The sequence below is a fragment of the Peromyscus maniculatus genome, chromosome 15, assembly GCF_049852395.1.
Source record: "Peromyscus maniculatus bairdii isolate BWxNUB_F1_BW_parent chromosome 15, HU_Pman_BW_mat_3.1, whole genome shotgun sequence".
NCBI classification, from domain to species: Eukaryota; Metazoa; Chordata; class Mammalia; order Rodentia; family Cricetidae; genus Peromyscus; species Peromyscus maniculatus.
Window position 1 is genome coordinate 64624476 of NC_134866.1, and position 144179 is coordinate 64768654.

At 39.6% G+C, this 144179-nt stretch overlaps 1 long non-coding RNA gene across 1 annotated transcript; it reads left to right on the plus strand.

Annotated features, from left to right (window-relative positions):
* Positions 1-5137: 5137 nt before the first annotated feature.
* LOC143268695 (uncharacterized) lies at positions 5138-116980 on the plus strand. The gene is made up of 3 exons (XR_013044800.1): positions 5138-5214; positions 10228-10281; positions 116919-116980. It is a non-coding gene; the product is annotated as an uncharacterized LOC143268695 (long non-coding RNA).
* The last annotated feature ends 27199 nt before the right edge of the window (positions 116981-144179 follow it).

Sequence of the window (144179 nt, forward strand, 5' to 3'; positions counted from 1 at the left end):
ACCTCACCTTGCCAACTTCTAAACTGATCTTGTTTCCTCAAACTGGAAGCCTCTGAGTCCTCATCCAAATGGATCTCAGCTGAACTGTGCTGCTGAAAGCCTAAAAGCTTAAAAGCCTAAAAGCCTGTAGTTTCTGGTCCTCATGCCTTATATATCTTTCTTCTTCCTGCCATCACTTCCTGGAATTAAAGGCGTGTGTCTTTCCCAAACAAGACATGAGATCTCAAGTCCTGGGATTAAAGGTGTGTGTCACCATACCTGACTGTTTCCAGTGTGGCCTTGAACTCACAGAGATCCATGTAGTTGAAAGATTTTCTGTGTCCCAGCCTGACAGCAATCGGGACAAATCTCTCCCACTCCCATCCCCCAAGTAAACACACAGAGGCTTATATTAATTATAACTGCGTGGCCATGGCTCAAGCCTTTTGCTAGCTTGCTCTTATCTCTTAAATTAGCCCATAACTATTAATCTATGTATGGCCACATGTTCCGTGGATTTACCTGCGTCCCATTACATGTTGCTTTTTGGGCAGCTCGCTGGCGTCTCCTCGATCTTCTTCCTGTCTTTCTCTTTCTTTCCTGCCATAGGCCAACTGGCTTTATTTATCAACCAATTAGAGCAACACATATTCACAGTATACAGAAAGATACCCACAGCAGATCCAAATGGATCTCTGCCTCCAGCATGCTAGGATTAAAGGCGTGTGTTACCACTGCCTAACCTCTATGTTTAATATAGTGGCTATTCTGTTCTTTGACCCCCAGATAAGTTTATTGGGGTGCATAATATATCAACCACAAGAGGACACCGGGAAGAAGATGGGAGGAGGCAGGAAAGCAAGATGGACAGCATGTAGATGAGGTAAATGAGCCTCAGATGAGTAGGAATGGGTTAATTTAAGTTATACAAGCTAGCTAAAAACATGTCTAAACTATCAGCTGAACTTTCATAATTAATAAGTCTCCATGTCATGATTTGTAAGCTGGCTGGTGGGACAGAGAAAGATTCATTACATACAACCTAGAGAGAGGATATATATTACAAGGAGGGTTTTTAGATTGGCTTACAGGATATGGGTTGGGCTGTACAAAATGTCCGTCTACACACTGGAAAGCTGAGAATCTGTGAGCTGTTCAGACCCTAACGTCAAATTCCTCAGGGCACCCAACTGGCATTGTAGGTCTAGAGGATTCTGGAGAGCCAAAAAAAAAATAAAAAATAAAAAATAAAAAGCAGGTTCTGATGTCAGGAGAGGGTAGCAACAGCTGTCATATGCAGGTTAGATGTACTCATGGGCCAACAGGGGAAAATCAGCAGTATTTATTTTCCCACAGACTTCTCTATATCTGGGCCACAACCTGAAGATGCCACCTACTCTGTGGGAAGACTCCTGCTCCTTCAATTAACTTTTCTAGATTTGTGCTTTTTAGTTGATCCCAGATCCAATCAAGTTGACAAATAATACCAACAACCACAGATGTGAATACTTAGCAGAATGTTTCTGAAGAACTAGTTGCATCAGTTTAGTCCCAAAAAGAAGATGGTTAACCATATTTTTATTATTAACTTTCTAAAGGATTTTTTAGAGCTGAAGCATGGAAAAATCTATTTACTATATTACTTTTGAAAGATTGGAGAAGAAAGAAAAGTTAGGCAATCATGAAATCTTAATGAACAAAATAATTAAGGCAATATTTTGTCTGGCCCAACTCAGCTAAAACATTAATTCAACTTAATTCTCATTACAATCCAGAAGTAAAGAATAATTATCTTTCATTTCTGAGAGAGGAAACATGCTGTATTGTATGATTTCTCTCCTAGCTATTAAGTAAAGTTAATTAGCTATTCAAACTTGAGTCTCTGAGTCCAAGGTAAATGCTCTTCATTGCATAAGCAGGCTTCAATATGTTTTATTTAGTATGATACTTGCTTTTAGTGGAGGTAGGGTGAGGAGACAAAGTTTTACCTTATTTATAACTCACTAATCCATAATTGTAGAAGGCATGCACAGGCAAGCCAAGCTTGTCAGTATTTACCCTGGAGTTAGGAGGTGATATGTTTTATGGCTGACTCTATTATATGTTCAAGCAAGAGCCATTCTATGGAATTTAGTAATTGGTCCAGAGTTCTCACTTGAGTGTGTGTAAGTACATTTGGGCCCTTTATAAAGTCTGAAAATTTATTTTTCACATTTTGAAAGTTATGATGTCACAAATAAAGGTGCTGTCATATGGTGAGGATTCCCTTACTGTGTCCTCAAATGGGAGAAAGGGGAAGGATAGAAAGACAAACTCTTTCCAACAAGTCCATTGTAATGGCATCAATCTTTTCCCTGGGATACATTTCTCATTACCAAAACACCTCCCCTAAGGCATTACTTTATGAAACAGCTGGGTTGGAGGTTAGGTTCCCCACACGTAGAGACACCATTCAGACCACAGCATTGCATAACTTCACATAATTCAGTATCCTTCAGGGCACTGAATGAAAGTGTCCCTAATACAAGTAATGTTCCCTGAGTCAGGACTCTGTACTGCTATAAGAAGACACCAATCAATTAAGATACAATCCCATTTCCAACTAAAATACACAGACAACCACAAGCAAAACAGGTAGCTATGTTTGCTATATCTTGCTAAGGTTATAATTAAGAAAGTTTTAAATTGGCATTAAGCCATCCAAATCAAGTAATCCTGTTTGGGCCCTGAAATTTAGTCAATAGTATCATAAGGAATTTTTTCCTGGTTGTTTTAGAGTTATCTGGGAAAAAGGATTTCAGTTGAGAAAATGCCTCCATCAGTTTGCCTGTAGGCAAGTCCCTAGGTCATTTTCTTGATTAATGATTGATGTGGGAGAGCCCAGGTCACTGTGGACAGTGCCACTTGTGGGCAGTTGGTACTAGATTATATAAGAAAAGAGAATGGCCAGGCCGTATTGAACAGACCTGAGGAGCAAGCCAGGAAGCAGTACTCGTCCATGGTCTCTGTTTCAGTTCCTGCTTTCAAGTTCCTGCCTGAGTTCCGGCCCTAACTCTCCTCAGTGGTGGAATGCGATCTGAGAGTTGCACAAAGGGAAAAAAAATCAAGTTAATTTAAAGGAGGAAATTACACTGGTGGTGCCAAGATGAGCCCCCAAGTGAAGACAAACAGAAACCGCTGAAGAGAGACAAACACTGGCAGAGAACAAAAGGAAGGAAGCTGATCTAGTTGTTTGGAGGAGATTCTGCAACTCACCCATCAGGTGAATTTCCTTACATTACTTAACATTTCTTGATCTCAGTTTCAGCTTCTAATTTGGGCAGATACTTTCTAATTCTCTTTTTAGCAGTGAAATAAGGAATATAATTATAGGTCGCTCTGAGGGTGAGATTAAGATAAATTTGTTGGCTAGAAATAGATTTTCATGCCAGTTAGGATTTCTTTCCTGGAGTCTCTCCATGGGCGGAGAGAGGAGGTCAAGTTCATTAATGGTGCTTTCCATCTCAATTTCTGTTACTCTTCCATTTCTTTGTGCTTTCTTATAAGTGACCACTTTCCACTTGATGCACTATACTACAGAATAGGCCCATGGACACAACAACCTTCCTATAGTGGGTTCAACTTCTGTCTTTCTTACTCTTGTTTCTAATTGTAATTTGCCTGTATATTACCACCACCCAGATTTCTCCTTGAAAGCTGCTACTGTGGAATGCCACCTGGAGTGACATCATCAATGAAAGTTTCTGCCATATAACAGCCCTAGGAGGCATTCACCACTGGACTAGTGAATGTGTTTTAGTTGTGCAGACCAAGGCAAGGCTCTACCATGGCAGAATATTGCAGCAGGTTGTCTGAGAAACTTAACGGGCTCCTTGCAAGTCAAGGAGAAAACTGATAAAATTAAAAATGTTGTCTTTTAAGCAGTAGAAAGATCATAGTGGGTGATATACCCTATCTTGTTTCAGACAATACCCCATGCCCCCCCCCTTTTTAAATGAAGGCAGGAAATATTTTTTGAGAATTGCTACATTCCCAAGATTTTGGAATTTAGAGTTACATGACAATAACTTGGAGTTTTCCTAGACAGCTCAAACTCTTAGATGTGCACCGAAGGCTCCACTGAAGTATATTGTCAAGATTCCATTCGCTGGTATTTTTGAGAAAGTGAGGATGAGAATATCATTCTCTTCTTGCCTCAGTTTCGGTCTAGACTTTACAGCGCTGGTGGTGCTTTTGCTCTCACACTAATATATTTTTAAGTAAAGGAAACATCTCTGTTCCAGTCTTAATCCAAACAGAGTCCCATCACAGATGTGCATTAGCGTTCAGATACCGCATGGACAAATACTTGCCAGGGACACTTGCTGCATATGGCATTCAGTCAAACCGCACCTCTGCAGGTCTCTCGAGACAATCTCACAAGCAAGTCCTTGTTCTTGTTTCTTCCCTGCTGTTCATCAGAGGTTCATTTTGTGCTGAGAAGTTGCACAAATGCCGCCTGTCTTGGCCCAAGATCAATGTCACTTTTCCTAAAGTGCATTTCTGCCTGGCTGACTATGTATATGTGATGTTATTTCAACCACATTAGACAGCTGTTATTTTTTTCTTGTTGGCTGGATTCCCAGTAGATCCTGATACTGAAAATCAAGTTAGGTTAGTACGGTCCACGTGTGCCAAGTTCAGGATCACTGGTTGGAGGAAATGATTTAAATCAATCTCACCCACTTTCAAACACCTCCATTAAGCACTGCTTACAAAATAAGGCATACGGATTATGAAAGCACAGCCTTACATGCCTACCATAACAAAATCTATGGCCAATTTTCAATTTTTCCTTTAAATGCCCTTTTGCCTAGAGCAATTTATAGGTTTCCCCCACCATTTAATTATCTAAATCTAGGAGCAAAGTTAAAATAGAAAGTCAAGGGAATATCAGTACTGCATCTATAGTATCCTAAGATACTGGGAAAATGAAGTTATTTTCATTGCTACAGTGAGTGGAATGATAAACGTGTACCACATACTTTATACTTAGAACTCCAGGCTTGGTTTAGCGGGAGTGGTGAGCTGAATATGGACAAGTGTGCTTGGGGACAAATGACGCAGCAATTCACAACTGCACATTTTGTTTACCATCCTTCTGTACTGGGCAGGTTACTCCTCACATCAGTAAAAGGTGAAAACGTCCTCTCCTGGAGGCATTCTGTGAAGATGGAAGATCACCTCACATACCTGGTAATGTCAGGGATTTTGAAAAATTACTGTTGAAAGTTTTGAAGCAAGAATAATCTTGAGTTTAACCCTGACCATTTTTGGATATATTATCATTTGCTGTTGATAGCATAATTGTCATTGTTGACATCAAAGTCAGTTTCTTGCCTTGGCTCTTCGACTGAATCCTTTTTTCCTGCTCTTGTAATAGTGTTAGAGCCACAGAGCCTCCTTTCTAATGATATGATATGAAAGCTGAGTAGTCAGCAATGGGTTAATAAAGAGCATATTATTTATGCATTTGTAAAATGAATCAAATGCACAGATAGGCCTTTGGTACCCACGTGTTGGCACTGGTACATGATTCATTCTAAGGTTCATAATGTAATTTCATTTCTGTGCAAACAAATAGGTGATGCTAATGATGTATCAGGTTCAGAATTGCTGAACTGAAGTACTGTGTATAGTTTGTACAAACCGAAGACTGTTTTTTTATGACTTAGAATCCTTAATATTTTCTAACAGTCCATGGACTATTTGATATGGTCTGATAGCAAGACCTGGCAATTACAGTCCTAAGAGTTTATGATGCAGATAAGGAAAACTGCAACACTGATCCTCTTCATTGGGTTGTTGTGCAGGAAAATTTATGAAAGTCAGGGGATCTGGTTTATTAAAGCTTCCAATATCTAATGAATACTCAGTGACTAAGTGGGCTTAAATTTATTATGGTATTAAAAGCAATTCTCTTACATCTCTGTTTTCTTTGTTAAAGTTATACCAACACAATGCAAATTTAGTACCACTCAGAGCATCATTAATCAAACATACCTTCATGATGGAAACATAAGGATTTTCTTAAGGTATGCTTTTATCACCAGAAAAAAATTATAATAGAATCATTACTCTTTAAAATTAAGATAAAATAGAAATAATTTTAGAGTATTTAATTTAAATTTGACATAAGTTACATTCCTCTTACTTCAACCTCACCAGTTAGTATATTTATTATATATGTATGTATAAAGAATATGTGCATATGTATATACATATGTAGTGATCATATATAATATTTAATAAATTGATAATGTGAAGATACTCTCTGTTTTAGTTACTTTTATGTGTTGCTGTGATAAAAACACCATGACTAAAAGTCCCTTGGGGGAAGAAAGGGTTAATAATGGTTACACTTCCACATCACATCCATAATTGAGGGAAGTCAGGGCCGGAACTCAAAGCAGAAACCTAGAGTCAAGAACTGAAGTAGAAAATATGAAAGAATGTTGCTTACTGGCTTGCTCAGCTTGCTTTCTTATACAATCGAGGGTCACTTGATTAGGAGAGGCACTGCCCACAGTGGGCTGGGCTTCCTGCCTCGATCAGTAATCAAGAAAATACTCCGCAGACCAATATTACCAACTTAATTCCTCGGTTGAGGTTCCTTCTTCCCAGGTGACTAGTTTGTCTCAAGTTGGCAAAAACTAACCAGAACACTGTCCAGTAAGTGTCTGCTTGGGAGGATCTATCACTATGCTTGGCATGTGGTAGAAGTTCAGTGATTATCTATCAAGTACATCAAATTAGATGTACTTGATGAAATATTTTCAAATATTTGAAATATTTTCCTCTGCATATCACTTTCTGTCATTTCTGTTTGTAATGTACATTGAATTTTAAGTGTATTCTGGAAGTACAAAGCAAGTAAATAATTTTATATATAAAATTGAAGAACAGCATTTTAACATACTAAACATATTATATTCCCCTAAATTATTTAAATTACTAGAGTTGTAGACTCTAGGGTCTAGAATACAGGTGTATAGGTTTGCTTTTGAGGATAAAGTATACTTTCCACATCTCAAAAGCATTAATAATTTATTCATTCCAGTCCAGTACATAAGGGCAGGATTTTTAACAGTTCAGAACTCATCTTGTTTTAAACCATATTTTGTCCTCGTGTCTGTAAGTATTTCTGACCATTCTGTCATCTGAATGTTAGGGATCAGGTCCCTTTCACCTGACATGCTTTTGCTGCTGTAATGGCCATGACATTCTAGAACCCTTGAAGTCTTTGGTACAAGTCAAGGCATCGAAGCTGTTGTACAAGTTCAACTGAGGCAACTGGCAGCATTAATCAGTAAGTTGTTAGAATTATTATCGTGCCTATGATACTCTAAATCTTATGCAATTTAGATGTAGGTCAAGCTATACTTGTGAGAAGTACAGTAATGTTAGGTTTAGAAATTATTCCCTAAATGTGGCAAAGCACAGAGTATCAGATGTTGAAGCAAGACAGGGGCATAGCTTCCTAAAACATATGAAAATAATAAAATGTTATGAAAAAGTATAATAATAATAATGTAACTCGTTTCTCTTTAACATTTCTATAGACATTTCTACAGAAAGTTTGTTCCGTTGTGTGCACTGGAACCAAAAACAGTGTCTATCTCTGTTTATATTCGAGACACACATGACCACCACTCTCTATCAAATTTTCAGTCTCAACATGCTTTGCATGGCATTTATTATATTGTTTTATTTTCAATTTTGTAATGCATAAAGAACAGACTCTAACTATAGATTTCCTCAGAGCATCATAACCAACCAAATTGGTTATAGTAACAGGACTTTCACGAAATGCTTAGTAATCAGATATGCAAGGTTTTAGCCAACATATCATCTATAAATCTTGGAGTTTCGTATGAAAGCGGCATAGCCATAGACAGGCCTCAAAAATACCGCAACTATAAATATTGCTAGAGGATGTGTAGAATTACAAATGACTTACAACATTATCATGCTATGACAAAAAGGAAGCTCATACATGTTTCAAATACTAATGCCAGGCACCCTTCCCTTGTAGTGTAATGCAGGGTAATTACAGATCAATCACAAACAGTAAGCAGAATTATTCCTTCCCAGCTGCTGAAGACTTGACAGGTAGTAAGTCTGTCCATGAACAACCAGCAGGCGCAGTAAAGTTGCCACTGGTGAAGCAATGGGCAGCACGTAATTGTGAGGCAAATGCGTAAGTCTTACAAACGGGATTATTCCGTGCTATGGTTCCATACCAGGATTAGGTGGGACCAAGTACTTACTTTCAAGTTCATCTTGTGTATTTTACAATTTCTCTATAATTATTATACATATAATCTTTAGAATTGGAAATATAAAATCTTTAGGGAATTGTATTTCGAGTACACTCGAAACCTATTTTTAAAAATTTAGCTTATATTGGGAGCAATCTAATTTATTCATGATAATAAAGCCTTTTTGTGTGCTGGCAATTCACACACACACACACACACACACACACACACACACACACACACACACACACACACAGTAAAACCACTTACATATAAACACACACACTTCCTTTAGTTGCCTGAGAGAACAATAAATGCAGTGCTTTTTCACATTCACTCTTGTTGAGCACAACCACCAAGCTTGTTGAAACAGTCTAAACAAGATGAGCAGCAGTTGGGTAAGGCCTGGAGGCTTATAGCTGCTCTCCCTCTGTCATTTGGCCACCCTAAAGGTCATGTGCAGTGGTGGATGGTTACAATACCTGCCTTGACTATCTGCCTCAGCACTTGGGGTTCTGAGTTAGGGTCTTCTCTGGTTACTTGGAGGAATGTTGGCTCAGCATATAGTCAAGGCAAGAGTGACTTCTAGTCAATCTTCCATCTTATTCCTTGGAGTGGCCCTCAACATGGAGGAGAGAGAGGTTTATATCCTTCCCTGCCTCCTCATTGCAACGTGACATTCACAGGCACTTTATACATGGTTTTCCATAGTGTCTCCTCAGGACCAAGCCTCACTTTCCACAGCAGACATTGTCTCACCATTAATCACCCCCTTTTTGCTCTCTTCCTTTTCTACCTCATTTCCTCTCCCCTAGCTTGCCAAACAGATTACTTGTCTCTAAATGCCCATGTCACAGTGGTCTTTCTGAAAATGGAGTATGACCCAAGATTTTATGCAAGATATTAGGTAGTTTCTGGAAGCTCAGGGTGGTGTGTGTGTGTGTGTGTGTGTGTGTGTGTGTGTGTGTGTGTGTAAAACTCTAGATTTCCTGAAACAATACTATATATGTAAATGAAGTGCTTTTTCTAGGCTTTAACTAGATCTGAATTTAGTAGGTATGAGAGGAATACTCCACAGAACAAGGTATATTGGATTCATTTCTACTAAAGACATGATGGAAGAGCTATGACAAGTAGGTACTGATTATACTGATTATACTTTTGGAGACCTGTGAAACCTTCAGGGAGAAGGTGGTATTTTATTACACCAGTTGTTTAAAAGACAAACAACAATTATTGAAACTGGAGACAAAAGAATGAGATGTTGTTTTAAGTCAATGAGAAATCGATGACAAGGTAATAGAGGTGTGAAGGAAAGTTGATTATTCAAAGAGAAGAACACTGTTCCTGAGCTCAAGAATGTCTGAAGCAAGAGGGCAGAAGGCGAAGTGGATCTGTCAGTGGCAGTCTGGGCATTTGCGGAAGCCCTGAACAGAGTGGGGGAAGAATGCTTCAGAAGTGTACATACTGAACTATTTTTTTTCTCATGTGACTTCTAAAAAAAAAATAGAATCTCACCCACGCATCATCAGTCACTTCCTTTGCCATCAATATTTTGAAAGTATGACTCACTGATAGAACATTTTCCCTGAAACTGAAGACATTTTAGAATTTGTGGATATTTTCTTATGCTCTCTGAATAGGACAAGATTGCTTGGGATTTCAACATTTGTTTCTGTCTTATTATAATTCATTTATTTAGAACTTTTACTTTAAGGCACAGTGCAAGCTCCCTGTGTCCTGGAGGAGACTGTGAATGCTTCTCTCCCATCTAAGGAACCTAGGAACAAGAGTAAAAGCATGAGGTCCAAAACAAGGCTGAAGCAGAGTCAGGGACTGGGCAAGCACTGCTCTGGGGACCAGGAATTCAGGCCTCTCACTTGGGAGCTCTTGCACATGGTTTGTTGGTCTTTGATGAATGGCTGAATTTTCACCATCTGTTTTTCAGTGAGGTGTTGGGTTGGACCACCTCCCAGATCTCTACTCGTCACAGCTACTTGTGGTAAGTCAAGATCAGGGGTGAAACTGCATCTTCCTTGTGCCTAACACTAAAAATCAATAAAAAGATTATTGAAAATTGATGGTATTCTTTCTTGAAAACAGATAAAGCAAATATTACTGCCACTAGCTCCTTTAAAATATCCATTTTGATTTCATAAGTTCCATCAATTAGAAATACATAATTATGCTCATATAAAATAATGTTCTAAAACACATTTGCTGGCAATGGGCCTTGGGATATGTTTCTCTGGCTGCTGGAAAGATGATAACATTTCATTAAGATATGATTCATAACCATAGGACTAGATATTCTGAGTGTACTCTCCTCCACTGAAATGCAAACATTACAGATGACAGATAATAGCCCATTTTGAGGGTTAATATTCCTTAGGGCATTGTTACAACATAAAACAAGAGGATTAAAGAGTTGCCTGCTCTTTCAGCCATGTGCCATACACACAAATAAACAACAGCTAAAGAAGCAACTGCCATGGCTTCATCTCTACATTATTTAATCTCATGTGTTCCAAATTAGTGTTGTGGCTTCTCTTCTGTATTAGAAAATATGTTAGATTGTTCAGTGAGTGATTTATCTTTCTTCCACACAGTCATGATAGGGTTTTGTTTATTTGTTTTGCTTAGGTGTAGGAGAAGAAGACTAGTAGAATACAGTGATGTGGGAGGAAAGAGGGATAATGATAGAAGGGTGTTATCTTTCAGAGAAATAACTATGAAAGTAACTCGAGCATAGTGAGGTGAGAGACAGCAGGAGCTGAAAAGTCTGTCCAAGGGTAGCACCCTCACAATAGCTCTCTTTTATTTAGAAACTTGAAGTGGAATATCATCTAGGGAGTTGAAAGAAAAAGCTCTGTGCTTAGTAAATATTTTTTAAAAATCTTATTAGATTTTAGAACTCTTCAGCCTGCTTGCTTACTTTCTTGACAACAAATAGTTCTGGGAAATACAATACAAACTGCACTTTGAAACTTAACGTACAATGACATAGGAACTTTTTTTTTTCTAAAACAGTTATAAATATTTCCAAGTTTAGGACACTGTGCTAGATACACCAACATAGAAGTCTGAGAACTGGTTATGCTGAGAAGTGGTAAGGATCCTTCCAAACAGGAGCAATGGAGATAATGGGCAGTCATAGGATCATCAGCTGCCCTAATACACACTTTATTTAAGTAATTTATATAATCGTCACAAGCTTAAGTACTAGCTTTATTTTATAGTGAATAAAAGTGAAGTTCATTAAAGTTAACGTGGCCACACTTTAATAGTTATTGATATCCACAAGTGCATTCTATTTCAAAAGCTTTGTTTTCTAAAACGATGCTGTTTTCTTCATCAGATTATAAATGTCTGGTGTAATCTAAGACACATGCTTCACATTTATTTTTCAAAGAGTCAAATCACCATCATTTGATTTTAAAATGAGTATAGCAAAGGTCCCACAATGCAAGCCCATCATTGTTAAACTACCTTGAACTTGAGAATCACAGGGCATACCTGGCAGTTTAGTTTGATTGGGGGTTTGATGTTCTTGGGGGAGATGAAGACTGAGCTGTTACAGGATGATAGTTGGCCACTAGGAATCTCTAGGAGCCTGTTGTTTTATGGCAGAGCTGAAATAGGGTGAGGCCAAGGAACCATCTGTCATAGGTAAGAAATTTAGGGGTGTGCCTAACTCAGCAATAAAATACTGTTTTAGTGTCACTTTAAAAACTCAACAAATTACAGACCAACCACCTATTTTTATAAATGACAAAGGGACTAAGAGTGCCAACGTTCCTTATCTTATGAGATATCTTTGTCTCTCTGGTCTAAGGAAAGAGGATGCACTTTGAATAAAATCAGAATGAACGTTACTCCTCCTATGTCCAGGTGCCATGTTTGAGGAAGAGAATGTTGTCTATAGTTTCATTCTCACAAATCTCCAATTTGACTATAGAAACATCACTTACTATGACTGAATATCCCGGTTTGCTCCCACTGTCTGGGTTTTAGTACTGAAAGAATTGCATCGTTGAGGACCGCTTTCTCCAGTAAGCTGTCAATCATTCTAACAGAGGGGTACTACTGGGGGAGGGGGTGGAGAGAGGGAGACAAAGGAACTGGAGAGAAGCCCACCAAGGTGCAGAAAACTTTATACTAAATTTGGTTATTACAATTAGGTTCTTGCTAAACTGTGCGAGGTCATGGGTCATGCAATTTTTGTCTCCTCAGATTACCCCAGTCTGGGAATGTGGTATGGAGGCGGGTTGGGTATCAGTCTCATTGATTTTGTCTGTGTTCTTTTATTTTGTGGTGCTGAAGAATCTAACCCAGGGCCTGACACTTGCTAGACACGTGCTCTGCCATCCCCCTTCTCGGTGACTTTTCACTCCCAGCTGCTTTGGGTCCTTCAGCTCAATTCCTAATCTGTTTTACTTATCACTGAAGTCCATAGGAGGCAACGAAGCTGCAATACTGAGCAAGGCCTTGTTGCCTCCGGGATTGCACATGGACATTGGTGACTACTGGTGTGACTGAAGGTTTGGAATTTTCAAAGCAGACAGACCAGCTGTTGCCAATGCTTCCTGCAGGGGTGGCTTTATTCAGTTATGCTCACTGAACTAAGAATTGCCTTCCCAGTCTGTTTTCAATGAGTTCCCTGTAGCTATTATTCCCTTTTATTTAGACACAAATGAAATCTAATGAACCCCTACTGCCAAACTGAGGCAGAATTACTGTTAAGCTAGAGAAACTGAATGATGTTCTAGGACTCTTAAACAGATTTGTACTAAATTTTATAAGTTTTCTTAATGACTACAATGTTGCAGGCTGAATTATGTGCCATGCTCATTCATATATGAAACTCTAATTTCCAATGCATTTAGAGATAGCAGTAGGCCCCTAATGTCAAAGCACTGGTGACCTCTCAGGAAGAGGAGGCGATCACTCTCACATCCTCTCCTCTCTTCTTCCCTCTTCTCTCCTCTCTCTATCATGCAAGGACTTAGTGAAATGCCAGATTGTCTGTAAGGCAGGAAGAAACTCATCATGCTGACATTTCAATTTTGAGCTTCCAGCCTCCAGAACTGTAAGAAAAGTATTTACTATTGTCGAAGTCACCCAGTCTGCATCATTTACTACAGTAGTCAAAGTAGGATAACATGGCTCATTTTGGCCACAAACTTGTATCTGAATATCAGGCATGCAAATTGGAATCAACATCTCTGTCTTCCCCAGTCCCATATCACAATAGTAATTTATGATTCAGAGCAGCAATACCACTCAAAGATACTTTCTGGATGGAGACTGATAATTTGACTTCTAGGAAGACAGTGCAAACGTCAGAAGTGGTAAGAGAACAGAATAAAATGCAGAATGATAAAAAAAAAAGTTTCTTCTTGAGCAACTCACATTGCTATATTTTGGAGCACAGCAGTGGGGACAGGTTTCGAATGTCAGTGAGGGGGGTGCGGGTGAGTGTGGAGCCTGATGACGACAGGATGGTAGGTCAAAGGGAGAGCTCCAGATTTAAAACCTGGACCCAGGGGTTGCACAGTGGAAATGGACATGTGGCTCACTTGTTCCTTGATCCAGTTCCTTATTGTTAAAGTGGGAAGAACTCTAGTACCTTTATCACCAAGCTTCTGTATAGAACAAATTTTTATAAAATATATACAACATTCAGAACAATTGCCTGGCACACAGCAAATGTACAACAAATTTCACCTACTTTATTTATAATAAGATGTTACCACTGTTCCCCAAATGAATGGAATTCTTATTTGTATAATTGCATAACCCTTGACTATATTCTGTGTATTATATCCACACTCAATACCTTCCTATGTATCTTGTCTTCAAAATATCAAGTAATTCATGTTCTTCCACCTCTGAAACAGAGGGCAAATTTTCTGAATACTCAGAGTAAAGAATTTTTCCCTAGCCTCCTGCAGGGAGAAGGATGGCTAAACATCTTTATGTGAACTTAAACTTCTACCATTTATACCAAGGGCTTTCTAATCCAGCTAGCTTTGCTTCCTGTCTCCATTTCTTCTCTATTCTTCAGGAAGAGTGGCCTTTCCAAAAGGGATATCCAACAATATGTGGGAGACCCCCCCACTTATTTACCCCAGGAACCTTTGAGGAATGAGGGTTAAGAGACTTGTTAGAGAGCAGAGAGAAAACAGGTTACACTCGAGTGGGCCTGGATCATTATCCACCAGCCCAGAACATTATTGCAAAGGTCTATTTATAACAATGCCAAGGGGTGGAGCAAAGACCTTCCCCTTGCTAGTTAGACCCTTACAAACACCTGGTACCCAGGCCGGTGGTCCAGTCAACCTCTTATGCAGTCCTGCTAGGTAAAGCCACTAGGAAACCTAGTGGGCTCCAACAACAGTATTACTTCCTTCTCTCTCTGCCATTAAAAAATTCTGAACTGTTGGTTTCGATGTGCATACTCCTCACATGCCAAGCTGCTTCTTCCTCCGGGGTGTCTCTCCATGGCAAATATCCCTTTCCCCCTCTCCTTTGTCCCTTTCATCCCCTGTCACTTGTTTCCCATCCCATGGAGGTGGGGACTGGTGGGAACTCCTGGGTCAGCTAGTCCAGAGTACAGGGCAGCAAATGATGGGAAACGCTTTCTCAAACAATGTTGAAGGTGAGGACCTATACCCAAGTGTGGGAGCCTGTTTTTAGGTTCCTCGTGGCTTTACCCAGCAGGTCCGCATAGAGGATGATTAGGACCATGGGCTTGAGTGCAGGTGTCTGAGATGGTCTGCACTTGGCTGTGCTGGGTGGGGAGGAGGTCTTTTGCTCCACCCCTTGGCATCTCTATAAATACCCTGAGGCAGAGACAGTCAGGGCCCATTGGAAAAGGTTCCAGGACCTCTCGAGGCTATCCTTTATTTTCTATCTATCTCCGCAAGATTCTCCGCAATATAAATACTTCTCTCTAATATTTCCTGCTGCTCACACTCAAGAAAACTCTGGGGAGCTGTGGGGTTGGTGGGTAAACGCCCCACACCAAGGTTGTCCTTCTGTCCTTTGCACGTGTGCCATGGCATCAAGTGGCCACTCTCACACGAACGTATGAAAACCCTTCTCTCTTACATGGGTGTGTGTGTGTGTGTGTGAGATTAAAAACAAAAATTATATGCAGCGTAAATTTATTCTTGAACTTACTAAAATGTAAGTTATAGCTTCAGGTAAAGAGTTAAGTAAGGTGCTGTTTTCTGAGTGCCCCGCTCTGCCCTGCCCACACTCATCTTTTCCAATCATGAGCAGCTGCCTCCTGTCCCCAAACATGCCAGGAAAGCTTCATCTTGGGGCTTTAGAACTAGAATTTCACTCTCACAGAAGGCTCTTCTCCAGATAATTCTGCAGGCAACTGTCTCCTCCTCTAAGTCTCTATGTCACTCTTCTCCCAGTGTGAAATGCTAATCTCTGGAAAGCAAGCCACCCTGTTGTTTCTGCAATGGGTCCCTCTTATGGGAGCCTAACATGTAGAGGGTTCAATGAGACTCAATTAGTATCTGTTATATGAACAAATTAAGATTTATGCAACCCACTGGTGCCTAAAAGTATAGCTAAGGAAGTCAACAAAGACACTTTCAAACGCATCTGCCTTTGTTGTACGTGGGAGGTACAGAAACAGGAAGCCAAACAGGCTGAGGGCTTGTTTTGCTTCCTGGGAGAACTATTTAGAAATTAGTCCCTTTGCTTCCCTGTTCACAGTGTTTCCTGAGGTTAGCATCTTGCATTTGGATAATGCTTTAGTTGTTTTTTTTTTTTTTCTCAGTGATTTGAGTCATATTTTAGCCTACTTTAATCCCTGCCTTACAATAATAGAATAAAAGTTCTTTGAGGCAAAAACTTGCCCACTATCTCACAGAAGGTGTGATTTCACAGACTGGTATCCAGACTTGATGTGCTCCATCTCCCCAGGGAAAAGAGAAGTACCCTGCCACTGTGTGTGTGTGTGTGTGTGTGTGTGTGTGTGTGTGTGTGTGTGTGTGTGTGTTACAGTGTGATATCTGTCCATACATTAGAGGACAAGAACAAGAAAAGATTTAGACAAAGGAAACTGTTGCCATATTCATGACCTATATTTAGTGTTCCATAATCAAATCAATCATGTTTTAAAAACTTAAATGAAATATAAAGCATATTTCACAGTTCTAACTTATGTCTTCACAGGAATTTAACCTTTATAAATGGAGCTATTACCACGTTCTCTGTTTCTCTTCATGTGAGCTATTTTCATTACTTCCCAATAGCTCTTGGCTCCCAGCTACAAATTGTCAGTATTCGATGCCCACTTTCCCTGTTGTAATTATGTGGTTATCAGATATTTATTTTGGGGACCCACAGCTGTTAACTGTAAAACTATTCTTTTAAGTTTCAATCTTCAATCATTGAGCTATTTTATTTCTATTTTTTCCCCTAGCAGCTGTTCTGTTGATTATCTGGAAATCTTTCTCTTCCTTGTTTAAAATTAAAATAGCATGTACAAAATAAAAAGATTATATATAAAAAAAGAGTGATGGAATCATAAGAACACAAATGCTGGGCTCCAAGAAACCTGTTTCATGCACAATTTGGAATGCATATACACATAATATATAATGTGTCTGATAATTAACATTTATGGCTACTGATAATTCATGAATAATTTAAAAAACATTGAGAGCATACTATGTGCTAGCTTTTTTGCTAATACTGAATCAGATCGACATCATTCCTATTATGTAACCAAGGGACCGAGGCTTAAGAAGGGAAGCAGTCTGGCCGAGGTCCCTGGATTTAGTGGAGTAGATAGCAGGCATGAGACTGGAATGAGCTTTGTCCTAAGATCAAAATGCTCTGTTCTCTCCTCCTTTATCATTTTTTCTTTCTAAGATAATTCAAACTTAACAAAAAATTTGTCAAGAGAATGAAAACTTGTTTCCCCTTCCTTAAAAGACAGGCTATGATGAATATAATTTGACCCCTGATTATCTCCCAACATTCCCTCATTCTTCTGAGTCCAGAATTTGAACTTATCATTCACGTTATTTACACGTTACTAAATGTATATGCATCTCAGAAAAGTATTAGTGTTATTCGCTGTCTTTCTGAGTTGCGTAACTGTTGGGAGGATTCGCATTTCACCTAGTATAGTCTTCACAGGTTTCCAGTGCTCCTCCCGGGGACTTGGCAGCAGCTCTGGTGCGTGGTATGTTGGCAGCTGTTCAGCTTGTTTCCGACTATTAGCACTAGTTTTAAATTGGGCAAGTTGGTTGGGTATAAAATGGCATCTCTGTTTTAATTGGCATGTTCTTTGTCAGTGCTGAAGTGGAATATTTTTATGTGTTGGTATATCATACACAGTGAATTAATTGCCAGCCCAAGCACTTTGTCCCTTGGTTATGTTAAATTGGCTACCTCTTCCTTATTAATTGTAGGTTGATTACAGGTTATAATCTTCTTTGACATTTTCCTGAACTCATTTTTCTTATGCCTTTTCATGTGTAAACCCGTGTCCTTTGGGGTGGAGGGAAGAGACTGAATGCACAGGTTTACTGACTTTTTTTTACATTTAAAGCAAATGTAATATTTTCCTGTGAATTGCCTTTGTTTTTTTTTTTTTAAGCCGTTGCCAAATTGTTCGTTTTCTGCTGCGGCTTTTTGTCTTTGTTTTTCTTCCAGGTTTTATTTTTTAAATTTAAGAGCAGAATTGTGTGTACTTTTCCCTATTTTGTGAGTCATCTTCTGACTTTTGTGCCTCTTTTCCTTATAGAAGATGAGTTTTTGTGGAGTGTAAATTAATCAATTTTTATAGTTTCTGGAAATTGGGTTGCATTAGAAAAACATTCCTCATTCCAAGGTTTGTAAACAACCATTTTTCTTCTCAAATTTATCTACTCTAGTATTTTGAATTTAAAGTTTGTATCCTTCGACACTTTTTCTCAGTATATTTTGTATAAGGCTATGCATAATATTGGAACAATATAATTTGATAAATATATTTGTTCCAGTGCATTTATTAATAAGTTAATTAGTTGCACTAATCTGAGATGCCACTAGATTCTTACGTCTATTTATGAACTTCCTATTCATTCCCTTGTCTGGTTTTGTAACGTTACCACCATATTTTAACATATGTCTTTAAAACACATTATGATCCATGATACACTTAGTTGTTTCTGTTCCTGCCTTTTAAAAAGTTTTGTCATTTACTCTTGCCCTTTAATATTCTATGTGAACTTTCATATAAATTTGATTATTTCTTTAAAAATACTTTTGAAATTTTAAGATTTAATCTAATTTTTAAATTAATTTATACTTAACAACTACTACATTCAGGGGATTTGTCTACTCATCACAGAGATATTAAGCTATACACAGAGAAAGGTTATTAGGAGGCAAAGGATGACCCAAGATAATTCATCTCTGGAGTTGCAGCATTTCAACGTCCTCTACACATCATTATGTGTAGTTGGTCAATCAGCCTTTGTAGTCACAGCTTCTTTCCAGGAATTCTCATTCACAATCATTAAGACTCAAACCTTAACTGAGATAAATTCTGTACGTACAAGAAAATTAGTTATAAATTACATGGTATCTGGCTGGGTCCAGACTACGTGGGAAAGAGAGAGCCAGCTGAGAGAGGAGCTGCAACACCTTTTACAACTTAATGTCAGGACATAAAATGGAGAAATTCTTGTGTTTGATTTAGCAGATTAACAGGTATATTTCTCTTTTTACCAAGATGCCCCATCTACAGGAATTCTGAAAATATGTAAGTGGAAATGTTATATACATGAATACATACAAATATTACATTATTTAATATTTTAAAAAGGAGCCAATCAGCTGCCTATCCCAGAAGAAGGGTTCAACAGGATGAGAGAATTCTATACATTTTTCTTCAGGATCTCAATCTGTATTGCTAACGAGCAAAGCAAGGTCAATCTACTTGGAATATGCTTTGCTTACTAAAAAATAAATAAGCCAAGAGGAAACACAATAATGTATCTGTGTTTTCAGGAGTAAACCAGGGAATGATAAGCCAGAATCTAATAAAAAAACAAAACAAAACACAAAAACAAAACAAAACAAAAAAAAAAACCAACAAAAAACTAACATGGAGAAACATGGGGCACCTGGAAAAGTCAGGATGTGGAGGTGGGATCTCAGTGAATGTGCTTGTTTATAAAGGCTTCTTCTTGCTTTATGTAATTAAATACAGGAGTAAATAAAATCATAAAGACCTAGACATTGAAAAAAAGAAGCAATGAGCCAAATGAATTTTGCCCTCATAGTTACATCAGTCTCAGCCACACTGAGAAATGGATGGCACAAATTTTAAAAAATAATATTTTGCTTGTATTTTTCAAGTGTAAACTTAAAAAAAGGAACTGCAAGAAACTTTGTGTTAGGTGAGGATTTTGTTAGGTGTATTTCTATTTTGAAACTGGTGCACATTTTAGCTAGAGGATTAATTGACATGAATGTTTCAGAAGCCAAGAGTTTTCATATAAGAAAATACATGTATAATATACTGAAGAACGCAACACTTTGTAAATTTATATTTGAGTTATATTTGAGTTGGAAATACCATTGAACATTTAATTCCACACCAACATATCCAAATAAAGACCCCACTAATTTTTTTTGTGTGTGTGGTGTATGTATGAGATACATGCACATGATGTCTTCCTCTATTGCTTTCCATTGTATTGCTTTGAGACTAGCAGTTGTCTCTCTTTGAATCTGAAGATTGCTTCTTTGTCTTGGCTGGCTAGTCAATGAGCTTTCTGTATCTGCCCTTCTCTGTTCCTCAATGCTGAGGTTACTGGCTTGTACAGCTATGCCCAGATTTTTACATGGGTGCTGGGGATTTGAACTCAAGTTCTGTTTACACAGCAAGTGCTCTTGCCCATGGACTGAGCTATTTTACACACCCCCCGCTTTGTTTTTCGAAATGTGTTAGGCACGATAATCTAGCAATATCTAAGAATATGATTTTCCATTGAAAGGAATCTGAAATCCTTGAAGAAATGGCTGATTATTGATCTCAATCATTCAAGATAAGCTTGAGACACTCTTCCAAAAAACACAGAAGCTCTCGCTTACTAGTGTGGTTGCATTAAGTGGGTACGTAAACCTAATCAAAGGGGATCCCATTATTATAAAAGAGAGAACTTGAACTTGAGAAAGTTCAATGACTATAATAAATGAAAACAAAACATAAAAACCGGTGAGTCTGTGAGATCATCACCACCAAACAAACAATACCAGACTGAATAAACCAATGCCAAGTATTGGCTTTCAATAGAGTTTACTTGGGAATCAGTTATGAGTCTGGTAACAAATTAGCTAATTTTTCTACCTGAATATTAGATGATGTGAGGAAAGATCTCTTTAATAAACTAATTTCAGACATCATCCTGTGTGAGGTAACCCAGACTCAGAAGGACAAACATGGTATGTACTCACTCATACACGGATACTAGATATAAAGCAAAGGATAACCAGACTACAACCACAGCTCCAGGGAGGCTAGCTAACAGGGAGGACCCATGGATCACCCAGTGAAGGAGAAATGGATGAGATCTACATGAGCAAACAGGGTGAGAGGGGGTAATGGAGGGCAAGGGATGGGGGATGAGAACATAGAGGAATGGGAGGTTCGAGCTGGAACAAGGACAGAATGGGAAAGCAAGGAAAGAGATGCCATGATAAATGAAGACATCATGGGAATAGGAAAAAACAGAGTGCTAGGGAAGTTCCCAGGAATCCACAATGATGACCCCACCTTAGACTAGTAGCAATACTTGAGAGGGTGCCTGAATTAGCCTACTCTGGTGATCAGATTAGTGAATACCCTAACTGTCATCATAGAGCCTTCATCCAGTGACTGATGGAAGCAGATGCAGAGATCCATCGCTGGGTGCTGGGCTGAGTTCCATGAATCCAATTGATGAGAGAGAGGAAGGATTCTATGGCCAATGGACAACGGAATCATAATGGGAAAATGTACAGAGACGGCTAGCCAAACTAGTGGAAATGCATGAACTGTGGACCAATAGCTGTGGAGCCCCTGTGGTACTGGACTAGGCCCTCTGGATAGGCGACAGTTGTTTAGCTTGAACTGTTTAGGGGACCCCCAGGCAGTGGGATTGGGACCCATCCCTGGTGCATGAGCTGGATTTTTGGAGTTCAATGCCTATGATGGGACACCTTGAACAGCCTTGGTATAGGGAGGAGGGGCTTGGACCTGCCTCAACTGAATGTACCAGGCTCTGCTGACTCCCCATGGGAGACCTTGCCTTGGAGGAGGTGGGAATGGGAGGTGGGTTGGAGAGGAAGGCTGGGAGGGCAGAAGAAGGGAGGAGAGGGGGATCTGTGGTTGGTATGTAAAATGAATAGAAAATTTCTTAATAATAAAAATTTCTTAATAAAAAACATGAAAAGAAAAAAATATCTCCATGTAAAATAGAAGCATAAAAACTAAAAAACAAAAACAAAAACCCAAAAAAACCCAAACTAATTTCAGATAATAAATCCAGAATAGTAGCAGAAGAAAATAATTGAGAGAGGGCTGCATTGTCAACAGATGCCACAGTATCAGTGAAACTTTGGGGGAGGAATCCAGTTAATGTCTCCTTAGCCTTCTGGTTCATTTTAGCACTGCTACAGATGTGTTAGTCATTTGGGCCTCACGACATGGTATAGCAGGAAGCAACACAGAATTCCTGCCCACAAATGCTTCCAATTAGTGTTCTATGTATCGCCATATATACCATTGCACTGAAGGAAGACTAAGTGAATGACGCCTCAAGAAAACAGTAAGACAAATTGAGAATGCTAGATTTACTACAGGACGAATGTTACTGTTTTCACAGCAAATTAAAGGGATTGATAGACAGTGAGATTTAAAAAGAAAAGGCCAATTGCAATGTATTGATCTTGTTAGCATCAAAATTCAAATAACTGAATAATTGGAAGAACAAATAATTGGAATACAAACTGGTTGCTGATATTATGAAGGGATTATTAATTTCTGTTATTCGCCTATGTTAATTGTATAAAATAAAAAGTTTCATTATGCCATTTTCAAACATGTAAATAATGGACTTCATCACATTGACCGCTCATTACCTCCTCTTGTTTTCTCACCAGTCTTGTTGATCCCATTCCTCCTCTTAAAGAGTTCCCTTTTAATTTTCATTTTATTAAAAAAAACCTAGGTTCCTCATATAAAAGAAAACATACAATTCCCATTCTTTGAACTGGGCTGACTATACTTAACACAATGACATCTAGTTCTTTGTGCCTGAGTAGTACTTCATTGTGCCTACACACCATGTTTCCTATATTGGTCCACCTAGCTCATAATTTGGTTATTACAAAGGTACTATGTTGGTTTGTGAGTACTAGTGATATATGGTGATTCTTATTCATTTGATTGATATAGCAGAATTATAATTGTATGCTATCATGGTTTGATAATTCTTAAAAATTTTAAAATAAGGCTTTAAAAGTTAAAAATAGAATTGTTAAGATAGCCTCAAGAATTTATAGGTAAAATAACCAGAAGTCTTGTAAGATTTGCTTTAAAATGTCCAAGAAAGGAAACATTGTGGAGAAGCAGAAGAAATAAGCTGGATTACATATTAAAAATTGTTAAATCTGCATGATAATGGGGTTCAAGATTATAATCTTTATAATTCTGTATAGTTACAGTTAAAACCCTGCTTTCATGAACGTTACATTTTAGTAGAGCATAGAGATGAATTTTAAAAGAAAATACTTAGTATTTTAGATTACAGCAAGAGACACAGATGAGGAAATACAAATCAAACATGGAAACCTTGGAAATAAGATGGAGACTCAAAATCTTAGTCAAGGGGCCAGGAATTCCTTCACTGAAAAAGTGACAACTGAGTAAGCATGTGAAGAAAATGAGGTAGCAGGCCATGAAGTTCGGTGTGGGAAAGCACTTTCCAAGCAGAATACACAAGAAGACACAGCAGGCTCTGATGCAGAAGCATGAGTCACAGAGGGACCCAAGAAGAGCCCAGTGTGACAGAACACTGGGTGGGAAACTGAGTACCAGGTGATGTCAGAGGAGGAGGAGGCATCCATGGGAGGTGCAGATCCTATTGTGCTTGCTAGGTCGTGTTGGGGTGGCTTTTCAGTTCCTCACCATCAGGGCCAGCTGCAGAGAGGTATATTTGTCTCACAATATTCCCACACAACTGCATAAGCCACTGGTGTGTGTGCTTTTATTTCAGAAGCCTAATCAGAAAATCGTAGCTGAAAGATCTATATAAAAAAATGTATCAATATTTTTTAAAAGAGAGTTGTCTTCATTAGAGTTTCTATTGCTGTGAAGAGAGACCATGACCACAACAACTCTTATAAAGGAAAAATATTTAATTCAGATGGCTTACATTTTCATAGGTTTAGTGCGTTATCATCGTGGTACAACATGGTGGTGTGCAGGTAGACATGGTGCTGTAGAAGTAACTGAGAGTCCTACGTCTTGACTTGAAGGCTACAGGAAATGACCTGAGACAGTGGACAGTGTCTTTAGCATAAAGTCCTCAAAGCCCACCTCCACAGTGACATACTTCCTCCAACAAGGCCACACCCCCACAGTGACACACTTCCTCCAACAAGGCCACACCTGCTTATAGTGCCACTCCCTTTGGGGGCCATTTTCTTTCAAACCACCACAGGAATGCATAGGATTAATATTAAAGATTCATATGGTATGATCAGAACAAAGCAAAGCTAAGACACATATGAAAGAAAACCCTGTGAAGGGGAATTAAAATTCTTTCACTAAATGTACTACTTAACATGTTTATGGATTTCCATTACTTTGTATTGTAGTATAGAAGGACGATGTGGCAGCAGGCAGGCAGGCATGGTGCTGGGGCAAGAGCTAGAACTTACATCCTGATCTGTAGGCAGCAGAAAGAGAGACAGCAAGACCGGAACTGGCTTGAAACCTAAAAGCACACCCCACGTGACACACCTCGACACTTCTTCCGACAAGGCTAGACCCCCTAATCCTTCCTAAACAGTCCACCAACTGAGAATTAAACATTCAAATACAGGAGCCTATGGGGGTCACTCTCATTCAAAGCACCACACACATAGATCTCAGTGAACTTAGAAGATAGTCTGATGGTCAAAGATATCATTTCCAAGGAGCCAGGGAAGTTCCCCTCAAAGTGAAGTTTTTAGACAAATATAGTACAAGGCATTATGAAATGTTTTTAAGGATAACTTTGACTTTTCCCAGAGAAATAGCCAAGGTTATGGATATTATCATTGTGTTATTTATTTGTCACAGAGACACTGAATGATTTTGGCTACGTGATGGGCAAATCTGTAACTTCAGCTGCATCCTGGAGTAAGATGGGAGCTTTAATGTCTGATATGAGTGTGGAGAGCTACAAGGCACATTAGAAAGATACAAAGTCAATATATGGTGATAAAGTTTCTGAAACTAAAGATCTGGTCCAAAATAGAAACAAACAAACAAAAAATCAGATGTGGTTGAAAGATCTGTGATGAGGCTCAATGAATGGGTTTAGAAGAGGAAAATGAAATGGCATTCAGGGACAGGGTCACTCCACAGAGCAATGGGATTTATGTTCCTGCCTTCTCTACCATGAGCTCGTTCAGAAAAAAAAAATGAGACTGCATTTCCCATCATGCTGCGGTCTGATAGTCATAGCCAGGGCAAGCATACTGTACCAGGGAAGATCTGAGAACACTCCAGGGCCCCGGTGGTCACATTGCAGAGCCTATGGCTTTCCTGCAGTGATTTGATCCAGGCTCAAGACAGGTGACCAGCCTAGATTGATTTACATGTTTGCATTCCTCTTGAAACTGATTAGGCAATATCAGGATCATGCATTATCAAGTGGACAACAGTGATTCTTTAATGGAAAACAATAACTTTGTTGGCTAAGAAGAGGAGAATTCACAGAATCCAGTTTTTGTCCTGTTTGTAAAAAGTGACTTTATGTCCATGTCACAAGCTTACAGATACGATGTTAAATCTCAACATATATCCTTTGTGGAATTTTATAGTGATAGAAGAATAGTTTTCATGGCATGCTTTCTCACTAAATGTTTCTTACTAATGTCGATGTGCTTTACTGATTATTTTGAAGAGGTGTGAGGCCACATGCACAGTTCATATAGTTTTATAACAAATTATGAAAGATGCTCTGTCCAAAACTATCTGCATTCTTTTCTATACTTTCCTGCTTGTAAACTTTATATATTTTTAATGCCAAAAAGATACCAATTGAATAACAGGTAGGAAGTAGCCTGTCTATTAACTAATGATTACTTGGCCACTGTGCCCTTCCTACTTTCCTGAGTTCTATGATTTCCTTCCTGCAAACCAGGCAGCCAACACAAACTTCCTAGAGGGAAGAGGGCTCCCTAGGAGTGGAAGGCCTGGAGTTTCCTGCCTAATTCTCTCTTTACCCAATTCTTCAGACTCAGTCTGTGCTACATCCTAAGCTACTAATCATGACAAAGTTTATCAGGGCAGATCTGGGCATGACGGTGACCCAGGGGGGTCAGACCGAGGGCGACCTGCTTGATGTTTTTAGAATAAAGAGAAAACATACAAACACATTTTCTGCCAACTTCCCACTTCCTGTGGAAATTGCCGATTTCTTCTCTTATTTCACAGTTAATTTTGGGCTTTTTGGGCAGATGATCATATCCAAGTTTCAAACCTTACAGCTTCTCAGTGTATAAGTAACTTTGGCAATTTATCAAAAGGTAAAAGCCACAAAAATCAAGGTTATCATCAGCTACATAGAGTTCAAGGCTGGTCTGGTATATATGAGACTTCAGCAACTTACTGAAACTTCAGAAGATACGCTGTTGTACCATATTGCATATGTATTGGTAAGTAATGAAATTCAAAGACTTCATATTCAATTCTCCATGCTATTGACAAGAAATTATTTGAAGAGGGTAGTGACAAATGAATCATCTCAGAGGAAATGAAACACATTTCCTGATTTCAACTACGCAGGGAACATATAGGCAAACCCCAGCCATGGAATATAAAGGCTCAGGAGATGGAATTTTACCATTCACAGGACAAAAAACACAAGAAGTATGCTTTTCTTTTGCTAATTGATTGCTTTGTAGTTATTGGGAAAGCAGAATATCCCACTGAATGTAAGGTAGTGCTTTTCTGAGTAGTTCTTCAGAATAATTTTGTGTTTTATTAAATACTTGTTTTCACATTATCCTGAATAGTACATATTATTCTAAAGGTATGCAAAATGAAGACTAGAACAGATTAATGCAGGAAAATGGAACAAATCAGTTGAGTATGCAAAGGGCAAAAAAAAAAATCAAGTTTACTATTCTCAGAAAATTCATTAAGGACATAAATCCCCAGTTGGGGAACGATTGTTCAGTGTTCAAAATGAATACATCTATCTATCTATGTATCTATCTAGGTGTTGAGACAGGGATGGCCTTTAACTCACTAGGTACCCCAGGGTGGCCTTGAGCTTTTAATCTTCCTAATATTGGAAGCTCATATTTAACACACATTTTGTTTATAAATATTTATTTGTAAATACCCATTGGGATGGCTATTCTAGATTGTCAACTTGACTATATCTGTAATTAACTAAAACCCAAATGTGTAGGCACACCTGTGAGGGATTTTTTTCTTAATTAAGTCATTTGGAGTGGGATGGCCCACTTCTAATCCAGATCTTTGAGGTGGAAAGGTCCACCTTTAATCTGGGCCATGCCTTCTGCTGGCAGATGATATAAAGGACATGGATGAAGGCAGCTTGCTCTGTCTTTGACTGCTTACTCTCACCTCACTAGCAAGTCCATCCCTTCTCTAGAATTAGAGCCTACTTCTTTGGGATCCTGGCCTATACCAAAGACCTACTGTGGGATAATGCTCTTGTACACTGTAAAGATTTGTCATGAATTGGTTTAATGAAACTCTGATTGGCCATTAGCCAGGCAGGAAGTATAGATGGGGCAAACAGACTAGGAGAATTCTGGGAAAAGGAAGGGCAGAGTCAGGAGTCACCTGCCAGATGCAGAGGAAGCAAGATGAGAATGCCACACTGAGAAGAGGTACCAAGCCACATGGCTAAAAATAGATAAGAATTATGGGTTAATTTAAGTGTAAGAGCTAATTAGTAATAAGCCTGAGCCATCGACTACTTATGCTGTGGGATGGTCTGTATGTCAAATTGCTCTGGTTGGTCAATAAATAAAACACTGATTGGCCAGTGGCCAGGCAGGAAGTATAGGCGGGACTAACAGAGAGGAGAATTGAGAGAACAGGAAGGCGGAGGGAGTCACTGTCAGCCACAGCATGTGAAGATGCCTGTAAGCCACAAGCCACATGGCAAGGTATAGATTTATGGAAATGGATTAATTTAAGCTATAAGAACAGTTAGCAAGAAGCCTGCCATGGCCATACAGTTTGTAAGCAATATAAGTCTCTGTGTTTACTTGGTTGGGTGTGGGGACCTGCCCCACCGGGAACTTAGGTCACCTGTGAAGAGGTGGCCTGGGACCGAGGAAAGGCAAGTGCTCGCTGCTTGCCCGTTCCCCAGCCTCCCTCTTACCCGGAGACAATCAGACACAGCGGGGAGTCAAGTCAAGCAAGAACTCGTTTATTGATAGGCAGTAAGCTTCTTTTATACCAGAAAACCTCCAAACCCTAGGAGGGGGTGAAGGTACAAACCAATCATTTTAAAGGGCACCCTATTTACAAGTTGTTTATGTCCTGATGCTATCTCTTGTTTTTTAGTATCTTATCTTAGCATAAATAACTTGAGCTAACTTTCTTTCTCACCATTTGTATCCACTCTCTGCGTAAACACCTTAAAGCTTAAGCTCTATTTATCTGAATTTCTCTCGGCACCCTCTTTGTAGCCCATGTATGCCCCACAGTTGGGTCTGAGTGGCTGTTGGACTGGCAGGTGACAGAGATTTGTCCTGACTGTGGGCAAGGCAGGAAAACTCTAGCTACACACTTATAATAATATTAAGCCTCCGAATCAATTATTTGGGAAGTGGCTGCTGGGTATTTGGCAACAGGTAGGTGGGAGAGAAACTTCTGTCTACAAGACCAGCTGAGACATCTGACCTCATAGACTGACCAATTACTGGATTCTTAGACCTTTCATTGGTAGACCGCTACCATTGTTAGATGAGCTGGATCACAGTCTGTAAGCTATTCTAATAAATCTCCTTTATATATAATACACATATTCATTCTATAAATTTTATTTCTTTAGAGAACCCTGACTAATTTACCCATAAAGGATGTTAATAGTTGCTAATATGAGATTTTATTGTGTTGTGCCTACATATAAAAATTCTTGATTGACACTGAGAAATACTTTAGTCCTAGATATGTCTGTTTTTTTCTTACTTTCAGTGTGAGCAATGACAAAGCAATACAAAACAAAAATGTAAAGCCCATTGACAGCGCCATTTTCTGAATAAAAGCCATACATCTTTAATATGAACCTAAAGATTACAGGTTAATTTTAAGAGTGAGGGCCTAAGCCACAATGTTAATTATCAAATTATTATAGAAGTTATAGCATCACTTATTATCTGTGTTACACTTTAAATTCCTTTCCAATGCCTTTTCTGCCTATACTCCTGCTTTTTTTGTTTGTTTCCATCACACCTGAATCTCATTCCTCCATCTTCATTTCTTCCTACTTTTTCATTCCTTGCTGTCTACGTGTGCTATCTATGGTACTTAGTGACACCTCCAGCAGTGCCTAGTGCTTGCCAGGATTTGTTCTTAATCTTAGTAATCTAACGTGCACATTCAGATTATAGAACCAAGCCCTCCTTCTATTTCTTAGAAAGACATAATTGTTAAAGAATCAGATAAGATATCAAGCAAATACACACTCCTACTTCTGTGAGTACATATTTAGTGTAAAATAGGGCTTCCAAATAAAGGGAAAATCCAATACCCCATGGTAAATGGGTTCTAAAATAATGCTAACTTCCCCTCCATAGGGACAAACAATTTCTACATAGCGAACACACTCATTTAACATTTTATCATGTCAGTTATAATACCATCCATGTCATTTGAGCCAGTATGTGGAGTCTCACAAGAACAAACACACATACACACAAAAGACATCTCTAAACTGCTGTGGATATCGCTTTGTATAAATAAAATGCTGATTGGCCAGTGGCCAGGCAGGAAGTATAGGCGGGACAAGCAGAGAAGAGAATTCTGGGAAGTGGAAGGCTGAGGCAGAGAGACACTGCCAGCCGCCGCCAGGACAAGCAGCATGTGAGGATGCTGGTGAGCCACGAGCCACATGGCAAGGTATAGATGTATAGAAATGGGTTAATTTAAGATATAAGAACAGTTAGCAAGAAGCCTGCCACGGCCACACAGATTGTAAATAATATAAGCGCCTGTATGTTTATTTTATAAGTGGGCTGTCGGACTGCCAGGGCTTGGCGGGACCCGGAGAGAAAACTCCAGCTACACTAAACTGGCTCATGGGGTGAATAAAACAGCACGGTTGTCGTAGATTTGCAGCTGCGTGTTTCTGACTCTAGCGTTGCCTAGCACTTATGATGTCACCACAAAACAGCATAGTATGTTTATAGAGAGGCCATTTTCCTTGAAAGATAGAGTGTGTGTAGCTAATGTCGTAGTTCTGGTATGCACTGGTCAGGTGTTTGACTATCTCTGTGTATAGCTACTTTCAGACTTATCAAATTAGATAAAAAGAAAAAATACATGCGGAATATTAATGATTAAAGTCATATCACTTTTTATAATCAATGGAACCAAATATGAGGGTAAGACAGTAAAGGTAGTTAAAAATCAAGTAGGGAGTTATAGAAAAGATTGTACAGTGACACTTTCTTTCACTCTAACACATTTCTTAAAGAAATGGATGCTTGTGTTTGTTCTGTGACTTTACCCACTATCAGTTACCCAGGATTCTCAAATATGCTCACCCTGCTGGTGTTTGACTGGTTAAATTCCTGACATTCAATTGTGTTACACACATGTGCTTATGGAAACGTTAAAGGAAAATAACCCTACAGTGGAATGTTTTGATTTTTCTTTATGTTTTCTAACTTTTAACTGTGGGGGCCTATGGTGGTATGTGTTCCCCAAAATATTGTGCACACTAATAAACTTATCTGGGGTCAGAGAACAGGACAGCCACAATATTAAACATAGAGGATAGGCAGTGGTAGCACACACCTTTAATCCTAGCATTCCAGAGGTAGAAATCCTTGTGAGTTCAAGGATCTCTGTGAGTTCAAGGCCACTATGGCATGGTGACTCATGCCTTTAATCCCAGAAAGTGAGCCTTTAATCCCAGGAAGTGATGGCAGAAAACAAAAAGGTATATAAGGCATGAGGACCAGAAACTAGAAGCATTTTGGCTGGTTAAGCATTCAGGCTTTCGAGCAGCACAGTTCAGCTGAGATTCATTCTGGATGAGGACTCAGAAACTTCTAGTCTGAGGAAACAGGATCAGCTGAGGAATTGGCAAGGTGAGGTAGCTGTGGCTTGTTCTGCTTCTCTGATCTTCCAGCATTCACCCCAATACCTGGCTCCAGGTTTGTTTCTATTAGTAAGACCTTCTAACAATTCTTGCTCCAGGAGCCCACAAAAACTCCCATTTGTGGTTTGACTCAAGGTCAGAGAGTCAGAGTTTATGTTGCTCTCCAAGGCTACATAATAGGGTGCAAAGGCATGGTTACCAGGTGTCTTATACTTCAAGGCCTAATCACAAGATGATTTGTCATGGAGTATGGTTACCAGGTGTTTTGAAGGGTCTACACTTGGTTGTACATTGTGCTTTGATCTTGAAACGGGAGGACTTTTGCCTCTCCCCTTGCTAGTGCATAAAAAGCCCATTAGAAATAAACTCGAGGCTGCTGGGTATTGACCCAGGGTCCTCCTGAAGCGATCCTGTGTCTCTGTCTTTTTCTTCATCTATATTTCTATCTAGAATTTCTCAATTTCTCACTCCCCTCTTCAAGGAGCCCTTCAATAGGTGGGGGCTGAACCCCAACAACTAACAAAACCAGAACATCAGGCAAACACAGTAGGTACTTGTAGATTTACTTATATTTGGGAAGAACAAACATTATCTTATTTGTAAGGAAAGCAGATGCACTCTGAGCATGAGACCCTGGTGGCTGTTTCCTTTCATGGCGCCCATAAGCAGAGACCTGAGTCTAATGTCTTCCTAGTTCTCATGAGTGATTTGACAGTGAGGTGTTCAATGTCACTCAGCTTGTTAGAAACTCTGATTAAACCAAAGCCCCATGCTTCAAGTTTTAGTTTAATGTCTTGCCTTATCTTCCACTGTACCCTACCTACCTGACTATACTTGATATTTATTACATTTCAAGAGTATGTATGTTGCTTTTGGTGTTTTCAAGCAACATGAAATCCACATTCAATTGTTCTTTGGTATTATGGATAGCAGTAGTGGTTGGATTTATAGATGAAAGAACTGTCATAATATTCATGTATCCTATTTTTATTTGTAGAAGGAAAAGGATAGTTTTTTCTATTACTTAGCTCCATTCTTCCTTCAAATTTTAAGTTCCCCATATGCATGAATCATCTCAGTGCACATTATTATACAGAAAATTGTGAGAGAACTGCTTTTACAAATGTAAAATGTTGTTATAAACCTTTTAGTGCACACTTACTGCTCAAAGCATGGGATAAAAGTGTCTGTCACAGCTAAAATGAGAGTTTATTCTTCCTGATCCTCCTATTTTGCATTTCTTCCCCATTGACTGTGTTATTTACTACATTCACAAATGTACTGTGGTAGAATCAAGAGCATAGGCTTTGGTATAAGATAGAAAAGTGTATTTAAATCCTGAGTATGTGATCTTGAACAAGCTAGTGACCCTTTCTCTGTGTCTCAGCCTTTCCCACTATAGTGGAAACATTCTAATACAAAACAGTGGGAGCTGGTTTAGGATTGGTGATCTTGAGTGTAAAATGCACACAGGACAGTGTTGTGAAATTAATATGATATTGTATTGATTCTTATATTATTTCACATAATGAAATCTCAGAAGGAATTACTTATGAAAGAAGATAAATAAATGTGGTTTATTCTGATGCATCATTCATTCTGAAGCTCCTACTCTAGTGACTTTGTTTGTTTGGGCTTATAGTAGGAAAAGTAACCATAGTGGCAGGACATTGTAAAGCACTTAGTTCACTTCAGGAGCTAGGAAGCAAGGCAGAGAAGATGGGTCTCCTTTGCATGCATGCCCCGCAGTGAACAAAGGAGCTCCTTGCTCATCTCTACCTCTCAGGTTTATAGCATCTCCCGGTAGCAACCACACGGGGCGGGGGGAGGGTAGGGTAAGAGGAGGTCACATTACTCTCCTTCCTACCACAGCAAGTGCACTGTAAGTCTCATTATGAAAATATCCTAAGGTCATTTAAAATCTTGCATCTGTGTGGCACATAGCTTAAATTATAAATGAGTTCCTATCAGTTTTACATGAATGTACAGTGGAACGAAGTCTTGAATGTAGGTAATGCTTAACTGTGGCTTTATAAAATAAAGGGTTAATATTGAGATGCAGCAACACAAAGAGAAAAATAGATTAAATAGACAAAAAATGGTATCTCAGAAAATTAGCAATGTGGCTCATACTCCGTAGTAGAAAACTGGTATAAAAGAAGAAAGAAAATGGTGAAATAGAGACTAGAGTACAAATAGCTATTGGAGTGTAACTCAGTGACAGGGTATACACTTAAGGTATATGGGGTCCTCAGTTTAATCTTTCTCCATGAACATATTGCCCATACATGTATATATTTACTGTACATGTATCCTTCATCTATACATTTACCCACTACTGCTATCCCTGATACCAAAGTGTAGTTGAGTGTGTATTTGATTTTGCTGAAAACACAAAAATGGCATACTTACCTACATTTGAAATGCAGTGAATAAATATGTTTATTGATATAATAAACAATTTATTGTTTGTATTATTTTTATTACTGTATTAGTAAACTGTTTGAGACTAAGAAATATGTATCATTTGTCTCTTATGACTCCTGTTTCCTGAGATTAAGGAGATGCACCAATGCAGTGTGATCTTCTGAACTTGCATTAATTTGAAGAAAATCTGTGTGGCCAAGCATTTAAGCAGATGTACTTCACAGATAAGGAATTTAAAAAATATATTCTATGAAAATGTCATGTATGTATGCAATGTTTGCATCTTTCCCCCAGTTCCTTCCAGGACCCCAATCACATCTCTCTATCACTTTACATCCTTTTATAACTTTCATCTACCTATTTATTTATTTATTTAAATCCACCCAATCCAATTAGTTTTGTTTATACATACATGGGTATGGAGTCATCTACTGGGGCTTTGGGAACCTACTTGTGGTCACATTCTCAAAGAAAAGTGACTCTGTCTTTCTAGCAACCATCAAATGCCAACAGCTACTAAGCTAGGTCTGGGGACTTGAAAGCTCATCCCCAACCCATGGTGGATTTTAACTGGCTTGATCCTGTACCGGTCTTGTGTAGGAAACCATAGCTGGGAGGCTGTGCAATAACTATGCCATGCCTAGAAGATAGCATTTCCCAGCATGCCTCCTCATCCTCCACCTCTTCCATTCTGTCTTCTCTCTCTCTCTCTCTCTCTCTCTCTCTCTCTCTCTCTCTCTCTCTCTCTCTCTCTCTCTCTCTCTGTTATTGATGTAGCTATTCCATTTATGGCTAAGCACTCACAATCACTTGTTTCCAGCCCACTGAACATCAATAAAGTTCTGTATTAACTAGTACCCTCTGCAGTAAGAAACTTCTCTGATCAACGTTGAGAGGAGAGCATCACAAATACATGTATAAACAAATACTAGAAGGCAGTGCGACAACATGACCATTTAGAGGAACAACATCCATCGATAGGCTCTCCTCCAGAGACTGTATTAGGGAGCTCCCCCAGAGCCTGTATTAGGGAGCTCTCCCAGAGCCTGGAAACATGTTCAACCAAGGAAACAAAAGATCTGTGTATTAAAAGCTATAAGACACCAAAGGAAGAAATTGAAGAAGACAACAGAAGATGAAAAGAACTCCCACATTCACTAATTGGCAAGATTAATATTGTGAAAATGGTCACCCTATCACAAGCAATCTATAGATAATGCAACCACAAACAAAATACCAGAACATTTCTTTACAGACACGGCAAACATTTCTCAAAACATATATGGAGGCACCAAAAACCAAGGATAGCCAGAGCATCACTTAACGCAAAAAATATTGCAGGCAGTGTTACCATACATGATTTCAAATTCTTACAGAGCCATAGTAATAAAAACAGTATAGTACTGACACGAAAATAGATATATAAATAAATGGAATAGAATAGAGGGCTCGGTATAACTCCACACAACTATAGCTACCTGATCTCTGACAAAGACTCCAAAAATATACATTAGAGAAAAGACAGCACCTTAAAAAAATAGCAATGCGAAACCTGGATTTCAACCTGCAGAAAATGAAGTAGATCCTTAACCTTTAACCTTGTTAACAAGACATAAAATTAGTATATTAACAACAATCCCTTCACATCATCAAATAGCCAGCCAAACATGGTATTTTTGTTTTTAATATCTGAATTTTGCTCTACAGCATTATGATTATTTTTCTTAGTAGCGTAAGGGCTGATTGATTAGAAAAGCTGAGGTAATATTAGCAAAGAAATTGTGTGAGTGCTCCTTTCCCTGTATCCCATCCCTCATTGGATTTTTATCATTTTAACCACTGGATTTGATCCGAAGCACCATAAAAAAGTAAACTTTAGTTAATTACTTATCATGATTTTTACTTAGTTCTTATTAAGGTGTTTTTCTTAATGATTTGTAACCATTTTTTCACACATTTGTCTTTGTCCTCAAATTTGTTACACTTTGGAAGTTTTACAATTATACCTTAATTTTCTAATTGTATACCAATCAGAGCATTGGAGAGAAACAGTTGGTAGCTGTAGGTTTATTTGTATTTTGGCTAAGCATCATTTTCCTAGCAGAAGGCTGACTTTTCATCCCAGTCACAATTGGTTCTCTTTGTACTATCTATAGTAACATTTAATTATATATGCTTCAAATGTTTTTCTTGTTGGTGCGTAGATTTTTTTTTCATTTGTTCACAGTAATGTTTTCTGCCCTCATATTTCCATATTTCAAGGTGAATATAATTAGTTTACTAATTTTATTCTTATACTTTTATCACTTAAATTTTCATTAAAAATATTTAACTCAAATTGAAATTATTGTAAAACATCAGCTCTTTATACTCAAAACTGATAACTGATTGTTTCATTGTTTTTGAGTGGATCATCTCTTCTCAATGATTCAAAAGGCTGTCTATGTCATCTAAGTGAAATATTTGTATATTAACTAATTTTAAAATATGTACATAAAATGTGTGTGTACACATATATGAAGATAACAAAAATGGAGACCTAAGAAAATGGTAAGTTTTCAGGGGGAGTGGGGAGAAGGGAGTTTGTCCCAGACTGATGGATGCTCCACTGAAAACAGAAAACAAAGAGAAACTGTCAAGTGTTTGTCAGGAATAAACAATGAAAATGATTTAAAGGGAGAGGCAAAAAGACAGTAATTTAGCCCGTCCCACAAATCTGCCGAAGGCTAATTTGCCAGACATTAGAGATGGCTTTTCTGAATTTGGTGAGCGCTCCCCTCGGACCTTCTGTTCCTTCTGTGTCACGGGTGTTTTGGTCATATGCTGCTGCTGAAGAAAAGGGCAGGATACCGTCTGTGATTCTAAGGAGTTCACATTCCCATTGATGATGCTTTGTGCTTTGTGTTATAATGGACTGCTGGCGTGCCCTGTTCTCATTTAGGACCCTGGCCTTAGGACAGGATTCATCAGACGTTTGTGTTCCCACACCAAAGAAGATTAGATCCCATCTAATCTAATCTTCTTTTAAATTAAATTTAAATGTATTTTTATTTAAATTATATGTGTATGTGTTTCGCCTGCATGTATATCTATGCACCATTTGCATGCCTTGTGCCTGTGGAGGTCAGAAGAGGATGTTGGATCCCCTGGCAATGGAGTTTCAGGAAATTGGAGCTACCATGTGGGTGCTGGGAGTTGAATCCAGATCCTCTGGAATTACAGCCAGTATTTTTAAATACTAAGCACTAAAAAATATCTCTCTAGCCCCTGGAGTAGTTCTTCACGCACAGTGGCTGCTGTTTGATAAAAGTATGCTGGATTCTATGAAAATGGAATTCTTTTATTTCCAGAGTCATTAACACCCAAATCCACCTTCCAAGAGGAGGTAAAATCCATCGAAGGAGCATCCCTTGCTGCAGAGCAGCAACTTTCTTCCCTCCTCAGTCTCCTTTCAGTGCGACCATGCTGGGGACTTTGCCTACTTGCTCGCTTTCTGCTGACGCACTTGCTGTCACCCCCATTTGGCCGTTTGCCTCCCAGAGTTAACTTGTGTTCCTTACATCAGTCACCTCCAGCCTTGCCAGTGCTCTGGTTGAGTTTGCCAATGGCAAGCCTAGCTGGGGGTGGCAGGGAGAGGACACAGTGGTGAGGGCGCTTACTTCCCTCGTTTCCTTACTCAGGCTTCCATAGGCCAATGAGATTGCTCTGCAGACGGTCTCTAGTCCCGCCTCTGAAGACTCTAATGCCCTCCCCTCCTTCCGCCTCCCAGTGTCTTCCTTCTTCCTTTCCCATATTACGGTGTTGACTGACTGGCAGTAGTAGCAGCAGCCCTGGGTTACTGGCAAAATTTCATAGATCTTCTGGGATCCACTTATTTTTGAACTTTGCAAAGAAAGCCTCTTTACAACAACCTTTTAAGTGTGCCATTGCTTTGGGTGGTATCAATGTTTGCTGCCTTCTCTGGAGAGCCAGTGTAGGGAAGGGTAGTCAGCAGAGGTAGGCAGAACTGGAAAACGTTTAATCCTAGAAGAACCCAACAGTCTGAAAGGTAATCTTGAATACTAATATGATAACTTGGCAGAAAGTTCTTGAGAAAATGAGAGATGTAAAACTCAGATACCTTTAAAAATAAGTTGTATTGACTTTTGTGTGAATGCATATGTATATGAGTGTGGTATATGTGTATTTAGTATATGTGTGTGTGTGAGTGTGTGTGAGTGTGTGTGTGTGTGTGTGTGTGTACATGCATGCACACCTGAAGACCTGAAGAAGGCATCAAGTACCTATCTATCACTCTCCATTTATTCCTTCGAGACAGGGTCTCTCGCTGACCCTGGGGCTAGGCTGCTGCCAGCAACTCCCAATGGTCCTCCTTCCTCCCCTTCAGCATTGGAGATACAGGTACATTTGTGACTATATCCAGTTTTTCATGTGGGTGCTGGGACCTAAACTCAGTTCCTAATGCTTGAACACCCAATGCTTTTACCTGCTGAGCTGTCTCTCAAACCTTGTATTTTCTTACTTTTTAAAAATATATTTTACCTGAACATTGGTTAATCCTGTCTTAAGACTCTATAGTTTCCTTTATTATTTTTAACAATTTTTCAATTTGCTGTTATTATTTGAAGGTGACAGTGTCCATCCATAGTAAATAGTTGTATCCATACACATTAGCTCAACTACATAAATTCTTCATAGATTTCAAGGTAATAAAATAAATCACAGCTCATTGCTTTGGGTTACTTACTGGCCCAAGGGAATCAGTCATCATGTGGTTGGTAATATGTTTATCTCTATATAATAGATGAGAATATTCTGGACATTTGTACTTGTTATTTTTCATTCATAAATGTTTATGAGAACCAAGTAAGAGACTCCCTGCAAGTCAAGTGCTGAGGAATCAGAAATAAATATAATTCGTAAGCTAAGGAACTAAAATAATGACCAAGGGGTTAGAAAAAATGAGTCTCATTAAATATAAAATTACTTACAAAGGAGTAGCAAGAAACCCTTTGCCTTCACCATGAGCTTTTCAAATACTACTGACAGCATCACAAAGATTGGGTCCAAACTTGTACATATCATCGGTTATTGGAGTTTTGAGTTGTGCTCAGTACAAATTAACCTCTTCCATATTCTGACACTTCTTTTTCAGTATTCATATTTTTTAATGGTGCCAAAGTTGTTGAAGTTAACTTTGTCATATCACATTCAGACAGAATAACCTGCAAATTTGATTTTGGTTTTGATCTAAGGAAACATATACTGCTTAAAGGTTTACAATAAATCCTTATGTGTGCGGACCCATGGAAAGCATAACACTTACTTGGTGTATGAGCTATTCAAATAATGACAATGGGTGTTTGATGTTACTTACTCTACCATTCATGACATTGAAATATTTTTTCTATGCATTGAGTGATTATATTCCTCTGTAGCAGCAGTATTACCTCATTACTTCCCACTGAGTAAACTTTAGCAGGCAGGTGTTATGTGCTGGGGATGAAGGAACTCCTGTGCTTTTAAGACACTATATAATTCATGACTTTGCTGTTGCTCATCTCCTTGTATTTTCTGCTGGCACTCTTCTTCATTAATAATAGAAAACCTTCAGCCTTAACACACTGCTTTTATGCATGGAAGTGCTTTCAGAGTCCTTCCAAGTTGTTTCAGTACATGTGCTTTGAAAGATATCCTTTTACAAGGCAGAAATGGAATATTTTAATAAACCTTGAATTAGAAAGAATATTTAATTTATGTGCCACATAGACAGCCAAATAATAGATGTCAAATATTAAGTGTCTTATCTTTAGTAGTTTAGTAGTGTTCATAGGTTGATTATTTGCCCTTCTAAACAAAAGGATATTGGCATTCTTTAGTAGTTATGTGCCCTGTTTCCTATTATAAAATTTATAATTTTAACTAAGCCTTATAACTATTCAGTGATAATCAAGGCAATTTTCAAATGTTTTGTAATTCAGTAAACACTAGCAAGAATAATTTATAGATTGTACTTATCATTAAAAGAAAATATCTGATTCTCAAGAAAAAATATATTAAGAACATAAGATATTAAAATGTTCATTAACACTTGCTGCTTTATTTTCTGAGACAAAAAAGTCTTCATTTGTTTTTACACATAAGATAGCACTGCATTTGAGAAGCAGAGGGCCTGGAATAATTAATGAATGGTATAAAAATACATTTAGAAGCAAATATCTTCATTCCCAACACTCCAGTGTGGAAAACAAAAATAAGTAGATTGATTATTCAATGATGATTAGTTTTTTCATTTTTATTTAATATACTAACAAATAATTTTTAAATTTTAGACATTGGAAAGGCAGTTGAGCATGCAATATTTATACCAGGCAGCAAGAGCAGGCAGCAATACTAAAGGTCCCAGCACGTGCTCTTACTGTTATTACTTCATGGGAAGGGACATTTTTTCCTTGAGTTGTGTCGAACTGATCCTTACACAGGTAAGAATTCAAGCAATGTTAAGGGACCACATGAATGAGATCAATCTAATTCAGTTTCTGTTTTGTAAATAAATAAAACATCAAGAACTTTGTTAAAACCATTTAATGTTTTTTTAAATATTTAAATTTTTCATTAAAGATGGTTAATTAAAACCAAAGCTTCATTGAAGAATGCCACCAGACACATCTTCCTTTTGGACAAAGACAAAGCTTGTTTTTCTCTTCCTTCTGATTCTTAAATTAACTTGGCTCGAGAAATGGTTTTAAACTGTTATAAATATTTAATCAAGAAATGTCCTCATTTTTAAAAGTATACAGTTTTGTCCAGACTTTAATGCTTTCATTTTGAGAGTAGTCTTCAAAGAGAAGCCAAGCGCATCTTTATAAAGCCAAAAATATAATTGCCTCCACCTCATTAATATGTTCCTGGCATTACGAAAAGCATTTTATTTTAGGTAACTTTACAAACAGTCCTGCAAGACTGCTGGTCATCAGCATCCTTCCCACAGGTCCATTTAAGTGATTTGTCATATAACCTAGTTCTTTTCTTTTTTTTTTTTTTTTACAAAGATAGAGGGTTTTTTTTTTTTTTTTTTCCCAAGTACAAAACATATGTATCTTTGAATACTTACATTGTCTACTGGGATTTTAATTTTCTTATGAGACTTACTTTACAGCAAAGAAAACTCCTTCGCTGACTAGATAATTAGATCCAAATGCAATCCAAAGGCTCCAGAATTTAGCAGAGAGTACCTACAAAATGAAACCATACTTTCTCAAACTCCCAAATTATCTTAGCTTAGGTTTTTTTTTTTTTCATCCTAATCACTGGAAATTAGACTTACTTACTTTTGAATGTTGCCCTGTGTGCTATGTCCCATATGCTCGGAGCAGGTGGCCTCCCCATCACACTGCTGTCTTTGCTCCTGGCCATCCTCAAGAGACCACTAAACATATGGGCTCAGCTCTCTTTCTCTCCAAGTGTGCCAACCGCCACTATTGTTCTTTTGATCTCAAACAAGTGTGACACTTCTGCTTCCTTCTCAGAAAAAAAATTGAGAGAGACCCTTTCCTAACTTCCCACAGAACAACTGAAACCAGGTGAGAGAAAATGTTATCACAAATATCAAAAGTTCAGGCATCAGGAAAGTGCAACAAAGAGATGAATTATAGTTGTTGTAAAACTGCTGCTTTGGGAGCAGAGAACAAGGGAAAATGTATAGGTCCAAGTTCAGGCTGGGTGACATCTCTTTAAGAATGCTCTGGCACGCCGGGCGGTGGTGGCGCACGCCTTTAATCCCAGCACTCGGGAGGCAGAGCCAGGCGGATCTCTGTGAGTTCGAGGCCAGCCTGGGCTACCAAGTGAGTCCCAGGAAAGGTGCAAAGCTACACAGAGAAACCCTGTCTCGAAAAACAAACAAACAAAAAAAAACAAAAAAACAAACAAACAAAAAAAAGAATGCTCTGGCACACCTAATGACTCAGAGCTTGAGCTAAGTTCCTTAGTTCAAAGTGAAGACTTGGCCTCTCTGGTTCTGTGGATTATAGCCTGGTTATCCTTTACTTTACAGATAATATCCACTTATAAGTGAGTACATACCATGTTTGTCTTTCTGGGTCTGGGTTACCTCACTCAGGATGATTTTTCTTCTAGTTCCATCCATTTGTCTGCAAATTTCATAATGTCATTTTTTTAAGAAAAACATCTAAGAGTAATACTCTATTGTGTAAATGTACCACATTTTCTTTATCTGTTCTTTGGTTGAGGGACATCTAGGTTGTTTCCAGTTTCTGGATATTATGAATAAAGCCATTATGAACATAGTTGAGCAAATGTCTTTGTGGTAGAGTGGAGTGTCCTTTGGGTGTATGCCCAGGAGTAGTATAGTTGGGTCTTGAGGTAGATAGATTGCCAATTTTCTGAGAAACCACCATGGCTATTCAAGTTTGCAATCCCAATAGCAATTGAGGTGTGTTCCCCTTGCTCCACATCCTTTCAAGCATGAGCTGTCACTTGTGTTTGTCATGTTAGCCATTCTGACAGGTGTAAGATGAAATCTCAGAGTCATTTTGATTTGCATTTCCCTATTGACTAAGAATGCTGAACATTTCTTTAAGTGTTTCTAGGCCATTTGAGATTCCTGTTTTGAGAATTCTAACATTTTTAAAATTGTGTTATTTGGTTTGATGATGACTAGTTTCTTGACTTAGAATTATATGTTTTGGAAATTAGCCCTCTGCCAGATATGGAGTTGCCAAAAAATCTTTTCCCATTCTGTAAGCTGCTGTTTTTGTCCTATTGATGATGTCCTTCACCTCACAGAAGCTTAGTGCCTGTGCTATTGTGTTCTGCTCAGGAAGTTGTCTTCTGTGCCAGTGTTCAAGGCTATTCCCTGATTTCTCTTCTATCAGGTTTAGTGTATCTGGTTTTATTTTGAGGTATTGAATCTACTTGGACTTGAGTTCTGTGTAGGGTGATAGATATGGATATATTTGCATTCTTCTACTTGCAGACATCCAGTTAGACCAGCACCATTTGTTGAATATGCTTTCCCTTTTCCACTGCATATTTCTGTCTTCTTTATCCAAAATCAGATGTCCATAGGTATGTGGATTTATGTCAGGTCTTTGGTTCTATTTTATTGATCAACCTGTCTATTTTTATGACAATATCACATCACATGTATTATTATTATTATTATTATTATTATTATTATTATTATTATTATTATTATTATTATTATAGCTCTGTAGTACATCTTGAAATCAGGAATGGTGATAACTCCAGAAATTCTTTTATTGTATAGGATTATTTTAGCTATCCTGGGTTTTTGTTTTTCCATATGAAGTTGAGTATTGTTCTTTCAAGGTCTGGAAAGAATTATGTTGGAAACATGATGGGAATTGCAATGAATCTGTAGATTGCTTTGGTAAAATAGCCATTTTTATTATGTTAATCCTACTGATCCACGAACATGGAAGACCTTCCCATCTTCTGATATGTTCTTCAGTTTTTTTCTTCAAAGACTTGAAGTTATTGTCATATTGGTCTTTCACTTGCTTGGCTAGTCTATATTATTTGTGGCTATTGTGAAAAGTCAGGAGGGCTCCTGGGGCAGGGGGGGGGGGCGACTCATGGATCTTACTGGGAATGGAAAGTAGAACAGATTTCATGGGTGAACTGGGAGTGTGTAGAGATGGGACTAAGTGGAGGGTGGAAAGAGGGAGAGAGTACTAGGAAACATGATTGGAATTGGGGTGCATTTTGGGGGTGAGGTAGAAACCTAGTGCATTGGGAACTCCAAGGAACCTATGAAGGTGACCCTAGTGAAAACTCCTAATAATGGAGGATACAGAGCCTGGACTGGCCATCTTCTGTAACCAGGCAAGGCTTCCAGTAGCGGGACTGGGACACCAACCCAGCCACAAAATCTTTTACCGACAATTTGTCCTGCCTGCAAGATGCTCAGGTATAATGGTGGCACAGAACTTGTGGGAGTGTTCAACAAATGACTGGTCCAGCTTGAGACCCATGCCGTGAGAGGAAGCCCATGCCTGACACTGTGTGGAGAGCCAGGAACTAGAGCCTGCATAGTCCAGAGACTTAGGATAGAAACAAGCACATCTGGCAAAAAAAAGTCAATGAAATGATTCCTAATGATACTCTCCTATACTTGTAGACTGGAGCCTAGCATAATGCTCATCAGAGAGGCTTTATCCAGTAACTGGTGGGAGCAGATGCAGAGACCCACAGCCAAACATTAGGAAGAGCACAGGGAATCCTGTGGAAGAGAAGGAGGAAGGATTGTAGGAGCCAGTGCGGTCAAAGACTCCACAAGAAAATGGCCCACAGAATCAGCTAAGGAGGGCTTCGAGTGGCTCATAGAGACTGAACTGGTGTCCAAGGAGCTTGCATGGATCTGACCTAGGTTCTGTGCATGTATGTTCATGTTGTGTAGCTTGGTGTTCTTGTGGGACTCCTAACAGTGGGAGCAGGGGATGTCTGTAACTTTTTTGCCTGCTCTTGGGACCCTTTTCCTCCTAATGGGTTGTCTAGTCCAGCCTTAATATGAGGGATGTCTAATTGCAACATCATGTGTTGTGTTTGGTTGATATCCCTGGGAGATCTGCTCTTTCCTGAAGGGAAATGGAAGCAGAGTGGATCTGGAGGAGAGAGGAGGGAAGGGAAACTGTGGTTGGGATGTAATATGTGAGAGAAGAATACATTTTAAAAAAGAGGTTAAAACAGTGAAGATTTGTGTTCACTCCAACTCACTGTTGTTGATCCTGAAACTTGATTCATATTAGAGCTCATCTAGGGTGACTGGCAGTGAGAAGCCATGGCCTTTTTCAAGGAATACCCTGTGCCTAGGTGTGGAACCCAGGAAAAATAATTGCCATTGGCGCCATCTCCCTATAGGGTTTGCCACCAGCGGTGCCTGGTTTGTATTCGGTCATCTCGGTGAGTGGGGGAGGACTCAGCCAGTCTGTTTCCTTTTAAGCGCTAGGAAAAAAAGATGGGGCTAATGACACTTTCTTCCTGTCTTTCTGCCTCTGCTTTCCATGTCACATATTCACTGAGATAGGTAACTGCAAATCTCATCTGTGAAAGAAACACCTTTTTAAAATGCAACCTTGGGAAGCCCCCCTAAAAAGTTCTCAGTTTATATTAGTTAGCCTTAGCTTCCCATTCCAGAAGGATTTGCAAAAGATTACTTCTCTGAATTTAGTTTCCTTTTCTCTAAGAAATGGGCTAGTACTATTATTTTTTTTTTTTAGTCAAAATGGAATTCTGTTCAATAATGTGGAACAGGGAGAGGAGGACTTTAGGGGCCAGCCACCCAGCCACCCAGCTACACAGCCAGACATGAAGTAAGAAGGAAAGAGAAGGTATACAGAAATAGAGAAAGGTAAAAGCCCAGAGGCAAAAGGTAGACAGGACAGTTTAAGTTAAGAAAAGCTGGCAAGAAATAAGTCAAACTAAGGCCAGGCATTTATAATTAAGAATAAGCCTCCGTGTGTGATTTATTTGGGAGCTGGGTGATGGGCCCCCAAAAGAGCAAAAACAACCAACTACATCCTGAAATAGGAGTTATAGATGGTAGTGAGCTACTGTGTGGGTGCTGGGAAGTGAACCTGGTCTACTGCAAGATCAGCAAGTGCCCTTAACTGCGGAGTTGGTTTGATACAGGGATTGAACTCAGGGTTCTACACGGAACTAATTAATTGTCCAACCCATTCACAAATTTTAACGCAGCATCCAAAGAATCTTTCAAGTATTGCAAATGACAGACAGGGAACAGTATAGAGAAGAGGTGATCAAATTAAAACAATAATAATATCTCAAGTTTTGGAATCTAGAGTACTCAGTAAGAAACTAAAATTCATTTAAATTTAAAACTCCTCAGGTGGATAAATTCAGAGTCTGGTCTATGAGCTTCAGGCTGCATGTTGGGTCAAACCTACAGCACAGGTTCATTCTGGGGTCTAAACTGGACATGGATGGAACATTTCTTCTTACTGCAGTTTCCAAGACTTCAGAGAGAAACCTCAACTACACAAGTACATTTTATACTTTTGCTTGAGTAATATCCAGAAATATGCATTGGTCAGAAAAAGGTAGATGGTCAAGTCAGTAAGGGATCAAAAGATCAAAGTGGTTCTCTCCTCCACACATCATAGCAAGAATGTATGTGTATAATCTTATTACAGCACAACAGATCAGTCTACCTAGTAATTTAATTTTCCTTTTTGGAAACTAGATTTTGCTAGCTCTCCCTTTTCTCTAATCTTGCTCCCTATTCCCATTACTTATATTTTTCTCATTTTTCTACTTTAAACAATAACCCTATTGTAAGAAAAATTGAAAACTTTAGGAAACCCAATAAATTCATCTTGGTTAATTTTATAGAGTCTTAAAATTTGTGTGTCTTGCTCTCTTACCTACATTTTTTTTCATAGCTCTGCTTTTTCTGAATCTTTAAAACTTTTTAAGGCTGACCTGCCATACTGTCAAGGCAATAGGACAGGCTGGTCATGGGCTAAAACTTTCAAAACTGTGAGCCATAGCCATCACCAGAGGAGTTTCCTCCTGAAGCAGATGGGAACAAGTACAGATTCTCACAGCCAGCAATAGGCACAACGTGAGAAACCTTGGAACACTCAGCCCTAAATGGGATGTCTATCAAATATCTCCCTATGGGGGTCAGGGAACCCTGTGGAAGAGGAGGTGGGAAGCCGGTGGAAGACCAAGAAAACAAGGCCCTCTAAATCAACTGAATCAATGCACATATGAACTCACATGAGAGACTCAGACATCATGAGCAGGGTCTGCACCAGTTAAGGTCCTAGAGCTAAAAGCAGAAGTGGACATATGTGTCCATCACGAACCAAGAAGCAATTCCCAATTGATAAGCACTTGCAAATGAAAATTTAGTTTTCTCCAAGGGAGTCTCACCTAGGAAACAGACTACTTTTAAGTGCCCATCAGTAGATGGCCAATAGAAAATGAACTCCGTGGCATCTTTGGAGGTTCCCTGTTTTATAATGCCATGCCAGGGTTTCCCCCCCTTTTTAAATTTAATTTAACTTTTTATTTTTATTTTATTTCACACACACATTTCTTCTTCTCCACCGGTTCTTTACATATATCTTATGGCTTACAGTTTAGTGTGTTAATGGGATTCATGAATGTGTGAATGAGTGGGTCTATGTTTCTTTGTGCCTTTTCTTGGGCTCTTTCTCCTCAGTTTGCTGTTTTATCCTATTCTGAGGTGTTAATTTCTTATTTTATATTATTCTATTTTGTATTACTCTTATCCCTTAGAAGCCTATTTCTTTTCTAATGAGAGACAGAAAGGGGATGAATCCAGGTGGGAGGGGAGGTGGGGAGGAATTGGAAGGAGTTAAGGAAGGGGAAACTGTAATCAGGGTGTATTATGTGAGGAAAAATATTTTCAGTTACAGAAAAAAATCAGTCAATCAGCAAACAATACAAGAGAAAAAATGATAAGACGTTGTCACTGTGTTATGTAACATTGGAAGCAGAGACAGGATTTTAATCAGGTTTTCAGACATAAGCACATGACTTCAAATCCTCTGGGCAAGAAGGCTTACTTAGTGGAGCCCTAGGTCAAAGGTTTTTGGTGGGAGGAGGGATGAAATGTTCCCCGTGGGAAGAAACATGAACAAAGGAACAGGTCTCCAGCATCTCAGGGCTTTGGAGACACTCTTCAATTTCTCTGCTGTTGTTGCTGATAGAGACCCCATCTGAAAACTGAAAAATTGCTCTAAATAAGTAGTGTTTCTGGCAAAAACAAAACCAACCAAACAAACAAAAAACCCCTATGAGACACAAGCCACAACAATTTTTTTCTTTTTGTAAGTTAATTATACTAACTAGTATCAAAATAATGGAAACATAACTATTTTTCCTGGTCTGGAAACAGACGTTAATTGTGAAAAAGTATGCATAACTATAGAAAATAGTGAATATATTTATTGTGTGTGTAAGATTGTGAGTTTCGATTCCTATATATTACACAAGTCATTTCTAGTCTTTTGCCTGTCACTTTGTATTATGATTAGGGAACTGCTTATAGATTTCAAATAACAGGAACTTGGAGAATTTCTGTAATTTGATTTATTTTCTGCATCTAGTGGTGTGTAGCTGATTAGATTACTGAAGTATCTTTAATGAACCATCTATCACTGTCTTCCTCTATCTCCAGTAATTTCCATTCATTTACAGTGTTAAACTGTGAATATGAAGTCAATTAACACATAGTTGGGACTTCAAAAGTCTTTGCTCTCAGAAGCGTCATTCATTTTAACTTCTTTCTTTATTCTTACTTTTTCCCCTTGATGCAATCTGTTGAGAATAAATAAGAAAATGTAACACATGAACCTTTAAAACAAGGTGTTCATTTATCATACTATGTGATTTCCAGACTCCACTGTAACAACACTGGCTACATATATTTTCTAGAAGACGATGCTGATGAACAGGAAGGGAAAACACATAGTCCACAGAGGACTCATGCTAGGATAGACAGCAACAGATCACTCACAGCTCTCAAGGGCCAGGCAGTCCAGCACTGTCATCCAAGAGGAAAATCAGGCAAGGGACCAAGCACACTTGATGTCAATCAGGGCCATTGCTGGTTTCCGTGATGACAGACACTAGCTAGTTGCTGAGTTACTTAGCCATTTCCTTCTGTTTCCAGCACCTCTTTGAGGTTCCAGGCTTGTGAGCATGACAATTCTACACCCCCACTCACCCCAAATGCTGTTTCTCTGATTGGACAAGTGTAATGTTTTTAGCCTTACTTGACTTTATGGAAAGTGATTGTGTCAGCAATACTAAAGCATTTGTATAAAATCTCAAGTATGAGGAAAAGTAAAGGTTCTTGTGCTCATTCCCTTATCCACTCAGCAATGCATCTGGTTAATACCAGGAGGCCCTAGAGTAGAGAGTAGGGATATCCCAAGGAACCCAAGTCATATGAGAGCACAGAAAGGGGATGCAACATAGAAATTAAGGACACAGAGAAGCAGACTGTTTTTAAAAATAGAGGCAGGGCTTTGTTTTGTAGTCCAGGGTGGCCTCCAACTTTCTGTTAAGTCAAACTGGCCTCCAACTGATGATCCTCCTGTCTCAGCTTCCCAGGGGCCAAGATTATAGGTGTGTGTGCCACTATTCCCATCTGAAAGAGATCCTTTGTTTGTTTGTTTTATCTTGCCCTGGCTGGCCTAGTGCTCGAGGTTTAGACCAAGGAGATAATGAAAGTCAGTGGCAATCCTCCTGAGTTCTGGGACTATGGCCTTGCATGTGTCACTACACCCTGCTGAACTAGACCTCAAAGATGACTTAAGAGTTTGTCAATTGGCTCAGAGAGGCAATTCCACTTAGAAAAAAAAAAGGAACAATATTTTGGAAGACACAGAATCATTAAAGATTATTTGTGAATTGGAAATTGGCCGTGAGAAGAGCTGCCTTGGGCATGAAATAAGAGCAGAAAACAGGTCTGTTATTGGCTTTACATTCCACACTTACCCGCTAAGACATTGTTATGGATTTTACTGATGGTTCCTTTTTTGGAAGGGAGTGAATTATTCTGTTCCTTGGTTGTAGACTCATATGACAATGCTACTCCTCTTTATTGATGGCAGAACTATGTTGGTGTTAGGTGAATGTGGCTAAACAGATGAAGACAAAACCAAATAAATTGCAAGGTTGGAATAATTCATACAACACAGTTTCCACATAATGGCTATCCAATTGTTTCTTACTCACTGATGTTTGGGTTTTGTGGGGGCACGTACACACCACGTGTATATGTGTGTGTACATATGATCTTTTGATCTGTAATTTTACATACAAGTGTGCTGGCGTAAAGTAAAATTCTTTATGCCTCTGCTCACAATTATGTGAACTGAGTTGCCTTTCAGGTTCTACAAGACATGACTAACAGGCACAGTGTGTGCATATTTCTTTGACTTACTCTTCCTCTAGTCAATAGGAAGGATTTTAGTTCATGCACAAAATAGAAGCATAGTGGAACCATAATAAAAGACAAAATCCTTGAAAGAAAGTCCTTGCTAGTTTTTCTTCAGGACTTAATTCACCATTTCTAACATGGCAGGGTGGTTACCTTCTCTTTGGGGGCATTAGAAGGCAGCTTTGAATATCCCTGTTAAATACTGTCATGGTCTTTTGTGCTCATTCCCTTATCCACTCAGCAATACATCTGGTTAATACCAGGAGGCCCTAGAAAGGGTGGTGGAGGCAGAAAGTATCTTGTTGTTCCGTGGTGGAGGCAGAAAGGATCTTGTTGTTAGGGGACAGTATGGATAATATTGCCCAGTATGGATAATATTGCCCAGTATGGATAATATTGCCCAGCTAATACAGAGTTAGACAAATCATCTGAGACCATTGCTGGTCTCAGTTACTGGCAACAAGGTTGTCGACATAAATAATCTACAAAATCTGTAGCCCTATTTAAAATACAAGGTAGTATAAGATGTGGAGGTGGGCAGCATGGTTAGAAGAACTGGTCAGGTGGTCCACTTTTCCTTCCTTTGTAATCTGACCCATAGTATCTTTTCTACTGTTTTCTGGTGCAAATTTAAATCCTTATATCTTATAGTGTCTTGGTATTCTGGACTTAGGATGCCTTGATAAGTGGGTATTTAAGCTTCAGTTTCTTCATGACTCAGTCCAGTAATTATCCAACTGTGTAAATATATTTAGCTTTGTTCTAAAAACTTAATTTCCTTTGCAAGACAAATATTGTCTTGCAGCAGGTGCAGATGCTAAGTTCTTAGTGACTATAAATCCCTGTTGGAGATAGTTTTCATTCTCTGCACACCATTATTCTGCTATTGATGCTTATAAATCACAAGGAGATGCTTATATGTTTAGATCTCATGCTTATCCATCCATTTCTATAAAGTACAATTTTTTTTCATGGGGGGGGGTGACCATGGGGCTGCCTATGGTTTTTAGTGGATATAAAAATGTGTCTACTAGGTTTGCTGGAGCTAAAAGTCATTTGATTTATTTCAACTCCTTCTATACTCTGAGAGTCATTTAGTTGTTAAAACACAATAACATGATATTTGATGGAAACAAATGTGAGCCATCAGGGAAGTACTCCAAGGTGCCTTTTAAAATATACTTCCCAAGCTTCACTTAAAACACAATTTGGGTGAGTAAAAGGGAAAAATGAAACCAGTATTTTCTGGTGTACGTAGGCTGCACCATACATTTCCAGAAGCAATAAACTATTTGCAAACACCTGAATCATGTCCCAATGGTTCTGTCTTCCCACCCTTCTCCTTCTCTCTCTCTCTCCCTTCCTCCCCTCCTTCCTTTCTTTCGTTTCTCCTCCCCATCTTCCTTCTGTCCCTTCTTCTCTTTCTCTTTCTGCTCTTTCTGTCTCTATGTCTCTTTCTCTTTATCTCTCTCATTGATAGAGGCTATGAAATGTTAAGTTTTAAAATTAACCTTTACCTTGCAAACCTAGACAATGACAGCTCCCTTCTTTACAACTTATTCTTTTTTTTTTATAGATACATATACATCTTTATTTGCATATAAAGACAAATTTAGTGTCTAAGCAGGCATTCTGCTGGAACTTTGCCTAAAATTTATATTCTTGTAATTATCCAATAATTTTCAATTCTAATTATTTTATTCAAAAAATATATATCTGTATTCTATGTGAATTACCAATATGCTCCTCTTTTTTTATTTATTTTACAATACTATTCAGTTCTACATAATAGCCACAGATTCCCTTGTTCTCTCCCTTTCTGCCCCCCTCCCCTTCCCCCCAGCTCACCCCCCATTCCTACCTCCTTAAGATCAAGGTCTCCCCCAAGGACTGGGATCGACCTGATAGACTCAGTCCAGGCAGGTCCAGTCCCCTCCTCCCAGATTGAGCCAAGCGTCCCTGCATAAGTCCCAGGTTTCAAACAGCTAACTCATGCAATGAGCCCAGGACCTGGTACCACTGCCTAGATGCCTCCCAAACAGATCAAGCCAATCAGCTGTCTCACCTATTCAGAGGGCCTGATCCAGTTGGGGGCCCCTCAGCCTTTGGTTCATAGTTCATGTGTTTCCATTCATTTGGTTATTTGTCCCTGTGCTTTATCATCCTGAGTGAGGTAACCCAGACTCAGAAAGACAAATATGGTATGTACTCACACATAGGAAGATGCTAGATGTGGAACAAGGATGACTGGACTGCTACTCACATCACCAGTGATGCTACCTGGAAAACGAGACCCCAAGAAAGATACGGAGAAATGGAAGAGATCTACATGAACAGCCTGGACATGAGTGGGAGCAATGAAGGGCGAGGGTCGAGGGAAAGAGAGTGGAAGATCCAGCTGGATCAAGAAAAGAGAGGGAGAACAAGGAATAGGAGACCCTGGTAAATGAAGACCACATGAGAAAAGGAAGAAACAAAGAGCTAAAGAGGCCCACAGAAATCCACAAAGATACCCCCACAAAAGACTGCTGGCAATGGTCGCGAGACGGCCGGGACTGACCTACTCTGGTGATGGGATGGCCAAACACCCTAATAGCTGTGCCATAAACCCCATCCAAGGACTGAGGAATCTGGATGTAGACATCCACGGCTAGGCCCCTGGTGGAGTGCTGGGAGTCTAATTAGTGAGAAAGAGGAGGGTTTATATGAGCGAGAATTGTTGAAACCAAGGTTTACAACTTATTCTTGAAGATTCACACTTATCTCTGTCTGTGCTCTGATTCCAGAGATAACATTTAATTTCTGTTATTTGACATTTCTTTGTCCATTTCCTGTTTTCAATTCTATTTATTTCTGTGCCTCTGTAACCACAATACCTGTAAACAAAACAGCAGGGAAAAAAGGTTTGTGCAAGCTCAGAGCTTCACAGGTTTAGTTCATAGCTGCTTGATCCCATGTACTTGAGCAAAGTATCATTGGGTTTGGGGCTTATGGCAGCAGACAGCTGTTCATATTACTGAACATCAGGAGGTAGACAATGAAGCTGGAACCAGGGCCTGAGCAAACTTTCAAAGGCTTATATTCCTAATGACCTTCTTCTGAAAGCTAGATCCCATCTGCTAAAGGTTCCACAGTCTCCAAAAACAAGAACACCACTTGGAGATTGAGCATTGAAATACATTTTAATCATGAGCCAATGAGAGACATAGGATATTAAAACCATAACATCACCAGAAGTCCACAAAATCAAAACCAAAGCGTACTTGGCTTCTTCACCTCAGTTTCTCAGCTGTGTCTGTTCTTTACCTCTTTCATTCACTCATTTGCTGAGATCTATTAGCTTTGCCTCCCTTCTTTCCCCCTTTCCTCCACTTACTCCTTCCTTTCTTCCTTTGCTCATTTATTCAACCAGTACACGTTAAATGTGTCCTCTTTGCATGTTGCTGGGTACTCAGGCATCAACTTGGCATGTATCTATCTGATTCTTTGCCTCGTTTCCTGAGAGAACAGCTTAATCGTTCCTTATCTAAATCTTTGTGTTCAGGTTCCTTCTACTTTTATATGCCCTCTTCTTACCAACCTCTCATCCATCCTACATGACATTACTAAAACAGTTTTAAAAGAACAAGACAAAACAAACTTCTTTCTTTTTGAGTAAATTAACCTTTACTTTAGAAAGCCTTACTTGGTCTTTGGAAAATAGAAGTGTAGCCAGGTAGAGAGAAGGACTTCTTTCTTCCTTGTCCTTCTCAGGCCAAGGTCCTCTATGAGTCAGGTCCCGCCCTTTTTTTTAACACATCATCCTAACTTTCCTCATAAGCTTTTTCCACGACCACATGCACTGCAATAGGAGTAACTTCCAGGTAGTTTACTTTGCTTATTCGTTTCTCAAGAGTCAGTCCTCCTCCCTCTCCCAGTGGATCTTCTTTTGTAGATAAGTCAAACACGTGAACTATGAACCAATAGCTGAGGAGCCCCCAACTGGATCAGGCTCTCTGGATAAGTGAGACAGTTGATTAGCTTCAACTGTTTGGGAGGCCCCCAGGAAGTGAGACCAGGACTTGTCTTTAGTGCATGAGCTGGCTTTTTGGAGCCTGGGTCCTATGCTGGGACACTTTGCTCAGGCTGGGTGAAGGGAGGAGGGGACTGGACCTGCCTTCACTGAATCTACCAGGCTGAGCTGAATCCCCAGGGGAGTCCTTGCCCTGGAGGAGATGGGAATCGGGGGTGGATTGGAGGGAGTTGGGGGGGGGGAGGGAGGACAGGGAAATCAGTGGCTGATATATAAAATTAAATTAAATTATAAAATTTTAAAAAAATAATAAAAAATAAAGCTGGTCTGGGTCCTCTAGGCTCGGATTGATGTATATTTTTCTTTGATCAGAAGACAGTAAATATTTCAGGCTCTCTGAAGTACATGGTCATAGCAAACACTCTACTCTACTCTGCAGAAAAGAGACCTAGAGAGTGTGAAGGGATGAGCGCAGTTGTGTTCTAATATAACTTTGTGAGCATTAAATCTTTACATTCAGACAGTTTTCATGTGCTATGATCTATTATTCTTTTTTCATTTTTTGTACAACCATTTGAAAATATAAAAATAGTCTCTGATTTTAGGCTATTGGGCATATAAAAACAGGTGGCAAGTAGGTTTGGCTTGTGGGCTGTATTCTGTAGGCTCCTGTGTCTAGAAAGACTTCTCTCTTACATAGTGTTTAATAGTAAATCATTTGTCGGGATGCTTCTGATATGCTGACTTGCAAAGCATTTAAAGTATATCTATTACCTTTACTCAACCAGAATCCACGGAAGCAGGGCTTTCATCTCTTTTTTTCCCCTTTCCTTTCTCCCCTCCCTTCACAACATGAAACACCTGGAAGAGGAAGTTAAAGGCAGGAATAGCTGCTTTGTCCATACTCTTGGTGGGTTCAGCCCGTGGTTAGCTTGCTTCATTCATGCAGACCTGTAGTGGAGCAGAATGCAACCATGATAAGACCATGCAGTAGAGTTCATCCACAGTGGGATAGAAAACAAAGACACTAGAGAGCAACCAGGCCCATGGTATATCTTTATAGGTTATGTTCCCAGTGATGTTCTTCCTCCAGCTAGGTCACACATTCTACTTTTACTCCCCACTAAGTTACTAACACTAAGAATCCATAAATGAGCAAAACTCTCGTCATTCAGTACCTATCAGTGACAGGACTGACTAGTTGGGAGACCAAGCCTTGAACATGTAAGCCTTTTTGGGGACAGATAATAATATTCTGTTCCCATCCCCTAAAACTTATGGCCACGTCACAATGCCAAATGCATGTACTACATCTCTAAGTGCTCCTAAAATTTAAATAGTTCTGACATTTTTCAAAAGTTGAGTTTGTCTCTTTGATACTCACTTCTTAGTTGTAAGTTTCTGTAGAATCAAAAATAAATTTACGTTCTTCTAATATATGATAGGAAGGGTAGACATTACTGTTCTTAAAAAAAGAGATAGCAGAGCCAGGCGGATCTTTGTGAGTTCGAGGCCAGCCTGGTCTACAGAGCAAGATCCAGGAAAGGCGCAAAGCTACACAGAGAAATCCTGTCTTGAAAAACCAACCAAACAAACAAACAAAAAAAAGAGAGCGAGCGAGCGATAGAATACCAAAGAAGGATCATGACAAAGCAAGATTGAAAGTCAGCAACAGACATTATACTCTGCAGCTCTATGTCTGGCACCAGGACACCCTTGAATGATATGAACTCCATATAGTCTTAATCATTATAGCCCAGGTATCTTCTGCTCATGCAGTGTCCTAGGACTTATACAAAATACAGTTGAGGTTTTGCTGCAATGAAAGATGCATGTCTTATGTTCCAAGTGCTGTATGAGCCCTCATTCCCATCCAAAATCTCTTGAGCACAAACCTTGTGGTCAGCTTTCTCATCACTATACTGGTCTTCTGAGGTCCCACCAGCATCCTCCCTTCACTCTCTGCTTACAGAGCTCCAGGGCTTCCCTAGCATGCATATCAAAGGACTGCTGAACCACATCACCGGGAACATCAACAGCGACTCTACTCAGCAGGAACAATTTTAAGAATACGACACCCACATTCCCAAAGAGGTGGTGTGGGGTGGGTGGTTTTTTGGTCTTTTTAATGGGTTTTGGGTCTGGGATAATTTTCAGTATTTAGGGGGGTTGGTTACAAGTTATTGTCAAGGGTTAGGAAAAAGGCTAAGCAAAGGAGATTAGATTTAAGGTTCTTGTTTAAAAAAAAAAAGAAGAAAGAAAAGAAAAAGACAATTACTAATTTTAAATACTTTACATTGGATTGGATTGTTTTATATTGTATACAAATTTGAAATTGATATTGTTAGAAAATGCTATATGTATATTTCTAATTGTATTCATTTAACAATGTAATGCAAATTTCTGATCCTTGAATGTTATTATTACCAACTATTAGGATATAAAGAAATGAAAGTTAGTAGTTAGACATTACAATAGAACTTGTAGTTGTATTAGATATGTTTTAAAAATTGAGCAGAGATGTTTTAGACAGGTCATCTTCAAACCCTTCAGAGATCTACAGAATATGGCATTTAAAATGTTTTAATAACTTAGAAAATTTTTCTTTTTTGAGACATGTCAGCTCCTGGCAGTACCAATCTACTTCAGAGAAAATATGGGCATTGAAGAAACTGCATATGGAGTCAACTTTCATTGTGGCAAAAGTTAACCACTGGACAACAAAGTATCCTCGTATCAACAGGACAAAATGGACAGACAGAACACGAAACAAAGGACTACTGATTCTTGCCAAAACAAGTGTGGCTATGACTTTATCAAAAGGCATCTTCTGAGGCCAGGACAATATGGCCCCATCCCTGAAGTGGCCTTCGCAATCCGGAAAAGGTACAGTGCCCTTTTCTTCGAAGGCAGCTTAACAGGCAGAGGGCCGATGGCTTCTGTTGTGCAATGGAACAGCAGCTGAAAGCTCACACCTCTCGATAGTAGACTGGCATTTAATAGAGGGATGTGGAGAAAAAGGGGATGCTGAGATGAAGCCATATATACACAGCCAAGAAGAATGAACAGCTGAATTAAAAAACTGTCAACAATTTCCAGAATTTAAAATCCTGAATCATGACATGACACTAGTGGAATTCAGGTGTTTCTGGTACATGGACTGCTCTCACCCAATGTGAGGTTGAACTGTTGACCTTGTGTACATCCTACATCACAAATGAGTCTGTCAGATACACTAAGCCTATAGGCTGAAGATGATGCCCCAACACTGCGGAGAAACCTCAGGTGACTGCCCAGGCAGCTGGCTGTTTCTGTGAACTCACAAATTTTTTGGAAGTTGCTTGCATGCACTTCCTGTTTTTATTTTTGTTAGCTAATATTATTACCTTCTTGGGTCTCTGAGGGAGTTGAAGATTAGTTAGTTATGGTTGAAGATTAGTTAGTTATAGTTGAAAATTAATTAGGATAGAAAGTACATTAGATACATCTTGGATTTACCAAAATAGGATAGATAATGGAATTATTTTCTCTGATTTGTCAAATACCTGTTTAGGTATTTATTACTTGTATATATTGTATATAGTTATTGTACTTTTGTATATAGTTTTTCTTTTGTTAGTTATAACCTTTTGTTTTCTTTTTCTTTTTATTAAAATAGAAAAGGGGAAATGTGGTGGTATTCTAATTGTACTGAAATGTGATTTTGATTGTATGTTAATAAATAAAGTTGCCCGGGGGTCAGAGCTATTAGAGCCATAGACAGAGTGTGGCGGTGGTGGCACACGCCTTTAATCCCATAGATCTCTGTGTGTTCAGGGATACAGCCAGCATTGGAGACATATGCCTTTAAGACCTAGGGGGCTGTACATTCAGACAGTGATGAGGCAGTCACGTGTTTGGGTTTACAACCAATGAGAAGGCAGAACAATAATACTATAAAAAAGACGTACAGACAGGAAGTAGCTCTCTTTCGGGAAGCTGGGACACCGCAGGCGGAAGGGTGAGATTTTAGCTCTGAGCTCTGACCTCTCAGCTTTCTCTTTTACATTGTTTCTGTGTTTCTTATTTAATAAGACGGTTGGTTACATCAACATCTGGCCCATTCGTAACTAAAGAAAAACATTTGATTGTAAAAGCTGTTGAGTTATGCCAAAATGTATATTTTAAAGGTACCTTGACTTCAAAATTTGGATTTAAGGATATGTTGCTTTGGAAAAGAGGTTCTGCTTTTGTTTCCACAGAAAGCCAGAGGCTGTGGATTTGTTCCAGATTAAGATACATCAGGTTTAACCAGCCAAGACCCCCTGAAAGGTCTCCGATGACACCATGGCCCAGATGATCCAACATCCAGAGCAGTTTCAAGGCAACTGGTTCACACAATACAGCCTCACGGACTACCCCATAGGCCTAAAATTTTCTTTGCGTCCCCATAAGATACAGCACCCCCCTCCAGCAGGAAGTAGCAAGAGATGCTACACCCAAATTCCCAAATATACCAAGCTGTCTTTAGAGGTGGAATTGGCTTACTCCCCCTCTAAACCCAGACATATTGCTTAAAAAATGGTTAAGAGATTCTTGTGTCCCAAATCATAAGAGCCCTCTGGTGTGGGACAGAGGAAAAAAACAATATTTTTATTTAAAACAGGTTCATTATAAATGTGATCTCTTTCTAAAAAAGAAAAGGGGATATGATATAGATATATAGGAGGATATAGAGATGATAAGATAAAAGGGTAGATTAATGAACCTACTTTTAAAGAACAACTTGTTTAAAATGTTTTCTGTTGGTATAGATTTTAATTTATTGATACAAACTTGAAGTTAATTTTGTTATACTGTATATATGTATGTATATATATATATATTTCTATTCTTGTTTGAGGTATTATGTTTAACTCATTTAAAATTGTAATGGATAATTAAAAATAGATTAATAATTAGTCATCTATGATAATCATATTTGTAGCCATGTTAGTTAAGTCTTCTAGGTATACATAAATATATTTCAGATAGATAGGTAATCTTCAAACACTTCATAGACCTAGAGTATATAATCTTCAAACACTTCATAGACCTAGAGTATATGGCATTTAAATAACTTAAAATTCTGTTGATGTGAGACACAATTGCTCCTGGCTGCACCAATTGATCCCGAGAGAATGTTGGGCTTCTAAGACATTTCCATTTGGAAGTTTGTCTTTTTGGCACAAAATGGCCTACTGGGCAAAGAACTGCCCTTGCCTTGATGGCTGACAGTACAAATGCAATGCTGTCCTTTCTGGACAAGTGGGACACAAGGAAAGCGACCACTGTACTCTACCAAGACAGGGTAAGATGGTCTCTCAGAATTCCTGCTTCTGAAAATGGTCTGTCAGATACTCTAGGCCTGTAGCCAATTTGAATGCACCAACAATGCTGAGAAACATTAGGTGACTGTCCAGGCTGCCAGCTGTCTTGGTCTACTCTTACAAGATTCCTGAAAGTTGCTTGCATCCATCTACCATTTCTCAGGTATCATTATGTTCCTTCTCAGGTCTTTGATGTGGTTGAAAACTAGATAGTTGTAATTTCCTCAGTTATGATAAAAGATAAGTTAGATATAAAACCTTAAATTCACAAATATAAGATAGATAGGACATCCTCTTTAGTATTGTAACTGTAATTCTTGCTCAATAATTGTTTTGTTATATGTAATTTTACCATGTTAAAGTTAAAACCTTCCTTTTTAAAAAAAAAGAAGAAAAGGGGAACTGCTGTGGAGAGAAGCCCTCCAGCAACAGATGGTAGCCATGGAAACTTTTAGAATGTATTTGGAGGAATAACACAATGGTGTTATCTTCTTTAAGACCTCCTAGGCTGCCTGGAAATCAGCATTACTCAGTATTACAGAGGGTCTGGACTCTTGCTGTGGCAGGTGCTGACACATTCCAGTGTCTGTCATACCTATTCTTCCTGGTTAGTATTACAGCAGGGGCCATTGCATGTGACATGCCTATCACAGTCTTTACAAGTAGTCCACGTTTTAAGTTTAAGTGAACAGTCAAAGAGTTGAGCATGTGACTGACAAGAAAGGTAGGCATTTACAAGTGTAAAAACATTGCAGAAAGGAAGAAAGTAGACACATTTGCTTCATCATCAGCTTTATAACATCCAGTCACCAAAAAGTGCTAGAGACACCATTCTGCATAGAGGAGGGGCAGAGTGAGCTCTGCCGCTCCTCTAGTTTTTATGTTTGTCACTAGTTTTTGGACCAGCTAGCTAAGCAGTGACGATTTCTAGTCCCAAGGAAGCTCTCAGGAAGTCCTTGTAATTGAGTTGTAAGCAAGTGTGTCTACAGATGCTGTTGTCTTCAGGTGATGATGCCTGGCTTTGCCGACAGAAGGATGCATTTTCGTTGGAGTATTACTTGGATTTTGGAAAATTTGACCTTCCCTCTGCTGTCCATTACAACTCGTCTAAAGATGTTAGACATCATTTGTATAGTATTGCCCTCAGGGGGATGCAAACTTTTCTCTAGCCCTGTGACTCCACTGCTGTCTCAACTCTGAGTGCCTTTCACGGATAAGAGACCCTGATTTCCCACTAAGAAAGCTGGAGGAGGAGATTTTATATTCTAGTTTGTGAATATCCTGGAGGTAGAGACCTGAGGACTTTATCACACACAGCTGCAAGCTACACACTGTTATGTGGGTCACTTGGACATAACATTTACTTCCTGCTCCTGAGAAGTTCTAGTTTGTGCAAGAAAGGATAAACTTAAGTTTGCCATTACTGGTCATAATGCTTTAAATATCTCAGATTATTTTTAAGTTAAACAGTATTGATTTTTTTAACCTATGGGAGCAAATCATAAAGAATTTTTTTTTAGTAATTTACTTGTCTTCTTTACAAACTCAGCTTTATGACCTTGTTCTTTTCTTTTGAAATCTGTTTTCTACCTTATATTGAACCAATGTGGTTTGTAGATTGAGTTGGTTGGTCTGGGTACACAGGAATTCCTCAGTGTTCTTAATTATTCTGAGCCATTTGAGTGGCAGAGCTGACCACCCTGGCCTCTAGAACATGGGACATGAACATGAGTTGGGAGTTAGATTTGTTTTAAAATTCTAACTCCAATGTTGGCTGGCCCTACTACACTGGAAAATCATTTAAATTCCCTGAGCTAAATTTCCCAAAATGTTTTAATAACACATTAAATAAAGCATACAAATAATTTAACACACTGTGGGACTCAGAGTAGAAGCAAAATTAAATGCACCTTCTACTATTTTTACTATTGTTTTACTTTTTACTCTTGCTAGATTATAGCCTAGCAACTGGGTAATCACTGACTTTCAGGACTGTGAAAATACTTTGTAGGATTATTTATTTAATTCGTAGTGAATGCTCACCCACCCACCCACACACATGCCAGAGAAAGTGAAACAAACATCGACTGTTCTAAGAGTGTTCTCATAAAGGGAGAGCTGGAATAAGAATGTAGTTAAGTTCAAGACCAAAGAGAGGAAATGAAGGGGGAGGGACTTGGACCCAAAGTCCTTGCTCTCCATAATGCCATGATAAGCATTATTAGGTCATACTTTGAATATCTTATCACCTACTCATGAATACTATTTTTATCAAATGCCCAGAAAGATGTTTAAATATTTTTTTTCTTAAGACAAAAAAAAATTAGTCACCAGAAGTTGTGATCTCTTATAATGTTTTAGAACACATGCCCAGGAATGTAAAAATCGGCAATAAAAACTAGTTAAATAGTGACTGGGGAGATGGGTAGCTGGGTCAGTAAAGTGCTTGCCATATAAGCATGGGTTAGAGTCCCAAACACCCATATGAGAAAATCTGGGTATGGAGGCATATTCTAATTTCAGTGCTAGTGCAGTAAACAGGAGGATCTTGGGGGCATGCTGACCCACCAGTCTGGCCAGTTGGTGAACTCCTATTTCAAAAAATAAGGTGAATATTGCTTGTGGAGGATAACCTATGTTGACCTCTGGCCTCACACACACATACACGCACACCTGTGCATGTGTACCCACACATATACACATGCACACACACATGCATGCATGCAAAGCACACAGCCAAGTTAAAGGAGTAGGTCCTCCAGTCTAGTAAAACATAAAACATTGCTGGCATTGGCTTTCTTGATCTCATGCTCCAGAGTGAAGCTTCATTTAATGTCAGACTCAGTTGTTTTTCTTTAGTGTCAGTGTGGTGTGTGTGTGTGTGTGTGTGTGTGTGTGTGTGTGTGTGTGTGTGCACATGTATGTGCTCTGCACCCACTGGCACACCCATACCAAGTCATGCATTTGGAAGTCAGAAAATGACTCTTAAAAATCAGTTTTCTCCTTTAACCCTGCAAGATCCAGGGACTGAACTCAGGTCCTCGGGCCCCTGTGGAAGTTCCTCTACCCGCTGCACCATCTGTCTGGCCTTCTGCACTCACTTCTTATGCCGAATCCCAAGTAACTCTGTGTTTAAAGAGGGGACCTTTAAGAAAGCAACCAAGGGAAATTAGGTTTCTAAGATAACATGACTAGTGTCCTTGTAAAAAGAGGAGATTAGGACACAGGAACACAGAGGGATGGCAGTGTGAAGATGAGGAGAAGAAAGCTGTCTGCACACAATGGGGAGAGACCTGTAAAGAGCCAACTCCATGAAACCTTGATGTTGGACTGGTAGCTTTCACAGTGTATGAAAATGGATTTCCTATTTTTAAATAATATTAATATTTTGAGATTGTAATATAATTGTAGTACTTCCTCCTACCCTTTCCTGCCTCCAAAACCTCTTATGCACCCCATCCCACTCTCTTTAAAATTTATGGTCTCTGTCTAAAAATTGTTTATACATACACACACACACACACACACACACACACACACACACACACACACACATATATAATATTATATTCTAAAATATCTAACTACAACCTGCGTAGTCTGTATAATGTTACTTGTATGTATATGATTTTAGGACTGACTGTTTGATATTGGATAGTCATTTGGTATGCTTTTCCCTGGAGAAGACTATTTCTCATGCTCTCAGCATTCCTTAGCTGCCTGTAGTTCTTTGTGTAGGGTTGAAAGGCCTTCCCCTTCTATGTGAGCATGTGTATTGGTGCTGTCCTTGTCCACATCATGTTTAGTCAGCTGTGTCAGTGAGACTTTACAGGTGTAGCTTCTCTGACATTTATTTATAGGAGAGACAATATCGCAGTAAACTTCATGTTCCTGTGGTTTTTACATTCCTCCTATCCCCTCTTCCACAATGATCTCGGAGCATTAGGTGTAGGAATTATGTTGTAAATGTATCCATTGGGTCCGGGTTCTGTAACTCTGCATTGGATAGGCTAATAGTTTTCTGTAATGGTCTCCCTCTGTTGTAAAGGGAAGTTCCCTTGGTGAGGACGAAACTTATCTGTGGGTATAAGGAGAAATATTCAGAATGTTATTAGGGTTATACTAGTCCAGTAAAGTGGCAGTTGTAGGTTCTTCTCTAAGATCTAAGACATCACCAGTCTTGGGTAGCTGCTTAGGTTTCCAGTTCCAGGCATGATTCCCCTCTTGCTGAGTCAGTCTTAAGTTCAGTTACAGAGCTAATAGTTACTACCAAGGCATGCATGCCACAATTGCATCTTTAGGGTTATTGTGCTATCATGGTCATGGTGTATAGAAATCATAGCTGGGTAGGACCACTGGTTGCTTCCCTCCTTTGGAAGCATACATGGCACCTTCTGATACCACAAGAGATAGTCCTCAGAGTGGAGGCGTTCAAGTCAGTTCCAGCTCAGGGACCTCTGGTGCCTGTGCCTGAAGTACAAGGTGTCTTCAGCAATAGGGATTTACCTCCCAACTCTGGGGGTGGGAACCCAAGCAATGGCTTATAAAGTCTTGTGGGACTCTTGGACCACTCTGACTAACAACACAAAACAGGGTCTCTAGTGCCTGATGTTGGGGTATTTGTTAGATAGCCTATGACTCTTGTGGGAAGAACTGTCCACCCAGTTTGGTGAATTTCATTTAAATTATTTGTAAATGCCTACATCTACACTGACTTGCATGTATTTTATGTATTTTTAGACAGATAATAGTATGATTCCTCATGTCTTTTCCAGACATCTGCATTGTTATCTTACCCTCCCCTGCTTCATCTGCATTTATCTTCCACCCCCACTCCCCACCAGTTATAGCTTCTCTTCCTCCCTCCCCTCAGATCACTTGTACCCTGCCATTCCCTTCTCTGTCACTCCCCACTCAGTGGTCTATTTTTGCTTTCCTGGTTTTTGCAGTTACTCCAAGTCATATACTCACATCTGAAGATTTGGAGCTAGGAACCTCAGATGAGATGGAGCATGTGACCTTTGCTTTTCTGGATCTGGGTTACTTCATTGAATATAATCATTTTTTAGTTCCATCTACTTAGCTGAAAAGTTTATGATTTTATTTTTCCTTACAACTTAATAGTATTCCATAGTGCATGTGTACAGCATTTTCATTATTTCTTAGTCAGTTGTAAGATACTGAGGTTGCTTCCGTATCCTAGCTATTGTGAATAGAGCAGCAATGGACATGGCTGAGTGAGTATCTGTGGAGTAGGATATCAAGTCCTTTGAGCCTATGCCAAGGAGTGGTGGAGCTGGATCATATGGTGGATTTAGTTTTAGCTTTTCGAGGACTTTCCACACTGATTTCCAGAGTGTCTGGACCAGTTCACAATCCCACCAACAGAAAATGAAGAGTCCCCCTTTCCCACACTCTCCCCTGCAGTTGTTGGCTGTTTTCTTGACCTTTGCCATTCTCATTGGGATAAGATGAAATATTAAAGTTGCTTTGATTTACCACCAAGTCTATGCTCTTTTCCTATGGTAGCAACAAGTAAACATTCAGTTAATGTTGTCTAATTGAATAGCATTATCTGTGTGATCTTTTCCTTTGTTAAGATTTTGTTAAGATTCCATTTAATTTTTTGTATCCTCAAAGTGCCAAATTTCTATGCATAAGTATATTAAAAATCCTTCCTCACAAATCTAGGACAGATCAAATTGATTTTTCTTCTTAATTGTAACAAATTAATGAGTTCGTGCTGAGTTATCATCACTGAGATAAGTTTACAAAATTGCTTTTAGGACAAAATCTTCCATATTCAATTAATTTGTAAGCCCTACTGCCTTTATTGTATTTCGCTTAGAATGTATTACTTTATTGCCCTTCCTTCCCACTATAATTCTGACACTAATGCTTCTTCTGGCCTCATTAAGTAACTTCTTACATCGTTGTCCTCATCTTAGACTTATTTGTTATGTAAGTGACAAAATTACAATTACATTATGAAAATATTTCACGGCAGACTTCATTGTTAATTTCCCACTATTCATAGAAGAAAATCTAAAGTCTAGTCAGTGTTCAGCGACACACACTTCATGCTAATATTAGCTCTTGTGTTCCTGTCCAACTTTGTGTCTCTCACTAACTCTCAAGCCCAACCTCTGTTATACATGCTCACACTGTACCTTACAGTTCCTATAATGCTGCATTTTCCCCATTGGTTGTTCTTACTTCCTATAATTTTCTCCAATATTTTCTGATAAACTCATCTTCATGCCTTAGCTCAAATAATACCTCGTCTCTTGCTGAATTCAAATGTTCCTTCTGTGTTCCCATCACACAGTACTGACTGCTCCATAATTATTGCCCCATTAGCTCAGTGTCTTTCTGTATTTGTCTACCTAGCCACTGTTCCACATCTTTATGGTAAAGTGAATGACAATTCACAGGATGTAGTTGCATAGCAGTTGAGGCAGGCAGATCATGAATTCGAGGCAACTTGGGTTGTGACAAAGCCTTATATATAAAAACAAAACAAAAACCACCACAAAAAAAAACCAAACCAAAACCAGACAAGCATACAAGCAAAACAGACAACAGCCATTCAATCCATTTATTGAGTGAATTTGGGAATGAAGTGGGTTATAGCCTCATATGGTTGCTGAAAGTTATATAAGAAGTCATGCATTCATCATACAGTGTTGGTGGAAATGACCATAAAGTACAATCATGCCAACAAGATCATTTTTCTTTACAAGAATAGTGTAAATTTGGAATTGTACTAAAAATACCAACAAATAACAGCTTTGGTGACATGGGAAAAGCATAGATTTGATTACTTTAAATGGAAAGAGTTAATTAATTATAGCATTAAACTTTAATTGTATATGTTATATATTTTCTAGACATATTTTATGTAAAATTCAAATACAGTTCAAATAAAACAGCTAAATGACATCAATTGTACTGAATTTTCTAAAATGAATTTAAGGCTGCTTAGAAAACAAATATATCTATACTTGAAAGAGACATTAAGTAATATTAATCATTAATGAATTATGTAAAATTAAATTTCAATTTTAGTTTCTTGTCTCTTCTAAAATTACCTAAATTTGTATTTGACATTTGATAAAAGTACTAACTTAAAAACTTTTGCAAGAAATTTTATTTTATGTTCTAGAATTCTTTAGTTGTCTGCCATGGCCTGGTGTTTGTAGTTCTGCAAGAAAAGATGATTCCGGGAGATGAGCTTAAAAATAAACCAGACACTTAAAAATTTCATTAACAAACTTATGAGAGCACTGTTAAAGGCTAAAACAAAACAAAACAAAACAAAACAAAACAAAACAAAACAAAACAAAACAAAACAAAACAAAAGGGAGTTAAGGAAACATACTGTATCTGTTCAGTACAATATTGTCCTCCCACTTAAACTTTAGTGAACTATTAGTATTTTAAGATTGAAATAGCTATATATAAAACTATGCTGATCTAAGAACTCAGTTATGCTATCAAAATATGCTGACACCGGAGGAAAAGTCTTCACATTACTAATGGTGTTACTGAATGTTATTTTCTAAAATGCTTATTTACCTTTGTTCAGTGTCTATATTTTACTTTTATGACTGGAAATTGATGAACTTTGAAAATTGCTGTTGATATTACCGCCCGTTGAGAGTTCTCGGGGCAGATTCGGGAGTTACTGCTGCTGATCGATGTGCTTCCTCCTGCTGAGGGATGGTTTGGGGCAGTCATCTCTCCATTTCTCCTGTTCGGTCACTTGGGTCCACATATACGAGCATTTCCTTGTATTGATAGCTTCCGGCTTTGTGAATTGTCTGTCCTTTCATGAGAATAACAGGGGCCATTGTCCCAAATGACACCAAGGCATCAAAGAGAGCCAAGCACAACTTGAAGACACTTCAGGGACTTGAGCAAGTGGTTCTTGGAGAAGGGAAAGTTGTAATCAGCTTACTGAGTGTGGTTCCTACAGTCGAGCCTCTTCTATGTCTGGGAATTAACATCCAAAAGCCACACTTTTACCCAAATTGCCCGTAATAGTCTTCCCTGCACCCTTGGTTCTTTCTTATTTCTTGTATTTATCATTTGGGGTGTTTTTCATGCTTTTTTTCTTTAACATTTTTTATTGATTCTTTGTGGGTTTCACATCACACATCCCGATCCCACCTGTCCCCTCACTTCCACCCTCTGCCCACAAAATAAAACATAATTTTGCAACCTCCCCCACAAAATAAAATTTAAAAGCAAAACCACCCCCTTAAAAACCCAAACAAACAAACAAACAAACATACAAACAACAACAACAACAACAATCTTGGCGTGGGAGCCGTCGTGTGGTCCTGTGAGCCCCACAGTGTATCCTTTAATCCATACATCTTTGCTTGTCAGTGTTCATTGCTATGAGTCACTGGACTGGCTGGAGGCCTCTGGCTTCGGCTGTGCTATGGATACTAGGCCCTCACTGGGGCTCCTCTTGGATATCCTACTGTAGCCCTGTGTGGTGGAGATCCTGCAGCTTTGGATCTGTAGGTCTGGCCCCTTCACATGCTCCAGCAGTTCATGGATGAGGTGGATGTTGAGGTGAAAAAACTCATAGCCCTGGTTCTGGGCCTGGGTGTTAGCTGGGTTGGTCAGCCTGCCAGCTTTCTCTCATTGTCACTCCCAGGGCAAGCTCTCCAGCCCTTCCCTGGCTAGCTCACCCAGTTCAGCAGGCAGCAAGGAGGGAGCCAATTCTCCTGCTCTCATGCCTTTGGGCCCAGCTCACCCATACCCACACCGCTTCGGACAGCTCTACTGTTTTGCCCAGGTGAGCTTCAGGGCGCAGTCTCCCAATTGCGCAGTTGGTGAGGGGTAGGGCCAGTTTTTCCGTTCTCTTGCCCCGAGGCCAGCTCTCCTGTTTGTCGCAGGTGGCAAGGGGTGGGATGAAGGGCTGTTTTCTTCACCCATGCCATCACAGGGCATCTGAGGGAGGGAGGGAGCAGGGTCAGCTTGCCTGCTCTCACACCCACAAGACCGGCTCACCTGTGCACCCACCAACAAGTTCAGCTCTAATGTGCTGCCCAGGAGAGGTGCAGGGCCTGCTCTCCAGAGTGTTGCAGTTGGTGATGGGCAGGGCCAGCTCTCCCGAGTACTACAGCTAATGGGAGGCAGGGCCAACTCTATGCAGCCCTATCCCCATTGCTTTTGGAGGTAACAGGAGCCATGGACATCAATAAAGAACACAGGTGCAGGAGGGGCATGGACCTAGACATGGCCCTTGGTGGCAGCTCCGGCCTGGACAACTCCATGGTCCTGGGTGGCAGTGTAGGCCACTCAGATCTGTATGGCCCTGGCAGAGGCTCAGCTTTTAGACACTAACAAGGCCCTAGGTCGCAGCCTAGACCCCCTAATTCCAAGTGACACTTGGTGGCAATATGGGCCATGGATATCAACACAGCCCCCAGCTGCGGGTGGACCATGGACTCAGATATGGTCCTTGGCAGCAGCCTGGGCCAGGATGTCACAATGGCCCCACTTGACAGTTCAAGTCACTCACATCAGCATGGCCCCAGTGGCAGTGTGGGCCTCGGACATCCACATGGCCCCAGGTGGCTGCTCAGATCCCAGGCATCCTCACAGCAACAGGAGCCTGTGACATCAGTGCAGACCCTGGCTGCAGCAGGGTGGATCCAGACATGGCCCCAGCCACAGCTCCAGCCTGTATGATGCCATGCCCCTGGGTGGCAGGACATGTCTGTATGGGCCTGGCAGCTGCACAGCCTTCAGACACCAACATGGGCACAGGTGACAGCCCAGATCCTGGGTGTCTGTATGGCCTTTGGTGGCAACATGGGCCGCAGACATCAACACAGACTCAGACCACAGTCACAGACATGGTTCTTGGCAACAGCCTGGGCCTAGATGTCATGACAGATCACCTAGATAGGCATGACCCCAGTGGCAGCATATTCTTTGAATGCCAACATGTCCTCAGGTGGCAGCCCAGACCCTGGGGGGCATCCTCTTGGCCTTCAACAGTAACAGGAGCAAAGAAAATCAACACAGATCCTGGCTGCTGTAAGGCTAGGGACCCAGACGTGGTTCTCAGCTGCAATTTGGGTCCAGACAACTCCATAGCCCTAGGTGGCAGCACAGGTCACTCAGGTGTGTATAGCCGAGGTGGCGGCTTGATCCTCAACAACCAACATGGATGGCCTCAGGTGTCAGCCCAGATTTCGGGCCTCTGCTCAGCTCTTGGTGGCAGCAGGAGCCGCAGATGTCAACTCAGAGCCTGGCCACAGCAGGGCCACAGACCCAGACATGACCCTCAGCAGCAGACTGAACCAAACCATGGTCCTGGGTGGCAGAGCAGGAATCCTGGATCAGCATGGATCCCTGAGGGCACATCTCTCAGATACTCACATGGTCACAGGTGGCCCAGACTCCAGGCATCCTCAGGGCCCTCTGTGATAACCAGAGCCATGGACATCAACACAGACCTTCACAGGTGTGTTGGGGTCCTTGGCAGCAGCCCAGGTCCAGACATCATCATGGCTCTGGGTGGCAAGCCGGCCATCTATGTCAGCCTGTTCCTCACCTCTTCAAATCTGCATCTCTCCCCAGCACATGAATTAATCATTCTGCCCCCCCCCATTTCCCCACCCTGTACTTGCTCATCATAATAGTGCCCAACCACTGTCCTCCATGCACCCTCCCAGGCCTCGGGATATTTTTCATTCTTAAGGCAAGTCCATCTGTCTAACTCTTTGCTCTTGTTTCACTATTTAGTCTCAAATGGCACAGTTCTTATTTCATCTGCAGATATCTAACTACACTGTCCTAGAAAAACTTAGTGAAGTGTTTTAAGGAAATGATTTACTAAAATAAGCCTTTTGGGGGTCATTTTGAATGATTATTTCTAAGAATAAAAGTTGTTTCTTAATGTGGAACAAGTAAGTCATGGACATTCTTTCTTCCAGGCATTTAGAGCACACAAACCCAGAAAGAAGGAAATATAGCTCTCTATATTCACTGCTGTCTTTTTGATTAATGAAAGGCAAAATGAAGACTTGTACTCAAACGAATGAGTTCATCCATTTGCGTACAGACTTCTCAGTTTGATCATTTATGTTCTAACTCTATCATATTGTCACGAAACCGCTGGAAACAAAGCATACTTAAATCTTGTCTCCTGAATTCTTGACTTTGGTGCTGGTGTGTTGAACTGGAATATTTTCAAGTCATAATTTTGGTACAAAGGCTTCCAAAATTATAGAGATGATAGATTTAGAACTAAAACAATATGTGAGTTAACCTGCTCTCCTCATAATGTACTGGGTATACCATACTTGACAGGATTAGCCACTCTAATATGTTGGGGCTTTTGTTGTTGTTTCATTGTTTTGTTGTTTACATATGTAGCTTGTCAGTAGGAAACACCAGTATAAGTAAGAAGGTTAAAATATGAACTATTGTTGGGCTCTATGAAAAAAACAAAACAAAACATACCCAATTCTGAAAGAGTCTCATGTTAAAAGAACATGATTTTCAGAGAGAAAGTTTCTCCAGGTACCACTGTGACGTGCGGCAGGACTGGAGAAGATGGGCTGCCTCTGAACCTTTTGGGTGTGTTGTGAGGTGAGTGGAGGGGACCAATAACAAATACCATACACTGAGTTACAAAAAGCCATAATTTCTAATTTAGAAAAGAGATAAGATTGTTTATCATGTGACTATTTGTAAATTAAAGTTAATATTTTATGTATTATAACTGTAAGGAAACATTTTAAAGTGGCCAAATATTGGGAAATTCCATTTTGCTTCATTAGACAAAGCATCCAGGTGGAAAAAAAATGTTGGGAGAAATAAAAAAGTAGGAAGAGATATATTGACTATTATGAGGTGAAATATGACTTTATGATGAAGAGGTCAAAGTATATAGAAAAAATGGGAGAGAAAAATAAGTTAGGATATTCAAATTGAACAATTCAGACTAAGGTTAAGGGTGCTAAACCTTAACCAAGGTTTAGCCAAGCTTTATTTGATAAAAATTTTCTAACATATTGTGCTATACTAAGTAGTCATTAGGATTCACTTGGAAGATAAGGATGAGCAACAATGAACAAAAATGCCTAGAGGAGTCGAGGAAGGATACAGTCTTGAGTGTGATGAATTCAAGGGAATGCAAAGCACACCTTTGTGCCTGAAAATATTCATGCACTGTCTCAAGATTCATATTTGGTACTTGTTGCCTATTGAATTTCTTATATGTCATGATAATAGAAGTAAATATTCTTGAATGCAGATTGAATGTCTTAAGTTGGGTTCCCAAGAATTAGACTGTAAAGTAAGGATCAACTTACTTTGGGAGATGGATTCCAGGAGAGAAAGGGAGGGAAGGAGAGGTGGAGGGAAGAGGGAGAGAGAGAGAGAGAGAGAGAGAGAGAGAGAGAGAGAGAGAGAGAGAGAGAGAGAGAGAGAGAGATCCAGATGAGGGCACATTAATGATGAGTTTACCACTGTTGGGGTTTATTCCTGGGACCCATGATGGACCCTAGAACTCCCACTCTATTTGAGTTTTGAATCCACTAATGGATTACATGATGGGATTAGGTCAGAGTCTTCAGGATCTGGTTATCAGAAAACCCCTCAGGCACACAGCAGAGGTATGCACCTAGATGTTTCCTCAGTCCAACAAGTTAACAGCCAAGAATAACCATTTCCTCCTTTTGGATCTTATAGATAATTTGGTCTTCTAATATCCTACAGTAAAATGTCAGTGGTGAAGTGACCATCAAGCCTCACTAGCGAATATTTCATTTGTCTTATCACTTGATAATGAGTAGAAAAATGTATAGGAAAAGGATACTGGAAAGAAAAAGTCATTGAAGAAATCTATGCAGAAGGGGCAGTAAAGAGTTCTCAAAGATAAAGATTTGTAAGTTCATGTGTGAGTCACAACAGTGAAGATGCAATAATAATTATAAATATGATACATATGCCTGTATCCTAGAGAATCAGCGAAACACCTAAACTGCCCTTTCCTTTTCCTTTTTCCTTTCCCTCCCTTCCTCTCCTCTCCTCTTCTCTCCCTCTCCCTCCCCCTCTTCCTCCCTCCCTCCCTCCCTTCCTCACTCCCCCTTCACTTCTTTTCCCTTACTCTTGATTTTTTATCTTCCACAAAAGCAACTTGGGGAATAAAGAGTTTATTTCAGGTCACAGTTCCAGATTACAGTGGATCACAGCAGGGATGTCACAGCCGCAGGGGCTGAGGGGAGTTGGCTATGAACTTCCATAGTCAGGAAGGGCCATGAATGAATGCAGGCTGGTGTCAGCTTATTGTCTTTACTCTTACACAATCCAGGGTCCCCTGACCAGAGATTGGTGCTGTGGTAGGTGTGTCTCCCTGTCTCAACTAACAGAATCAAGACAACTCCCTACAGATGTGCCCACAGGCCTGTGTCATAGAGAAAATCTCTCGCTGAGACTCCCTTCGTGGGCGATTCTAGATTGTATGATATTGACAATTAAATCCAACTATCGCACTCCTTCACTTGTTCTTTCTCTTTTCCTTTATTCCTTCAAAAACTTTAATTCAATTCAGTTCTTCCCTTTATCCTCCTGTAGAATCTGTTCTGAAAATTTTCTAAGAGTTCAAAATAGAATGTTCTAATTTAGAGAAAATTATTCTAAATATAATGCTTAGCAAAGTGCTTAGGATTTTGAACATTTAATCCAGATCCATACTTTTATCTGACCTTAATAGGAGCCTAGGGCAAGCATAGAAAACTAGAGTCTGGCAAAATACAGGGATAGATTGCTGAGCATTTCATTTACTGGGCTGTGAACTTTTAGTGCCCATGCTCACTGTTTTCCACGAATGTTCAAGAGCAATTATGTGGAAAGAGAGCTGTCTCAACTACAGCATCAGTCTCTGTCACTTGCTATTTCTTCTATTGAAGTATTAAGGTTGGGAGTGAGCATACCATGGTTGACTACCTGTTCATGTCTAACAACATAAAAATGTAGATTATTAAATCTACTTTTAGGAAGCAACTACTAGTTTTAAATATTTTTCATTGGATTGGATTTTTGTATATTGTATACAAATTATGTATATTGATACAAATTTGAGATTGATTTTGTTAGAAAATACTGTACATATATTTCTAATCTTGTTCAAGGTATTTTACCTATACAGTTCATTTAACAATGCAATGCAATTTGCTAATCCTTGAAAGTTATTATTACCAACTAAATAGGATATAAAGACATAAAAGTAGTTAGTCATTACAATCGAACTTGTAGTTAGTTATATTAGGTATGTTTTCAAGGTCAAGCAGAGATATACTTTAGATAGGCAGGTCATCTTCAAACACTTCAGAGATCTACGGAATATGGCATTTAATATGTTTTATTTTATTTTATTTTTTGAGACAGGGTTTCTCTGTGTAGCTTTGCGCCTTTCCTGGAGCTCACTTGACATCCCAGGCTGGCCTCGAACTCACAGAGATCCGCCTGGCTCTGCCTCCCAAGTGCTGGGATTAAAGTCGTGCGCCACCACCACCCAGCTTAATATATTTTAATAACATAGATTTATTTATGACTATGGGACATGTCTGTTCCTGGCAGCACCAATCTACTTCAGAGAAAATGATGGGCATTGAAGAAACTCCATATGAAGTTTCCTTTCATTGTGGCAAAAGTTAGCCACTGGGCAAGAAAATGCCCTTGCATTGACTGCTGACAGTATGCTGTCCAAAATGGACAAGCAGGACACAAAAGAAAGGACTGCTGATCCTTGTCAAGACAAGGTAGGAAGGCTCTTTTAAAAATCCTGTTTGACAGATGAGTCTGTCAGATATGCTAAGCCTGTAGGCCAAAGATGATGCCCCAATGTTGCAGAGAAACCTCAAGTGACTGTCCAGGCAGCTGGCTGTTTCTTTCATAACTCATATTTTTTTTTCGAAGTTGCTTGTTTGCACTTCCTGTTTTACTAGGTAGTATTATTTCCTTCTCAAGTCTCTGAGGGAGTTGAAGATTATATAGTTATAGTTTTCCTTGTTAACAAATTCAGAAAAGAAACTCACTAAAGAAGTGTAAAGTATGTAAGTTTGAAAGACATCAAAAGATAGTTTTGGTAATGCAAATTAGGATGGAAGGTATATTAGATACAATCCTTTGGATTCACAAAAATAGGATAGATAATGGAATATTTTCTCTGAATTTGTCAAATGCAAATGTATTTATTGTCAAATGATGTATTTATTGCTTGTATATATTGTATATAATTGTACTTATTGTACATAATTTTTCTTATATTAGTTATAATTTTTAATTTTAGACAAAAAGAGGAAAATGTGAAGATATTTTATTTGTGCACCCCAATAAAACTTATCTGAAGATAAGAGGAAAAAGCCAGCCACTATATTAAACATAGAATTCAGGCAATGGTAGCACATACCTTTAATTCTAGCATTCAGGAGGCAGAGATCCATCCAGATCTCTGTGAGTTCAAAGCCACCCTGGGAACAGAGCCAGGCATGGTGGCACATGCTTTAAATTCCAACACTCGTTAACCATAGAGGTCTGGAGGTCTGTACAGACAGATAGGAAGTGGCAGAGTTGAGCAGGAATGGGAAGTGATGTAGCTGGGTGGAGAGAGGGAGTGAGATGAACAGAAAGACATACAGGCATGGGTAGACAGGAAGTAGGTCTCTTTGGAGACTGAGGTGTCGTGAGATAAGGCTGGCTGTGGCTTATCCTATTTCCCTGATCTCTCAGTTTTAACCCCAGTACCTGGCTCTGGGTTTTTATCAATAAGACCGTTCAGTAATTCATCTTACACATGTCTTGTTATGAGAGCATGGAATGCAGCATGCTATTTGCTACATTGTGTTTTCTCATTATACAAAAGCACTAAGACTTTAAAAGGATCAGTATCGTGTAAATAATATTTTTTATTTATATATTATAGCATTTATTATAATTTTAATTAAGTGAAACCAGGAAAAATTACCAAAAATTTTCTCGAAGAAGTTGTTTATAAAGTTTTATAATTTTTTCCTTTTAGCTTTTCTTTGTTTTGATTTAAATATAGTATTCATTATTTATGAAAGTAGAATCTTTCCTAATGATTTTTTTCTTTTAACTAGGTTAGTATATTTACTAACCTCTGAATCAATGTGTAATCACTAAATGTTCTATGTAGCTGGGGTTATCTCCAGTCCCACCTGGCAGCCACTCAGACTCAAATAAACACATAGACACTTTTATTATTTAAACTGTTTGGCCTAATGGCTTAGGCTTTTTGTTATCTAGTTTTTGTATTTTAAATTAACCCATATCTATTTCTCCATAAGTTGTCACATGGCTTGTGGCTTACTGGTACCTTACATCTTGCTTTTCATGGCAGCGTCTGGCAGCGTCTTTCTATCTCAGCCTTTTACCTCCCAGAATTTTCCTCCTCCTTGTCCTGCCTATATTATCCTTCCTGCCTGGCTACTGTCCAATCAGCGTTTTATTTATCAATCAATTATAGCAATATATATTTACAGCATACAGGACATCCCACAGCAGTTCTATATTTCAGTTAAGTGTTTTCTCTAATCAACTTAATTCCATCAAACTTTCTTATTCAAATACTTACATTTACATTTATCATATTGTATTCACATGGAAAAACCATAATTCCTCAACTTGAATATTAACATTGGTGAAAATCTACTTCCCTGCATCCTTTTCATCATCTTTCTCATAGTCGTGTATTACAATGATGGCTTGTCATCCACGTACAAACCTCTATGGTGTCAATATTGGAAGGAGAGAATATATGCCTCAGCAGCAGGTGCCATTTATGGTGTGTGATTACACACAATGCCAGACAAATGCTGCTGTGGCTGCAATTATAGATTTTATAACTACACTGTAACAATATGGACAAATTCCGCCTGGTGTGTGTTAGCACCCACTGGTATTTCTCCAGGTTTTATCTTGTGTTTTCTGAATGAGTAGTTACTTGATAACTATAAATAAGACCTGAATGTTATGAAACTATGTAGCATTTTGGCGCATGCTTTTAATTCAGGACTTGGGAGGCAAAGGTCTAGAACTCTCTGTGAGTTCTAGACCAGCCTGATCTACACAAAGAATCCCAGACTGAATGGGGCTACATATTGAGACCCTGTCTTAAATATATATAATATCATTTATAATAGAACTTACAAGATACAGAATCTGTAGAAAACAGTTTTCTTGATGATGTGATTAGAACTGTAACCAAGAAAATCAATGAATTCTGAGAAATTTTAATTACCTCATCTTGTGTGTTGTTTTTTTTACCAGTGAGACGAGCTGCCTTGCATTACTATAACTGTATTTATATGCAAATTTCAATAAATCAATAGCGAACATGATAATAAAGAGGTATTATGTAAGATGTTATTAATGATATGTATCTGTTAAAATTAAAAATTATTTGAAGGAGTGATATCACAAGAACAAATTTTACTCCTCTGGTGGCTTATTCCCTGGAGACACCTGAAATGAACTGTATGTCTTTCAGAAGTATTCTATTCTCTTAGATAAATAAACTACAGGGTTTGTTATGTGTAAACAAGTATTTATCTTTCTATATTCTTGGCATACAATATTATTCTCATACTTTGAAATCTTTCTTTGATCACTTAATGTTTCTTAGATGTTATTTGATATTGATAAATCGTAATTTCAAGTCTTTTTAAAAATTAAGAATATAGGGCATGAGAGATGGATCAACAGTTAAAAGCACACACATGAACACACACACATTTAAAAACAATAAAAATAAATCATGCACAAACCCAGAGACCTTGGTTTAGATGACCAACATTCTTATAAAATCCAGAAGTGTGTGCCTCTGTAATCCCAGTACTCCTTCAATGAGATGGGAGTTGGAGATAGGAGATTTCCTAAAGCCTACCAGCCTGGTATGTACAGTGGTGAACAATAAGAGATGTTCTATCAAATAAAGGAGAAAGCTAACATTGACATCTCACATTGTTCTCTGACCACCACATGGATGCTGTGAGACATACCCACCTTCATACTCACAGACACACAGACACACACACAATACACAGATTAAAAAATTATGAGAATATAATATACTACATGGATATACAGTATACATATATGCATATTTGGTATGTAATTGTCAGGTATTGGAGATGTTTTTGTAATTTGCAACAATGAGAATTCCAGCAATCAACATATATATATATATATATATCTTTATAGCAATGTAATCTGTATTTTAGGATAAGTTATTAGATGCTTGACATCTATTTTTAATTTCAGAAATATTAGTTAGTTAATATTGATAGGCTGCAGATGGACTTTTTTTTTTGGCTACCAGCTCACAAAAAATGACAAAGGAGACTTATTATTAATTATGAAAGCTTGGCCTTAGCTTAGAATTGTTTCTAACTAGCTCTTTTAACTTAAATTAACCCATATGTTTTATTCTATATTCTTCCACATGCTTGTCACCTCATCTCCATTATGGTCATCTTGGTTATTCTGTGTCTGGCTGCTGACTATGCCTTTCTTCTTCTCAGAACTTCCTCTGTCCAGAAGTCCCACCTGTATCTCCTGTCCAGCTATTGGCCATTTAGCTTTATATTAAACCAATCACAGTGACACATCTTCACACAGTGTAAAGGAATATTCCACAATGGACACTTGTAACATGAATTTTAAAAGATCTTATTAATAAAAACAAACTCAGAGCCAGGTATTGGGGTGAACGCTGAAAGAGCAGAGAAGCAGAACAAGCCACAGCCACCTCACCTCTCCAATTCCTCAGCTGATCCTGTTTCCTCAGACTGGAAGCCTCTGAGTTCTCATCCAAATGGATCTCAGCTGAACTGTGCTACTCAAAAGCCTAAAAGCTTAACCAGGCTCTAGTTCCTGGTCCCCACACCTTATATACCTTCTGCTTTCTGCCATCACTTCCTGGGATTAAAGGCATGAGTCACCATGCCTGGCTGTTTCCAGTGTGGATTTAAACTCACAGAGATCTAGATGGATCTCTGCCTCCCAAGTGATAGGATTAAAGGCATGTGTGCCACCATTTTCTGGACTCCATATCTAGTGGCTGTTCTGTTCTCTGACCCCAGATAAGTTTATTAGGGTGCACAATATTTTGGGGAACCACAAGCATTGACCAAGTTTGTCTTTAAGCAGTTCTATTAAGATATTACTAGTTAGAAAGAGATTCTAAATTTCATGTTATACCACTCACTTATTTACTCTAGGAAAATTTTAATGTATTAAGTTCATGCTTACAAATAGGTTTTACAAGTCCCCGAAGGAGCTGTTTTTCATCTCATACTGAGTAATAAGGTGTGTCTGGGAGTGAGTCTCATTCCAAATTCTTTTAACTTATAAAAAGAAACACTTGTGATTGCTACTTCTTTACCAAGTATGTGTGAATAATCTTAGTGTTCCTACAGTGGCCTTTAATCCCCATAGGCGTAATTTATTGTAAAACCTGATATTCGAACAGAATTGGAAACCAATAAATAATTCAAGTAGTAATGATTAACATAATATCACATGGGGTGTCATTTTAAGCTATTATTTCACAACTATTTTAAAGATTGTTCTTTGAATAGCTTGGAATCTTCATATTTTTCATGTAATTATTTTTTGTTTATCTGTATCTCTAGATCAATTTTTCTTCTCTAAAACTAATGTATTTGACTTTTCAATTCATGTTATTCTTCTCTCCCACACAGAGGTTCAAAACTGAAAACAGAATCTGCAAGAGTTATGCTATAATCTGAGTAGAAGCAGAAAGTCAGGAGAAGAAGCAAGAATCACTATTGAGCAAACCTAAAACTGTGAACACACTTTGCTTGTACTAACAAATACCTCTTGAACACAGCTACCTTAAATAGACAGGCTAGGTTATTGCAATAAGCCAGAAACCATTTAAAAACTGTTTAGGGAAAGCCCAATCTGTAGACACAAGCTGTATTCTTAGACTTTGAAGTTCAGGCCTATAGGCTAATACTATTTAGTGGTGACTGGGATAAAGTGTCATTTTGTGACAATCCTGAACAACTAGCCTCAGGGTGCCATGAGCTGACAGGGGCTCAGCAAAGTGCAATCATTCTAAATGACACCTCTGCACTACTCTGGAAAGTTAACTCTCAAATGAGAAGTTAGCTACTGAAGACACTCTTGGCTGAGTAACAACAGATTTCTCTGCCTTTGCAGAGTGATTTCACTTTTCTTTCCCCATCATTCTAAACTTAACCATTTATGCTCAGGAAATTTCAATATACACAAAAAGGAGTGAGAAAGGCAGAGAAACAATAATGAAAGGTGTAGTTGAAAGGTGTAGGATCATTTCCTTATAATGGTTATGCCTACGTATACACTATTCAGAAAAGTTTAATGAATGCTCTACTCACAGAATTGACAAGACTGAAGAAATTAAGTTTTGACAGAAATGTGTTAAAACTGGTGAGCTAATGCACTTGTATTTTGAAAGTATTTCCAAATGGATGATTTATCAGATTTTGCTCTAAAACCAAATAAAAGGAATCAGTCTCGATTATAGCTTCTGTCCTGCTTACAGAGACCCAATAGCATTACAATCAGTTTAACAAAAGCACCCCAAATAACCAGAAACACTTCTCAAAGATTCAGAAACACTTGTTGATTCAAGAAACAGTTACTGAAATCCATGGGGCTGGAAAAACAAGACTAATATGATCCCTGTTTTTACCCTAAATTTGCTCCCAAGATGGATACATTGATTAAATAAGCATATATGCTCACAATGTTATTTCAGACCATAGTAAGTTCTGGCAAGAAAATAAGTTTATTACAGAATGTGCCTCATGTCTTGGATGAGGACATACTTTTGCTAAAACCCGAATAAGGAGAAGGAGTTTACCATGTGGAGATTTGGAGAAATAGATTTCTATCTAGAGATACTGAAAAGTTACCTAATCTTTGAGATGAGAGTGGCCACACCCTCTCAAATAGAAGAACGTGTGGTGAAGGTACAAGGGGCAGTGTAATTGAAGATATGTCGTGTCACTGGACATTTGATCACACTGTGTGAAATGTGTCACTGTTTTTCCTTGCCTGCCTAAGGCACCTGATTGGTTGGATAAAGTGCTGAAGGGCCCATAGCCAGGCAGGAGAGGTTAGGCAGGACTTCCTGGGAAAGAGAGGAACTTGGGAAAAATCAAGGCTTGAGAGAGATGCCAGCAAGACACAGAGAGAGCTGGGCATACAGAATGGAAGAGAGGTTAAAAAAAAAAAAACGTGTAGTGGAACATTAATTAATAGAAGCAGTTTAATTTAAGTTATAAGAACTAGTTGGGAACAAGCTTCAGCTAAAGCCAAGCTTTTATAATTAATAAGGAGTCTCGGTGTCATGATTTGGGGCCTGGTGGTCCCCAGAAGAAACTCAAACTACAAGTCAGAGAAATAAGGAGGAGATCCAAATATCTCTAATCTTGAAGTCATGGCAGTAAGAATTTTGTTACAACCACAATAGGAAGACATGAAGGGCAAAGTCTATTTGCTAAGGGTATGGAAATGGTAAATGAGAAGAAGAGAAAAATCAAATACTTCTCTTCAGATTTGCCTTGAGCAGCTGGAGTAACAAAAGGACACTTATCATGGGAGGGGAAATTAGAAAAACTATTTTCATCACATGAAGTTCACAGTAATGCATAGCTGCCCAAGTGTTCTTGACTATAAGACTACATGCAGCTCAGGGAACTCAGAACTCTGTGGGTTCTTGCTCCCAGCAGAGATCTAGCTAAAGAGTGAAACTTATCCCTTCTCTCAGCGGGGATTTATTGACAGTGGTTGCCATAAGCACTTAGGTCGTAGCAGATGTGGCTACAACAATAAACCAAATGGAGTGTTGTTATGCACTGAAGTTTTCTCCTTTCAGGTTCAGTTTCAAGAGTGTGGGTGAAGGAGTCGATGACTCACTTCCGTTCTGTCCAAGCTAGTTCAAGTCTGGCAGCCAGCTTGGTCTCTGCTGTCTTACTCTTCCCTGGAACTCATTGGAAACATTCAGAAGCAGACTTAGTGGCCCAAATCAACAACATCACCTGCCAAAGTCCTAGAACTGAAAAAAAAAGTACGCACAATGAACAGTATTATTTAATGTATTTCCTCTCTTTTATTCGTTATTATTTTATAAAGTATTAGAATGATGTTTTTGAGTTTATGTGGTTTTTAGAAATAATTAGATACACAAAGTGTGCCAAACAACCACGCAAACATTCTTGAGTAATTGGTTATTATCACTTCCTTGGAATTTAATTGGGGCAAGTTAAGATTTTTTGGATCTAAGAAAATACCTGGTATTTCTCAATATTGTGGCAGATCTGTTTTTCAAGAGAAGATTAAACCAAAGGAAGAAGTAGAAGAGCAACGTTTTTATGCTCTGAACTAATTAAAATTCAGGTAAACAAAAATTGAGATCATAAAATACAGGCAGGCTGACTGCTCAGCTTTCTTTGCCATCCCGCACCCCTCTCAAAACTGGTTCCTCCAGTTTGCATCTAAATGATGCTATCATTGGAGTCAGTTGTGCCAAATAGAGATTACTGTGTGCGGTAGTCATAGTCTGGCTTCCTGTCTGGTGAAGAACTGTTTCATGGTGCTAATAGACCAGTGTTAGTCAATTAGACTAGCATTTAAAATCTGGCACTGCCATTCACAGGCTGGATGACCTAGGGCGAGACACGTGTTCTCTCTGTTCCTTCCTTTCCTCCTCTGTGTTTATCTGAGACCTAAGTGAGCTAAGGTAGGAAAAACAGGAGAGCAAGGCCTGTCCCAAGGGAGGCCTTTGCTCATGCATCTAAAATCAATCTGAGTGCTAGAGTCTTCTAAGCTTTGGAATAAAGCAAGGGTAAATTAGACAAAGCCCTTACCTTTGTGGACTGGGATGGCCATAACCTTAATTCCCTTTCTTATTTTGTTTCTAGGATACCTCTGTGTAAAATAGTCACAAAGAAGAACAACAATGTTGTAAATGTAGTTTTTTTTTTTTTTTTTTTTTTTTTTTTAACCCAGGAGAGCACTTTAACCAGAGTCCACATTACCTTTCTGCTGCTGAAAGTTTTCCTGTGTCCTGCCCGGTCTGCAGCCGCTCAGACCCAAATAAACACACACAAGCTTATATTATTTTTAAACTGTGACCATGACAGACTTCTTGCTAGCTAGCTCTTATATCTTAAATTTATCCATTTCTATTAATCTATACTTTGCCATGTGGCTTGTGGCTTACCAGTATCTTTACATCTTTCTTCTCCTGGCAGGGTCCTGTCTTTCTCCTTCCTCTCTCTCTAGTTGGAATGTCCCGCCTAACCTTATTCTGCCTCACCATTGGCCAAATAGGTTTATTTATCAACATATTCACAGCATACAGAACAACATCACCCATCACCTATCTCAAGTCCCATCTGTTTCTCCAAAGATGCCTTCCCAGGCAGATTCTCTCCAGTGGGGCTTCTCTACACAACTCTCTCGCCTCCTGGTCACATTGAGCTGCTTACTTTAAATCTTTCTCTCTCCATTCTCAGTCATGTGAGGAAGCTAGAATAGTGTCTAATACTGGCATAGACTTCCTGGAGACTCTTATTGCAGTTTTTTTCTTAGATCCAACAGTGAATCTTCAGAACCTGGTTTGTGGAGGTCTGAGAGTAGGAGGTGATGGAGAAGGTGCTGAGGGACTGCATTAGCAGCAGCATCTTTGCTTCCTGACATCTTTCTCCTCTTCCCTTACCTGCCCATGCTTTTCTGCTTTTATTGCTCTTTTTCTTCTTTCTTCCTTTCCATGCTTGTACTACTGATGTTACATAAAATACAGTAACCATGGTGCCAACTTAAATACCATGTCTTCCATTACATATTCCTACTGTTGCAAGTCGAGAGAACTCTCTCTGCTCTGTAACTCTGTGAACAAGGTTTCTACTACTGTCCATTTCTGGTTATTCTCTCTCATTTCTCTGAATGCACATGCATCGTTAGAGCATCTCTTAGTGAGACAACTCAAATGGGAAGCTGAGATCTGAAGCCAGGACAGGGTTTCTTAATGATAAGACTTGAATTCTTTTTGCTTTATCCCTTCCTTCCCTCTTTTCCTTAATTCCTAACTTCCTGTATTTGACAAAATGTTGGGATAAAAGAAGATTTATTTTGACATACAGTTTCAGAGAATTCATCACATGGTGAGCCAGCTCTATTGCCTCGGGTATAGGAAAAAATGAGAGTACAGACCTGGTTACTTCATGACAGGAGGGCGGGTGCCTGGTTCAGGACACAAGATGAACGCTTTGAAGGAATGCTTTCAGTGACTCTTCTTCTTCTTCTTCTTCTTCTTCTTCTTCTTCTTCTTCTTCTTCTTCTTCTTCTTCTTCTTCTTCTTCTTTTTGGTTTTTCGAGACAGCGTATCTCTGTGTAACCTTGCGCCTTTCCTGGATCTCGCTCTGTAGCCCAGGCTGGCCTTGAACTCACAAAGATCCGCCTGCCTCTGCCTCCCGAGTGCTGGGATTAAAGGCATGCACCACCACCGCCTGGCTCAGTGACCCTCTTCTAAGTCCCACTTCCTAAAGCCTATTCTCTCTTCATGGGTTGACCCATTAATATGCTAAGTGAGCATATGATTCAACCATTTCTCAGTGGTGCCACCAATTGGGCAAGTCTCCTATCCAGAAGCCTTCTTTGGGAATACCTCCTGTCTAAACTCTCCCTCTTTCCCTCCCTCCTGAAGAGGCCTAACTTAACATTAATACAGCCATGACAGGCTTCAGGCTAACAATGCTGGAACTAGGCCTCACAATTACAATAACCAGGAAAAGCCACAAACTGTACCCTGTGGGCAATTGAGACAAACAAGTACTAGATGCTCTAAAACATAAAGGATAGCTTACATAATCCGTATATAAGTAGCCAGTTTCCTTGCAGCAACACCAGTACCAATCCCTGTTTGACAAGACTTCTGTTACCTCACTCCTGTCTAATCAGGAGTCCAGCCCCCATCTGAATCTGGAATTCCCCTATACCCCCATCCTTTACTCCTTAAAAACTCTGCCATAACTGAGCTCAGTGCTCTCCCTGATGCAATTGCTGTGTCGGAACAGATGGGAAGCCCAAGCTTAAACTTGAAATAAAGGCTCTTTGCTTTTTCATACAATCTCGGACTCCTGGTGATCTCTGGGGGGCTCAAGACATGGGTGTAACACCTCTTCCCTTCCACCATCTCTTTTTCCTCACTTTCTTCCTAGATTAAAACAAATTTAGAAGACAGTTAAAATCAGGCATAAAAACTGAACATAACAAACTACCATTTTAATCCACAAATTACAATGAAACATAAAATATAATTGTCTTAATTATAAGTTTACATGAAATTTTGTTTTAAAAGTAATTTGTAATAGATTATGGTTATCTCATGGTGGGCTTAATTTTTTGATGATCAAGATTTTAAATAGAAATGAAAGATTGCTTGTACAAACTAATATATGCAAAGAAATGACCGGATGTGTAGTTTGAGGTCTTAAATGATTAGAGGGTGAATGGTTCCCTTGCTTGCGTGATTTACCCTGTGCAGGTAAAATAAGTTGTGAAGACATTATCTGTATAAAAATGAGACATGTCACAGGAGTATTAGAAGATGCAAGAATAGAGGTTTTTTTTTTTTTTGAGGTTTTTTTTTTAATTAAGAGATTTTCTATTTGTTTTACATATCAACCACAAATTCCACTGTCTTCCCTCTTCCCACCCCCTAGCCTTTCTCCCCAACCCACCCCCCAGGAATAGAGTTTTGTAGAAGGTTGAGAACATTTGGGGAACAGAACTCAGATTAGCTCAGAGCTGGGGCAGAGATCTTGGCTGTTTTGTGAGGCTCTCACAAAATAACAGAAGCAGTCAACCAAGAGACCCAGAAAGAATGTCTACCCATCCAGAAAGACCGAGTCTTCATAGTGGCAAGGGACTTCTATCAAAGGACAGTCCTGATAGGAACAAGGAGATGAAATTTAAGAGTTTAACATGTTTGGAGAACATATTTGAATCATCTCTTCCCGTAATCCCTTTTGTTGAGACCCTCATTTTTTGTGAAGCAATAATAGCATGCAGTACCAAGTAACTTATCACCCACTTGTCTGAAAACTGGATGTAGAAGAGAAGAAACAGAGAAACCATACAGAGAAAACCAGAAACAAAAAAAAATGATGTGAATGTTGAGGGAGCAAACAGTTCTGTTCTTTTACATCAACCACACTCATGAGTCTGTAGATACTTTGTTCTGGCTTCTCTTGACATATAGTATTATTACTTGATATGCCTTCATTTATATTTTACAAGTGGATTGGATATTTTTGCAGTTGGAATGGTCTTGATTAGGACATTAACTGGTACATGTTGATAGCTGTTAGTATCCCATTGTCCTAGGAACACAGTGAGAACCATATCTATTTCCTCATCACACAGTTGGAGCAAAGTCTGGGCATTTTCCAGTAATTTCTACTGGAGCTGAAATAAGGCAGATCAGACAATTTTTAATGAGTTCTGGATAGAGATAAATTAGGTGTATTGTTTAGATATAAATCCAGGTCACTGAAACAATGGGTCCCTTCAAGAACAATAGCCTAATATGATTCAAATTTCTCTGTTTTGTGACAGACATAATATTAGGCAACTTCATCTCTTTTATGTATGCTGGAATCCTTATCTACATAGTCACTAGTGCCACTGCCATGTTCTAACCTCTAAGAACAGAGAAAAGAGAAGGTCAATCAAAAATTGAAGAAACAAACCTGGATTTGGGTCACACTGCTCAGCAGTCACATTGTGCTGGCCAAGTTGTAGCCATTCTGCCTTATCCAGCTGCAACAGATGCTGGATGACATACTCTTTAGTGCTGTGGCTGCATACAGAGGTCAATAACTTCTGGCAGAGACAAGAACTTAGCTGGGGTGTTAGTTCTAGAATGATTAGCATGGTTGGTTTAATGTACCATTTACTTCTTTATTATGTGTTATTTCGTGCCTTTGTTGTTGAACATTTTGTATTTCTAATTCATTAAAAGATTGTGTGTGTGTGTGCACATGTATGTGTGTGTAGCAAGAGTTTGATGCCCTATGTCTTCTTGAATCACTTTTCCACATGTTTTTGAGACACAATCCCTCACTAATTGTGCAGCTCACTGATTTAGCTACATTGGGTGGCTATAAGCTTAAAGGATCTGCCTGTCTCTGCTTCTCCAGCACTGGAATTATAGGCCTGTAACCACACACGGCTGTTGATATGGCAATTGTGATTGACCACAGGCACTTACGCTCCTGCAGCAGCCACTTTTGCAACTGAGATATCTCCCAGCCCTATTAAAAGATAATTAAATATTAAAATTAAATTCCAGTTCACTTTGATTGGATTGCTAATAACTTCATTGAATTTTAGAGGGTGTCATCAACTTTAGGCCAATGAATGCCAATCTAGACCTCTAGGTGAACCAGCAAAGCAAGTGTTTTCTGTCTGTCGGGCTCTGTCAATCAGAGGTTGCTATTCAAAGCAGAAATATATGTCAGCTAGTGCTTGTAAGTGGCAGTAACATGCAGAATATGCAATCCAAACTCCTATACTTCATTTAATTCTTCAGAAATAACGTGTGATAACTCTGGTGGGGTCATGGAAGTCATATCTTTACAAGCAAAGTAAAGGCAATCAGACAAATGAAAGCTCTGGAAGGTTGCAAGAACCCTGATTTGAAGGAACTACTTGTAATTTAGTTTGTTTTTCATAAACAGCATGGCACACACTACCTTGATAGTACATAAAAAGACATCCTGAGTTTAAAACAGCAAACATCTAACTTTTCTACATTTTTTATTCTTAGATTTGTGAATCAGGAGGGAAGACTCACAGTTCCCTGCTCTGACCCCTGCCTTCCTTCGGGTACTGCTGTCCATTGTGATACGGCAAGGCCCTGGGCACATCTATGTCTTCTTGTCAGATACAGCTGGCCTAAAGGGCCCAACCAGAAAAAGTTCCCGTGGGGTCATGTGGATGGGATTCTTAGGAACGTTAGGAAAAAGTGAGGTTACTGAGGGAAGGCAATGGGGAAAGAAGTCTGAAAATTGCCATTTTGGAATCGTTCTGGATTCCAAGGTCTGTTGTTGCTCCAGTGTTTGTATTGTCTCGGCCCCCAGTTTAGTTTAAGTCTGGGGTGGTTCTTTGACCTGAGCATTTGTCATAGGTATTAAAAAAAAATTCTGGTTGGAAAGACGGCTCAGGGGTTAAAAGCACTGGCTGCTCTTGCAGAGGATGTCGGTTTGATTCCTACCACCTACACAGAGTCTGACAATCATCTGTAATTCCTGTTCCAGGGGATCTGTCACCCTCTTCCGGCCTCTGTGGCACCAGGAAGACATGTGTTACACAGGCATATGTGAAGACAAAACATCCACATCCACAGACTGCTTCATTAGTCCAGGCTTTGTCTCACGATCACCTGCATTTGAAGTTTCTCTGGGCCTGCCCAACTTGCATATGTAAATTTCCTGCCCAGTCTTGCCTCATATTTTCTAAGCCGACTCCATCTTGTGTGGTCCCTGTGTATCTATCATCCCAGGTGGTCATACAGCCATTTTCATTGTGTAGAAAAGACCGGAAAATAGTGCGAAAATGGGTGAAGAGAGATCATGAGGAATTTGGAGGTAAGAAAGCAGTCTTGTAAAGTGTGGAATATGGACTTAAATGTTGGAGTGGTCCCAGATGGATGTGGTGCTGAGGCACTGAGGCACGTAAACTTGTGGTTGATGCCCAGGAAACAGCAGGGAATGAGGGGGAAGCGTTGGGCAGAACATGTTGAGCTGCCCTACCTCTGAACTCTCCTTAATGTCTCTGAATTCCTGCATCTTCCGCTTCTGAACGTCCTTCTTGACAGGCTCCCAGCGCCTTAAGGATGGCTAGCAGCCCCTATACTAATACCTAAGTTTGGTTTTGTTTGGTGCTAAGCAAGATTAGATAGGTTAAAAGAATAAGAAAGACATTCAGCCAGAGAAGTCAGACATCCCAGGGGCTGGGAGACAGCACTTGGGCAAGGCACTCGGATTCCCAGCACCCATGTAAATGCAGGGTGGTTGGGGCAGCCTGTTTATAATTCCAGTGCTCAAAGTGAGAGACAGGAACCCCCAGGATTAGTTGGCTATGCAGACTCACTATATTGATGAGCTTTGGGTTCAAATGAGAGACCTAATAAATAAAATGGAGAGCAATGGAGAAAGACCCCCAACTGACCTTATGCTTCCAAATCCATGTACACATGGTTACATGTGCATTCACACACATATACCCTTCCTGTGCAAAAGCATGTATATGCATGTATTGTGTACTATATACACATACACACACACACAAAACCAGGAAATGACAATTTAAAACAAAGCATTCTAGTCTCCACCTTCAAGGAGTCTGACCTCTTTTTGATTAAAGTAAAACAGTGAGAGAAGATAAATTTGTAAATGTATAAGGCAAAGTGCAGGGTATGAAGCCTGAGCTGCACCAGTGAATTTGATTTTACTGTGCCACAAGCACTGCCCGGCTTGTTTTCATACTGTGGTTTAATTATTAAATTCTGTCCTTTAGAAAGACACCGCATAGATGTTTTAGAGTAAATGCCCCTGCTTAAGCTATAGAAGAGCACCCTGGGGACATCCTCTGGAGCATCCCAAAGGTTCAACACATGGAACCCTTAAAACTAGTCCCGCATTCATTTTTCACACCATATTTGTGAGTAGACGTTATATCTGGAGTTTAAAAAAAATACTTGGCAGCTTTATAAGGATTTCTTTTAAAAAAAACCTAAAATTTGAAAATGTCCTTTTAGCATATAATGTCATGTGCACTATGTGTGGAGACGTGGGCATGGAAAATATCTTTCTGGGGAAAACAGTGACACCTGGAAGCCTTCTGCTAGCTTCCAATAAAAGCGCTTCAGAAACTGCCGATCAGATGCCCTGCAAATGGGCTTCTAGTTAGCATACGGCGTCAAGTACAGTGTATCCTGCTATTTTGATACACACTGAAAAATAATTTCATTACTCATTTTAAGAAAATCTTACATGGATATTTCTTATCAAACTGACTCTGAAAGGCTTTCCCAAGTTTTATCTATTAAACAGCAGATTGTCTCCTATAGGTCCCCCCAGTTCTCAGCAATCTCATCTGTTCTCACCACTCCTTATTACCTTTATTGTCTCTTGCCTCCTTCACGCCTGTCACTCAGACTGCCAGCAGATAGGTTCCACATTGATCTCACTCATTCCCCACACAAGATCTTACTTAACCTCATTGCTCAGAAGGAAGAAAAGGCTATGTAGTGGCACCACGTTTTAAAGTTTGAACAATAAGCTCCTGGAGTCTAAAGAGAACACTGTTCAAAATCTTCATACTGACTCTCTCAGTTTGCAGAAGTCAACAGGTAATTGTCACATAAATCAGCAGAAACTGTATCCAAATGCTACAGTGAGTATACCTCCCTGAGAGACAGAGCTTTTAAGAAAATAAGGCCTGCGCACAGACAAGTCATAGCAACCACATGGGCTGGTGTCCTGGCTTCTCTGATTTCCATAGCAGAAGCTAAAGATGTTCCTAATTGACCTTAAAGCTTTAAAGGGTGATCCGGAACAGGTTTTAAGTTTCTGTGCTGACATAACCTTCTAAGGAGTAATTACACTTTAAGCTTTTTCTACACTCATGGTGTGGAGACAGGTATGGTATAAACAAGCCTGTTAGCATTCCCAGCTGGAAACACTGCATTCCACTCGCTGCCTTTCCACCATTGTTATCTAAGGCAGATGGAAGAGGGTTATTTAAAGGTAACTATTTTTGTGATATGGGAACTATTTCAAGTGGGTTGAAGTTGCCAACTGCCACATAGTTGAATCCACAGATGAGTGTGAAAATTATTCCAACGAGCTATTACTGACAACCTTTTATAAATTAGACCTCAAATCTTTACCATGGTTTGAAATAGTGGGAAAGTTTGGAGAGAAAAAAAAGGGGGGGGGACATCAAATCACCTTGATGATCGAGAAGAACCTGTATGAAGTAAATATAATCTGTTATTTTAAGTTGCAATTTAATTAAAAGTTCTGCAAGGATTTTGTTTTGATCCACAGCATACAAACCTGTCCTGATTTGGAAGCACATGATTTAGGGGTTCTATATTGGAAACAGAACTAAGAGCCATGTTATCTCATTTCAGTTCTCACAAAAATAAGTGACTAAAATCCATGCTATTATTCTACCTCTGTTGGTTCATAATGATGGACTGTAAGTTCAAACAATTCTGTTTCTTAGGCAGGCTTTCTTCTTGTTCAGGAGACCAAGCAGCTTGTGCCATTATTCTGGAAAGTGATAGGGGTAGGTCTGTGAAATACTATTTTTTGATAAGCTTTTCAGGCGATTGGGTGATTGTGCCTGGTAACCCTCAGGCCAGTTGGGGATCGTGAAGCATTTGATCCATTCTCTATTGTCCATGCTTCCTTAAAACAGGGTGGCCGCTGGAGGTTTGTGGCTGTGCTCCTGGTACCTAGCATAGCTTTGTACCACTTAGACTCTGGTTATTTCAAAAGAATGATGTTCCTGAAGGAGTGTAGAACGATCTCCAATGCCCACGCTCCCCTGTGCGTGCATGTGCATGTGTGTGTGCATGTGTGTTTGTGTGCTTCCAACCCTCCCCATGGTGCGCAAATGCACACATGTGAGAATCGATCCCCTCTCAAAGTTGTACAGATCCTCATGTTAAGCCTATCATCACTTCAGCTAGACTACCTTTCTATATGGTATGTTAATATTCTGACAAACTTTTGCAGTTCTCAAACTTAGTTGCTATTCAAACCGGACTTAATGAATGGTTTGCTGGCCCTAAGCTACGTGGCCATCTGTAAGCCAAGAAGCAAACCTTCAGGAGGAGCCAAAGGTACAGACTGACACCTCAAGTTCGGACCCACAGTCTCTGTAGCTATGACACAGCACCCAGCCTATGGTATTTCATTATGGTGACCTTCCCAACACCTACAATGGGTTTGGGTTGAGCTGAAGGCTTTCCTATCTAACAAATTCCTGACCATTGTTGATGCTGTTGATTTGGGAATTCCACAGGGTAGTAGTCTTCCAGACTTGAGAATCTCTGTGGGCCCAACTTGTTTCAAGAGAACCACTTGAGGCGCGGTAGTTAGGATAGCGGGTACGTATCTCTAGGAATCCTCATGTTAAAGAAGGTAAAGGCAGGAAGCCTAGGTCATGCTGGTGTGCCGGGGGTCTACAGCGGCAGCTTCTCATCTCTTCCCTTACAGTTGATAACTAGGAGGCATATTTGAACAGCAGTCAGTTACTTCTATATACCCAGAGCCGTTCCAGAAGTGAATTTTACTGTAATCTTTTTTTTTTTTTTTTTTTAAAGTTGTATCTTAGGAGGAGCTACTTTCTGTTAAAATGTAGGATGGTGGGAGGCTGGAGAGATGGCTCAGAGGTTAAGAGCACTGACTGCTCTTTCAGAGGTCCTGAGTTCAATTCCTAGCAACCACATGGTGGCTCACAACCGTTTGTAATGAGATCTGGTGCTCTCTTCTGGCCTGCATGGTTCATCATTGAATCAGCACATTTGTCTCTTCCACTTCACATTTGCATGAGTGGAATCAATCTATTTTTACATGTAAATAGTAAAGCCAGTAAGATCATGCCCATCCTTTTCTTTTTTCTCTTTCCTGGGACGGAACTCATGGCCCTGCACAAACTACTGTTGAGCTCTGTGCCTTCTGAACTTTATAGTAGACTTCAGTTTCTTATATTTGGAATCTCAAGAATCACACGATGTCTCTATGAAAAGAGTGCTACGCTGTATTCCTAAAGCTTGCCATGAAATAGACTGGGCAAGCACAGGGATTTTTATTTTTACAAAAGTTATTGGTAAGTTTTCAGGCTGAAAGTCTGAGTACCACTGCATGAAAATCACTGACCTGGAAAAATGGGAACATAAAAAACGTCAAAGCTCAGCAGCTAGACAGCTAGAGAGGTTCAAATAGAGCTGTGTGCAAAAAACTTAGCTTGTATTGGGCACATGCGATAAATGAACTCATGTGAATATTGAACCTTGTTTTGAGTCGAAGTAAACACGTCTGTTACGTTTCCAATGACCTCCTTCCTCTCCTCCTTATTTCTGAGGTGCTCTACTCCTCATCCAAGTTCAACCCAGCTCTGAATTGAAAACAAAAGAGAACTTAGTACATACATAAGAATGCCAGAGAGAAGGGAGACAGAGTAGCTGATTTAGGGTGCAGAAGCAGGGCATGGGATAGTGGGAAGGGCGACAGTTTGCCCTGTCCTGGCCATCAGCACCTGTAAGAACCAGGCCTCCTATTTTTATAGATACATACCATTAGTTTAGACGTAGGACTTTTTACAGTTTTATTCAGTTTCAATATTTTATAATTTATCTAACATCTAACAGATGTTGAGGAAATTTTAGGACTGACAGTGGAAAGCCCAATACTATTTTTACATATTTCTTCTCAGTTTTTCCGAGACAGGGTTTCTCAGTGTAGCTCTCTGGAACTTGCTCTATAGATCAGGCCTTGAACTCAGAGATTCACCTGCCTCTGCCTCCTGATTGCTGGGATTAAAGGCATGTGTCATCACCACCCAGTAGAGTTCTTTGTGAGCCTTGGCATTTTTTTTTTCCAAGAGAGGGTTTCTTTTTGTAATCTTAGATGTCCTAGATTCATTCTGTAGACCAGGCTGGCCTTGAACTCAGAGATCTGCCTCCTCTGTATTTTACACTTTTCTAAATCAGTTGAGTAACAGACTAATAGTTAGTAGATATTAATTAATAGTTAGTAGATATTGTGATTGCAAAGGAGACACCCAATAAATAATATTCTTCTTTCCTATCAGGATTTTACATATGTTGAAAAGCAAGATAGATAAATGCCACTTAGATGGTAGGTATTATGTAATTATTAACAGAGGCTACATTGGCAGGCATAGTTCTAAGTCTTTCCTACCAACCAGGACAATGCTGAGCCAGGACGGGCTCCTAGCAGGACTCAGAGCAGGAGGGGTTCACCTCTGTTCTTCATGATTTCTGTCCACAGTCTTACCCCTTGGCTTTAATGGGAGCAGTTACTCATTCTCCATTTACTAATCAGGAAGGTCTTTCCTCAGAGGTGGAACAGAGTGAGTAGAATATGGACAGCAGCAATCATGGGTGATACTAGATCTTGATAGACACCCCTGAATAGAATAGTGATTTTCATTTCCCACTTCCCTTACTATAATGTGGCATGCGATGAAAGTGAGTCACTTATGAAGTCATACAACTGGGATGAAGGAAAGCCAAATTGAAGCCTGGTTCTGCATGCCTCTTGCCTCAGCACTCCTAAATTCTCCGCCAAAATGTGACTCTGGAATTGCATGCCCTGGGGTGTGTACACCAATCTCAAGATGATAGGGAGGGAAACTGAGTCCATGTGAAAAGGCGGGACTTTAGCTGTGGTAATCAACTCTCACTGAATCCATCACTTTGGGTATAGAACGTCCATGTGATGGATGCACACCATCCATCCCTGGCTTTGAATCACAACCTCATTGCATCCTGCTGGAACAACAGATACTTCGGAATCACTTGGTATAATCCTTCCCTCGAATACCTGTACTGGGCTTTGGATTCTTACTAACACCAGACTATTATGTTTCTTTATGGAGACTCAGACTTATTAGACTGAACAGGCACAGAAGCGCATTGTTTCTCAGTGTACACACTTTTTTCTAAGTCAGCCAAGCCCTGTGGTCTTCAAGTGCAGGGGGGGGGGGGAACTACTTTCTCTTAAATCTCATTAAAACTTTCAAATTCAGAAATGAGATGGCAAAGAAGCTTTGGTAAATTAAAATTCATATCCAATTCATATCTGCTCACAGGCACAAAATGCTAGTAACAACAGATGCCTGTGACTGCAGTGACAGATTTATCCTAAATCTGGATACAATGCGTTTCTTTTATTTCTTTAAATAAGCAGACCTTTGTCTTGGTTTGCTAGAATAGTTCTCGTGAAAGTTAACAAAATGACTTTAGCTTACGTTTTAAATGTGTGGGGTGGTAGAAGCTGAATTCTTCATTAAGTTTTCTTTAGCAATGCTATACAATGCTCTTTAGTGCCAAGCTCAGTGCTGGCACATAGAAGCATTGTTCAGTAATTATTTTTCTAATCCTCATGTGTTCTTAAAAAAACTAATTATTTAATATTTAATCAGTAAAGATGTAGGAATTTCAGGCTTCTGGGCAGTCAGAAATTGCTGGAGAGGCCTTGTTGCCAGAGCAATTAGATGACCATCGGCAGGACAAAGAGGCTTGCTTTGAGTCACTTGTCCCCTATCAGCACAGGCCAGATCAATTTCACATGTGTGGAAGGTTACAGAGTGAGGGTACGTATTTTTATAAGAAAAACTGGCTTTGGGGAATATCTACACATCTTAGAGTTCTCAGCAAGTGAACATTGGGTGTCATTTTCAAGAGAAAGGCTGGCTATCACTGATGGTTATTTTTGACAAATACGTAATGGACTTTGAGCATGTAACCTCAAACCTCTCTCTTACCCTTTCTTTATACCCTATGTGTTTTGCTAATTTGCTCCCAATTAATCCACACAGTTTAAAAGGGCAGTCTTTTCTGTAAGAGTCTTTGTAAAACCTGAGTTACTGCATTGTGGTTTTGCTCGTCTACCCTGCTCAGGACCTGCTCTTCTGTCAGTCTGACTAGGAAAGTTATTTAGGATTTACCTTTTCCAAAACTTTACTTAAAGTTAACTTTTAAGCGATATTGTTGTTGTTGGCTGTATACTATTTTTCTTTCTTAATTAATTTATTTTTTAAAAAGTTTTTTTTTTCATTTTACATACCAATCTCAGTCCCCCCTCCATGTCCTTCTCCTGTGCCCCCAACCTCCCCGAGTCCTACCCCCTTGGGGAGTCAACAAAGTCTGGCATACTAAGTTGAGGCGGGACCAAGCCCCTCCCCCCTGTGTCTAGGTTGAGCAAGGTATAACTGTTAACGTGCATGTACGTAAGTGCATCACGCTTGTGCCCGGTACATCTGGAAGCCAGAGGGGGCATCAGATTCCCAGGACCTGAAGGTATAGTGGTTGTCAGTCACCACTTAGGTGCTGGGAACTGAACTTGGGTCTTCTGCAAGAGCAGCCAGTGCTCTAAACCACTGATCAGTCTCTCCTGCCTGATACAGTATTTTCACACCCGCTTTAGTCTCATCTTTCCTCAACAATTATGCTCAAACAAAGGAAGAACTATTGTTACACTTAAGGCCGCTTGCTTCTTGTTACTTCGCCTTCCATATTTCTTAATATTGGAAGTTAATTGTGAAGAAAAGTCTATTCCTTTTTGATGAAATTAAAACATGAAATGAAATCACTTATATCTACTGTTTGGATACTATTGTTACAGCTTCCAAATAAACAAAAAATGATGGATGTGACCTTTAAACACTAATCTCTGGACCACCAAGGAACCTGCGGGGGTTATATTCTGAGTGGACTTGCCACTCATGGCAGGCATTTATGAATCACTTCCCAAACTAGCAACTGTCTGACTTGGCTTCATTTATTTTTTTTCTGTTAGCATACAAAATAATGAGTTTCTTTGTGACATTTTCATGCGCATGTCATTGTATATTGTACAAATTCACACCCCCATTTTATCCTTCAGTCTCCAATGCCTTTTCCACTCATCTCTTTTCTCCACACATAGTCCCATGTTGTTTTCATTTTATGTGTATGTACATATGTATACATATATGTATAACGAAATCTAGATTGCACATGAGAGAAAACACATGACAGATACATTTACCCCTCACTACCTATCTTGTTTTCACCTCTACCTTCCCTTTAGACTGTCTTCCTTCCATGTAATTTCCTCTCTACTCTTCTTCTTACAACTCATATACATAAACTTTATATACAATATATTAATATATTCTGCAGAAGATAGAGGCATGTGATATTTGTCTTTCTTGTTACGGCTAATTTTGGGAGGAGGAGGCTTCTAGGTTGGTTCCGTATATTATATGTTGAGACAAATATTGCAGTAATCATTCATGCCTTGCTGATGGTCTAAATTTCATTATATCATTGTGTGATATTTTGTGTTCTGACAAATAAAGCCTGTTCAGAGTCAGAGGAGCAAGGGGCCAGCCACCAGTGACTTCCTATCTCTTCTGTTCCTCTGACCAAAAGGCACCAAGATCCTGTCTCAGTCTTGCCTTATCATTTCTTGTCCCTCTCTCTACAGTCCTCCAAACCTCTATGGTTAACTAGTGGCTAGCTCAGCCCTCTGACTCCAAACAAACTTCATTTGTCAGAACCCAATAACATATCACACAACATTATGTATATACCAGAGCTGATATTGCTGGATCAGAGGGTAGTCATATTCTCAGTTTGTGTAGGGACTTCTAAGCTGATTTCCATAGTGTCTGCATTATTTTACATTTCCTCCAGCTGTGTAAAGCATTCCTCACAGCTTCACCAGCACTTGCTGTAATGTATTTTGCTGATGCTAGCCATACCGAGTGGGGTGAAATGGAATCACAAAGTAGTTTTAATTTGTACTTCCCTGGAGGTTAAAGATTTTGAACTTTTTTTTTTTTTTTTTGTATATCTGTTGATCATTCGTATTTCTTCTTCTTCTTCTTCTTCTTCTTCTTCTTCTTCTTCTTCTTCTTCTTCTTCTTCTTCTTCTTCTTCTTCTTTTTTGGTTTTTCGAGACAGGGTTTCTCTGTGTAGCTTTGCGCCTTTCCTGGGACTCACTTGGTAGCCCAGGCTGGCCTCCAACTCGCAGAGATCCGCCTGGCTCTGCCTCCCGAGTGCTGGGATTAAAAGCGTGCGCCACCAACGCCCGTCCTCGTATTTCTTCTTCTGAGAACTGTCTATACAATTCATTTGCCCAATTATTGACCAGATGATTTTTTTGGTGTTTACATTTTGCAGTTATTTATATGTTCTTGGTCTCAATCTCCTGTCTTATGTACAGTTGCAAAGATTTCATGTCATTCTGTGGGCAGTTTCTATACTTTGTTGTGAAAAAGCTTTTTAGTTTCTTAATAGTCTTATTATTTCACTTGCCAAATCTTCCTAATACTTCCTCAGATATCAGAGTCCTTTTCTCTTCTCTCTATGTTATTTATTTAATGTGAGTGAGCAAGTGTGTGTGTGCCCACACACATGCACACACATGCATGAGCATGAGGCACATGGAGGTCAGAGAACAGCTTGAGGGATTTGGGTCTCTTCTCCCATCATGTGGATTCCAGGATCTTAATTCCCGTCCCCAGCTTGGTGACAAGTACATTTAGTTGTCAAACCATCTTGCCAGCCCTCCAATCTTTTCCAGAAATTTCTTCTCCTTACCTCTGTCTTGAAGCGAAGTGTTTTACTTATGCTTTACTCTGGCAGTTTCAAAGTTTCAGATCTTATATCAGATCTTAAGTTAATATCTTAAATCCATTTTGAATTGATTTTGCACGTGATGAGAGACAGGATTCTAATTTAATTCTCTAACTGTGCCTATAAAGTTCGCCCAGCACCATTTGTTGAAGAAGCTAGCCTTTCTCTAATGTGTATTTTTGCAACTTCTGTTGGAAATTGGGTGTCTTTAGTTGTGTGAGGTTTCTTTTCTTTATGTTCCCCTCTGTAATCCCTATTTTGTTCCATGGGTACATTTGTTTTAGTGAAAATATCATGGTGTCATTAATAATATGGCTCTGTATTATAATTTTTAATTGTATTTTTTAATATCTCCAACATTACTGATTCTGTTGAGGGCTGATTTGATACCTTGGGTGTTTTGGGCTTCCACATGAAACTTAGTGTCTTGTTTTTCTAGTTTTGTGGAGGATATTGCTGGGATACCACCAGCACACAGGGAAAATCTAGCTGCTTCCTTTTCTGCTTGTGTCCTTTTTATTTTTTTATCTTGCCCTATTGTTCTGGCTAAAACTTTAAGGACTATATTGACTAAAATAGAGAGAGTAGTCATTATGGACTCATTCCTCACTTTAGAGGAAATGGTTTTCGTTTACCCCACATAATTTTGTCTGTATGCTTGTCACATACAGTCTTTATTTCTTATGATGTGTTACCTCTGTTCCTAATTTCTTCAGAGCTTCTATTATGAAGTGGTACTGAACTTTGTCAAAGGCTTTTTCTCTATCTATTAAGAAGATGATGTCATTTCTTCCTTGGGTCTACTTGTGTGCTAAATTGCTTTTATTTTAAAAAATGTTACATCATTCTTGCATCCCTGGAATGACATCAACTTGATCATGGAGTATCATTTTTAATATGATGTTAGATTTAATCACAAGTATTTTTTGAGAGTTATTGTGTCTTTGCTCATTAGAGAAATTGGTCTGTAGTTTTCCTTTTGTTAATTCCTTATCTGGTATGGGTATTAGATAATTTTGGCTACACAAAATGAGTTTGGGAGTCTTCCTTGCATTTCTGTGTTATGGAATAGTTTTAGGACTATCGACGTCAGTTAAAATTTAAAAGTATGGTAGAATTCTGCAACGACTCCACCTGTTGTTGGGAGACTATTACTCTCTCAGTCTTGTTTCTCCTTAGACATCTTCTGTAGCTGGTTTTTGTCCTCTTCGTAAAATCTGGGTAGATTGTGAGTATCAAGCATTTGATCTATTCCAGGTTTCCCATCCTTTTGGAAAGCTGGTTTTCAAATTATTTCCAAATAACTATCTGCTTTAGAAGCACCTATAGTATTTCCTTTTCCATGTCTTATTTTATTAATTTGGGTCTTCTCTCTTCCTTTTCTCAGTTTGACCAAAGGTTTGCTAGTATTATTTTTTTAAAGAATAAACTTTTTATCTCATTTTTTTTTGTATTTTGATTTTAGTCTGTCTTCATTTTATTAATTTTTGTCTCAGTCTTTAGTATTACCTTACTCTTACTGATTTGGACACTGACTTAATATTTTTTAAAGTACGTTTGAAATAGAATTGCAGCACTGTTACCCATTTTCAGCCTTCTAGCCCTTATTATCTACCCTCCCGTGAGCCCTTCCATTCCCACTCCTAAGTTGATGGCATCTTTTATATTTTGTCATTCTGGTCACTGTTGCAGTTCATAGGTATCAAAGGCCTGTTGGTTCCCTATGTTTGAAGCTTGTGTAGTAACTTTGGTACCATGAAAACTAATCCTTAGTGAGGAAGTTTCCAGGTTAGTTCCAGCTCAGGAGCCTCTGAGCCTTGTGACTGAAGTACATGGTATCATCACCAATAGGGACTTACCTTCCACCGCTGAGGGCAACCAGTCAAGAGCCAGAACATGTAAGCTTGGGGAGTCTCTTGGACAACCATGACCAAGAACTCAAAAGTGTATTCTCACGCCTGGTATTGGGGTTTTATTAGGTGGTATTTGATGCATGGAGGGAGCATTTTCAGCCCAGATGAGAAAAGTTTATTTAAGCTGTATATGTATATTTATATGTATGTAGACTTACATGTACTAAAGTTTTCTTAGGTAATAGTTAATAGTATGATACCTTATGAGGTTTTCAGATATCCTTACTGTTATTTTACCTTTCTTCTTCCTTCTGTATTTCATGTCTCTAAATCAGGTCACTTATTCCCTGCTATTCCCTTCTCTATAACTCTCCCCGCATATCAGATCCAGGATGGTTCCTTTTACCTTTCCTCACTTTTGCAGTTACTCCAGGATACATATTCACATATGAAGATTTTTAAACTAAGAGCCTCAAATAAGAGAGAACATGTGATAGTTGTCTTTCTCCGTGTGGGTTACATCACTCAATGTGATCTTTTATCGTTCCATCCATTTACCTGTAAAGCTCATGGTATTATTTTTTTTTTATAGCCGAACAGTATTCTGTAGTGTATGTGCACCACATTTTCACTATTAATTCATTAGTTGAAAGACGTTTAGGTTGTTTCCATTTCCTAGCTATTGTGATCAGAGAAGCAATGAACAGGGCTGAGCAGGTATCTGTGGATGTCAAGTCCTTGAACATATGCCAAGGAGGAGTATAGCTGGGCCATATGGTAAATTTATTTTTAGCGTCTTGAGAATTCTCCACACTGATTTTCATGGTTACTTCTCCACCTTACCAACAATGTGTGAGGGTTCCTTTTTTTACTATTCCCACTCTGTCATTTGTTGTCAATTGTTTTGTTGATCATTGCCATTCTGACTGGGATAAGATAAAAAATTTTCAAGTTGTTTTGCTTTGTATTTTTCTAATTGCTAGGAATAATGAACAATTTTGAAATATGTTTTACCCATTCTAGTAGTTATTCAGTCCGCCAGGCTGGATATCTCTGCCACTCCTCAGTCTACATTGGGGTCCTGAAGATGTAGGTTCTAATACCATCAAAGTTGGCAGTAGAATAGATAAACTTGCAGTCAAGGGTGAAAACAAGCAGGCAAGAAACAAAAGCTTCCTTCTCTCATGTCCTTTATGTAGCTGTCACCAGAAAGTATGGCCCAAGTTTAAGGTGGATCTTCAGTCCTCAAACAATGCATATTTATCAGGGGTCTTCTTACCCTTTAATACACCTTAATTTATAATTATTTGCTAAGCCTTAACATTTTTAATAAAAAAATTGTTGTCATTTTTATATTTCCATAAAGTTTAAAGTAAAAATAATATCTAATTTTTAATTCATATAAGTAAGTTTTTGTTCATAGACTATGATGAAGATAGATTTTATAGTGCCTAAAATTTACTCTTCATAATACTATACTGTCATCAATAAATAATATATAATAAATACATAATATAAAATGGTCATCAGTAATCAAATGGTAATGTTAAATGTCACAGCAAATCACTTGTAGGAGCAAATCAAATTTTTCATTAATGATTTACATTCATCACCACTTCATGTTCATACAAAAAAGAATGAAGTCACGGCACCAATGCATAGTCAATTTTTATATGTCTCCTTGTTTCACCCAGAATTTAGTTTGCTGCTAGGAGATAAGGTTTCTCTTGTATTCCATTGCTGAGAAAAGGACAATACCAGGGAGAGAGTAACTGCTGAATCAATAAATTTAGGTACATGGTACAAGTCAAAAGCTCTGTGGGTGATATGTTTACAGTTAATGGAGCCATGAGTTAAACTTGAAGTTTTCGTTCTGAAACACAACTTTTTGTTTATTTGGTTGGTTTCTGTTTTTGTTGTTGTTTGTTTTTTTGCTTCTATTTACTAATCTTCCAAAAGGGTTGCTAAGCTTATGTTTAAACTTAATGAAGAGAAGTATAATTCACAAAGTTACTTAACCATAGTCACAGGAGAGCTGGTCACCATGTCACATGTTTTTAAAGTGATAGTAGCTCTTTACTCACAATTCCCTTTACACTGTTCTTTATTCCTTCTGTTTTCTTCTAATTCCAAGCCCAAGTGAGTCCACATAACTAGAAGTCTAGGGGACATTTCAGAATCTTAAGAAAAAGGAGCAAAAGAATGATAGCAATATCAGTAAGCCACTGAACCTGCAGCTGCCGACCAGAGAAAAATAAGTCCTTATATATTTATGTTACTGTATGCTCATGGTGAAGGTATTATGTCAGTCATGCTGGTAGTGGATATAATAGCCAACTACATTATATTTTTCAAAATGTTCTGAGATAGCTTTTTTGACTCTATTTCTACCTTTCTGTGTTTCTTTTGCATTCTCTCAGCTGGTGAGCCTCCATAACATAGCGCAGAATCACACATAACACTATCAACTGGCCAAAGTTTGGGATTCATTTCTTTAATATAAATCTTTGATCACCTTAAAAATATGAATGGCCACAGAGTTAGACATATTTAAGCTGTAGATACTTACCTACCTTTGTGCAGATTTTCACAGCTTATTTATGATGTTGTTGGACATTGTGTAGGGAGCTAAAAGTGAGTAAGACATCGTCTGCCTCAGGGAATTTGCACTCCAATTCCAAATTTCAAACACTAAAATAGAGTTTGGGTGCTTAGAAAGAAATAGGAGCTTCTATTTGGGGTCAGGATAACATAAATTCTTTATGGTTAGTAGAGGCATAGGGAGGGTTATGGTATACAATTGTATAATTTTAAATTTTATGCTAGAAGTCAAAATAAAGCCATTTACATATTCTATGAAAACGTATGATGGTAGCAGCAGCTGCAATGATGTGGTTGGTAAAGAAGTGATTACTGGGAGGTATTAACAAGCTCCAGTATAGAGTGTTTGGTAATTAGAGTCAAAATCCACAGATTCAAAGGGCCCAGGAATGCTGAAGGATAATAAGAGTTAAACTATTCTCACTAAAATTTTCATGGTTGACAAACAAATGAAGAAATGGGACTTGAATCTAAACTTCTCTGTCTCCAAAGTCCAATATAAAAGCACTTTTGCATCCTGATGGCAGGCCAGTAATATTATTACATACCAAAACTGGAAAATAGCAATTGATAGTAACAGGGGATCAATTCAGTTTATTTTTAAAACTTCTATACATGATATAGGAAGTTAAAATGTCAATGTAATACTTGACACTATATTTCCAAAATATGTTCAACTTACTATGTGTGAAAATACTTGTTAGATGTTTATATAAATTTTAGTAGCATGAAATCCCATGGAAGGACTGAAGGTTCCCTGAGTGGGATAAATATCAGCTTCAAATGATTCTTCCAAACACACATACATACAATGATGTCAATGTTATCTCCCTGTGTTCTTTTCGCCTCTTTCCCTTCCCTCATCAAGTATGAATTTCCCCAGCAATCACTTTGCAATGTAGGTTTCAACCCAACACCTTCACAGCCTCACATATCTATACCTGACATAGGTTGACATCCATACAAGAAGCAACATCAGGCTGGGTGGTGGTGGCCTTTAATTCCAGCACTGAGGAGACAGAGGCAGATGGATGTCTGTGAATTTGAGGTCAGCCTGGTCTACATAGTGAGTTACAGGACAGCCAGGTCTGTTACACAAAGAAAACCTGTCTGAAAAACCAAAGAGAGAGAGAGAGAGAGAGAGAGAGAGAGAGAGAGAGAGAGAGAGAGAGAAGCAACATCAAAGATGAGTGAACATTCTTCTCTCTCCCAGCCTTAACTAGGTGGGATTGTTTAAAAGTGTTTTCAGGTTGGTGAACAGGATGCTACGCATTTTCCCATGATTGATTTTTTTTTCAATTGTGGATTTCTCACAGAATGTGGATATCACAACAGTATCATAGAATCATAAAGACTATACAGCATCGTCCATATTGCATTTATCCTTAATTCTCAAAAAAATCTGTTGGTAATATTTATAAGACATAGCTACATTTATTTTGTTCTTGCTGTTCCTCAGTAGGTAACTTCTCATACACATAATTCTCTTTTTCTTATTTTTTCTCAGAATAACACTAGTCATAAGAAAATAACAGCTATTTCACGCCAAGAAGAATGGAAAGGATTTTGACTATCTTCTAAGTTTGATAATCTCCTGAAATATCATATATTTGAAATTGCTTTAGCTGATCCCCAATCCATCACACCCAGGCAGAGAGAAATCACTAGCATTGAAAAGTATAATTTTGTTCTGTGTTATAATGCATATTTTGTTCATGAGTCCGATAATGAATTCTTTTTTAAAGGGATCACTTATTCAGCCACAAGTCATTGGCTGTCAAAAAGTGTCAGATTGCCCCTCTGGGAAAGTGACAAAGTAAGAGTATCATCTCTGAACAAAGGCTACTATTTAAATTGCAGAGCTCACACCTAAGGGAGCAATATCATTAATTGGAAAAATGTCTTAAGAACCATCACAATTATGTTTCAACAAGAGTAGATCCACTTACATTTTTTGACAAGAAGAATAAAAGAAATAATGTGAATTTTCTATCGGGACTGAACAAACTGGTAAGAACTTATTTCATATGTTGAAAGTGTTCTGTCCGGCCAGCTGTAGCAGAGATAGTGCTACTCTGAAAGTTTCTTCACTTTAGTAAAGTCTTTAAAAGTAAAGTCCTTCTACCCAGTCCTGTCACATGCCTATGCCCTTATATTAAATTACTTGAAGATAAAAATGACCTCTTCCAAAAATGCCATAAGGCCTTCACACTTTAGAGGGGGATACGAGTTTGGTTTTCTCTGAAGGCCTCCTTCCCATTGAAATCACCGGCCTGCGTGTTCTGAATGACAGACAGTTGCTGCCCTGTAGCAACAGTTCTGATTAAGACTCTTGCTCTCAGATGCTGGTGGTGGTGGCAAACACCTTTAGTCCCAACACTCAGGAGGCAGAGGTAGGTGGATCTCTGTGAGTTCGAGGCCAGTCTCGTCTACAAAGCAAGTTCCAGAACAACCAGGTCTGTTACACAGAGAAAAGAAACCCTGTCTAGGGAGAAAAAAAAAAAGGAAGACCTTTTCTCTCAAATTTCTTAGAATCATCATCATTACCAAAAGGACAGTACTAGAAACCTACCCTAAAAGCAAAGTTAAGTTCAAGCAAAGAAAAATAGGAAGGCTGGTAACTCCTCCCTCTCCTGCCAGATCAGTATACCCAGGGAATCAATGGGGGGTTGGTGCTGTGGTCAGAGCCTTCCATGTGTCCCTGGTTAATCATTCCCAAATGCTGTATTTTGGATTTACCAATTAGAATTCAATAAACAACCTTTTTCTCCTGCCAAAGAAATCTGGGCATGTAGTGGTATCTAGCTGAAAAACCAGTCATGGTGTGAATTGCTAAGTAGCACATGATTTGTGTGTTTAATACCGTGGAAATACTACTAAAAACTGACATACGTATTTTCACTTCAGAACATGCAGATTTAAAATATAACAGTTTCTGTGTGGTCTTATAGTCATCATCCATGATTTAGTGGTAGAATCCTTTAGTCCTTCACAAAGGTGATCATGAATAGAATACTGCCCAGTCATTCCCTCACAGATTGAAAACAAAAATGAGAAGAAATGGAGTTGTTATCTCCTGAGTTTTATCCTGAGCGAAGGCCTGGCAGCAGCAAACATAGTTTCAGTGTTCATTGAAACCCAAGGTCTCAGTCAGAAGTGTCTAGTTTAAGACAAAAGAGAACTCAGGACATTCATTGAAAACCAAACCAAATGTATCCATCTAGGGTTTTGCTGACTGAACACATCACTTTAAGTGCTTGCAACATTCTTAGAACAGTCCCAACAAATAAGATCCATGACAGATCCTATAGAGTTGAGAAACTGAAGAGAGTTAGCAGGGTACTCTTCAAGTAGTCCAATAGATGCAGTAAGACTAAGGACTCAACTCTGAATTCTGAAAGGCGCCTCTTTTACTAAATCTCACGAGGTCTCTTTTATTGTTTTTCCTCATCACACATCAGTTCTCCCTCATAGTATCCGCCATAAGTGCCATCCATTTTCACTGCCTGGATCTCCTCTATTTAGTTATAAATTCAAAGAAGGCAGGATTTTTGTTGCTGTTTTGTTTTTCTTGAGAAAGACTCTTACTAGCCTGACACTCACTATTGTAGTACAGGCTGGCTTCACAATAAGTAATCCCCTTGTATCTGTTTCCTATGTGCTATAAGACCATAACCTTGTGTCACTATTTCTGTCTAATAGAATTAATTTTCTTTCCTCTTCCCCATTATTATTCAAAACATTGCACATGCTTGACACTGTGAGAAGAAAATATAAAGTAAATCTAGAGCTAAAACTGGACTGCAGCACCAAAGTAAAATATAAAGTGCAGTTAACTGATCTTAAGAACCTTGGGAAGACTGTTTTACAGAGAAAGGAAAGTTTATACAGCTAGGATTTTGGTCATTGATATGAAACTGCATTCCCATTGACAAAGAAACAAAGTGAGAAAATGAGGAAAGGGGAGTGTGCAGGATTTTTTTCAAGTGCTGAGCTAGACTCAAATGTGGAGTTTCTGAGGAAGGAAGGAAGGAAGGAAGGAAGGAAGGAAGGAAGGAAGGAAGGAAGGAAGGAAGGAAGGAAGGAAGGAAGGAAGGAAGGAAGGAAGGAGCACCGAAGAGAGGTGAGGGGCTGTTTGCAGTGCTCTCTGCTGGTCTGCCAAGAAGGGCAACATGACTTTATTAATGCTAACTCATAGCATTTCAGATCACATGCCAACTTGTTTCCTCATTTCAAAAGTAGAAGCAGCAGTGCTCAAAAAAAAAAATTGAACAAGTAGGCTTAAAGAATGCATACAAAGACCCCTTTTAAAGTAAACTTAAAAAAAAAATTCTTGATGTTGCTCATGTTAGCTAACACCAAATCCACCCAGTTTATGATGAAACAGAATCCAGTGTCCCCTCGTACTGCTTCTTGGAACGTTGGATCAGACCTGAAGTAAATGAAACTTGTGTTAACCAGTAGCCATAGAAGTTATTCAATATTTCATAGATTCAGATTTTCAGGGGCTATTGATCTCGCTTTCTGAGACAAGGTTTCTCACTGGACTTACCAAGTAGGCTGGACTGTCTGGCTACCAAATCTCAGACATCTACCTGCCTCTGCATCACCAGCATTGGGATTACAAGTATACACCACTGCATCTAAGTTTTTATGTGGGTTCTAGGAACTAAATCCAGATTTTCATGCTTGCTTAGCAAACACTTTGATGACTGAGCCAAAATATATCTTCCTGGTCCTGATATATTTCATTTTACTTTTTACTGTTCATCCATTTCCCCCACTACCCTCCTCATCCCCTCTGCCCTCCTCGTGCTGGTCCCACTACTTTCTGCCCTCAAGTCACATGTATTCTAGTGCTCTCATATCTTTTTTCATCCTTATCCCTCATTTAAAACTCCTTCCTCCTCTCTCATAATCCACTTTCTACTCCTCCCCCCCCCCCCCCCGCCACACACATAAAAGTGCACTTAAATCTAGAATCTGCATATGAGTGAAAGCATGTGTCCTGGTTACTGCTCTATTGCTGTGAAGAGACACCATGGCCAAGGCAGCTTATAGAAGAAGACATCCAATTGGTAGCTTGCTTACAGCTTCAGAAGGAGTCCATGACAATCATGGTGGGGAGCATGGCTTCAGACTGGCACTGGAGCCCTAGCTGAGAACTTACATCTGATCCACAAGGTGGAGGCAGGGAGAGAGCAAGACTGGGTCTTACCTAGGCTTTTGAAACCTCAAAGCTCATCCCCAGTGATATATCTCCTCTAACAAGGCCACACTTCCTAATCCTTCCTAAACAGTTCACCAACTGAGAACCAGTCATACAAATATATAGCATATGGGAGTCATTATCATTCAAACTACCATATTCTACTCTTGTAGCCATATTCTAAAGTAAAAGCATTCAGTCCAATTTCAAATGTCCCCATAGTCCTTCACAGTCTCAACACTGTTTCAAAATCAAAAGTCTCTTCTGAGATTCCAGGTAATCTCTTAACTGTAACCCCTGTAAAAACAAAAGGAAAATTACATGTGCAGAACATATATTACCGCTCCAAAAGGCAGGAGAGGGGACATGGTGATGAAGTACTGGGTCAAAGCAAGACAAACGCACAGCAGGGAAATATGGTGACATTTTATTTGCGCTTTAATAATAAATTAAAATAAATTTAATAAAGCTTTCCTGAAGATCAGAGGAAAAAGACCATTATAAGTAAACAAAGAAGTCAGGCAGCGGTAGCACATGCCCTTAATCCTATCTCTTAGCAGGCAGGATCTCTGTGTGTTCAAGGCCCCACTAGGGAACAGAGCCAAGCACGGTGACACACGCCTTTAATCCCAGTACTAACCCTAGAGGTCTGGAGGTCTGTACAGACAGACAGAAAGTGACAGAGCTGTGTAGGAAGGAGAAATGATGTGGCTGGGCTAAGAGAGCCAATGAGAGGGCAGAACAGAAAAGGCATATAAAGGTGAGCATACTGGAAGAAGCTCTCTTTGGAAGCTGCAGAGTTGGTGAGGTGAGATTAGCTTGTGGTCTGTCCTATTCCTCTGATCTTTCTCTTAGACTTTAACCCAAATTTCTGGCTCTGTGTGTTTTATTTATTAAGACCATTTAGAAATTCTTCTACAGGAAAATCTTTAAATCCTGACACAGATGGCTCTTCAGGTCCTCTACCCTTTCAGCTTTGTTGACTGCAAAACACTTCTCCCTCTCAGGCTAGTTCCACATTCTATTGACCACCCTCCTTGGCAGATATCCCACAGCTCTGCCATTGCCAACATATTCCAGGCTTCACCTTCATGGTTTCATGCAAAGGCCTCCAGGCCGCCACACAGGTCCTCCCCTACCACAAACCTGGCCTCAGCAGCTTTCTGTAACCATAGAGGAAGATTCCACAACCTTTTTTTTACTACTGTATCTTTCTTGATGAAGCCAAGAAGCCACATGGCCAAAGATGCCAAATTCTTCTACTTGCTGGGGATGGAATCTGGCCCCCTCCTTGAATTAGATCACATTAGCTTTGACTTGTAGACAGTTTCCCTTGCTGCATAAACTTTCTCTTTTACAAACTCTGAGGTTACCCAGGTGGGATCTTGTCCTGAGGCTATACCTCTCTCTTCATTCCATTTCTCTTTAAGCCTTTCTTTAAATTAAACTTATCTCCTTGGGCATGAATTTCCTGGTGCTCTTTTTCTCCCCAAATTGCATTTTGTATTTTTTTTTGGCCCCACTTACTCTTTTTCATTGTTTTCTGTATAAGAAGGATCACCAATAACTATGTGAATCAATCCTAGAATGTCTTGAAATCTTTCCCAGCAACATTAGCCTCAAACTCCTTAATTTAGCCTACAGAAGATTTTCTTTTTTTTTTTAAAGACAAGGGCAGAGTGTAGCCGAATTCCTAGCCCAAATATTACAAGAATGGTTTCTAGGGCAGCTACTATTGTTCCCCTGTGAACCAACTTGACCTGGGCCTCCACAGTCCACATCTCTCTCAGCCCTACTATCTTCCATGCTCCTACTAGGATGGCCCATTACTCTCTGCATACAGCATTCAACTGCTTTCCCCTAATCCAAAGAACCAAAGCCCCAAACAGAAGCATGGTCAGGCCTGTCACAGCAATACTCCACTCCTGGTACCAACTTCTGTCTTAGTCACTGTTCTATGGCTGTGAGGAGACACCGTGACCAAAGCAGCTTATAAAAGAAAACATTTAATGGAGGGCTTGCTTACAGTTTCAGAGGGTTAGCTCATGACCATTAAGGTGGGGCACATGGCTGCAGCCAGGCAGACTGGCACTGGAGCAAAAGCTAAGATGTCCCATCTGATCCACAAGATGGAGGAAGGGACAGAGCAAGACTGGGCCTGGCCTAGGCTCTTGAAACCTCAAAGCTCACTACCAGTGCCACACCTTCTCCAACAAGGCCACGCCTCCTAGTCCTTCCTAAACAGTTCACCAGCTGAGAAACAAACATTCAAATATGTGAGCCTAAAGGTGCTATTCTTATTCAAAGCACCACGGCATGTGGTTTGTCTGTCTGAGTCTGACTTATTTCACATAACAGAATAATCTAAAGTTGCATTCAGTTTGCATTGTTTATATTCATGTTAGAACACTGGTAGTAGAGTCAATACTTTGATTAGAGTCCAGTCCTGATACTTTCTTTATACTGAAAGCCTTTGAAAAGGAAAGCTATCCATTGAATAAACCAGGTGCCTAACCTATCCAATGATAAGTCTTTACTAAACGGTCAATAAGAATCTTTTCATGCTTTGTGTTTAGTGTTTATACTCTTAGCTCTTTTGAGGGCCCACCACCCAGCTCCCAAATAAATCACACATGGAGGCTTATTCTTAATTATAAGTGCTGGGCCTTAGCTTGGCTTGTTTCTAGACAGCTTTTCTTAACTTAAATTATCCCATCTATCTTTTGCCTCTGGGCATTTCCTTTTCTATTATTGTATATCTTTCTTTATTTCTTATTCTGTGGCTTGCTGTGTAGGTGGGTGGCTGGCCCCTGATGTCCTCTTCCTTTTCTGGCTACTTCTTCCCTCCCAGATTTCTCCTTCTATTTATTCTCTCTGCCTGCCAGCCCAGCCTATCCTTTCTCCTGCCTTGCTATTGGCTGTTCAGTTCTTTATTAGACCATCAGGTGTTTTAGACAGGCACAGTAACACAGCTTCAATAGAGTTAAATAAATGCACCATAACAAAAGTAACACACCTTGAAATAACATTCCCCAACAGTTTAGTTATTCCCTAACCTCTGGTACTGTATTACAGACAGCAGTGTCTTACCCTGTAGGTGTTGGTCCTCTGTCCATAAGAGTACCCAGTGCTCTTATCTTATGAACCATTTCTCCAGCCCCATTACCCCTCTTCTTAAATTTTAAAAAATCCCATCTACCTTAGAAAAACAAGAAGAATGGCCTTTTGCTAGTTTCAGAATTAAAATGATTAGTTTGAGGTCATTGTTTGCAATTGCTCATAGCTACAGAAGCACGTGCATATCTGTGTAGCTTGAAGTGTTATTGAGCAAGTGCCAGGTTCCAGGCACTGTGTTCACTTCTAGGAAGGCAGTGATGAAAAACACAGTGTCTTTCCTCTTGGATCTTCTCTTCTATAAAGGTAAAGCAAGAATGCCACAGTAGCACTAACAGCACAGGCAATGCTCTCCCCCAATCCCAATGCAGGCCAAAAGATAATGATAAGATTCTGAAGAGAAGAAAACAGTGATAAGATTGTATTAAACAGGATACACACACACACACACACACACACCATACATATCACACACAGACACACACATATCATACATATCACACACAGACACACACACACACACACACACACACACACATATACACACAATGAGATTAAAAAGAGTCAAAGAAGACAGCAAGACTTCCCAGAGATTACTAAGAGTAAAAAGTCATTATTACAACCAAGTTGTTGGGGAAAGGTCAGATTACCAGATTCTCAGGACTACATTATCTGAAGGAACCTGGAACCACAGAGTCAATACAGACACTCTAGTCACAGAGTCCAGTGAAGACAAGGAGAAATTCCTAACTGGCAGTATCAGCACTATAATTGGCCACATACAGTGGGAACCCAGATGGCATGCCGACATTGGCAATGTAATCTGTATTGGTCAGCCCCACTATTAAACAGTTCAACAAAGATGAAAGAGGACCAGACCTAAAGTCAAACAGTCCCAGACTGCCTTAAATACAGAGGTTGACCAGTAGCTGAAGAGTAATCACAGGTGATCACACCATGAGGCAGCACTTGAACAGAGACATGAACATGAGGAGGAGGCTGTGAGGGTCTGAGGAGAGTGTTGCAGATGGACAGCAAGGATGGGGCTGCAAGTAAGAAAGACCTGGGAAGTCTGAGCAGCAGTATGAAGACGGCATGTAAGAGCAATAGACAGTGGCCTGGAAAGTGTCCATGCTAGGGATCCCCATGGTAAGGAATTCAGGACTGATTATTATTTCACTTTTTTCTTCTATTTGTAAAACATGTCCTGTAGAAACTGAGCATAACACTTCTTCAGATTTGCTCCCAACTGTAGAGAGAAATGACAACTCTTTTTTTTTTTTGGTTTTTCGAGACAGGGTTTCTCTGTGTAGCTTTGCGCCTTTCCTGGAGCTCACTTGGTAGCCCAGGCTGGCCTCGAACTCACAAAGATCCACCTGCCTCTGCCTCCCGAGTGCTGGGATTAAAGGCGTGCGCCACCACCGCCCGGCTTGACAACTCTTGTTTTATAAGGAGAGCAATGGAGTAACATTGTCCTGCTACATCCTTTACTGTGTGCTTACCTCAGTCTTAACAATGCACATGCTTATTAAGTAACTTTCTGACTTATACTTCTCTTTATTAAGTTTAAAGATGATAAACTTAGCAACTCTTTTGGAAGATCAGTAAATAGAAGCAAGCAAAACCAGACCAAAGCAAGCAACTAACCAGCCAACCAACCAACCAACCAACCAACCAACCAACCAACCAACCAACCAACCAACCAAAGAAACAAACAAAAAGGACACACAGTTGTGTTCCAGAATGAAAACTTCCAGTTTAATTCACTGATCCATTTAACTGTGAAAATTTCACCCACTGAACTTTTAACTTGTACCATCTATCTAAATTTATTGATTCAGTGATTACTTTCTCCCTGGTGCTGTGCTTATATTTAGTAGCCAACTAAATTTTGGATGAAACAAAGAAATCATCAAGTAATTCTTATTTTTTTATTTTTTAAATTTGTGTATATATGATGTGTATGTGTTCAAGGTGTGTGTGTGTGTGTGTGTGTGTGTGTGTGTGTGTGTGTGTGTGTGCTGGCACATGCATGCCATATTAATATAGAAGTCTGATGACAAGCTTAAATGTTCTCAATTTCCTTGCCTTGTTTAAGGCGGGGCCCCTTTATTATTTTCCCACCACATATACCAGGCTTCCAGGAAAGCCCCCATTTTTACTCCCATTTCCAACAGGCATCCTGTGATTACCAATGTTTTTGTACAGGTCCGGTCTTAACATTGGTCCCAGGGATTCAAACTTGGTTCCTCATGTACCCTCAAGCAGTTTTATGCACTGAGCCATCTCATTGTCCTACAGCTTACAGTAATTCTTATTGTACTGTAGGTGACAGTGTCTACATGTAGGCAAGCTTTAGTGAGTGTTACCTGTGTCTCTGTGCTATGCCTTCCACTCTGAGCTTTCTAATTCCTGACACTAAGGAGGGAAGGACAAAATCCAGGGCCTCCAGAAGGAGTAGGCAACTCACCTATTTTTTTTTTTAAAGAAAATGGAAGAGTTGTGTAATTATGGCAGGATTTCCTCATAGGTCTGAAGGCAGATATTTAAATATAGGAAAGTGTCAGTTAATGGTATATATGAGATACAAAATCAGTAAAAATGAACATATTTTCAAGGGTTATACTTGTATACTTTACAAATCACAGAATTCTGAAACACTCTTACCTTATACATTTTGTTTATAGTTGCTAACCTTTTGAGCACAGAATATCACCGTACCAGCACCTGGATGCTGGACATCCACCTTCGCTTTCAGCAGCTGGATAGCTGTTGTCACAACACCACAAGGTGACTTGCAGAAACTTGAGACATGTGAGCAACATCTAAGTGGAAACCAAGAGTAGACAGCATGGTAAGCCATTTTGGACCTTAAAACTAAGGTCTAGGGTAAAATAAAGTGTAGCTCTACTTCACTCATTATACAAATATTTGTTAATACACAGTACATGCTAGTTGCCTGAGATTCAATGAGCAAGAAAATGATTTTCTCCCTAGGACATATTTGATTCTTAATGATGTGGATTGTGAACTAAAAGGTTAAGAATGCTGATGTGTAGGAGGCCATTACCACCAGAAGATTATAAAAGAATGGTAGAGAAGAGGTAACTCATGGTGAGATAGGAAGCATGGTAACCTTTAAAGGCAAGTGCTGGTAGGAAGGGGACTCACAACATCTTTGAAAGGGAGCAACTGGAGAAATAAAAGTCAGAAAAGAATGTCATCACAGAAACCAAATGTGTGGCAATTTGGTGGAGCAAGTTAACCTAAATTAAATATCAGGAAAGTCAGAACTGGAAGACATCCAGTAGCTGAGCAATTAGCAGGTTATTAAAGACCTGACAGTAGATATAGACTCAGGGAACTAAAGGAGGAGAGGAGGCTTTGCAGACAAGGAGAAGACAATAAGTACACCTGACACTTTCATGAAGGTTGGCTACAGTGGGAAGGGGGAAAATAGGAGATGAAATCGAAAATGTGGAGTTAAGAAAGTCTTGTTAGGAAATACCAGATGAGGAATGAACTAATGGAGTCATTTAGATATAGGATAGGAAGTGGATAATTTATGAGGCAGCATCCCCAATTAATTTGTAGAACATGGGATCTGGGGTGAAAGCTGGTAGACTTGAGCGTATAGTTAGAGATTTTTTTCTTAGAACCCTGAGAGATGAAACTGCTTGATTTTGAATACCAGTGTGTCTAGGGAGAAAGCAGAGAATAGGGGTAGATTCTCCTTGTGGTTTCTGGGTTTTTTTTTTTTTTTTTTTTTTTTTTGTGTGTGTGTGTGTGTGTGTGTGTGTGTGTGTGTGTGTGTGTGTGTGTGTGTGTGACTCTGAGGACTTATGATTGAGTTCTTCTAGAGAATGATGAACTTGTAAAATGAGTGCTGGGGAAGAAATTGCTTCCAAGCCCACCACAGGACCAGCAGGTGATCTTTGGATCCTATCCAAAGTCAGAGACCAGTATCATGGTGGTTCTATTCCCCTGGCCCTCGGATTTTCTCTAGAATGCTTAAGTAGTGGAAGTAATCTGTAGTTGAGTGTAATGCTCTAGGCTGGTTGCAAGACTAAGGAGTGAGAATTTTAGAATAAAAATGGTTGTTAGAACTTCTGAGTTTTTTCCTCCTTTAAAAACAAACAAACAAGCAGCTGGCAGTGTTTTCTGTAGCTGCTGCACACTGACGTGCAGAGATGAAATGACCCTTCAGCAATAGCACTGACTGTTAAGCTGGAAGGGAACAGAAGATGTGCCCCGGTTTAGATTGTCCCCTAAATGTGTAAGATCACTAGGAAAAGGGACAGTTAAGACTTCGGTCCTTCTCTTTGTTTCCACTCTCACCTGCCCTTTCTGCTCCACCATTCTGTGACAATTTAATTGGGTACTTATTTTAAAGGGGAACTTGATCTGAAACAGGGTGGTTATTTGGCACTAAGAAAGCTATAGGGATCGCAACTAACCTTCCTTTCCACTAGGTCAGGCATTTTTTTTTTTTTTTTTTTTTATCACAAAACAACTTTTAAGGCATGCATCAGAAAGAAAGGATAAACTAAATATTCTTCGGGGCAATCTACATACATTCTAGTTCATTCAGTTGGGTTTCAAGTAGTGTATGCGTGTGCGTGTGCGTGTGCGTGTGCGTGTGCGTGTGGTGTATTTATGATCATGCAGGCAAGCCAGAGCAAGACTTGAGGTGACTTTCCCTATCCCTGTCTACTTTATTTCTTAAAGACAAGATCTCTCACTAAACTGGAAGCTGGTCTGGCTGGGAAGGCTGGAAAGTGAGCTCTCAGATTGGCTTGCCTCAGTCCCCCATTGCTTGAGTATAGGCATGCACAGCCGTGTCTACTTATTTCCTGGGTACTGGTGTCATGCTTGAGAACAAATGACTGTACACTGAGCCATCTCCTTGACCACAATCATTTTTTTTTAATTAAAAAATTTCTCCAAGTCACAAATTACAAAAGTAAAATAGTGAAATCTGACTTTTCAGAGGTTCCTTGTTATAGATGACTTCTAATGCTACAGCTCTCCTTGTTAATTTTCTCATGTAAAATAGTCCATATTATCTGAAGATGATCATAGCTCCATCATGAAGATATACGGTTCATACAATGTCTGAAGACAATTCTAAGTCAGCATGTGCTCATTGAATGCTTTTGCATGGAGCCTGTGGCCCTCTGATTGGTCAGAGTTTGAGTTCCTCTAATGTGGCCTCTACTTGTCACTGTGCAGTGTCTGTATAAGCCATGTTTGTGCAGAATGGATTTGCTTCTCATCTGTTTACTGCAGAGAAGCCTCAGGGATTAAGTCCTGTTGTGCCCCACAATGCCACACTTTATTTAAAAGATTTATTTTGCCGGGCGGTGGTGGCGCACGCCTTTAATCCCAGCACTCAGGAGGCAGAGGCAGGCGGATCTCTGTGAGTTCGAGGTCAGCCTGGTCTCCAAAGCGAGTTCCAGGAAAGGCGCAAAGCTACACAGAGAAACCCTGTCTCGAAAAAACAAAAAAAAAAAAAAAAAAACAAAAAAAAAAGATTTATTTTTATTAATTTTAATTATGTGTAGGTGTGTGTGTGTGTGTGTGTGTGTGTGTGTGTGTGTGTGTGTGTGTTTCTGTGTGGGTGTGTGCATACCTACACATCTGCAGAGGACTGAGGTATCAGGATCCCTCTGCAGCTGGAGTTAGAGGCAGTTGTGACCTGCCTGACATGGGTCCTGAGATCCAAATTCCTGTCCTCTGTGAGGGTAGCCTGCCTTTATCCCCAAGCCATTGCTTCAGACCCCAGCCATTCTTTTTTTTTTTCTTTGTTACTGTTCCTTCTCTCTTACATCTTCTTTTTATTTCTTTTATTACAACTTCATTTGGCTTCCATTAAAGCTGTATTAGGAGAAATTGTGACTTTCGGTTGTTAAGAGCTTGATGCCACATGCTGGCTGGTGGTTTTCAAAATTCAAGTTATTAACTGAAAATACTATTTTAGAAAACTCTGGAACTATGTGGAAGGTTATATTTTGAATTTTCAGCAGTTGCAATATAGTATAATATGTTACTAAATTGCTAGGAAAATAGAAATTTCAGATTATTTACTTTCAGTATATATGCAGATAGAGATAGCCGTACTTCTTGCTGTTCCAATAAACTGTAGCTATTCAAGATGAAGTGTAATAGGCTCTTTTAAAGGATTTGTGAATGTAATTTTCAAATCTATACTTGTGGCAGAGGATAAACTCTTCAAATCTACATATGGGTGAGATAACTTAGAAATGTGTCTATAGACATTTTGATTAAACTTTCACAACAGCAGAAAAATAAAATTAACTTATTCAGAATGTACCCATATTTAGATAAGGTGAAAAAGTAATTTCTGCTGTTAGATCTAGTTTTAAAGTGTAGCCACAGTGGAGAGGTAGTTCTGGAATGCCCCTTGAAAGGAAAGGTGAACGAAAATCAGAATGCTAGAAAAAAAGGGAACTATCTCCAAAGGGCAGAGTTTTCAAAGGCAACACATCCTAAAATATCCTTAGAGGTGCAATCTGAAGCACAAAGCTTTACTAATTCTTGTTGTTAACCTTTAATTCATACCCATTTAAATCTGCTCTGTGTCATTTTAGAAGGGTGTATATGTATTTGAGAACACTGTATCATCTCATAATGCCAAAGGCAGAATACTCAGTCTTTGAATTTATCCTCCGAGGACAAAATCAAAAGATTTGGCAGTTGTCATTTTACAGTGATAAAGAATGCACCAAACAATTCCTGTATCTTGCTTTTATGTTATTTGAATTGAATATTTGTAACTATTGTGAGGAATTCAAATGACCATTTTGTGTTTTAAAATGGTTCATTTACATTAAGATTCTAATTAATATCGAGACTTTCAGAGATTGTCCCTTCTTCTCATTCAGAGGTACAAATTCTCAGGTATGAATTTGTATTATTAATTTCATGACATTCTTGATTTTTTTTCCAAGGAAGAAGAAAATGACCAAACAGTTCAAGAAGAAATGATGAGAAATCATGTATCACAGAGGACCAGGTAAAACAGGTGGATGCCAGGAGGAAGTCCCCCTCTTTAAAACAGTGCAGACACAACTTAGTGCACCTACTTATCTTGGATACATATTTAATGCAGATTATTAAATATATATGAATGCCTTTAAGTCAACAGCAGAGAGAGGTTTAAAATGTGTTACATTTCAAAGGGAAGGTTTTCCTCACTAACCTGCAAGAAGCTCCTTAGCCTAGAAGCCATTAAGCTAGATGTCTTTGTGATCCTTTATGAAACTAATGACCCTGAGCCTAAGGATCTGAGACTGTTTGAACAACCCACTTCTTACCTCATCTTTCAAGGATTTAAACAATATATCCAGGATCTCTCTCTCTCTTTCTTCATTCTTAAAGTAAAATAATTTTGCTCATTAACTTAATTCATCCCCTTAAGGTATTTGTTGTTTGTGTAAATATTCAAGAACTTGTTTGTTCATATGGTAGCTAAAATGAATCAAAAGAACATTAATGACTACTAAAAATAATGTATAATACTGGTCTTGTGTATTCATGAATGGATAGCATAAAAGTCTTTCCTTTGCATGGCTTGTGTCTCCCAGAAGGTGCAGCATGTGTTCTGAAATGAGTGTAATCCTACAAGGAAGCCAGTGCTTCCGCAACAGAGAGGGCCATTATTTAAGGGGCTCAGAAGAGGACGAAATTAGCTTAATTTCCATTCACCTCTTCACCTTGCCCCCAGGAATCAATGAAAAGTGATTACTTTAGAGGAAAAAGATGTATACTTCATGTCTGAGTAAATGAGATTCTGTTCGTCAAGCAACCTCTTTGTAATTCTTGACTCCAGGCACTTTGTCTGTTTCTAGGTATTGAAACCCAGATCGCTTCCTGTGTCTTCTTTCAGAAGTCAGCTTCCTCTCCTGTGCAGTGGAGGAGGTGACCAAGAGAGTTCATTCTAGCAGCTGCCCTAAGCTTTCTGCACGGATGCATAGCACTTTCAATACTGCTGGTATCTTCCCAGGGTCATTGCGGCAGGGTAGGTTTAAAATCTACAGAAGTTATTTTCTTACACATTTATGAGGATTTCAAGGGATAATTATAAAATAAAACAAATCCTTAGAATCTTGATGAATAGAACTTTTTTTTTAGGTTGTTAGAAAGAGACCTAAGTATTGAGTCTCTAAGATCTAAGTATTAGGTCTCTCTAAGATCTAAGTATTGGACCTCTCTAAGATCTAGGTATTGGGCAGTCAAATTAGATTTCCCTAAGTTCTCATTGATTCTACTTTCCTGTGTGTGATTCTTGGTATCCTAGCAACATTTTCATTTCTCTCAATGATAATTTCCAGCTGTGAAAGTGTTAGAAATATTTGTGCTCTCCATGTCTATTTCTTCTTCCCACATGTATCAGCCTGAGGGATTCAACTCTGGCATGCTTTAGCATCCTTAGATTGAGCACAGGCAATATGAGTTGATAGTGTTGCCTCTGCTCTTTCACTCTCTGGTCAAAGGTGGATGAGTTTTTCCATGCTACGTTTTCTTTTGGCTAACTGCACTAATGGAAACTCTAAACCCACTTATTAGTAACCCATAGCATGCTGATGGCAAACATTTGCCAAAGCAAATATTTATTTCCAGAAAAGTAAAATCCAAACCCATGTTGAGAAGGTGGACCTCTCTTTAACAAGTGAGTCCCATTTCCCTTCTCGTGGAATCATCTTTTCCTTGGCTACAAATCGTATCAAACTTAGTGGCTTGAAATGGCTTATGATGCTAGGTGTCAGTCATTTGGGCTGAGAATATCCGGGGATTTCTTTTCATGATTCTAGGCCTCACCCCATGCATGCTGCCAGCTGGTATTTTAAGAGAGGCACAGGTCATCATGGTTCTGTTTCCATGTCTTCAGGCTAGCTCATTGTTGTCTGGGGTGACAGGACTGGGTTACATGCCTTTCATCACCTAGAACACCTTTCTCTACCATCCAGCATATGTGTTTACGTGGCTGTACACATTTCTCAGCAGGCCAGCTCCTATTTGGCTCACTCTTTTTCACAGTTCATCTATGTGGCAGCTAACAGTTCCCAGACCATCAAAAAGGCAAGGAAGGCTCAAAGCACAAAACATTTTCAATTCTATCTTTGTGTCACATTAGCAAAAACACCATTCAGTAGTGAGATGGACATCACCAAGTCAGTTTTAAGGGGTGGAGAAATAGGCTCTTCTAACAGATGAAAGGATCTAAAGCAGCAGTTCTCAACTTGTGGGTCGTGACCCCTTTGGGGGGAGGTCAAATGGCTCTTTCACAGAGGACAAATATCAGATATTTTGCATAACAGATATTTACATTATGATTCATAACAGTAGCAAAATTGCAGTTATGAAATAATAACGAAAATAATATTTTGGTTGAGGGTGACCACAACACGAGGAACTGTATTAAAGGGTCACAGCGTTAGGAAGGTTGAGAACCACTAATCTAAATGATTTACAAAGTCATGTGATAAAGCTGTGGGTGTAGGGAGGGAATGAATTTGTGATCATTAAAAATCCAGGAAGATCTAGTGCTGTGCAGAATAGAATTTTTTTTTCTGCTTAGAGTTTACCAGAATAAGAAAATGAATACATTATGATTTAGTGGCTAGCCCTCTTTCTAGTTCTGGAAGAAGCCCAAATGGATAGTTTGTTACTTCTCCAGACAAAATTTTCCCATTGACAAAGGAGAGGGAATGAAATTAGGGACAGAAGAATGACCTACTTTTTCTCAGTCACTTATGTTGACGGAACCAAAGCAATATGAATGTTAAGACCAGACAGTCTGATTGTGTCAGGCTCAACATTGTGATGGCCATAACCACCCACGTTAACACTGCAGAGTCGAAGTCACTCCATGTAAAGGAGTAACTGAGTTTAACAGTGGCTTTCTCCCATCATTTAAAAAAATATTTAGGTAAACCACAGACTCATACCTAGAACCAAAACCCTCCGTGAGACAGAAGGTTCACACAATTTGAGAGTCCCAGAATGCTTGGTTAACAAGTTACCTCCTAAAACATTTTTTTTTTTAAGGCAAATGTATGCCTAGAGAATGAGGACCAGAGAAGCAAAACACATAGATTAAAGAGCAAACTTTTGAGAGACCGTAGGAATCCAGTTCTTTGAAGTGTTTATGAAGGATGTAGAGGAGACTACAGCTCTGGAGGTCATGAAGTCATTGCAGCTACAGGGGAGTTCTGAGAAAGGAGACAATATCCTCCTCACTTTTGTGTGTGTGCTCTCATGTTACCAAATCCTGCACACACATTTCCCCTCCATTTGGCATTTTCCTTTTATCTTTCAAAAAGAGTTTGTGACAAATACAGGAGTAAAAATTATGTTACCAAATTGTGCCAAAGCATGTAAGCTTCACTAGTGAAACAACACTTTAAAAAAAATTAAGCTTTTATTTAGAGGAAATTAGGATTTACTGCTTTGAGTTCATTTATTTTGAAAAAGAAAAATCTATGTGGCATACAATAATGATAGACTTATACAAATATGTGAAAGCCAAAAAAGGCTAGAATCTGCCCTTTATGTATTTGTACATGTATCACTCATTATTTTATTTAAACTATAGACAGCTCTTGTCTGAGGATACTATTAGGGTTTGTTTTTGTGTGTGCGTGTGTGTGTGTGTGTGTGTGTGTGTGTGTGTGTGTGCGCGCGTGCATGCATGTGTACGTGTATGTCTGTGTGTGTGTGTTGAACAAATCAGACTGTGTCCAATGCTTTTGCAGTTTATCATTTGCTGATGTCCACACAAATTGAGCAGGTTCAAAGGTGACGTAGGAAGCAATGAAAGAATAGGAACTAACATGTTTTATGGAGCTTTCAGTTGGAAGGTTCAGTCCTATGCACACATCTGGACCGCCTGTGTGGATCAAATAGCCAGCTTTCTGAAGGAAAGGTTTATAGATGAGTTGGGATTTCATGATTTCTTTCTGTGAAAGAAAGAGGAAGGTTTGGTTCCAACAGAAACTCTGGGATATTCTTCTTATATAATTATAATATTATATATTATATTATAAATTATATTCTTATAATATTCTTATTCTTCTGATATTGTTGAGAGCAGCCTTTTAGCTTGTGCTCAAACTTTTTAGTGTCTACACATTGGCATTAGGTTGAAAGTGGGTAAATAGTAGAACAGTTGGAAAATACATATTGTTGAAACTGATACTGGGTGATTTTTCTTCCTTCTGCTGTTGGCTTCCATACATCTGCAGGCCTTAGGTACCTGACTTTCCACCTGTGACGCTGTAAGTAACAGAGGGTTCTTTTTTCGGAAAACTGCCCAGACCACCCTGGCACTCAGGGATTTTATGTTTGAGGATTTGGTTTCCTTACACATCTGTAGGCAGTTCTTGCTTTTATCTTCTCAGCTAAATTAGTTCCTGCATGTTAAAAAAGGGGGGAAGTGGTGAACCACCCCCACGGAAGACTTTATTTGGTTTTTAAATATGGGTTTGTTACAGTCCTGTTGTGGTTATTATCGGAGACAATCTTAGCACATTGAGCTGTGTGTTTTCCAGAGGAAGTGTTTAAAGACGAATTCTGCAAGAGTTGAAGGTTGCACTTTAGCTCTACATATTGTTGTTTAAGGTCAGGGTACGTTTTGTGATTAACTGTCGAGAGAATTCTTGGGGAATTTGAGTGGCAGAAATTAGTGGGGAAATATATATATAACACAGTGCATGCATGCCCATACTTTCTTGTTCCTGCGACTTACTATCCAACAATCACTGAATGTTCTCTGTGCTTCATATCTTCTGCAACAGAATTCTTGTCAGAAGCCACTCAAGAGCTTTCCCAGTTATCAGTGGGCACAAACAACAGGACAGTGTTATCATAGTGAAGAGGACTGGTGTGTCTTCCTGCTCTTCCCTAAGTGACAGATTGTGGGGCTTATATTTCCACATATGCAAAATTCCTCGGTAAAATAAATAGTAGTTTGTTCAGGACATTCATGGTAGGAGTAAACCTATCCCTTGATGCTACGACATTTTAATTTGAAATCCCACACTGTTATAAAGAGTCTATATAGGTGAAGTGGTGTTTTGGCCATGAGAGTAATATTAGTTAATTGAATTGAAAATTTCATAATGTGGCTTTATTCTTTAAACACTTACTTTTCATTTTAGAATGTTTTTGTTCCTTAGTTGTTCTTCAAAGGACCAGTTTTTCTGGTTTTTTGTTTGTTTGTTTGTTTTTTTACCATGTAAAAAAACCAAGTCATTTAAATAACATGACTTCTTTAGCTCCTGGAACTGGGCTAATGTTTCTAGGTTGTGGAATATATTGTAGCCACACAACTTATTATTTTAAGAAACTACTGATATTAATAATTCCTAAAACGTTTATTCCAAGATAATGAAAGGAAATTAACAATCACCAGGAACTGAGAAGCCTTTACAAAAGTCAACACAGGACTAATCACACAGACCACCAGCAATGCTTAAGCAGACAGGAAGACTCTCTCCCACTACTGTAACTATATTACACTTAATAAGCTCTTTATGGTTCAGTCAATGTGCTAAGTGACTTACAAGTAGTGTCTTAATCAATAGGTAACTATGGTGGACAGTAACATGATCTACATTTTACAAATTAGACAATTTGAACACAGTACAACTAACTTTCTTGTCTTTGAAATAATGATTAAATGCAGACAGTGCCTACCCTATATATTTGACATGTTGTATGATATTAAAAGTTAATGTGCATAGGTCAAGTTTCAGATACTTGTACTGCAATTTGCCGGATGCTCTTTAGAACTCAGCTCCACTGCCTAAGCATATGCTTATTCTTTCTACGTTCTATAACGTTACTGTGCTGGTTTATATAGTGGCTTCAAGTTGTTTTACTGTTAATGCGCCCCCCCCCCCACCTTCCTGAGCTGCAAAGCTGAGAAAGTAGATTTGTAAATGTTTTCAGATCTTTGAAAAAGTGCCCTTGTTGTAAAATGTTCTTTAACGACTCAGACACGTGGTCTTTTTCAAGAATCGTTAACTCCGATGATTATTTTTTAAAAAAGAGAACAGAAAGTGCTGAGGAGGTCTCTGCCCCTGGGAGGGCAGGACTGAGCACACCCTTGGAAAAACAGAGTAATGTTTATGTTAGCAGGCAGGGGAAGGCTGCCTCTGCTTCCTTCACCGGCCAGCACCCCCGGGTTCGTGTGCCACACGCCTTCCTTAAAGACAGGCTCGCTGGGCTGCTGGGTGTCCCGCGCAGCTGCCTGCTCCACACTGCCCTTCTGTAGCTCAGCAATCTGTCTGTAGTTGACTGGTGCACATCATCCCCCGCCCCGATACACACACACACACACCATAATTCAAGAACCCTGCTCTCTCTTTGTGACATTTTAAGCCGCTTCCCTCACTTCCTGTGTCATTTTGTTTTCTGTCAGTGACAAAAATAGCACTTAACTTATTATTAGTTTCCATATTTTATTAATACTTAATTTTACTTATGTTTGTATTTCGTTTTGGTTAAATTGTCTAAAAACCTCCTAAGAACGAAGATTAAAATTATTTTTCGTTTGTTTGTTTTTTGATGTTTGGAAACAGGGTTTCTCCATGTAGTCCTAGCTGTCCTGGAATTCACTTTGTCGACCAGACTGGCCTGAAACTCAGAGATCCGCCTACCTCTGCCTCCCGAGTGCGCCACCACCGCCCGGCAACATTTCTTATTTGACAGTTATAAAGGACAAGACTGAGTGTCAGTAATCACTCTTTGAATTACAGCAACTCTAAAAGTCATTTCAGCATTTCCATTCTTGGTGGTTCCCCAACTGTGTTCTCCAGGCCTCCCGTGGAAAAGATTGCTGGGGTCCCTCCCGTTCGCTGTTTTCTTATTGAGATGTGGCTTCTTATCTGGGGTTCTCATCTTGCCCTCCCTCCAAGAATGGAGCAGACAGACAGTGAGGAGTGAATAATGAGAAGAAACTTTTATCTGCAAAACAGGGCAGGGCAATTCAAAGGGGAAGTAGAGACTCAAAGACCATAGCGCCAACCAAGAGAAGTGGCTACAGCTACAACTCCGGGCCCACTTGAAGGTGCCATCTGAGAGCTGGCCAGCAAGTGTCCCTGTAGATGTAATTCTAAACGGTCTTATTAAATAAGAAACACAGAGCCAAATAAAGAGTTAAAAGCCCAGAGATGGAGCAGCAGCCAAGAGCTAAGACCATCTTTGTAGCACGAATCTTAAAGAGTCTTTATTAATAAAACAAACCCGGGGCCAAGTATTGGGGTGAACACTGGAAGATCAGAGAGACAGAACAAGCCACAGCCAACCTCACCTGGCCAACTTCTCTGCTGATCTTCCTCAGAATGGAAGCCTCTGTGTCCTCATATCCGAATGGCTCTCAGCTGAACTGTGCTGCTCAAAACCTAAAAGCTTAACCAGCCAAATGCTTCTAGTTTCTGGTCTTCACGCCTTATATTCCTTTCTGCTTTCAGCCATCACTCCCTGGGATTATTGCCTTTCTGTTCTGCCTTCGAATTGGCTGTAAACCCAACCACATGACTTCCTTGGCACTGCCTATCTATACAGACCTCCAGGTCTCTATGGTTGGTACTGAGATTAAAGGTTCGGGTCACCGCTTGGCTGTGTCCTTGAACTCACAGAGACTCAGCCTGACCTGTGATCGGGATTAAGGGCATGTGCTACCACTACCAGACTTCTGCTTAATGGCTTGCTCTTAGCTCTGATCCCCAGGCAACTTTATTAACATACAAATAAAATCACATTTCAGTACACATAAAATATCACCATATGTCCCAGCTCTCAAAGTGTCTTGAGAGGCTGACAAGTGTGGAAAGTCACCCAAGGCAGCCAGCCGTGGAAGGTCTCAAAGCTGGTCCTCTGCCTGCAGCTGAAACCTGGGTGCTGGAGTGAGCTCCCTTACATATGGTGACTTTGCTGCCGGTCTCCAGGGAGTTTCTGGGGGGAGTGTGGGGGGTGTCTCTTAATCCAGTCCCCATCCCCAGTCAAAGGCAGGTGCTGGCAGAGATGACTCAGGACCAAGTCAGCACTAATTCTGTGTGTCTGAGTGCACGCAAATGAGATGTAAAATAAGACAAATCAGGAAGGGAACCCAGGAAGGGAAAGAGAAAACCCTTCAAAACCTGAGCTGTTGCCAGTCAGGGCCTCTGTTCTGTCCTCTTTCTCCATCCCTGGATGACGCAGCCAAAGAGGGTAAGTGGAAGCAGAAAGGAGAGAAAGACACTGCAGGAATTCCCATCCTATGGCCAACCGGCCACAACCGGCAGGTAAACCTGGAGGTTTACCTGCGTTCTTTGTGGAGCTGCCTTGCCTTCAGGCTGCAGGGATGAAGGCTCTTACCTGTGCCTGGGGTCGGCCTGTGAGGTGCTGCAGCGCCCCATCTGAAGATGGCATGTCTTCCGTTGCTGCTGTGAAGGTTGAAGGTCCAGTTACCTTTGCCTCTGCGTTTCTGGAACTTTGACTGCTGAAAAGCTTAGATCACTGTTGGAAAAGCTTTGCTGTTGCCACAGGCTAGGATGGTCATAGGGCCCCCCTTACTCCTGTCATTATGGTTCCATGACTAATCTGTCAAAATCTCGGCCCCTCCTTTATCCATGTTTCATAAATTGACTATTTCCATTTTCTAGATTTCATTATTGGTTAGATCCTTATTACAACACACCTGAGTTAGGAATTTACACTTCTATCCAACATGTATGGATAAAGCTATCCTTCCCCTCATCCGACAGGCTTAGCTTCCTCATCCCTCCCACCCTGGTGCCACAAAAACTACAATGTCCCTTCGGCTTACCAAGTCCAAGCTGTTTGGATGTGTAATAGGCTGGGACTACCCGACCGATACACGAAATTTTCATAGCCCTCTCACAATGCACTTCACTGCTCAGGCATATTTCTGTTCATTTTTCTCTCCACCTATTCCAAATTCACTACTCTCACTTTCTTGGCTTGAATTAATTTGGGGATTTGAGACTGACTTGGTTGCCAGCCTTTCCCTGTAGTTTAACTAGACCTTCATGTGCCCTTCCTGAAACATCTGGACAGTAGGTGACAATTGGGAATCTTTCACAAGTGTGTATAGGATAACCATGCATTCTTAACTTAACATTTAATTATTTTAAATTATTCCTTTGCCTCCATTAGCATGTAGAAAGCAATAACTTTAGTGTTCAGATGGGATGTAATCTATTATGTAGATATTATTTGGTGTTCTTGAAGTATCCTATTTCTCATTATAGTCTTGTTTACCATCGAAGACTTCTGCACTTTGATTGTAAGGGGAAAAATGCTTCATCTCCCAATGCTTGGTCTGTCTTTTGATAAATGAAGAGGAAATTTTGGGCAAAATGCTAAGTCTTTAAGCCCCCCACCCATTGCTCATAGTGACTCAGATTTCTCTGTATATAAGAAAACACCTCTCGTCTGATCAGATCAATGCTACTTTAAAGAAGAGCACCCGTTAAGGCATGTGCAACGTTCACCATGAGTCTAAAATTCCAGAATCCTGTCCCTGATTTTCTGGAGCACAGCTTTGGACAATCAAAATACATCAAAGTGGGTTAAAAGGACAGAACTCTACTTGAACTTCCTTCTGACCACTGTGTAAAATATCGTCACGATTGGGGGCCACGGCTTGTGGCTTTATTTCCTGCTTATTGGAATGCCCCTGGGATGGGCTTGGCATGACTTTGTTCATTTCCTTTTGTCACCTCCAGAAGCTCTGATGTGTTTGTGTTAAACTAAGACGTCTGCTACCTTGCTAAGCCTGGCTTCCTGTTCGCAGCTGTCCTCTTGTCTCCTGGACTCGGCTCAACTGGAACACAGTCGGCTGAGAGCCTGAAAGTGTGCTCAGGTTTTAATGACTTCCTCCAGCATCTCTACTCACTCTTCAATGCTGACATCAGCTAGGCCACAGAAGAACGGATGATGAATGTAGGGATGATTAAAGTAGTTAGTGTTTTGCACATGTTAAAAAAAAAGTTCAACTGTCCGTTGACTTTCATAGTCACTCTTGAGGGAATAACTCTTCCTTATTCTCATGAGGATTTTGAAGAGTTTTCTTTCCTATCCAACCCTAACTTTTGTTACAAGACAGCTTTAACAAATATGTTTTAATTATGTATAGGTACATGTGCATACATATGGGCATGCACACATAAGTGAGGGTGCCCACAGAAAGTGGAGGCACAGGATTCTCCTGAAGCAAGTTACAGCTATGGATGCTGGGAACTGAACTTGGATCCTCTGTGAGAGCTGTATGAGCTCTTAACCCTTCAACTATCTCTTCAGCCCCAAGAGACTACCTTAGAAGGAGTGGTATCTATTGGAGCATCATGGTTTTGTTTCTTTTGAGGTTTCTCCCACACAGTTACATCTCTGAGACATCACAGGCAGCCTCAGACAATGGAGGCTTCAGGGATTGGAGGGGGAACCAATCCCTCCTGAAAACAGTGTGTGTAATGCAAAAGTAAGAAGAACCTCCCATATACAGATGCTGCCACATCCCCATCAACCGAGAACTGCACATCAAGTCTGGGTTCGGGAAAAGGACAAGACTACCACTGCCGTTGCTGTGACTCCACAGCACACCGACAGTTTGCTGTCAAGTTGGTTTAGTCATTGTGTAAGGCATTCTTTTTCTATGCATCAAAACTCCTTCAGCATCATTTATCTGCTTAGTCTAATGGCCTGATTTCTTTCCAACAGAACTGCACCTCAGAGCTCTGGAACTCTGGCTTTCTTTCCAAAACCATATATTTTATTGTTGTTGTTGTTTGTAGAAGAGCTCTTACATTGCTCTTATGGAAAAGCAGAGACCATACACTTACCTTTTGCATCACTAATGGCTACTTAACTGTAGAAAATGATGCTGCCCTTATGGCATAAACATCTCAAGCTCTAAAGTTTATTATAGATGTCTGTTTATCCAAGGAGTAAGCATATTGTAACAGAGACTTTTTTCTGAAAGCATTTAAGCCAAAAAATAAATGATGGGAAAATATTCAGTATAATTTTAGACAAATATAATGATGTAATATGTGGATATTTTAATACAGAATATGCATGCATAAGCAGATGACTGAAACATGAAAGTATATGTACTTTCCAAAGTGTTGTTTTGCCCTTAGTGAATATTTAATAATAAGCCTAAGTATGCTGAAATAACGTCTTGAGATCAGATGCCTTAGAAATAGTGAGGATCCAAGAATTTCTCAAAGATAAGAAAAAAGAGTGACGAGAAAGATGTCTACACACTGTGTATAAATAGCTACAGTGCAATCAGTGGGCAATTTGGTGCCATGGTTGATGAAGCACTGAAGATCTTCGTGGTGGAGTTGAACTAGAAACTTCCAGGGTCACAGCCCACTCTTAAAAACGGGGATGAAAAGGTCTTATTTCAAAAAATCAAGGGGGATGAAATGAGGTTATATATGCAAAGTATGTCAAGCAATCCTTGACCCTGGGGAGGCGGGGTCAGGAGTAGAAGTTATTACTTTGTAAAGACTGAAATTGCAAACCAATTTTCCTGTGGTCTGTTTACACTCTGATCCAAACACTGAAGCATAAAAAGAATAGACATGAGCACATGATGCAGTTCTTAGCCTCATTCTACAGGTAAGAAGGTCTTGTGAGAAGGCTCCACAGGTGAAGGTGCTTTCTCTGCTGCCTGGCAACCTGAGTTTAACCCCTGATCCATGTAAAGCTGGAATGAGAGAACCAAGTCCACAGAGCTATCCTCTGAACTCCACACACATGCTGTGGCACACTTCCTCCAATAATACACAACATACAATATAGCCAAATTGTAAAAATATATAGCAATGGCAAAATTCTAAAGAAAAGCCATGAAAACTAAATATGTGGGTCATATCCAAATGCTGTGGGAATGGGTTCTTCCCCCCCCCTTTCTTCTGGGTCCTGTAGCTCCTTGAGAGTCAACTGTCCCCACGGCCATCTGTTTCCATCTGTTTCTGCACATCATCTGAGTGCTCCTGTGAGAACAATCAACAATCAAGACCCAGTCTCTACAACTGCAGTGTTAATCATGAAAGGGTGTTCTTGGGAGTCGTGGCCCTCTCTCACCTCTCCATTTTAACATTCCTTTTGTCTCCTGTCTTATTACCTTTTCTGTGCTTAAAGTGAGAATCATTTTCAGGTTCTTTTCTGTAAATAAGACTCATAAAGCACCGAGTACAACAGAAACAAAGTCACTCTGCATAAATCCTTTCAAGGAACCAAATCTCCTCACTAGAGAGATGTTTCATTTTCACACCATCACAGATGGTGCTTTAGTCCTCAGTACCCTGACTCTCTAGTGGTAAGCACATCAGCCTTTGATCTGGTGTTATTTAATTTGTGTGAATAAATAAGACAGTTTTCAGGATCCCTTCTTGTCATCTGACATGATAAAGAAATGGTTCAAAAGCTTATAGTTACATATGCATTAACACCATGATGTTAAAGTGGTAACAAAATTCTCAAACTGGTTTAAGCATACAGTGTGTGTTCTTTATTATATATATTATGAAGTCTTAGCAGAGACAGCATTTTCCTTTAAATTAATCACAAAATGCCAGTCAGCCTTACAAGGTTTGTAAGCTTCAAAACTTAGTTCAGGGATGTGTTACAGTGTGGTGCGTTAAATTACAGATTGAGAAGGTGCTCTTTATGGTCCTTCTGAATTGTAAGAAATAAGTGTGCTAAGGAAATGTGTTCCAGAACCTTCTGCTTCCAGTTGTGCATCGATCATTTAATGCTAAGCTGGTCCATGTTTTATGAGATTTTCAGACTGACTTAGAGGTTGACTGACATTTTTATCTTCCATGGAATATCGTTACTGCTTCAGTGTCCTGTGAACTTTTTCACCCCTCAGTCTCCTATGGGGGCAAAAAAATTCAGGAAACATACTCCATTTCGACATTTAAAAATGGCAGCTCTCTGGAACTTTAGTCAGGAGACCATATCTCAGGACATCTGCGGAGTGTGGCCTTTCAGACTGAGGATGATGGGAAATTGGTGAAAATCCCAATTATTGCATGTCTTAAAAAATAATTAATATGTAGTTCAGTTTTTTTTTTATGGTTTGGGTAGATGATAGTTCTTCAGTGAAGTGCTTGCTTTGAAAACACAAGGAAATTCCATCCTCAGTAACCTTGTGAAACGCAGGGTGTAAGGACAGTGTGCTGTGATCCCAGCTCCAGAGAGATGAGGCAAGGGGGTTCTCGGGGCTCTTCTGCTCTGTCCTGACTAGAGACAGAGCTCAGTGAGAGGCCCTGTCCCCAGGAACAAGCTGGACAGCCCCTAAGGAAGGACACCAGTGGGTGGTTTCTAGCTTCTACATGCAAGCACACATTTGTGTGTGTGTGTGTGTGTGTGTGTGTGTGTGTGTGTGTGTGTGTGTGTGCTTGTTTGTGAGCAACAAGTGCTTTGGTGGTTTCCACGTCTTGATTATTATGAACTGTACAGTGGTCTGAATGGTAACTAAAACTACTATATTGTACACTTGAGGTTTGTAAAGAGAGAGATATTCAGTGATCTTACCATACACAACAACATATGTGTATACAGGCACAGGTAACAATGTGAAACTATGGACACATTAAACAGTTTAACACTAGTCATCAGTTCACTATGCATACATATCAAAACATTATGCTGTGTACTTTAAAAACTTATGTTTTCCATTAAAAATATTCTCAGGGAACAATGATATATTTCACTGTTATTTTTAGTTTCTGTAAAATCTCTCTATTTTTAATGACTGTATAGTATTCCACAGTATAGCAGTATAATAATTTTTCCACCCTGTTGATAATTTAGAAAATTCTAGTGTTTTGAGCTTACAAACAGCACTTCAGTGAATAATACACAAATTAGCATCAATCGTCAGAAGTAGAATTTCTGGGCAAAGATTACATAAACAAACAAAAACATTCCAAACTGCATTTTGTGTTTTGACATCTTGTTATCATATAGTCCCACCACCCGTGACTGAGCACTATTCCCTTATTACGTTTCACACAGACTGTTTTCAGAGATTCAGTGGTTTCTTAAATTACTAGGTGAGAGACTGATTTTACTGACTTTAAGTTGCTCTTCCTATCATGTGGTTAAGGGTCTTCTCCACTTTATTTTAGACCATTTATTAGTATATCCTGGCAACCATCTATCATGTCACTGTATTTTCTTACTGCCTCTTAGCATGTTTATATATACATTGTATGTATATAAACACATACAGTACGTTTATACTGATCTCACATAGATGTTGCAGATTATTATTTTGTCGTTTGTTTTGTACTGTCTATAGAATTAAATATTTTCTCCTACTTGTGTGGTGACTTACAAGTATTCTCGCTTCCTCTTTCCTTGTGTTATTTGTCTCTATGTCTTCCTCATAATAAGATAGCAGAAAACATTTTCCTGACCAAAGATTAGGAAAACTTGTTCAAAAAGACCCAAAACAGAGATCTCAAAGGAAGAGAATGTTGAATTGACTGTCACAATTTAAAGCAAGCACTACGACAAGTTATACATATAAAATCAGTATGATGTGCAAATTTTAAAATTATGCATAGTTTGTATATTTCATATAACATTAAAAGATAAATAGTGGTGTAGAAGAAAAAATTGCCTCACAAGAAGTGAATAATGGGCTGGTTTTTCAGAAGTTAAAAAAAATCTTAAAATAATAAAATATGATAAAGACCACCAAGTTTTGAAAAAAGTGGACAAAGATTTGAATGGGCAAGTTCACAAAAGAGGAAATTCAAGTGGACAGTTAATGTAAACATTGGTGAACCGCACTGACCTAGAAATGCAAGCCTGAGCACAGGGGCCAAGTTTCCACTCAGTCTGCAAAAATCAAAAAAGTTTGAAAACATCACATGACAGGATGTCTAGTGTCCTTGTGGACGCCGATGACAGGAGCTGGAGCTTTTGATTCCCTTAACACCGTATGGGGATATGTAAGCCTTTCAGTGCACCCCAGGAGGATCTTTGCATGTTACATGGTTGTGAATTTCACCATCAGTTTTTATCTGAGGAGCATTCAGCTACTCTATCACATTTATTAAGGGATCTTTTCCCACAGTGACATGAGAGGTCATCTTTGGGTATATTAGACTCTGTTCATGTATCGCCAGGCACACAGTTTGAGAGTGTGTGAAAATATTCCGTGTGTTTAGGATTGATGTCGTTGTTGAGTGACTGGGCATTTCTAGTCATCAGCTATTTTCTGCTGGCCATGTTCTGGTTAAGCAGAGTGAGTGGTCACCATACAGAACATTCTGGGCCATTGCAGAGGCAGACGGCTTCCTACAAACATGGCTTCCACTGTCATCCTTTTTTGAGTCTCCCCTCCCCCCACCTACCCCTGCCCTGACTGTAAAGGGATGACTGTGCCTTGGACTGCGGCTGGCCATGATCAGCACAATTCTCACGCTCTTTAAATTGTGATTAGGGTTTTTAGGTTTCATAGTGAGTCTTGTTTTCAGAAAGTTGTATTTTAGCTAATATATTTTAGGACCTTAGAGAATGCTCAGCAATCTCTGTGTCTGTGATTCCTCATTAACTTCTTTATAATTTTTTTCTCACAATTTAGGATTATAATTGGGAATGTACAATTTACATGTTTTATTGTACTTTTGAAATACAAAAATTTTACTTGTAAACTCTGGATTGGTATACATTTTGGAAGAGCAGGTGGATGTGAAGAGAGAGTGCTCATTAGAAATGTGGTATATACTCACTCATAGTGGTTACTAGATGTAAAGCAAAGGATAACCAGACTACAACCAACAGCTCCAGAGAAGCTAGAGCCTTCATCCAGTAACTGATGGAAGCAGATGTAGAGATCCACAGCTAAGCACCAGACTGAGTTCCAGGAGTCCAGCTGAAGAGAGAGAAGAGGGATTCTATGAACAAGGAGGGTCAAGATCATGGTGGGGAGAATCTACAGAGACAACTGAACCAAGCTCATAGGAACTCATGAACTTTAGACCAACAGCTGTGGAACCTGCATGGGACTAGACTAAGTCCTCTACATATGAGAGACAGTTGTGTAGCTTGGTCTGTTTGAGGGGCCTCTGGCAGTGGGATCAGGATCTATCCCTGGTGCATGAGCTGCTTTTTTGGAGCCCATTACCTACTGCCTTGCTCACCCTCGATATAGAGGGGAGGGGCTTGGTCCTGCCTCAACTGAATGTACTAGACTTTGCTGAATCCTCATGGGAGCCTTACTCTTTTGGAGGAGGGGAGGTGGGTCAGGGTGGGGGGGCATATGGGGGAAGCAGGAGGAGAGATGAAAGGGAGGGGTGTCTGTGGCTGGTATATAAAATGAATAAAAATTTCTTAAAGAAAAAAAAGGAAATAAAAAAAGAAATGTCAGTGTGATTCTGCACATGTATTTGTTCCAGGTGATAGAGGAGATTTCGGGTTTGAGTGTGGAATGCTTCAGTGCACTGAATACCACTTGAGGCCTTACCATGTCTGGTGTCTTTCTGCAATCTTGCCCCGACTTTCTCCCTGGAGTGTCTAGAGATCTTTGTAAACAGTACTCTTTTTTTGGTAGAGACTTTCTCTTGCTCCCACAGAGTCTGACATTTCCTGTGCCTGTATTGCCCTGTGGCACTACTGTAGCTCTCATTTTCTTAGACCACAGCCTCTGTCTATCAAGTATGAGCAGTAGGGCAGCACAAGATGTTTGTGAATACTGTGGTGCTTGAATGTTTCCCAAAGATCCAAATGGTGAACGCTTGTTCACCAGGCTCAGGTGCTACTGGGAGGCACCTCCTTTAAGACTTAGAGTCTGCCAGGCTATGGTGGCGCACGCCTTTAATCTCAGCACTCAGGAGGCAGAGGCAGGCAGATCTCTTGGTTTGAGGACAGCCTGGTCTACAGAGTGAATTCTCAGACAGCCAGGGCTACATAGAGAAATGCTGTCTTAAAAAAAAAAAAAAAAAAAAAAAAAAACTTGTCGCCTAATGGGTGGAAGTTAGGTGACTGGGGCTGTATCCTCCAGGGAGAAATTGGGGTCCTTGACATTTGCTTGTCAGCTGTTTCCTGACTGAGACGAAGTAAATGTTAGGCTTCTGCCCTCACTCCAGCTGCATAACCGCACACGTGCAGTTCAGGAGCTAAGCAAGGGGTCTTGTGTCTTACATTATCAGTGCGCACTAATGATTACCTGTGTGCTGCATGGTCACTCAATATGTGCATGTGTGGCATAGCTCCATAAGCCCACCTGTGCCTTAAAAAGTCAGACACAGACTCCTACCCCCTTTCTGTTCTGTTCTCTCTTGCCCTCATTACCTCTGTCTCTCCCTCTGCTCTCTGCACTGGACATGCTTCTTTCCCAGGCCTGGTTCTTTTGTCTCCCCCTCCCCCCCAATAAAGCTCTGATACTGGATTTTGTCGTGGCTTGTGCCTCATGACCTTTCCAAATGGTAAACAGCACCACTTATCATTTTTAAAAAAACAACAGTAAACAAGTGCTGTGTGATTTTTCCTGGGGAGATGTGGACAAAAATTTACTAGCTGAGCCATTTCAATGCCTCCTTTGCTATGGGATGGTCTTTTGGTGCGCTGTGAATATATATTGCTACTATTAGTTAATAAAGAAGCTGTTTTGGACTATGGTAAGGCAGGATAAGAGCCAGGCAGAAAGTCCAAAAGAGATACAGGGAGAAGAGGGTGGAGTCAGAGAGATATACCAGCTGCCCAAGGAGGAACAAGATACCAGCAGATCTGTAATGCCATGGCCATTAATATAGATGACTAGAAATGGGTTAATTTAAGATAAAAGAGTTAGCTAGCAAGAAACCTGAGCCATGGACCAAACAATCTGCAATTGGTATTAAGCCTCTGAGCGATTATTTTATGAGCTGCTGCAGGCCAGGTGGGATGCAGGAAAACTTCTGGCTACACTCTTTTCTCCCTTTGAGTTGATCATCTTGGGCATTTTGTCACACTGATAGAAAATGATCATATTATTGTCCTAAGATGCATTAGGAAAACTGTGTGGTGTGACCAAATAAGTAGCTGTTATTGAGAGCCCACTTATCTTTGTCCATCAGAAGGCACAGACAGTCTTGAGGAAACCGTTCAGCTAACACTGGTATAACCCAGAGTGTGACTTGTGGTAATGTTTGCTGGGAGGTGACACAGGAAATGTGACCCTGAGTGCTTATGGCAGAATCTCTAGTTCTTGGCACAGCATCCAGGCAGAGCTGCTTCTCCTACGTGCCTGTCAGATGGCTTAGCCACTCTTTTCACATCCAGGATTTTCAGTTACTGGGGGATAGATTATAAGGTAGATTGGAAGGATCATGATTTTATAAAAATGGAAGGCTCTGTAGGTCAGCTTCTCATGAGCTGGATTCCAAGATTTTATGCTATATTCAGGGGAGGGGAACATTTACCAAGCCAACAGCACCTAGAGGAGAGTGGCCAGGATGCTCTAGAGCAGTGGTTCTCAACCTTCGTAATGCTACAACCCTTTAATACAGTCCCTCATGTGTGGTGACCCCCAACCATAAAATTATTTTCCTTGCTATTTCAAAGCTAACTGTAAATTTACTACTGTTATGAATGGCAATGCAAATATCTATATTTTCCAATGGTCTTAGGTAACCTCTATGAAAGAAGTGTTCCACCACCCAAAAGGGTCAGAATCCACAGGTTGAGAACCACTGCTTTAGAGGGCTTAGGAACTTCTACAGTAAATGTGTTGTGAAATATCTTAAATATTTTGTTTAGAGAATAAATTCCTAACTGAAAATAAGGATGGATAACTAAGTGTCTTACTAGCTCCAAGTCCTTCAGCATGGCCAAATAAATAGATTGCAGCCTAATAAAGTAAGCACCCTACCTGAGTTCTTGGGGTTGGAGAAAAGGAGATGACTACTCATGGGTAGGAGTGGGTGTGTGCTGTGTGGTGAGGGGCCCTCTCGAGGAGGCAGCATTGGAGCAAACACAGGGATGAGCATGTGCAAAGTGTAGGGTTCACATCCCGGTACATCCCACCTGTGAAGAAAGACCAGGTAAGAGCCAGGAATGGTCCTCTTCGACCGAATGCACAGGTACTTTACACGATGCACTGTGAAAACAGAGTGGGATGACCAAATAAGTTGAGCTCTGTTGTGATTGAGACTCCAAGTCTTTCTTTGCACATTGGAAGGCACAGAATGTTTTGTGCTGTCTAGCTATCCCTGGGCATAGAACCTATCCTGGAGTGTTGTTGATATCCTCGGTAACACACCATGAGAAAAGAACCGATTCTCTCTTGCCAGGGGGTGGTGCGACTTTGTGCCCCCTCCTCCTTTCTCAGCGCTTCAGAGCTGGGATTCTGTCTGTTTGGATCTGTGCAGGCCTTACTTGTGAATTCACGTGTGCATCAGTTCTGTTGTGTCTGGAAGACGGTTTCCTTGTAGCCATCCACCATGTCTGGCTCTAACAACCTTTCTGCCTCCTCTTTCGTATAGATACCTGAGCCTTAAGTGGGGGAGAGCGTTGATGAAGGTGAAGACATCCCCATTCTGTCACTCTCTGCACATTATCCAGGTTATCCAGTTGGGGCCTCTGTAGTCGAAAGTTTCTCTGATCTCACCATGCTCCACGGTCCCACAGCCACTTATAAAACAATCATTTAGAAGTTTAATATTAATTCCAAACTGTATGGCCTATGGCTAAGAATTCTTGACAGCTCGCTCTTTCATCTTAAATTAACCCATCTCTGTTAATCTACATATTGTTACATGGTTGTGGCATTACCGGTCTGCTGGCATGTTGCTCCTTGGGTGGTAGGCTGGCATTTCTTCAGGCTCCACCTTTCTCTTTCTGGTCTCTTTCCTTGGATTTCCCACCTGCCTCTTAGCTGCCTTGCCATAGACCAAAAAAGCTTATTTATTAACCAATGTGAACAATGTATATTCACAGCATACAGAAAGTCAACCCCCAGCATGGTCAGAAGGTATAGACAATCATAAAGAAGAAACATATCATTTTAAAAATAATAAAGTCCTTAAAAGGGAGAATAAAATAATGTATAAAAAAATAAGCCAAGAAAGCTGGTAATGCCACAGCCACATGGCAGCATATAGATTAATAGGAATGTGTTAATTTAAGATGAGAGAGCTAGCTAGCAAGAAGCCTGCCATAGGCCATACAGTTTGTAACTAATATAAGCCTCTGAGTGATTATTCTATAAGCTGCTGTGGGACCACAGGTAGAAGAGATTCATCTGGACTGCTGGGCAAGGCAGGACAGGAGAAATTTCTGACTACAGGCCTCTGTGTTAGGTCCCATCTACAGCAAGAAGCAGCTTCCCTGAAGACGGTTGAGTAATGCACTTGTCTGTGAAATAGCAATGTGTCATTAGGAGTAATTTTATTGCTGTGTTCATTTAGTGGAACAATTGTAGTAGGTTTCCTATAGGCCTCTTATCTATGTAACCTCAGGTTCTTGGTTACTTTAGCAATGTAAACTACCAATTCCATCTCACGGAGTGGGCCTGAATCCAATCTAAAACTGGCTGATTACTCCTGTAACATTGTGCCATTATTGTACCAGCATATCCTGCAGATGGTTTCTGTTGCAGGTTGCAGGGTTTGTAGCTGGGTGATATTGATAATTACTTTTCTACTGCTGTGGCATGAAGAGTGCCTTCTAGCACAATGGATGTTAGTCAGTAGGTGTGCTGGCTAATTTTTGTGTTGACACAAATGAAAGTCATCAGAGAGGAGGGAACTTCAGCTGAGAAGATGCCTGCATAAGATCTGACTGTAGGCAGGCCTGTAGGACATTTTCTTAATTAGTGGTTGATGTAGAAGGTGCCACCCCACTGTGGGTAGTGCTACTCCTGGCTTTGTGATTGCAGTTGCTATAAGAAAGCAGACTGAGCAAGTCATGAGGAGCAAGCCAGTAAGGCGCACTCCTCCAAGGCCTCTGCATCAGCTCCTGTCTCCAGGTTCCTACCCTGTTTGAGTTCCTGTCCTGACTTCCTTCATTAACAAACAGTGATGTGGAAGTGTAAGTCAAATAAACCCTTCCCCCCCAAGAGTTGCTTTGGTTATGATGTTTCATCACAGAAATGGTAACACTAATTAAGACAGTAAGGGTGAAGCTTCTAGTTGTGTACCAGCTCAATCTCTCCATGTTAAATAGCTTAAGTAAGTATTGTCTTCAGTAATAGGACATTCCATCAGGTTGCAAAGAGTAAATAATAGCTTTGGAAATAACTTATTATTATGGTTGGCTTTTAATTTCATTTTTAAAAATTATTTTTGATTGTGTGATTTTCAACTTTTGTTTTATTTTTTAGGAAGATGGAGGAGGAGTAGGGAAGTGGAGAAGGACTTGCTTACAGTTTTAGAGGGTTAGTACATGACTATCATGGTGGGAAACAGACAAGAATGGCACTGGAACAATAGCTGAGAAAATAGATTTTTTTTCATACAATATATTCTTATGGTTTCCTTTCCCCCAAGTCCTGTCCACAAAACCTCACACTTCCTCACCCACCCAACTCACTCTCTCTCATTAGGAAACAAAGAGACATCTAAAAATAATAAAATAAAGTGAAATAAAAATGAACCAATCTGAACAGGACAAAACAAACAAGTGAACATAAAAACAAAAAAGCCAAAGACAAAGAACAAGAAATGCATACAGGCACAGAGACACACATATTGGCAAATGCAGAAGTCCCATTAAAACACAAAATTGGAAGCCATAACATATAATCAAAAGACTTGTAGGGTAAGAAACAGAAACTTCCAAAATATCATTAAGTTTGTGTTGGCTATTTACCACTGGGCATTGGTTTTGGTCTTAAGAGTGGCTTGTATATCCAGTGAGACACTGTTAGATAAAACCATTTTTTTCATTTGCAGGTGTTTATCAATTGGGGATGGCTTCTGGGTTACAGACTGGGGGCTTGTGTCCACCTCCCCTCTCAGCACTGGGACCCCACCTGGCTTAGAACTGTGCAGGCCCTGTGCATGCTACCACAGTCTCTGTGAGATCATGTGTGCATCAGCCTTGTTTCCTTGGTTTTCTACATTCCCTCTGGCTCTCACAATCTTTCTGCTTCCTCTTCTGCAGGGTTCCCTGAGCCATGAGGAGAGGGACTTTATGGAAATGCCCATTTAGGACATGTTGTATTTACCACAACAAAAACGGACCATAAATGCAAGGAAACCCATTTTAAGAGTTTATTGGTAGGGAAATGGGGATATAGGGAGGAGGTGCCCATGCCTGCCTGGAAGAGTGTGTGGGACATGAGGGTCTGCTTTTTTTTTTAAAATGATTTATTTATTTGTATTTCATGTGCATTGGTGTTTTGCCTACATGTATATCTGTGTGAGGGTGCTGGATCCTCTGTAACCAGAGATATAGACAGTGTGAGCTGCCATGTGGGTGCTGGGAACTGAACCTGGTCTGCTTTTAAAGGTAGCTCAGTGCTCGTGTATAGGGGCGTACGTAGCCACACCACGCATGAGCATAGATTACGTAGGATGTAAGGTCCTGGGGTGACTAAACATTTTGCCTGAATGCTGATGGCACATGTGCATTTGTGGGACCCCAGAAGTGGCTAGAGGATGCCAGAAATGCTAACAGTGTTAATATTATGACCCGCTCCTTGGAAACCTGCCGGTTGGGGCCGCCCTTCATCCTGATGTAAAGGCCTGATTTAAGGACAACTCCTCCCTTCTCTCTCTCTCCATTCCCACGAGGTGTGCACCCTTGACCACCCTCCCTTCTCTATTCCTTTCTGTCTTTCCCCATCTTTCTATCAAATAAACTATGTCCATATGGATGCAGTGCCTGGGGTATGAGTGACTGACCACTCATTTGCATATTCCAGAAAAATGCTTTGAGTGACAGTTACAGTATACCTGAAAGTTCATGGAGTAGTGTTGTGAACATGCATGAAAAACATGACCCATTTTCTTCAACATATGTTGAAAAAACACAACACAATATAAAGCAGGGCCATGGGTTTACAGTCAGACTGCTCTGTGTTTGAATTTGTTTCTGGTACAGACCAGTTGTGCCAACTGCCACAAATTTTCCATTTTCCTAGTTAAAGGCATTAAAGAGGACACTGACAGGTTCCTCCACTGACACCTGAGATAAACAGGCTTGCAACACGTAGTTATTGTCAGTCTTGCAGGTAAACATAACTAATTGAAGTGTTATTTTACACTCTCTTATTCTGATAATTGCCTGATAAGTCCCTCTTGTTATATTCAAGATTATTTTGACACAATTATTGAATATCAAACAATAAACAATACAGCACTATGATATTGACTTGTAATTATTCATATTTAAATAGCTTAAGGAAATGAGAATTGTATTTGCACCTAAAAAAGCAGCTCTGACTGTGAGAAAAAAAAAACAAGATTGCTTTTAGAGTTAGAAGGGAGAGCTGCTAATGCTTTATCCAATTTAACATTGTAAGCTTTAAATATTTTATATAAATAAAACCATCATAGTCGTCTATTTATGCTGGGAAAACCATAAATTTGGCAGATCTCCCCCCCCCCGTGTGTGTGTGTGTGTGTGTGTGTGTGTGTGTGTGTGTATGTGTGTGTGTGTGTGTGTGTATGTGTGTGTGTGTGTGTATGTGTGTGTATGTGTGTGTGTGTGTATGTGTGTGTGTGTGTATGTGTGTGTGTGTATGTGTGTGTGTGTGTATGTGTGTATGTGTGTGTGTGTGTGTGTGTGTGTGTGTGTGTGTGTGTGTGTGTGTGTTTTCGGAAGCACTGCATCTACAATATATTTCCATATAGCCTTTTCAAAGGCCTTTCTTTGCCGGGCGGTGGTGGCGCACGCCTTTAATCCCAGCACTCGGGAGGCAGAGGCAGGCGGATCTCTGTGAGTTCGAGGCCAGCCTGGGCTACCAAGTGAGTCCCAGGAAAGGCGCAAAGCTACACAGAGAAACCCTGTCTCAAAAAACCAAAAAAAAAAAAAAAAAACCAAAGGCCTTTCTTTGGTTGTCAGTCGTCGCTCTCCATGCTCTCTTCTTTACCCTACCTTCTTATTTCCTGCCCCATTTATCCCATTTCCTCCCCTTCCTCCCTCATTCTACCTACAGCACCGGAGACTGTGTTCTCAAGATCAAACCAGTCAAAATCTCAGTGTGGTTCGGTGTGAAGCCCCACCCGTCTGAGATGCCATTGGCAACTGATGGAGGGGCTGTCAGCAGATGGTCCCGCTCCGTGCACATACAAGCAGTGCTGAGTGGACTCAGTGAGTTTAAAGAAAGAACACGTGAAGTTGGGAGGTCAGAAGAGTGCTGGGGGTAGAGAAGAAATTAGAGGGGGAAGTTGGTTGGTGGATTTGATCAAAGCACATTATACACGTGTATGAAATTCTCAACAACACAGTCCTGCGTGGGAGGAAATCAGTCTTGGTCTATGCTATTAGTGATTTTGGCTCATTTCAAGATCTGAGCATTATTCCTAACTTTTATATTAGAGAAGCCAATTCTCTAAATGTGTATCCATACCACTAATTCTTGTTCTTATTTATTTATTTGAGATAAGATGTTTCTTTGGAGCCCTGGGTGGCCTTGAACTTGGAATCCTTTCAACTCATCCTCCTAAGTGCTTGGACTACAGGCATACACCATCATGTCTGGGTAAATTAGACTTTTTTTTTCCTGAAAGATCGCAGCTGCTCAGGTTTCTTATGACCTCTTCTGACAGTATGCTGGGTCCTGTGAACCATTACCTGGGATTCTGATGAGCAGGTGTGGAGTTTAAACTTCGTGGTTTCCATCAGTACACCCGACTTTGCTCATGTGTGTTAGTTTGTAGAAAAGATTTCTGAAGGATGTCAAATGCCCCTATTCCTTTCTTGGATATTCTTTAAAGCATATTTTCAAACTTCCCCCACTAATTCAATTCTTCTTTTTCCTTTGTTTTAAATTTTCATGTGCTATGCAAAATGGAGGCCTTTATTTCAAGGGAACGGTCCCGCTGTAGCTCACTTACTGAAATGTTAAAATAAGAAGTGCTTCCACTAAGTAAGAGATGCCGCTTGCATCCATCTGTTACCTTTTTAAAATTTTAAACTGAGTACTAAGTAGTGAAGGAGATCAGAAGAAAGCCTATTACGTATATGAAGTTACTAAATATTTGCTTATTAGTTCAAAAGGTCACAAACTATGAAAATGGAAAATGACAGTGTAGATATTTTTCTTCTCAGTTTTATGATCCTTCAGCTAAATTTATAGTTTAATTATACTCAAAACTTCCTAACAGTTAGGCTTCCATAAGTTCTGCTGCATTGAGTTTCCATAATCCTTCCATGTTAGCATGTTTCTCCAGGCAGTCTTGGAGTTCTCACTCACTGATCACAACTGTGTCTCTTTCATCTCCCACCCCCCTCCCCCCACATTTTAAAAAAAGATTTGTCATTAAGCTGCCTTTCCAAATTTTGAAAAATTTCAAGATCAGAATTGTATTTTTTTCATTTTTGAATGATATTTTGAAAGAAATTAACCACATATCAGAATATGCTAAAAGGGAACTTGTCAAAATTTAGTTTTGAGAAACAGAATTTGCATGATGTCGATTTAATATCCGATTGCATTTTAGCTTCCATTATTATATACACAATTACTCTAATCTAAGTGAAATTCATTTTGATATGTAATAGTTCAACTGTATTGTATTCAAAATTACATTTCTGGCTGGAAGGTTAGCTGAATCTTCAAACATGCTGTCACTCAAAACTATTAATAACATTAATTTATCTGGAACATCATATACAAATGATTTGTCTTGAAATTATTTTTCTTTAATACCTCCATTAATTTAGCCTCTAGTGTTTATTGAAGTTTTAAATAATCATTATCATCTCAAACCATAATAGCAATCCATGGTTTTAAAAACTTTCCATATACCAAGCCATGGTCATTTAGAATAATACATAGGCCATCTGATTTACACATTCCCTCAAATTCTACTGGGCAAGAGTCATCTCACTATTATATTACATGAGAAAATCTAGAGAAGTAAACAATTTTCTCAAAGGCATGTGGTCAGAAACAAAAGAGTCTGGTTTCATCAAAATTAAAAAAAAATATTGCTTTGTTTATCCCTCTCAAGTTCATTTGAAGGTAATTTCTATACACGTATATAATCCACTTTATTATCCTTTTTTCCACTGTCCTCTCCTCCTCTGTCAATTCTCTTGTTCCTTTCTTTGTACTGGAATCATATATGTGAGAGAAGATGTGTAGCATCTGCCTTTCTAAGTTGGCATATGTCACTGTGATGGTTTGAATGCTTAGTCACCAGGGAGTGGAAATGTTTAAAATGATTACAAGGATTAAGAGGTGTGACCTTGTTGGAGTAGGTTTGGCCTTGTTGGAGGAAGTGTGTCACTTGGGGTAGGCTCTGAAGTTTCCAAAGCCCATTATAGGCCCAGAATTTCTCCATCTGAGAAATTCAGATGTGATCATCTGATCAGGATGTGAAACTCTCAGTTACTTCTCCAGTACAATGTCTGCCTTCATGCCGCCATGCTCCCTGCCAAGGCCATGATGATACTGGACTAATCTCTGAAACTGAAAACAAGCCTCTGATTAAATGATTTCTTTATAAGAGTTGCCTTGGTCAAGATATCTCTTCACAGCATTAGAACAGTGACTAAGACAGTCATTTAGTGCCATCCATTTTCCTACAAATGATAAAATGTTATTCTCCCTGGTGGCTTTATAAAATTCCATTGTGTGTAAAATATAGCCTTTTAAAACTCTGTTCATATATTTTTGAAAACTTAAAATTTTGATTTAAGTGTTTGTGTGTGTGTGTGTGTGTGTGTGTGTGTGTGTGTGTGTGTGTGCGCGCACACATGTGCGCACACATGAGTACAAGTGCCTTCATAGGCCAGAAGAGGGCATCAGATTCTTTAGAGTGAGAACCATATCAATAGGAATCCAACTCTGCTCTTCTAGAAGAGCAGAAAGCTCTCTTGACTGCTGAGTCATCTTTCCAGCCCCATTCACTCATCTATCCATGGACATCTAGGCATCTGTGGATAGTGCTCTCATAAACATGGGTATACAGGTAAATATATCATATGTATTAATATCTAAATAATTCTTATCTACGATTCTATAAGTTGGTAAATGAGTACTAGATTCATATTGATTATAATTTAAAATTTGAATG